This window comes from Accipiter gentilis, chromosome 4, assembly GCF_929443795.1.
Source record: "Accipiter gentilis chromosome 4, bAccGen1.1, whole genome shotgun sequence".
Taxonomy (NCBI): Eukaryota; Metazoa; Chordata; class Aves; order Accipitriformes; family Accipitridae; genus Astur; species Astur gentilis.
Genome location: NC_064883.1, coordinates 29,838,757 through 29,952,720, shown reverse-complemented (window position 1 = coordinate 29,952,720; position 113,964 = coordinate 29,838,757). Strand labels below are relative to the sequence as shown.

General features: G+C 41.9%; 1 protein-coding gene and 1 non-coding gene across 3 annotated transcripts; one reads left to right on the top strand and one right to left on the bottom strand.

Annotated features, from left to right (window-relative positions):
* Positions 1–59,886: 59,886 nt before the first annotated feature.
* Positions 59,887–59,960, top strand: TRNAN-GUU (transfer RNA asparagine (anticodon GUU)). The gene has a single exon. It is a non-coding gene; the product is annotated as a tRNA-Asn (tRNA).
* Positions 59,961–63,900: 3,940 nt separating this feature from the next.
* On the bottom strand, positions 63,901–99,410 carry RAB18 (RAB18, member RAS oncogene family). 2 transcript variants are annotated; one of them, XM_049798370.1, is made up of 7 exons: positions 98,969–99,410; positions 77,293–77,348; positions 71,136–71,197; positions 69,095–69,167; positions 67,146–67,264; positions 66,998–67,064; positions 63,901–65,505 (listed from the first exon to the last, which is right to left on the bottom strand). In XM_049798370.1, the coding sequence occupies exons 2-7, from the start codon at positions 77,321–77,323 to the stop codon at positions 65,327–65,329; spliced, it is 531 nt and encodes a 176-aa protein (XP_049654327.1). In that variant the 5' UTR covers positions 77,324–77,348; positions 98,969–99,410; the 3' UTR covers positions 63,901–65,326. The 2 variants fall into 2 exon arrangements, with proteins under 2 accessions (XP_049654327.1, XP_049654326.1); XM_049798369.1 differs by lacking the exon at positions 98,969–99,410 and adding an exon at positions 79,949–80,136.
* Between the last annotated feature and the right edge of the window lie 14,554 nt (positions 99,411–113,964).

Below are 113,964 nucleotides of genomic sequence, written 5' to 3'. Positions count from 1 at the left end.
GGGTGATAATTAAGGTTTTTGGTGGGCAGTTGGCACTTTCAGGATTTATGTCCTGCTTATCTGTGATATATGTATACCTCTAACATCTGTGGCCATCAAACATGTAAGGGGACATTTGGATATTCAGTTGATATGCAAGTTCCTGAGGGAATATGTACAGCCTGACTTCTGCTGTTGGGAATGCGTAGAAACACCCACATCCTAATGATGCTGAGCTTCTTGGCATCTACTTTGTATCTGAGTCAGACATGAAGAAACCAACTCATTCTGCTCCCACCTACTCTGTCACATCATTTGCAAGAGGTGAGCACTCCCAGCCTCTTATAAACCATTGAAAGTAAGGCAAGCTCAAATTTTGCCAGGTTGCTCAGTAGTTAGAATATACTTTGGGATCAGGACTACGGTCTCCTCTTCCAGCATGATACAACAGCTACAACCACTGGACTATAGTTCTCACTTCGTGGCCTCATGTTCTCAGTTGGTGGCCTAATGTATAAAGATGTACGCCAGGTGAAGCAGTTCCACCAGGGAGACTGAGAGCAAGTCCCAGGACAACACATAGGTTATTCTGAGGACATTTGATAACTTGGTGGCTTAAGTTTTAACTTGGAGTTTGGCAAAGGATGGCGGCTAGACTTGGATGCCCACGTGCAAGTGCATGAAGTAACCACTACACTGTGGGTTAGAAGGACAAGATAAGGAAGGGAGGTTGATAGCACCTCTGTACTGTGCAAGGAAGAATGGGTTTAGCTTAGGCTAGGGGAAAGGCTATGTGGGCTTAAACCTGTTTCTTCATTATCACTTTACTCAGCTAGTTTTCCATTATGTGCCCTGCCTTTGATGAATGATGTTTTTATCCACCTAAACTATCCATCAGTGGAGCTCCACAACACCAAATGTGAGATGCTATTACAGGAAGCAGCCTTGATTATAAAAATAAGTGGGATCTCTCATAATCATGAGCTTCCGGAACTCACCGTACTCTTAATACCCAGAAAGTCCCCCTTTGTACCCACTGCAACATCCCCAGCAGTGGGAGAGAGTGTGGGACTTGTTCCGCATGAGTCAAAAGGGGACCTGCACAGGGGAGAGGAGTTTGTGGCTGCCCTGGGGATGCTTTGGAGTACCAGGGAACTGCCTTCTCTCCCTGCTTCACCAGTGACTGAACGGTGGTGTGAGGAATCACTCGGGGCCAGTCAGCGCTATCGGGTAGCCTGCCAGCAGGGCACACCATACCCTGCCTACCAAGGCACTGCCAAGCAGCAGGTCTGTGGCCACCAAGTTCAGGCCCTCCTTCAGGAATCCTTCCAGAGGTTTTCAGGCTCAGTGATGTCTCTGTTTCTTTTGGTCTTGAGGAAGCTCTGGGCCATATTCCCCTGCACGGCTTCCAAGGGCTGAAGGAGACAGTTGTGTCTGCTGGTAGGTCTCCTGTGTGAGGTGGAAGATGAGAGTAAGCGTGACTAGTCATCCAACCTCCCAAAGCTACAACAGAGCTCCTATAAATTGAGTTCCACCATGGCTATACAAGTCTTATTCATAATTTCTGCATTCAACAGAGCACTGAGGACCTCAGAGCAGCTCTAGCACAGCCGGGATCCCCGTACTGCCGGGAGAGAAAAGCAGTTACAACAGCAAAGCTTTTCATTGCTGCTGGGGCTGGCTACTGCCTCAGATGCCCACGTGACATGTGGCAAAGGGAAGGGTGCAGCTGTCTTCCATCGTGACTGACTTTCTCACACATACCAAGGTTTTTTGCTGTGAAATCTCACATTCTGCTATGAAGCCTTCAACTCAAGTTGTGCTTCCACTCGGTCCTTAGTGTGACTACACTTTCTTAAGCCCTGGCCTGTTACTTGCAGGAAAATGGAGCCCGGACTTGGCACTGACTGAGGGCACAGGCTGAGGGCACCAGACCCCCCCAGTACTCCACAAGCAGCTCTGACGTCCAGGGAGCACCAATACAGTGATCACAATGACAGCTTCAAGCGTGACAGACCCCTATTCTAGTCCTCTGTTACTATGAACAATCTGTGAGACCCTTGGAGAATCAGAAAGAACCTCAAAGGGATCCAGGCTCCTAACTTAACAAATCCAAGCATTTCTGAAGGTCTGAGGGCCAAGGCATGTTTCCATGGCCAAGTGCAGACAGTTGCATGCCTGCTCTGAGCCAGCTGGACAGAAACATGGCCTAGTTCAGAAACTGGGTAGCCAAGTCTGGCATAAAGCCTGAGCTGCTACATCAAGGTCCCCAGCAGAGCATGGACTGGACTCAGCACAATGCGACTCTGTCTGTGCAGTTTTTGGACCACTGCTTATTCTATGCCTTCACTTGTCCACAGCAATGTCCTCAAATTTCTCTGTGCTTTGGTGCAGCATTTCAAAGAGGACAAAAATACTGCTCTGCATGGGCTGAGCTGTTGTGTGTAGAAGGACACTGATAGCTGGGAGCTGCTCTGGTGAAATACCTACCTAGCCTAGTTAGCTATGGCAGGAAAGTGAGATGAAGCATGACGCAAAGGGCTGAATTGCCTGAGAGCACTGCTTTGACACACTGCAACAGAGGTTACAGGAATCTAGCCTGGATGTGAATTCATGTTCTACAATCTGGTTTGCCAGCATCTGGGTGTGCTCAATCCCCATTAGCAGCAGAATTGAGACCTAAACACACAGCTTTCACAGTGCTGGGTTGCTGAGCCAGTGTTTAGTTTTGGGCCCCATCTTGAAACTCCTCTTGTTTAACAAGGAGGGAGGAGGCTGGCTAAAATACAAGTACCTTGTGAAAAAAAGAAGAAGAAGAAAAAAAAGAAGTGGAAAAGAGACATGAATGCCTAATGCAACAGAAAAAAAAAAATCCCAAACCTCCTTAATGTTGCTGTTATGTCAGCTTGGGTTATTGGCAGTGGAAGTGGTTATTGGCAGCGGAAGTTAGACCTGGCTCAAGGCTAATATAACTTACGCACCTGACTTTTTAAAAGGAGCTGAGATCTGGTTTCTTTATGGATGGGCTTTTTTTTCATTTGTGGTGTTGGTCCCTTCTTCAGATTTCCTTAACTTTCCTTTCAGCCTGTTTTGGACTTGATTCTCCTTCTATCTTTCTTCCTGCCTGAAAAGTCTCCTGTTACATGCAGACAGCAATGGGATCCTTCAGGCCAAAGCTCATTCTTCTGGCTTTGCAGTTTCTAGGGCCATATAGGTGAAGGATGTATAATTCAACAAGCTGGTGTTCAGTGACAAAGTCTGGTATCTCCCTTCTCCCAGCCCAGGGCCAGTGAACATATGAAGTCTCAGGAGTGTGCAATAGAGGCTCTTCAACCAACAAGCTCCACCATCTATCACTTCACTCCTAACTACTACTGCTTTTGGCTATCTTAACTCCCCAAAGGACTGTCAATTTAACCATAACTACCTAAGAACTGCCAAGTCTCTTTTTATGAGCTGCTGTTGAGAGTTTAGCTATTTAAGGCTGATTTTAAACAATTTTTATTGGTACTTCGTGGCATGTGCCTGATTTACAGTGCTGTAAATAACCACAAATTAGGGACATTTCTTTCTTTACGGTAAAGGCACATTATCTTAAGCATAAGAATGATAGTTTGTTGATGAAGAACTGGAGTCCAGGCCCTTTTCTGCCACAGGCTTCCTGTGTGAGCCCAGGGAAGCCTTGTCCCAGCTTTGGTGCATGCAGAGAGGATGACTCTCTCCCCTGGAGATGCTCTAAGCACTGGGGAATGTGGGATGAGAATCCCACCTATAAGATGTCCCTCACTGCTCCCCCTGCTGCTATGAGGCTCTGAAGGTAGGAGAGAGCGGTACTGTTTTGTAAGTAAGTGGCACCCTCAGTCTGATACACTTAAGGAACTGTAGGTATCTGATGTCAAGCGTAATTTAAAATCGCATCTCGGGCACATGTCCCAGAGCAGGCATCACCTTCTCCAGCACTTCCATCTCTTCACTGACTATAGCAGGAGAATGAGCTACTAACTGAGACCAGAGGCCCAAACGTGACTCAGCTAATGTCAGGGAAGACAAACCACACTCTTGAGAAACAGGAGATTGGGTCCCACACCATGAAGAGAATCAGGCCACCACTACCTACCTTCCTTTGCAACATCAACTGAGGAGAACACTGAAGCACTGGAAAACCTCATCCTAGGAAGAGGGAAATGTGTCTTTCCAGCTTAAAAATTACTTCCTGCAGTCCAGGAATTTGTGGATGTAGAAGTTCAGGTGTAAGATAAGATGTTTCACCTAGGACCATCCCTGTGACTTGGGGATGTTCAGCAAAGCTGTCCAATCTTCCTCATACTAACTGGTGTGAGGATGAGATTCTTCACTCTAAGGGGTTTTAAGCTTCTTTTTCACAACCTTTTAAGAAATTGTCAGCCAGACCTTAAAACTGTGCAATGTGCTCATCACATTCAGAAGAATCCAGAAGTCATGCAGCAAAAGACAACCCTGCCCTGGGCTGGCAAGTCGGGAGAGGACAGCAGACTCATAGACACCACGCTGGGGGCTTCAGTGCCTTCACGGTACGGCACAGATGGGTTCTTCTTCAGCAGTAAATTTCCCATTCACATTTGCTGTCTTCACATACAGAGAAAAATGAAGCCAGCCTTCTACTCACAGGGAGGAGTGAGGGTGTATAACTGAAATACATGGCTAAATGCTTTGGGCAGCAGTTAAGATGTGACTCTAACTTTGGGGATCTTGTGAAATAGCCACAAAATATGCGGCCAGATTTTAAAATGTTCCAAGTACTCGGTGGCAGCCAGTGTAGTCGTGAAAAGTGGTCAGCAGCATTTCAGCTAGATCTTTGCAAATTAAATGCCATGTCAGCAAAATTGAAATATTTTGTAGAACAGGACAACTGTGTTTAATTTCTTTGGTTTTCTTTTAAGAAAGCTTGGAGATGATCAAACCCCCAAATTTCTTCTTTTTTTCTTAAATGAAGAAGTCTAGTTTTCCAGATTTTTTTTGTCTTGAAATGTACGATAAATATAGTTAAAAAGGTTGAAATCAAAACCAAAATAGAAATCATTGAAACTTATCAAAATATTGAGGTTACTGAATTATGTTTATTGACTTTTTTAAAATGTTCTTTTGGCTATTCATATTCATTTGTTTATATATTTACACTTTCAAACCCATTTTAAAACAAGGAAGTTTTAACATGTCAAAAATTTCCACAGGATGGAAAAATACACCCCCCCAGAGTTGCATGGAAGAATTTTTAATGCTCAGTGGTTTGAAAATGAGAGCACTTTTTCATGGTGATCTGTCGGTATAAAAGTCTATATATCTCAGTACTTCATTTTGAGAGTACTAGTTTTTATGCTGAATCATTTCAGCAAGCACAATGCTGCTTTTGCTGTAGGTCACCTTTGTATCAGTGTCCCGTTGTCTTCAAAAAAGTAGAATTTAAGGGAAACTGTGAGACTTTTGCTGCTGTCTGGGATGATGAAAAGAATTTGCATTCAGCCAGAAAATGAAGACTGAGCATAGCATTTGCTAGTACTCCTCATCCTTGGAGACCAGACACCTGCTGCGGTAATGGAAGAACCTATGGGATGCTAGTTAATGCCTGCTGATTATGAAGAATAGAGAAAGCAAGAGAAAGCAGAGGTGTCAGACTGAAGATGGCATCCCCATCACTTAAAGAGAGACTGCAACAGCAATAAGGCATTTCTCAGTGAGCAGTGTAATGGCAACCAGAAAACTTAAAGTGGTCCAAGACTTGCTGCAACACTTCACTGGCAGTGAAATCACATGCAAAAAAAATGTGACAAAAAAACCAAACAGCCAACAGTGTCTCTCCATGCTTCAAGATGTAGAGCAAAGAAAATCTTGGTCATTCCCAGTCCTTTAAACCCCTGACTACACTCCTGAAGCTGACGTCTGCTGAGAAAGGCGCCTATAGGTGGGCAGCAGAAAGGTCTTCTTGAGTGCATCCTGCCCAGGCGGGCATAATTCCATCAGGCCATGCCCAGGGCCAAATGGGAGGAGACTCTGGCTGGAAAGTCTGGTGCTTTTGTCACTTTGAAGTGTCTAAAGTGTTATACAGTTACAAGTTACATTTACCCACCTGTCTCACCTTTTAAATAAAAGCTTTCCTTTCTGATATTAATTCCTAGAAAACCACATTTCTGTTACTGTTATCTCAAACAAGGCTACTTGCAATAAAATATTTACTATGAAAACAACTATATATGCACCTCTATATAATGCAGTCAAAATCAAACATCTTCTAAGACGCAGCAATCAGATTCCCTTTCAGGAACAAAAATACAAGAAGGTTGCAATCTTTTCGCTATTTCCTAATAGGCAGCTGAGGTGGGAACTCTATACCCAATCTATAACATTAAATATTCCCTGTATCTGTTTCACAAGGACATGTACCAGCATGAGAGTGGGGTTGGTGGAACCTGGATTTACAACTGGAAATTAAATACAGGCATGTGGAAACATTATTATGTAAACTAATACTTAGCTACTTCTTGCTGCATTCCCTCAACAGCAACAAAATGGTAGCATGGAAACCAAACGCCAAGTGTAATTTTTTAAACCTGTTCTATGAGAATAAAAAGAAAAACAGCCCCATGTAGAACCAGGACGAGTCATTACTTTCTTGTCTGTGAAGTCTTAAATGTCACAGCCCCTGGGCCAAATTCTCCTTTCATTAAAACCAATGGAGCTTTGATACTGGTTTCCATTTGAGCATGAAAGATCCCAGAGACTCCAGTTTTCACCTCTTACTGAGAATCCTGGCCATATACTTTGATGTCTTGCGTTCAGTAGTTTGTTTTGGTGGCTCCCATTGCTCAGGTAGGAAGTACACTTCAGAGAAGCTGTAGTTCAGAGACATACTGAGCAGCGAGCCCTCAGGTGCTGGTGATTCAGCATTGCTCTAGCCTGAGGCACTGCTGCACCAACCCACACAGGAGGGCAGATCACAGGCAAAGTGCTCTAAGATGCAGCCAAGTTCCCTTCATCTGTTTCACCCATTTCTCCAGCCCCTGCAGATCAACCAGGAAACCACTAGAACAAACACTTGAGGCTGACGTGCCCCCAGATCCTTGCCCGCACCTTCTTTGCAACTGCAGGGCAGTAAGAGACATAGCTGCTCTTGATCCCGTAGGGCAGGATAAGCAGCCCCATATCTGGCTGTTTGCACTGTACAAGGGTGTCCACCGCTTCTCCAAAACATGTGCCACCTATATGCCTAAGGGACAAATTGGGCAAGCCCAGACGGTTGGCTGACATCTCAGGGAACTGCAGGAACAGCCAGTCAAGCTGTGCATAAGCATCTAGAAGGCAGCAAGGTACTAAAAGTAACAGTCAGCATGGACTTCCTATAAACAAATCACATAAACCAAGTTGATTTCCTTTTGTGATAGTAGAACAAACTGTGTGTATGGAAGATTCGCAGTAGATCAGGCAGCTACTGGGACTCTAGTTAGACTTTTGGCAATGTCTTACATGACATTCTCATAAATAAGCAGCAGAAATATCATGGAGCTGAATTACCACTGAGAGTGTATAAAACAAGTTGAAAACTCAGACAAGTTATCAGGGACTCATCGTCAAAATGGAAATATGCATCAAAGACTTCCACAGAGGTCTGTCTCAGCTGTTTGTGCTCAGTATTTTCATCAATAGCTTGGCTAAAGGAATAAAGGAGAGGTTCCCCAGTGGTGCGATATGTGCTATTAGTTTTATATAACCAGTTCCTAGGGGGCATATAGCCCAGAAAAGACCTCTGGCTGCTCCTGCCAGGGTGTGCTCCCTCTGCCGTTCTTCATGGTGGTCTTGAGCAGAAAACAGCAGAACCATTGCAATGCAGAATCTTGTTACATTTTTTGTTGTCAGCTTGGTGCTTCTTGCAAGTACACTGGAAGCCAAGGTTAGAATTCAAAATTACCTTGATACATTGGAGAAATGACCTGGAAAATAACAGAATTAATCAACCCTATTGCAAGGACCTGTGAACAAAAGTGATGAACTGCACAGAGCGTGGGGAGGTAGCTGGGAGTTCTGCAGGAGAAAATGATGGCTGATCACAAGGTGAAGATGATCCAAAACCATCCTGCTATTTTGAAAAAAGAAATGACACACTGGATTGTATATTTAGGTGTTGGACTATATGACATGTAAGTTAATGTCTTCTGCTCTGCTGAGCTCTGTTGGGACTGCACTTTAAAAGAGATAGGGACCAGCTGGAGGCACCCACAGTCATCAGATTAGGAGCAAACATGATCTGGAAGGAAAAACTGCTTGATCTGGGGTTGTTAAGTGTAGAGAAGATAACGATCTGTACCATAGTACAGTTGAGTAATAATGGGTTTTAATTGCAGCAAAGGAGATGGTAGGTGAGTCACTGGGTAGAACATGTGACCAGAAGAAGGGGGATCAGATGGGGAAGCACTGGAATACATTGCCTGTGTGGGTGGTAGACTTTCCATCACTGAAGATTTTTGTAAGAACAAGTTAGAGACATATTAATCAAGAATTAAATAGGTGTAATTGATCCTACTTTGGGGCAGGATGGCCTCTCGAGGTCACCTCCCCACCCTTACTTTCCATTTCAGCAGCCTGCCTTATAAACATGGCATGGAGGTCTGTTGCTCAATAGATGGTTAAAAGAGTGAATAGCAGCTGGTTTATTCCTCTGTTTTTGGGAGGTGTGTTTACATTCCAGGCGTAAGAGTGGAGGGGAAGGACAGCGAGTTCTGCTTCCACCAGCCAGCCAACGGAGGAGACCGGGCAGCCATCCATCAGAGGCTGTTTAACTTTCCCAGCCTTTCAGAGCCTAACATAAAGGACAAAGGTGGCTCCCAGATGGAAGACAACAGACTTGAAAAACATGGAAGCTGACAGACAGGGATGTACATTTAACATGAAAGTTAAAATTGCCAGAAGAAGAAAGCAAGGAAATTTCCAGTTAGGTGCAATGGAACAACTCCTGAAGGATCTGTAAGTGCTTTTGGCCTCCATAGAAAATACTTGGGCAGAAACCTTCCAGAAGGTATGTTTGTTTTGAGCAGAATCTGGAGTTCCTGCACCGAGCTTTCTGAAGGCTGCGTTGCAGCATTAACCTATATTCCCTCTACTCAATGTCATGGGAGACTGAACGTTTTCACTGTGTTCTGGAGCCTGACACAGGCAGACAGACCACAAAGAAAAACATGGGAACAGATCCTGTAAGCTGCTTCAAATAACACTTGCTCCAGAGATTCTGGTGAATGCTGAGAAATTCTAGTTTCACAAAAGATGCCAACAGGGGAAGAAATTATTTCACAGTTTTCCTCAAGCTTCAAAAGGGGTTGCTGAACATGTTAACCAACACCCTTTTTGACAGGCTGGTTTGCGGTCAATGCCGCTAACTAACAGGAAAACAAATGCCTGTAGTCTGAGTGGGGATTCGCACTCTGTGCCACAAAGCCAAAGGAATTGCTGCCGGAGAATCCCCAGAGCTGCTCTGCGAGAGTGCACAGGCCAACAGGATGTGTAAAAAAAAAAAATCAAGAATGTTCCTTATGTGACAAGATGGATCATTCAGAAGGAAGGCTCTGCTGGGAATGAAAAGACTTGGTATATTGACTCAAAGGGACACTTTGAATATGTTTCTAGGTATGAGCAGCTTACTTCAGAAAGAAAATAGTGGATAGGGAAATGGGGAGGCAGGATTAGGAGGCAAAGTGAAGTCAGGCTATGTACAAAGATGGAGACTGAGCCAGAAATAGAAAGAAGGAAAGTAAATCAGAATTTAAAAGTCTTGCATACATTCATTATGATAAGATATATTTCTTTCCCCACGCACCGGCAATTCCATTAGCCAATGAGATACACAATCACTTTTGATGCAAAAGAGACAAGAATTTTATTACCATTGTATCAGATCCAGTGACTATAGTAAATTCAGTCCCCTTTCTTTGCCAGGTACATGATTCACAAGGTGTTCACTGCAAAGACTGACAATCCGACTGTTTGTGTGTGCCGAATGAGCTATTCTTGATGCAAAGGACTCACATAAGTGGTCAGAAATGTTCAAGAGGGTGATGAAACCTGAAACGGATCCAAGTGCAGCATGATAGAAATAGGCTTTGGCTCTCAAGGTAGGAAAGAGGAATATGAAACCAGGACACACAGATACTGCTAATGGGAGCTGGTTATTAAACTAAACTACCAATCACTGGAGGATGGAAAACAGTCAATTGTTCTAGATCTGAAAGATCTGACCAACATGGGACATTACCTGTTAGCAATAGAACATGGATTCCTCCCTCTGCCTCCACCTGGTTCCAGAGATTAAAGAGACCCTCATTGTGATATTTCAAGACTACAAATCTAGTTCTTTATTTAGGCCAACATCCATTTTCTTGTATTAAGATTCTGCTCCTTTAACAAGAGTTGCAAAAACTGACTTGTGAAAACATATTTACTTACAGAAATGGCAGAAATGTCTCATGAGATCCTCACAGGAGCAATGCATAATGCTGATACTGTTGTCTGTCTCTTGGCACCAACTTTTTATCAAATGGCTTTTGAGAGGTCTGCCTGGAGAACATGGTATTAACTCCATAGTCAAAATGAAAGAGCATGAAATGTCAAGAATCTATAACTGGTCTTTTCAGAAATTACAGTTTGGGCCACCTATTTTTCAAATTACCAGCAAAAGCAACACAGCAGTGGATGTTCCAGTTCCTGAAAATCATTATTATTATTATTAATTATTTAATTACTTTCTTCGAACTACTGAATTACAGTGCAGACTTCATTCCTCAGTTAATTACAGGTCAGAATTAACTCTGCCTTTTAGACCAAGGAAAATGTAAAGCCCTAAACCACCGCAAAACATTTGTCTGCAACTTTTCTCCCTCCCCCTCGCACTTCCCAATACATCTTTGCCACTTCGTAGATGAAGCTTTTCCAGGGATGAGTTGACTTTTACAGAGCCCGGCTCAATATGGCACAGAATGAAATGATGACTTCTTTCTGACGATGTTTACTACTAAAGAAAAATAAGCTACTAAATAAGAATAATCTCATAGGGTTTAAGCACACTTTGATCTTGACTTACCAAGGCACTGGCTGTGCTATACATTTCCATTCAGTGGAATCTGTGTTTTATGAGGGGGGCGGGGAACGACTTTAAAGGCAAAAAAGCTATGAACATGTGGATAAGAAGATTTGTCTTTTGAGTGCTGCTGAGTACTTGTGTAGACAAAAAGATGGTGCTTTTGAGATAACACTGGAGCTGCGCAGAGGGCCTGAAAACATAAAAAACAACAATGAATGGAGCCTTGAAACACGAATCCAAACCCACAACCAGCATTCATGATCCAGCTGAGAGAGGCTTTTTATTTACTTTTCCATGCCATTGAGTGCAACAATTCATTTAGTCCCGATATATAAATACATACACACACGACACTAAGTAATATCCTGCTGATCTGAAATGCTCCCCAGGCCTCACACCCTCCCCACCGGCAATCCCCCTCCCAGCCAACTCCTTCCGCTCTGCAACGGTGCAGCCCTGGGGTACGTAACTGAGAAATCTCTGCTTCAAACAAGGGAGAAAGCTTCATGAATCACCAAACAACACTTCTCAGGTGGGAAAAGCACATTCTTTGTTCCTCTATGTGGAATTAGAAAAATATGTGTAGAAGTAAAGCCCTGAAAGCCCCAGGAGAGCAATTGCTCTCTTTCTCTTTCTTTTTGGGTTTTGTTGAGCTTGTGAGTTTTGGGGTGGTTTAATTAAAGGTCTTTAAATTCTTTAACACTAACATTCAAATGCTTCATATTTTTACCCCAGACTCGCAGAGTTTCCGTCCTCCTCCTCTCTCTCTTGTGTCACTTTTAGTCTGCAATAAAACAATTGAATCACACACTGGTACATAAATATTGGCAGATTTTTAGGTTTGCTGTTTTTTTCACTCAGCCTATTGGGCAAACAGCCTAGAAAGGCTAAGTTATTTGCCAGAGTTTGAATTTCTGGCAAACAGTGCAGATCCAGTACAAATCTCAAATCATATTTCAGGAATGCCGTGCTTCTACCGTACCTTTCCAACTCTTCTCTCTGTGCACTAATGACTATTATGGGGAAATGCGTTCCAGAAATGTGAAAATCAATGTAGTGGGAAATGTACCAAAACCACCTTTCCACTTATACAATCTCAGTTGTCCAAGAAACACAATTAATTAGTGTTATTGAGCTGTTTAGCTCCCCAATAAAAGCTTTCTGAGTGATTATATGAAGAACCATTGGTACCGGAGACTTCATACTGAAGTAATTAATGGAAGTTGATTATATTCTGACAAGTTAAACACAGGTTTGTTTGATATTACACACACATGGAAAACACATGCGCTATTGAGCTCAGTACCTAGGAGTTTAGATTAATGGTGTTGATGAATTATGTGGAGATTATATACTTTGCAGACACATAATGGACCTGATTTTGAAAAGCAGGCTCTCATTTTGCTCCTGCAATTTTGAGGGTGTGAATAATTGCAGGTGATTTTCTAGCAGTTAGACATCTCGCTGCCTTGTTGAATTCCTTCGGGCAGAGGTCATGCCTGGTTTTGTGCGAGGCACCAGAAGGCACTGGGAGAGCGTGTGCAGACAGTGGAGAACAAACCTACACTAGTGCTGCACACTGGGACCACAGTGACCAGCAAGGACAACTGGTTTCATGCAGAGCTGTGGCAGCTGAGTTGGGACTTTCAAGAAATAGATTTTCTTCCTAAGTTCAGGGGCACGTGGTGAAATGGAGGCTCAAGGAGGTCAAGGAGGAAGCTGTCACTAGGCTTTCTCCTGTTGCCAGACAGAGGCTGGCAGTAGACCTGACACTTAGCCCTGAGACCAGCTGCTGACGCAGTCTCTGTAGGACATTTCTCAGGTTCAGCCTAATATCTGAGCCTACCACTTGGCGTCTTTGTCTTGAGGTTCTATCTAAAGGCAACTGAATGTCATTGGGATGAGGACAGAGCTAGTAATCGATGTCAGGGCTTAAGGGCTGCAGGAGATAGCTGGGAGGTAGAAGGCCAGGTTCAAATGAGTGGCTTGATTCAGACAGGGAATGGACTCAGATTTTGGTCTTAGGTGCACTAGTCTGCTATGTAGAGCAGCCCGCACAGAACAGTCAAGCCCAGATCTGATGCCTTCCCATGTTGTTTACCCCCAGAAGCATATAGGGGTGCCACAGCTTGAGCGCTCAGAGCACCATCTGGGCATACTTCCTCAGGATTTTCCTAGGAACATACACAGAAGGAGCTGGGCCTGCAAATACCCCAAACCCAAGCTACAAAGGCAGGATGACTGCAAGCTGCAGATAGCAACCTAGCTTTCACAGCACTCCTGGGACTGGCTTCCATGTCTATGAGCCAGCCCAGAGCTGGATAAGCATCTCCTCCTGAGAGCAGGTTCTGCTGAGTCCTGCAGGCATGATTCAGTTCAAATCTTGGAGTCAAAATGCAGGTTTCCATATGAGCCAGGCATTTAAACTCCCACTGAAATGATGGAGATCTCATCGAAACTGCCAGTGGAGCCTGCAGAGGGATTCTGTCCCCACAAGGCACAATTTCCTTGCGAGCTCCCTACACCTCCCCTCTACCTCAGACACCTGTGGACACCTACTGTCAGAAACACCCATTTAAGTATCAGCAGCCAAGTGAATTCCTGCCCTTAGAGATGTGTAACAGCTACAGCACGGTGGCAGCAAGCTGTTTCCAGCACCACTGTGATCACAGCCACAGGCTGGCTGCTCTGCCCAGGCCTCTGCTGTCCCTTGGATGGGACATGCCCTGTGGCAGCGAATTGTCAGCACTGCCCAGCTCGAACCGACAAGGAGAAACAGCCCTCTGAGGACTGCTGGCTGCAGAAGCAAGGGATAATATTAACACCAGGGCAGGACAGGAAGGAGCAGACAGCCTTCCTCCTGGGACTAGCACACCTTCCTCAAAGTTTTGGTGTGTTCAGAGCTAGAAAGTGTTTTCAGCTCAGCCCTTTGAGGTCACCCTGGCTGAGAAATGAGTGAAGAAGATGCGTCATACTCCATATTCAGGGGTTATACCCAGACACTTTCTTTAGGCTATACCTTGAGGTATATTACACAAAGAGAGAAGCAGAAAGACACGCAGACCTGTTCTGGCTTGGACTTCAAGGCATGTGAGGAACAAATATGAGGCACCACCTTGTGCCTATGGAGGTACAGTAGGTGGAAAGTTAAAGAGGGCCACACAGCTCCTCTCTTCTGCGCTTACACTCTCTGAATCCAGCCCTTGGCTCTCTGGCTGTGCACCATTAGATGTTGACCACTACCATGGTCTATAAACAAATATAGAGCATGCATCAATCATTACAAAAATGACATCACAAACGTGAACCCCAAAAGAGTCTGTAGCCCCCAGCTAGTCAAGCTCCAGGTCCACCTGAGACGGTTTTTTTTGGCACGTACCCCAGGCAGTGAGACAAGCTCCGTGGCTGGTGCCCCACCACTAGTGGCTGGCCAGTCTTCAGTGGAGATTTTGGCATCGTCTCCACCTTGCCTGATTCTAGGGAGTCCCAGGGTATGGGCACAATGGCGTAGGCAGGGCACAGAGGGGCAGCAAGGGGTGGAGGGGAGTCGCTGAGAATTGACCACTGACAATGCCCAGAGATGTCAGAAGGCCTTGCGGTACATGGTGCCCTATGGATGCCCTGGACAGTGCAGATGTGATGGAGGAGCTGACCCCCAGAGGGCCATGGCCAAGGATAAGCTGCTCCAGCTTTGTCCCTCCACGTGGAAGTAGCAGATCTAACACAACAGCACCAACGTGGGTGCAGGACTGGTTTATCTGGCTGTATAAATACCTAACCCTTTCCTAAGACTGCTGCTGGTTTGATTGCTCACCTAGCTGCAACCCTACAAGAAAGACAGAATTAGGGCCTAATTCTGCAACTATTTGCTGCCTCCAGGAAAGAGCAGTCATCATTGGGAAAGGGCTTTTAACTCTCCCCCCGTGCTGGCTGTCTGCTGGAGGCAGTGGATAATCTGGAAAGCAAGCCCCAAATCTTGCTGTGCCGGCGGACAGGAAGCAGTCCTTTCCGAGGAAAGGGAAAGACCTGGCTTCAGCCGCTGCTTCTTAATTAGCTGCTGCAGGTGGAGAGCTGTGCAAGTCCCTCACATTGCTTTTATAACTATCACATCTTTATGTGGCTGAACTGTTTTTTTCCACTGTAACTTGGCCATTTTTGGAAGAGAAATATTTTGGGTCACATTATCAATTTTCCCCCCATGGAAAGCTTATAAAAATTAATCTATAAGCAAATTGATGTGAGGAAAAAAGTTAGCAGAAATGTTTTCAAATGGACAACTTTCAAAGGATTTGAGCTCATTCCATTTGAATTACAAAGTCAGAGCTTTGGTCCAGCCACTCTTTGGTTCCCTACCTCTCTTCCCCACCCATGCGGCTTTGCATCATGCTTGAACAGGTCCCCAGTGAGTACTTTTTTCCTAATGATTGAATTTAGCATTGGCAGAAGGACCTTGATAGACTGTTCTTGAGGTTGAAGACTCCATTTGATGTCCACAGCAGGCACAAGTGGCTGAGCTGCTTTTCTGATGGCTATGTGCTAATCCGTCTCAGACAGGCAGAGGAGGGTACTCCTTCCCCCAGACCTACACATTACTGGGACTTTCTGTTAATGGTCCCAAGATAGTTCTCAGCTAGGGCAGTGGTTTGTCTGCAGACATCAATCTAACTGGAGTAGACTCAGGCCACCATGAAGATAGATACCTGACTTTGTAGTAATCTTGTTGCCTTTTAGTTAGTGCTAAAGCAAATTAGTGACACTGAGGCTAAAAGGCTGATAATAACCTACAAAAGCACAACCCCGCCTTTTCTTTAAAGTGAGATGTCAATTACACAGTCCTGGCGAGCACTGAGATTGTCCACAGAGGAGTCAATGAGGACTGTAAGACCCACCGTCCCTTTGGGATAAATACAAGAAACAAGCCTTCAAGACGCTTTGTGGAACCAGAATAAACAAAGTGGCCTCCACACAGAGAACTGTATTCCTGCATAAATAATATAAAGAAATTACCTCTACTTACAGGTGTCTCATATCTCACTGGTTATTGGGTTTACGCGTTTATGGAAAGAAGGCAGAGCAGATCAGAGAAGCCAAGGACATGGCCTAAACAAACATTAGGATTATGGCTCCAAGAACAGAGGCAGGGCAAGGGACAAGAGAGATTTTGGCTAAGCTGATTAAAAGACAATTATAACATGAAAAAACAGCTCCTAATTCCTCCCGTGTCTGGGGACTCTGCACGTTGCACATTCCTTGTAGACAGAGGACCATAGTAACGAAGCCTGAATCTATCATCACCTTCATCTCCTAATCAACACACCCCACTGCACTCTGAATTTTGGTGAGCAACCTGGAGTGCAAAGCATTACTCTGCATGTCAGGAGCAAGAGCCAGACTCTAGGAGAAGAAAATGAGGAGCTGTATGTGCACAGGCTCAAGTGAGATAGGGTAATGGAGATGCCACCCAAAATAACCATGGTGGAAGCTAATCTGAAAGCCAAGTGGGAAGCATGGGGCTCACAGGCTACATCTGACCTGCAGCTGCATGCTGCAGAACCTGCGGGCAACCAAAGTCCTTGCTCTACCTCCATCCCTCCTCCATCTCACCCTCCGTGGCACTCCTGTCTCCTCCTCTCCTTATTGCTCCTCTCCCCCTTCACCCTCAACTCCTCTTGACTCCATGATGCCAAGTGGCGGAAGGACAGAGTTGTCCCATGTCAGCCATGTGGCTGTCAATGTTACCTGCATTGCCGGTGTGGTGCTGGGAAAGGGCTGGGACAACCCTCAGCACATTTGAGCTCATTCAAGCCCCCCACCCCAGAAAAAGGTCTCCCTTGACCTACAGCCAGCAGCATGAGGCATCCTTAAAGGAGAAAGCATCAAATAAAGAAAGAAAAAGCATCCAGAAGTCTCTTGATAATGGTGGAGAGTTGACTTGTAGGTGGAGACAAAATTGCTTTTGGAGCAACAGCTACACAGTGTCTAGCCAGACTGGGAAGCCCCATAGCTGGAAGCAGAGACCTGTCTGCTCTGAACAAGGAGGATTTCCATGGAGCCAGGGAGACTCAAAGGTGTCTTGACAACCCAAAACCTGCTAACAGACGTGAGCAGCAGCAAGGAGTGACAGATCTCAGAAACTGTGTTGAGAAAGCAATGAAAGGGGCAGAGGTCAGAGCAGACCTCACTCAGCCACCTGGCTGCACAAGTGGGTTAGCCAAATGACCTCAGTAAAACTATTTTCTACTCCATTTGTAACCCTCAGAGGCCAATCAGGGAGAGGAGAGATTGTCCAGTTCAAATAATGCAAAACTTGATTTCTTTGAGGGAAAACTCCCTGACAGGCTTCTTGGCTCTGCTCAGTGTCTCACCCAAGCAAGTGGCTAGGAAGAGGAATAGGAGAGGTTTCCAGCAGCCAGCCCGAGTACGCCAGCTCCATCCGTGCAACAGAGCAGCCCACGACAGACAACTGAGCGCTCCAAGTTTGCAGGAGCTGTTGAGATGTGGCGCGCAGGCAGCCATCAGGCAGAAAGAGCCAGATCAGAGAATTAGCGGCAAGGGGAAAGCTGAATCCTCTGGCCTGGCTGAGGACCAGGCGAGACCTGTTCTTGGCATAATCTGGTGCAAACAAGGACTCCCAGGATAAATGGGCAGTGGAACAACTTATACACAGTTAGCTGGACTTCAGCTTGCAGGGCCAGATCAGCAAAAGGAAATCAGACACCCCAAGGGCTTGGGGAATTTGCCCCACCATTTGAGTTTTTCTCTGCAGCAGCCAACGAGGAAAGGAAGCAGCTGCTAGCAAGAAAGATGGACATTAATTGCCATGAGCCCTGTAAGCACAGATATGTCAAATGGAAAAGGTGACTCTAGTCTGGTCTGTGGCATTTTTGAACAATTAGAAAAAGTGATAGATTTGGTTTGTAAAACAAGAGAAGTTGGCAATAATGCAAAAACTAAAGAAAGCAGTTAAGTGCTGGTACAGTGAAAAAATTCGCTATAAAACGTCAACTTGTTATAATAGGAGGCTGGGCCAGAACAAAACATCACAAGAGCCTAGTAAAAAGCTTCTTTCACAGTCTGAGAGTTGCAAGGACACCACATTGTGTCAGTGAAGCCCAGAGGTACAAAAATGAGGCCCCAGGTTTTTGTTTAGATCCTCGCAGTTGAACAACAACAGGAGGAGACTGGCTACAAATCATCTGCTGGTATCTGTGAAATACATGGAAAAAGTGGACACTGCCTCAAGGATAACCACTAATAGAGCAGACATGCTAAAAACAGTAAGGAGTAGACTGTCCAAAAGTGAACCAACTAATTGGTCTCAAATGGAGACAGTGACAGGGAAACGTGCATTCGTCCAACAGTTGGGAAAGTTGGGTTTGCAAATTGGACATCTGGAATTTGAGCTAGATTTCTGGAGAGCCGAGATAGTGGATGAGCTAATAAACAGTTTGGATTTCATTATGCCTAATAGCTGAGTAAGTGCCAGGAAACCATGTCTTAAAAGGCCCTGCCTGTGAAAATTCTTTATAAATATGTGGCACAGGTGAGCAAAATGATTTGTAGACAACTGGTTTGCAGAGAACAGGGAATGGCACTGTTATAAGTGACATGCTGTGGGAGCTTTCCAGCCAAAGAAACCACTTCCCAGAGACTGAAACTTGGTTTAAGACCTAAGATCTCAAAGGGATTTTAGTTGCTCAAGTGCTGGTATATTGGAAGCAGGAATCTGTTCCCCCTTGTGTGCTAGACATTTCTGATGAGGAGAAAATAAAGGGGGCGGGGGGGGGGGGGGGGGGGGAGCACACCAGAAAGCACGACAAAGTAAAGAGAGGTAGTAAATATACAGAAGAAAACTAGCAGGGGAAGAAGACTGAACATAAGTGCAGGAAGCTTGGTATTTGGTGCTGAGGATGGCTTACAAATCTTTGCTGCTGAGGTTCCTGGAGCTGTCCTCCCTCTCATTGCCAAAGCAGCACAGGACCAAAATATAGGAAGGTGGCCACGGAGCAGCCACTTCACTGCTTAACTGAAGCCAAGTGCAGGAGATATCCTGGGCAGCTGAGAATTTCGGGAAGGCAAGACTGAGCTCTCACAACACCTTGGGCTTGTTCAGAAGAAGGAGGGCAGCCCCACATCCTGTTCAAGGCTGCAAGGACCACTGCAGCCTAGTTTTCCACTCTGGATCTGACAAACAGCTGTGGACCTCGATAGAAAGATCTGCTTCACAGTGGCAGAATGAAGCCCTCGGTGTCCACTGAATACAGCTGCTCACCCCCTGCCATGGGGGGCACAAGCGCAGCCCTGCAGAGACACAGCCAAACTGCTTTCAAACATCTCCATGTGACATGGATGTCCTCTTGTGGATGTCCCAGCTCACCCTGAGAGCAGTGACATGTCCTGAGGGAGACATCTCCTCTGGCTTCTTGGTGGGGCAGTTCTGCTGCACATATCAAAAGCTGTGGCCCCTACCTGGCGGGTTTACAGATGGTCTGAGACAAGCTTACGTCTGCCAGGCTGCAATAAAACTCCAAAGAAAGAGAGTATTTCCTAATAGAAAAGCTGTTTGCTTTGGGCAGAAGGAGAGAGAAGGAGGTGTTTCTGCTGACACAATGACAGTGGAGCTGTCCAGAAGCAGCTGCTCCTCCTGGGTGTGCAGGATCGGGGAGGACTTTGTTTCCTAACAAGAGGTTTACTTTTAAGCTTGCAAGTACTGCTCAACACCAGCTAGCTTGCGTGAGCTTGCGACAGAAAACCATTGCAATGGTCACCAGAAGACAATTTAGCATATGTGGAGTTACAAAGGCTCTTGTGGCCATTCACAGTTTTCCAGATTTTAAAATGCCTTTCATACAGGTAACAGATTATAACAGATACTGAACTTATAGTTTAGAGACAGTATTGCTACAGCAACATAAAGGATTTGAAAGTGTCCTGATTAAGCCAGAAGTTTCAGGTCTCTGAGATGATTTATTGTATTACTGGGGTAAAAGTTTTATTTATATATCTTCACTACTGCTTGGATGGGAATAAAATCATTGTGGAATAGCAAAATGACAAGAGGCCATTGCATAATTATGTATAATTTATTATTTAACAATAACTTCCTAACATATGGTTACAATAGATACCATTTTTCTTTTTGTCTAGAACATACTCTTTAGACTACTACAATTGTAGACTCATGACATTGATGAGAATGAAGCAAAGGTTCTTTTATGGGTTAAACATAGCTGCTGCCTTTCAACTGGAAGGAGTTAAGTCCTTTTGTGGAACTCAACATCAGTAGCCTCCATATGAAACAAGGGCATCGCTACACATGCGTATATGGAAAGACAAGTCTCTCGTGGTCTTATTTTGTGAAACTTGGGTGTCTGAAGTAGGGACAGAATGTAACAGAAGAGCAAGAAGTAAAGTATCTTGAACCAACAAGCTTGGTGAAAAGCTCAAAAAAAAAAAAATTCTTTGGCCAAGTGTCCTGCAAAAGGGACAAGGAACTATGAGCAGAATGCTGACCCCTTGCTGTTCAATTCCTCCTGTACTGAGGAGAAAAAAATTTGGATGATCACTGTGAATAAAGAGATTAGCCTCAAAGCCACGTTATTTAGTGAGCAATTTCTCTCCCTAACAGAACCTACCTACAGGTTTATGAGTTGTGACCACTCAGGTTAAAAAAGTAATACTGGGTTTTTTTACTTAAACCTTTTGAGAGTATCATTAACATACATGAACTTTGTATGTAAGTAATCAGCAGACTTATTTATAATATTGTCTTTAAGACCCTCTTCACTTATATAACTCAATGTTATATTCCCTCAACCCAATTGATCTGCATTATAAAATCAACTGTTTGCTGATAAAACTACCACTCACTTTTTTCCCATCAAAAACAAACGTCAAACCCTGTTTTCTGTAGCACTAACAGAGGCAAGGCAGGTGAGACATACACCTCTAAAATGACGTGACATGCATGTGTGTGCTAGCAGTAACTGTGTTACCTAGAAATTCTTTCAAGCCATTGAAATTCTTTCAATAAATTCTTTTAGCCATTCTTTATTTCCAGGTTCACCTCCCTTTCCCTGTATCAAACACGAAACGTCAGACTTGCTTTAAAAAACAATCACATGCAAAGTTACATATTACCATTGTACTTCTGAGAACTATAGTTGTGTGCTATAAGATGTGGCAAGCTTGTACTAAAACAAAAGGACTCTCTCTCCATGGCATATTCATTATTCTCCCCTACCGAGTAATTGTATCACCTGCCCTCTTTTATGCTTCAACAGAGATGCAATTTCTGGCCAGAGCAACTTCAATATAGAGTCTTAGCTTCCATGGACGTGTAATCATTTACACCTGTGCAAAGTAGATGTAAGCTCACTTTGCACTCACTTTACATAGGTGCAAATGACTGCACAAGGTGAGAAGCAGTGGAGAATCAAGCCCATAATGACTGCAAAGCACTTAAGCAGGGTATGATGGAGACCAACAGCGGCACATGGAATACAGCGATCAGGAGGCAAGCGAATGTCAGCAGCAGTTTGGGAGTCTATTCTCCCTCATTGTGCGAGCAGCGTCTATTATTAGCAATGGAAGTCATGCGTGTGTGCCCAGAGGCTAATAAATCAGTTGCTGTGTGAATGCTGCAGGCCTGCCTGCTCCAGCTCCTCTGGCACTGCCGTGAGGGTTAGGCAGCAGCAGGAAACCTGTGTTGCCACCCGGGTTGGAAGATGCCAGGTGGCTGTGGTTGTGAGATCGGTTTACACTGAGAATCAAGCTAAACCTAGGGGCTCTGGCTTGGTTTGGGGCATGTTTCTTACTGTGAGTCAAACAGGTTATCCAAAAATCTGGCTCGAACACTGCTGAAATAGTACAGGTGCTCCTAGCCCTTTTTGTTATATTGCCTCCTAAAACTGCCCGGGAGCTGAGGAGCGCAAGAGCTTTCATAGGAAACTTTACTTTTTATGAGCTGTTGGATAGGACAGAGTAGATATAGATCTAAAATGAATCTGCTGCCCTTTGTCAGAGCTCTCCAACCGTAAGGGTAAAAGTAGTAATTACCACGATGGGCTATTTGGGGGAGGTTGGAGCAGAAGAGATGAAATTTTTTCATGCTGACTTTTTTAGCCTGAAGATTAGGGTTTATATAACAGCTTTGCTTGGTAGTCTGAAAAAGACCTTCTGAAATGTGTTCCTCTTAGTCTTACACCTGCCAGCTTTCTTCACTCTTCTTTCCCTAGCCTACTAATAGTGATGGTAAATGCATCCAGAGAAATACAGTTGCTATAAATTAGTGAAGTTTCTGTGTAGCATGACATAAAATTACTGAATCTGAAATAAAGTATGTGTGTCATTTTTCCAAGGGACTTTTAAAATGTGCCTCTGGATATATGTGAAAATATAAAATACTGCTCACAAAAAATTAAAGCAGAGAGCATACGCTCATGAAGGAAAACTGCTTCATTTGTTACGGCTATCTTTTAAAGGCAAAACAGTCACAGCCTGTGCGTGGCAGACTGGAAATCTACGTGTCCCCACTGATTTTGCTGTGTTTGCAGTACCTGGTGTGGGGGAGGGCTGGCCATCAGTGCAGAAGCGTTTTCTCATGGCTACAAAGTTCTGCAGAGCCGGCACTGAAGTCAAGACCAACATTCATTCACATCCCATGACAGTCAGGCTAAATCTGATTCACAAGCAAGATGATGACAGCTAGGACAAGGGATCATTTTTAGTTGTAAAACAAGCAATTTTGAGCATGTGATTGTGGCAAATAATCCAAACAGTTTCTTATTTAATGAAAGCGCTTACCATTGACAGCATCAAAGATGTGGTGTCCAGGGAGGGTGGGTGAAGCCTGGTACTGACCTGTTGCAGGCCCCTACGGGCTGGGAAAATGAGACTCTAGAAAGGGGGGGCTGTCTCAATACTTACATTAACAATAGAGTGAAAGAAGTCTGTATTTTCAGTAACAGGCTTTGAGCAAAGGACTTTTACCCTCTATTCCTGGTTTCCTAGTAAGTTATGAAAGGTTTATTTACCCCACATCAGGAACCCCCAGTGGCTTCCTCTGCAATGGGCTTTTAGGTGTCTTTTCAGCATGAGCTACAATTAACAGAAAGAACATGTTCTCTGTAGGTAAAGCAAGAGCATAAGAGTTGTCCCGGGACCTCTTTCCCTCGAGTGACAGCAGTGCCAGGCAGCACTGCCTGAGCTGGCTTTCCAATGGCATAGTACCTGGGGCCAAAAGCGAGACCCCACCTTGCCCTGGTCCTCAGCTCCTCGAGCCTCCAGCAGGATCCCACCATGCCACCTCTCCCATGGGCATTGCACACGCTGCAGCCAAAATGGCGGGAGGACGGAGGGGAGCAGGCTCAGCTTCCCCATGAGTGTTCTGCTGTGCTATAGGATGTGGCTGGTACCTGCCGTATGGTGCAAAGCTACCACTCGAGGGTAAAGCAGCTGCTCAGAGGGAAGCTGCAAAGAGCTGAAGTTCCTTCAGCTGCTCTTCTTGCCTTGTCTTCTTTTTTGCCTGCAGTCCCGCACGTAGCATACATCAAATTTGCCACAAGTGCGTGGTTCTCTGTAGTATAGGAACAACTGTGAAACTTTGGTACCTGGTTGTGTTGAAATGCCTGGAGACAGCTGAGATGATAGGATGTGGCCTAATTCACCACACTTGACACTCGCGGTAGGATCCCTCCATCATCTTCTTAGTGGCAGCTGGCCTCTGGTATCTGCTGTAGTGTCCTACCAGTCATGGTCAATGATGTGCAGACTCTTCAGCTTCTGTGGAGGACAACAAAATACTGTGACTAGAACCTTGTAGATTTATTCGTTTATCTCACAGATCTACTCAAATGCCATAAATTATAAAGGCAGGATTACAGCAGTCTGGTGTCAGCAGCATTTTCTACTGCTGCTGCCATGAAACCATTTTCTTCTTCTTCTACCCAGCTGCCATGAAAGCCATTTGGTATTTGCTGAAGGTGTATTTAAGGTACTAAAATATACTTTCTTTTAAGTGTTTGGGTATCTTTCTACTGGGAAACTTATCTAGAGCTGTGGTGGTTTCTTTATTACTTTATGTTTTTAAAGTCTAAAGCCAAAGAAGATTTAAATAGCTAAGTCTAGAACAGATTATCTTGAAAACAGTCCCTTATTAAGAAGAGGTGATCCTCATAATGCCCAAGTCCCCTCTTCAGTCTCCACTTATTTTTTGGTATGCCAAGGAACGTATGTTTGGAACCATCTTAGGCCAGCAGTCCTACTCTTATACATAAAACTATTTGGGACCCACGGCTTGAGGTTTTTCTCTTTTCTCTTCCTAAGTCCCCAGAGGATTCAGCTTGCCCCTGGAGCACTTATACATCCTAGATCATGCTTTAGCAGAAAATCATGGAAAGTCTTTCCTTAAAATGTGTCCAGCAATCCCTGATGCTCCTACTGAGCCCAGTGGTTAGACACCGGGGACTAGAGGACCTGACTTCAGTGCCGTCACTGGCTGGAGGGGATCAGACACAGTCTCCTGCAAGCATGCAGGGCTATCTAGCAGTGCTGTGTGGTCATCCTTCTGAGAGAATTGCTCTGCTCCTTTTGCTGAAGTGGAGCAACTCTTGTGAAAGGAAGGTAGTGATGGGGGTCTGGGAAGGAAAGGTGGAGAAATGGAGGAGGGAATGGGAGCAGGAGACAGGGAGCAGCTCTGGGAGAAGGGGGCTCAGGTCCTGTCCCTGGCAGCTCCTTGCAAGGGAAGAGTGGGAAGCCCATGCACCCTTCTCCCAGCACAGTGTCCCAGCTAGTGCCAGCAGTCCACTCCTTCCCTGCGGGACAACAAATACCGCAGAGAGGATGAGCCAGCTGCAGAGCAGTGTGCGGTTTCTCGTGCCTGGGCTATCTGACAGCCTCTTTTGCGCTCCCCACACCGCTGGGAAGCTGCTCACTGCAACTGCTTTCTGCAGTGAAACTTCATTACTTACTTTATCATTCATGCGCTTGTGTACATTCCTCACATTTTAACTATGGAAGCAGACCAAATTGAGCATGTTAAGCTTCCTTCCCTCCCTCCTGTCATCCAGTTTGCTTCTACAGGTGTTTTTTCCCCACTCTCAAAGGCTGCTATAGGGTGTTAACAGATCAGTCTTCAAGTGTTTCCATTTACATTTTTTCTCCCCAGTTACAGATTTAGCAATCTATAGGGAAAGCATCCAGCATGCCCTTAAAGCACAGTATAGCAGAGAGTATTGCTTCTGTGACCAACTCCTGTGTAAGGACAGATCTGCTTAGTCTGGAGTCATCACCACTGATTGCACCCAGCACACACAAGCTACCACATGCCTTTGCTGTCTATGCCTGCAAAAATCGGGGGGTCCCTGTCTAAGATTTTGTATTGCTCTGTTGTGCCTCCTGCCCTCCTTCGCTCTGTTCTGTAGAGGCACTGAGCATGAACAGCCTTTTCTTTCTCGAGGGGTTCCTTGTGTCTGTGTCCCAGTGCCACGTTTTCAGATTACAACTTCTGAAATTCCTTCGTAAGCCTGAAGCTGAGCAGATCAAATGGAGACCATTAAACTCTAATGTGTCTATCAGCCAAAAGGGCACCTCTTTTTCACCAGTCTCTTCTCTGGCTTAAAATATGTTTTTACAAAGGAGTGCATACAAGCACGTGTGAGTGCAAAGGCAAGTATGCAGCCTGAGACGAATCAGCACATCTGGTCCTCAGCTTGGCTGCCCCACCATCTGGTTGCACTTGCATTGCCTGGTTCTGGTCCCGCCTGTGGCTCAGGCAGGTCTGAAAACGCTGCCCTTTTTCTTTTTTTTAACTGAAACCACTGCTAAAGTCCAGCAATCACTGACATCCAGTGGCGGCCAAGGATAATTACAAATGTTTATTTCCTGAGAGTCTTGTTTGTTACCTGGGAAAACCAAAGTTAAGACGAAGGCTTGCTTTTGAGCTCTACAAAAGAAGGACAAGTAAATTGAAACACAACATTGCTTTTGTTAGACCGGAGAGGGCAGGTACCTGGAACCAGTATTGAAAAGCATCTCTATGTTCCCTGTACAAAGGGGCTCCGAGTCCGACTGTGCTGCTCTATAGTTCGGGAGTAGCCCCAGACAGCAAATCGAGTTCTGCCTTTCGGAAACTGCCACGAGACCAGACCTGAAGTTTCCTGCCCCAAGCAGTTTGGAGTGGGATAAAACTAAGACTTGAGCAACAGTGACCCCACTATGTTGGTCTAATAAAAATGCTGTGCTGCAGGGTGAGCCCTTCAGGCCCCCCCAGTAAGGCTCAAATATCAATTAAATCCTCTGGTGGGCCATTCTGCCTGAAGAAAACAACATCAAACTTCCAGTCTTGGTTTAATTCCATTCAGCACAGATAATTAACAATTTATTTATGGTTGGAGGAAGTGGGAGGGCATTATGTACCTTCTTCATCATGGTACAAATACTACTTGTTCCTAAATCCTTGTATAGCCTTATCTTTCTTCTGTATAAAACTGTATGAGCTATGTGCAATTGCTGGAAGAGTTACCTAGTTGGGTTTTTTTGGTTTGTGTGTGTGTGTGTGTGTTTCTATGCAGTCACTCTCTACAGTGTCTGACTGCATTTAGGGAATGCTTAGGAACAATTGTAAGGAAAAAAGGTCAGATCCCCATAGAAAGTGTGGAGATAAAGTCTCTGGATGGCACAGCCTGTTCTAATTACTACAGGAAATGTCACTTTATCAGTGAAAGCATAATTATGAAACTGAAGCTCTTTTCAGGATATCCTTGATATCTTTTTCCCCTTTTTTGGGAGGCAGGGGGATAAAACCAAAAGAAAAAAAGTCATCTAACTTTAATTTTTATTTCTGAAATTCCTTCAAGAGTATTGGAGCAGAAGGTGAATTTTGACAAGCATAAAATACTTCCAGTGCAGCAAACTTTAATGGTTGCTGACACCACCATAATTTAAACCTTGGGCCTTTGTAAACAATTTGCACAGAAAGCCCTGTAAGCAATCTGAGCTCATCACAGGGCTCCAGCACTTTCTGAATGCGAGACTTCATCTGTTTCTTCCCTTTTAGCCTCCAGTCCTTTCTGTACTGTTTCCACCCCTTCTGATATTCCTTGCAGAGAGAATATTCCTTCAACTTTTTCGGCAGTCACCACGGGCCCCTTCACATTAACATGTATTACAGTAGTATCTCTTGAAGCTTTGGCCATAAACAACACCCCATCACATGGCATTAGCCATATAAGAGATGCTCTCTGCTGCAAGGGTTTCAGAGGTGAAGGATGTACCCGACAAAAAGGGGACGCATAGCTCATGCTAAGATCTGGCTGGGATTTGAAGCCCCTTTCAGTCCTGCTCTACATAAGATGCTGCCCTTAGCAGCAGAGGAAGCTGGAAGGGGAGAAGCAGCAGCACATCTTAAAATGGCAGATTCATATGCAATGAAAAGGAGGAATTTCATCTTCTTGCCTTGAGTTTCATAGATTTTGTTTTGTGCCTTCTGCCCATGTGGGTAGGGATAGTTTTCTGTTTTGCCCTGTATGGAGGGCCAAACAGAAGAGCCATGGCTGAAAGAGCTGGAGAAAGGAGTGACAACCCCTCCCTTGCAACGCAGAAGACCACCCTCCCTGGATCATCTTGGCTGTCAGTGTTGGGATGTGAGCAAGGGCTCGCGTCTTCCCCTGTTCTGCCTCACTGACAGCGAGAGCCATTTCATGCTCATGGAGAGCATTAGGAGAAAATGACAGTGAACCAGGGCATGCTCAAGAAGCTGAAGGAGCTGAGCTTGCTCCGAGGCTGATACAAGTCTCCATGCAGCGTCACTAATGAAGTATTGCTCTGCCCGTAACTGGGGAGAAAGCCAGAATCTCTTTTCTGATACTGAAATAAAGCAGCCCCCTTTTAGACCATTCAGGAAAGTAATTGTTCATTCCTCAGGTCGAGCAGCACATATGCAATCTCTTTGTTAAGTAGCTTTCTAAATTTTTGCTCCTTGGCTCTTGCAGTTGCAGCCTGTGTGATTGCCAGCCCTGAATGCCGGCCAGGAAACCCCACTCCCAACCCAGAAGGGGCTAACGCAGCGCACGGCACTTACAACACAGACAGAGCTATAAATGGGCCGCTGGTTACATCCACTGGAGAAAGGGCGGGGGGGGGGGGAAGTCCACGCTTCCCAAATACAGCTTCTAAAACTCAATACAGGTCCTCTGGTTACAGAGCACACAGAAACCTTAATTATAAGAGAAGACCAGTGTGTGGAAGAGGAAGGGGAGCCTTGGTGGCCACTGCTGGCAAAAGTAGAGGCTAGATGGACAAGCTGGAGAACACTTTTACTTACAAAATAACTATCAGCCACAACATCTGCATGCTTCAGGTAAACATGTCCAGGCAGAAAGCCCAGCAGTGAGAAAGAACAGGGTAACTAGTTCAAGTAGAAGGGAATTATATTTGTGGCAAGCTAACACCAAAGCCAGCTCTCTTTGTGGTATTGAAATAACTTTGCTACTGCCTTGAACAACAGCCTTCAGAGTGGAGGGACTGGAGCATGCCATGAGCGAGACTGGGTAACAGATGTCTTACAGATACCTGTCCCTCTTCTACATGGTCAGAAGGACTGTTTGTAGGATCTGAAAGTGTTGTTTAGGTAACCAAAATCTGGTTCCTACCTAACTTACAGCTTGCAAAGTCACCATCTATCTGTGTAGTTTTGATATAAAACACCACTATGCCAGCAAAATAGCATTTTATACTGGTTTGTATAGGCATAAGGCCTTCATGGACTTAGGCTGAGAAGAAATGAAGGGTAAGAAGTCCTTCTCCCATATCATTAGCAGTGTGTTGAGAGTCCTGGACTGGAGGCAGGCAAACAGCATTGCTCAGTTCATTTCCATTAGAAAATGAATGTGCTTCTACATTCTTGAACAGCAAATGGCAGAAGGCATTGCCTCATAAGGAGCTAGTCTGCAATTTTACCATGACTGGGTGAAGGACTTGGAGATAAGAAGTGTTTTTCTGCATGGGCCCTACTGAAACGTGAGACTGGAAGCTTGTCCAGCCAACAGCCAGGATTCACACCTTTCTTTCTGTACCTGTATTTCTTAGTCCCTCCAAGGGTGGGTATTATCTGCCTGCTTGATAGCTTTAAGGCTGGAGAAGACGTTGGCTGAGCTGAGGCAACCTGCCTGAAAGGAAATCATAACATCAGGGTTAAGAAACAGGCAACCTTTATTGCTGGTGCTGTACTCTGATTGCGAGAGTGATCTCGTTGTTGTGTGCTGAGCAGCCCAGGCCAGTGGCTAAGGTACCAGGCTGCCAGACATCACATTCAGGACTGGCAGAAGGGGCCAGAGATAACTTTTCTGCATGGCTCTTCTTCCTAACATAATTTATGACTGGTTCCTATGTTCAGTGACTACAAAAACTCCTGCTCATCTTCCCAGCAGCTATTACTTTGGGAAGATCTAAATATGTCTTTCTCAGAATGAAAAGACAGTTATTTCACATTTTATGTAGAATCAGAAGAAGTGAGCCTGTAAGATCCCTGATCCAGAACACCAGTTCTGAGGCTGTTTACCTACTCTGGGGAAGACATGCATTTAAGTTCCCGGTCTTTTTAAGATGAAGGGTTTTGAAGCCCTTGCTTTCTTCTACTGAGCAAGAGAAGAGCTGCTTGCTGGCTAGTGACTGATGTGAATGGATCCACAGACAGACACTCAGCTTGCAGCTTAGCAGTTGGATTTTAATCTTTACTCTGGTTAATCCTTACACAAAGCAGAGCAGCTCTAATGACAGATGATGAACATGAGAGTGAGTGAACCCCAGCACTTCTGGCAGCCAGGTCCTTGTTTGGGATTTGCCGTGCAGATGAGCAACTTGAACTTTCCTCCCCCATGTGTTAAATGAGTATTATGCCCTGCTGGGCAATTCTGAAATACAGCTGCCTCTCTCTGACCAGAAATTTTGTCATGGCTCTGAGAAGATACCCCATGCAGTAGGTATTTTCCTCTTGCTTTGTCCTGGCGCTGCTGGTCCGGATGAGCGGTGTTAGCACGTCAGGACTCAGTAGCGGAGAACATTCCATTCCTGCTGTCCTTGTCAGGACCACAAAACTGGAATGATAATTTAAAAATATTGCTTTGGCTCAGACCCGATGTTTCAAGAGTTCTTGAATTTTCAGCAAACGAGGAACCCTGCCCCTGATTGAATGGTTCATCCTGTTTCCCTGTGTGTTTTTTAAGAAAGCACCATTGATTCACCCACGGATCCATGCACCCTTCACAGTGTTGGGGATGGTATCTCTCCTGCACCAGCCTCCAGAGCAGAAGCCAGGGGGCTTGTATGGGGAGGGGAGGTGGGATTTTACATCCCTATGCCTAACCCAGAACAGGGTTTCTGACCAAAGCAGATCAGTGCGCAGCGCATCCTAGCCACGCGCCGCAGGATTAGTGGGTGTAGAGCATTTCCAGTGTCCCCCCCTTGTATTTGACATATCTCATTACATATCTGCTGGGGGAGGAAGAAGTTGGGTTTGCCGTTCCCAGGGTCTTGGGTTGTTGTTTGCTGGGACAAATCGGCACACCTCTGATGTCCTCAGTTCCCGCCGGATGAAATTTACCTCAGAAAGGTAAAAAAATGATTCCATCACTTCCAAAATTTTCACTTCATATTGCTAATTCTTTTGCTTTCACAAAAATGCCATGTTGCTGTTTCTTTCTCTTTATTTTTCTTCTTTTTGGCAAATAAATGAGGTGTGTGGGGGGAAACCTCTCAGCTTACTGTATTTATGAGTCTACACACAAGGCTGGGGTAAGATTTTGAGGACAAGCAGTGAGAAAGACCATCTCCACTGACATGCATTAATGGAGAGTGTGCATATATGTGACTGAAGGCAGGCCTTCTGTTTTGTTGCTTTCTTTCTAACTCTACTCAGTGCCTTATATTAAGCTGTGCTTGGGAGGAGGGAAAGAAAGCAAAAGGATCCTCCATCTAAGGTTTGGGGTTGGGAGGCAGCTTGGGGGTTCTGCAGGCTTGAGCTCTGTGGGGTGGCTGGGGCAGCATTCAAGAGATCTTGGTGGCTTTCCATGCTCAACTTCTTCAGCATACTAACCTGTGTCCACTGGCTAGTCTTTATGAAGCATTTAATTCTGTAGTTTTAGAGCTGTTGAAAAAGCAAAGGGAAGATTTATAACAACATTTGCTAACTCTAGGCCAACTGGTTTGGCACAGGAAAGAACTATGTTTTTCAGAACAGCTTTTCAACATTCCACTGTTAGCTAAAATGTATGAAAATTACAGTTTTGAAATGACCAGATGTTTTTGCTGAGAAAGAAATAGATGACCTGAAAGGGGAAGATGAGGCTTGAACTCAAGCTTCTCTCCTACAATTGTCAACTTTTCAGCTAATGGATGACCTACTACCATCTAAAACTGCTAAATTTGTGTGATTAATGCTGCTAAATTGCAGCTACGGTATATTTATAATTTTCTCCGTCAGCTTGATATCGTTTGTGCAACATCACTGTAAAAGGTGAAGGAGAGAAAAGGTGATTAATCTGGTGTCCTTGTACAGAACAGTACGGCATTGCTCTCCTCAAAGCAGAAGCTTTCAAGTGAAATAAACTAATAGTTTAATCTGTTTCATTCCAGCTCTATTTTTTTAAAATCAAGAGCAGCAGATCCTTTCCATGTTGTCTGCTTTTCTAGACAGAAACTGAGACTAGAAACTGTCTTGCTTTCAGCTTCCAATTGCTCACTACAACATGACCATCCTGTACTTTATTCATGTGACTTATCAAGAGCACGGGGATCTTATTTTGGCCAAGCAATAGTTTAATTGGACTGGCCTGTGTTAAAAATCTGTGCTGGATTGATGGGATGCTTCAAATGCTTTTCTTATTGCTCTGTTGAGCCGTTACAGGTCAGATGAGATTAAGAACAAAGAGAAGGACTCTGGAGAGAGATGTGATGGTGTTGGGTTGCAACCCTCCTCCTCTAGTTCATAGCCATTTTTTAAGGAGCCCCCAGAAAATCCTGCAATAGAAAAGCTCTTTTATCCTCTTCTCCTTCAAAGCAGACATCTGTTAAGGGGGGAATTAAATGATGCTGAAGATGGTGGAGGAATTATTGAAACTATGATTACCGCTGTGCAATGTCATCCTCCAGTAAAAAGGAGCCAGTTCCTTTGCAAGGCCCAGCTGGCTGCCTCCATGCCCAGCTACCAGGGGTTCTTGTGTTGCCACCATTGCACTATAGGTGAGAGTAGGAGCACCCTGGAGCTCCTTTACCACCCTTCTGAGAGGTCCTGATTCCACAAGGCGCAGCTTACCCCACTCCAGGAGATGGCAGGAGAAGGCAGGGGCAGTCATCACCTTGGGGATCAAGCCCAGAAAGCCGCTGCTTCTGCTCCTGAAAAAGTATCATCAGCTGGCTCTGCTCCTCTTCCAAGAGAGCTGACAAAAAAAGCTATTTAAAAATCTGTTTAAAATTACGTATTCTCTGCTTTAGGGTTTGCTAAGCTCATTATAGCAGTGGAATGAAATTCCACAGCACATTTAACATTTTTATTGTTCTTATTTTCTGAGCTTTTCCAACCTAATAGAGAATGACTGATCACACTGGTGATCCGAGAGGGACGAGGTGTAGGAATCGCAGCAGCCTGAGCACCATAGCAATACTGTGACTACCAGTTTGGCTACTTCATTGTGCAGGCTGATCCAAGGAGGGATTAAGAGGATTTCGTTTTCCATTTTTTAAGCTGAATGGGCTGGGACGAAAGGCTTTTACTGCATTTCTGAACAAGTCAGGGTATTTAGAAAAGCAGTAAAAATGGACTGCACCAGAGTTGGACTTCGAGCAGTATAAAATCACTTACCATAGGAGATTGACTGTATGAAACCACCCAGCTTCCCCCTCTTTGATCCTTTAGAGGTCACTGATGACCTCCCCTCTTTCTGCGTTCCTTACAGCCTTCTGCAGGGAGCCACCCGGCCGCTGTCTGGCAAGTAATGGGAAAAATGCAGCCCTGGAACATTATGATTGCCAGGATGTATTAAAGTCTGAAGGGTGTGTGGTGGCTTAGATCAAATACGAATCAAACATAAGCCACAGCTTAAATTTAAGTTAACCTTCACCTTCTGACAGGTTTGAAAATGACGGATTGTTTTTCATTTGCTCCCCCCCACCTCTCCCTTCAGATTCCTAATTAAGGGCAGAAGCAAAGGGAACAACTAATTGTTATCACCAGTTTGGATTTCCAGACTAGAGAACCTTTAGTTCAGGGAAATGTTGTCCAAATGTTATGCTAAACTGACCCGCGGCCAGGAATTTTCAACACTGCTCTCATTGCTAATCTATATGCATCAAATCATGTACATTTTTCCCTTTTAGCACCTACCACTTGTGCCTGAAGACCATTCAGCTCTTGACAAAAGCTTCTGCCGAAAAGGCAGTATTTGCCTTTTCCACTAGCAAAGGGAGTGCAGGGGAGGAGGGAGTAAGCCTCATTTTTAATGACTGATACCTCATTTTGGATTACTGCCCTGTAGTACCTGCCACCACAGCCAGCTGGAGACTTTGTTGACATTTTTGCAAAACTAAGGCGTCAGTACCTCAAAGGTATTAGCTTTTGTGACCCTTGAAGGCTCCTGCTACCTTGTTTAGATAACTTCACCCATATACCTGCTGTTTGAGATGGACTTGTTCTACGCAATGAAAGCAATGTAACTACAAAGCTCGTGATCGGGCAGTTTTACAGAAACTGAGTAACAAGGCTGTACAAATGGCTGGCAATGATGAACACACTTCTGTCTTAGCAAGCTCAGTTCAGCAGATTGCAAAGGGAAAACGAACCCCTTGATTTGGATCAAGCGAAGCAGTGTACAATTTGTGATTAAACATCTACTGCAACTCCGGGCAAGTTACATGGTAGCACGGGCAGATGTGGAAGAGAAGGTTCATCAACTGGCTCCCAGAAGGGCGAAGAAGGTGGGTTTGTCTTCTTTTCCTCCCTTCTCCTGTCTGTAGCCCACCCAGCAGTCATCTCGGCTGGCTTGTGTTATAAAAGACCTAACTTCAAATCCTGCCTGTCTGATTTGGAGGGCTCCAGAGGGTTGCCCCAACTTTTAGCTTCTCTCACAAGGAATCCCAGACATCTATAGCAAGCAATTATTTTATATGGTTTCCCTTTAGGTCATCTTGCAGCAGGCTGTTTCTCCTGCCTGTGGCCCACCCTGGGAATCACTCCAGTCCTAGCACATGGGGACTCTCAACAGGCCAACACACTGAAGCAGTGTTTCTGCTTTAGGCACTAGCAGCAACAACCTGGGCCAATAAATCTTCTATCCTTTACACATGCAAAATAGTCCAGAAAAACCTATACAAAATCTTATCTCAAAGTAGGTCACCACTAGGCTGATGAACAGATGTATTAAAGACCATTTTTGTGCTTAATTGTACTCATCAGAAATCTACCAGATTAAAAAAATTGAAAGTTCTTTGTAATGTGTAGATGGGAAAGGTGTCAGAAAAACAACAGATACTGCCAGCAATCACATGTAATAATCTGGAAGCACGTTACACCTCTAAATGAAGCATGTCTGTTAGTGTTCACACACATAACAGTGTCTGAGTTTATAATTAAGGATAACAGATCATGATGTAGCCAAAGTAATAAAGTACATGCAAGCTACTAACCTAGAGACAGCATGACCATACCAGTCCTAATTATTCAGGTATAGTTTACAACTTTGCGAAATTTTTGAAACAAAGACTGTGAAAACTGGCTATCCACAAGTAGCAGAAATTTATTCTACTGTCTGAGATCAAGCATAGATCTGAATCCCATATGTGTATTTGTGTGTGTATCCACAGATACAAACATTTTTATATGTATACGTGCATGTGTACATATGTATAAATCCAAAGACTGCCAAAGATTTTTTTTAATTTTGACACTTTCTAAAGCTAATTTAGATTTTTCTCTAACCAATGTAATGAATAAAAACCAAAGCCGTTTAAATCATTATCAGCACAACCCATTACCATTCAATGTATTGAATACTCTCCATAGTTTTAAAAAACATTTAGCAAATTATGACTGAAACAGTTAAATTCAGCCTATTGTTCAGTACATCTGGAAGCTAACATTTAATAATATTGATATCATACAAATGAATTACAAAGGAAGACAGTGTAGTCAGATTATTCTGTGTGAACGAGATTATAAAATCACGTATAATATATACAGTTAAAAGACTATATACAAATAAATCTCAATAAATTGTGTTAAAATCTAAATCCTTTTCACGTATTCTTTGGAACAACCCATACAAACTTCAGCAGTGAGTTTGATCTCAGCCAATAGAAGAGATTTGTTGATACTCTAGAGTAGCCAGTTTTCATAGTTCTCATTTCCAAAATTCTGCAAAGTAATAAATCACACCTGACAATTACTACTCATTTGCAGTATTTCAAAATTACTTTGTTGAAAAAATCCAATTAAGCTTGTGAAGTGATAACAACAGTATCTTGTCATTAGTTCAGATTACAATTTTTGTGGAGGACATTTCTATTTGAGTGTTTTGGGGCACCGTTGTTTTTTTAATTGTATGCATGATAAATAAAATTGACCAGATTCACAAATGACTGTGAATGTCCCGAAGACAGAAATGCTTCCTGCACCAGCCAGTGGAAGGTCCAGGATATTTCTGGGCAGACAGTGTTAAGTTAATTATAACCTTAGAGGTAACTCCCCAACATTTAAGTGGTTGGGTTCTGTAAAACATGTAATAATTATGCCCATTCTCAATATTAGTTTTAACCCTTTAGAATATTTTTTAAATACATACAATAATATGTGTTTGCTGGTTTCAGTTTCCCTTGTTTTGTATTTGAAGTCCTCAGCCGAGATGGAGGAGAAAGATTCGTTCCCATCACCTACTGTGCTCTTTTTTTCTAACCGAAGGACAAAACCCCCCCATCCCTCTCAAATCACCGAAGGTTCGACTTCTAGGCCAGAATCTTGCAAGCAGTGTGTTTGCTGTGTAATCACGTTCTCTTGGGTCTCTGTGTTGTTTTGGTTTCGGTTGTAGGCGAGGGGACAGTAATAAATCAGGGGCTCTCCTGGTGCTGTCCAAGGTAACGGCGTCCTCCCGCCGCTGGGCCTCACCCAGCTCTGTTCCACCACACGGCACGACACGGCGCGGCACGACACAACGCAACGCGACACGACATGGGTGTGTGCTACACTGCCAACACAGCCGGGGAGGGCATTACTCAGTCAGCAAAACCCTCCCACGTTTTGGGCATTTCAGTAACAGAGTCATGACCTGTTCCTCGGTTCTAAAGGCAAGACGACATGCGTAGATCAAAGTACTGCCTTCTGAGCTTCTCTGAATCTCACAGGCCCCCTCAAAAAAACCCAAACCAAACAAAGGTTAATATCTGTGTTTGGAAAACCTACGCAATTTGGCCATTGTCTAATCACAGTAAGTTAAAATGCATTCTAGGCTATTTTAGGCTTCTTTAAACTTCCCAGAAACATACCTCTTTGCTGCCTCAGTAAATCTGGCAGATTTGAAACCAAAGTCAGAATTACAGGGACACAAAAGTTGCATTTTTAACAGGAACTGCATGCAGCCACAGAGATCTATTTGGCAGGGAGGGAGAAAAAGAGATCTGTGTGTATGCTCGCATACACCTTCACTGTTTCAGGCAACATATAATAATTTCCCTTGTGAATAGCTATAAAGTTATTGTAGCATTAAAGCTGGATAGACCTACAGTAATGGTATTTCCTGACATTTCCAAATGTTAAAAGGTCAACAAAAACAGTACGTATGGAAACAATCTCTTGTCATTACATTCTATAGCATGAATTAAATAAACATTTCCTCTTTTTTCTCCCTTCTCCCGTCATTCAGTGTAAAAAATCTAAACTATGACACCAAAACAACATGAAACCAATAAGAGCTTTCATTAAAGAAGAATTCAATAAAAGCAATCCATTCTGTTTCAGTCAGATCCACTTTTCTTCACTTACTGAGGAGTTAATGAAATTCCAGCAGTAACCACTGACACAAATGTGAATCTGTCCAGAGAAAGTCTTCCTCAAAAGGAAGCTTCTAGCAGCAAGCCACCCATCTCTAACCAGTACACAGACTGGTGTCCCCCAAGGCAGCAATGTTTACTGCCTTTGCTTTACACATTGTGCAAGAGCACAGCACCCACTGAAGCAGCAAGTTCAGCTCCTGCCTTGTACACACCTACAAGCCCATCAACAATAACTTTTCAACTGCTTTTGAAATCAGACTAGGATCCAGCAGCTCCTAACATCAGCTTTAATCTGTATAGGTCACACGTTAACAGACAGCTCAGCACCGGGGTGCTCGGTGTAACTGGGCACTGCCTGTGAGCAACATCACAGCCTGCTTATCTGGCCCAGGAGAGAAATGCAGCTATTTTTGCAGCATGGATCTGAGATTCCTGCTCTCCACAGTGGTTGCCCTTTCTTAATAGCTTCTTGTGTTGCCAGACAGCATGGATTATCTTTTCAGTGTGTTAAGCTATAAATGCTATTTCACGTAAAATCTTGGTGGGCACAGTGATGATCTGCCAGAGCACGACTGGGCTAAAACAACAAAGGTGTGACTTATCTGACCCAATACTGTGGTCCTCAGTCATCTGGCAGGCTGGAACAAGAACAACTAATGTGGCAGATTCAATGAAAAGCTGTCAATAACATTTGAACCGCACTGTTGGCAACAATGCTCACAACAAAAAACATGGCACTGCGAATTTCCCTTAAGCTGGATGAAACACAATAGCCTTCTGCATGATGAGACAGAAGGACTTTGGACAGAAGACAGCCCCTGCAGCTGCAGGAGGAGTGGATATATGTATTGGCTAGAGAGAATGAGGGTCTGACCTGGTGTAACACCCTGGAGACCCTGCTAAGTTCAGAAGCGTATAGACATGATGTGCAGCCAGTGTGAAGAACTACAATAACAAGAAAGGGTGAGGGAGAACATATTTTTATAAAAGTTCCTCAGGTTGGGCCACCGATATCACTATTTCTTGGGTTCACTGAAGTTCAGGGCAGAAGAGCCAGCCTTCCTCTGGGCCACTTAGCTCCTTTATGGACCCACATAGAGAAACCTGCCCCCATCACTTCTTTACTGTTTTGGACATCCATCACCAACCCTTTAATACCCTGTTCTGGTTGTCCCTACCCCAGTTTTCCATCTTTCATTCTTGATTGACCTTGATTCATCTGAAAATGATGACAATATTCAGGAAAACACATCAGGAACACTTGCATTAAGTGCAGGTACTCAGTCCCATGGATGAGGCCACCAAGAGAATTCAGAGCAGTGATTGGTGCTGAGAACAGTGGGACAAGGGTCCCAGGGCCATCAATCCCATGTTCCAATGACATCTGACAATAAAAGCCACCGAGAGGGATGTGGTTGCCTGGCAGAGACAAAAAGAGGCAATAGCAAACCAAACCCCTGATCAGAGAATCACAGCTACGAGAGCCGTAAAAAGTAGATCTGAGGGAGCAGGCAGTTCTGCCAAAGTAAGTGATTGAGAGAGACTTGGAGATGTTTTCTGCTGCCAGTTCCTGAAAGAGTTTCCTGTGCTTTCTCTGCATACAAATAAATAAATCAGACTGCACCAAGGATGCTCCTCACTCCATCACCATTTTCTTTCTTCTGCAGGGAATAATCTTGTAAAGCCCGAATCAAGAGGGAGATTTCTAAAATGGCACCATCTCTGTGCTGTCCAAAGTGTGCCCCCCCAAAATAAGTTATAGTCCCAAAATAATATCCAGTGTCTGTCAAGGAATACCCCAAGTGTTGTTGCTCAGCTTTGATTCTGTTGGAAGGCCAGTTTATTATAGGCACCTCAGAGCTTTGGGTGCAGCTCACCAACCATATCCAGAGAACAGCCTATTCAATACTGAAATTTTACTTTGGTTTTGTGTTTTGTGTGGGTGTGACAATAACTCCTGTTGTAGCTCTCCACCTTCACCATTAGTGCTGCTTCTCTTGTCCCACATCTGAAATAGAGCCTGCAAACTGTACTCTTCCTAAACAGAAATTATTTGCCACACTGGCTTTGGCACTTCTTGGATTTCTAGACATCCGATAAGTTATCTTCAATTTGTTTTCCATACACAGAAAATGCACAAACCCATGCAGTGGTTGCGTTGTGCAGTGTTACCTCTGCCACCCTCTCTGTCCTAGGGTAAATTTTTCCTCTGGAGGACAAATTACCCTTGCAAATATCTGGAATAAGGTACTCCTACTACTTAGACCCACTACTTTCAGCTGCACAGTAGCACACACACCTAACCTATGTGCAGAGGATGACACTTCCCCACCTTTAACCAGACACATAGCCTCACACACATTATGGAAAAAGGTAAGAGTCTGGTAATGTAACAGTGTGGAGCATAAAATGCTAGTTAGATCTTCAAACACACCCAATATTCCTCAGTTTAGAGGAAGACACGTGAGGCTCTGAGGACAGACTATGGTCAGCTACAGGAAGCTCCATCCCAAACGTTCTTTCCAGGACCTGGACCCAGAATGAATACGGTAGGAAAGGCCTTCCTAATAAGTCAAACTCTTTCTTCTTTCACTAAATAAAACAAACATTTTTCTAACCTGTATTGTTTCTGGCTCTGCTCACTGCTCAGCCCCTTACTTCAAAATTCCTTACTGGGTGTTTGGCAGAGCGAGTATGATCTATAGCGTGACCTTGCGATTCAGTGCACCGCTGTCATTCTGTATAGTACACTGTAAAGCATAGCTTTTATTGGAAATGAAACTGCATAAATAAACACTCTTACTTTAATGTGAAGTAAAACATTTTGCATTACAAATGTGCAGATTCAGGTTGGGAGAAATTAGTTACCAGAGAGCCAAAAATCAAGCAGCAATGTGCCTATATTATTTTGATCCTTTTTAAAACATAGCCAGTGTCTAATAATTCTGTTTCAGTTTTGTAGTCTTTCATTAGAGGGAAGATTTGTTTGCATACTATAGTGAACTGAATGGGATTAAACCCTTCTCTGGGGCTCTCTTCATCCAAGTGAGCTCCAATCCTCTGCTCCACCACAATGACTATAAACAGTTACTGGTTGCACAAAGTAAATAAAAAACATAGTGAATCCAGTTGTGCAAACCTGATCAAAGATGAGTTGGGCTTTGGTTATCTAAGTGGAATCTCTTTGTCTCTACCATAGTAGCTTTACGTTTCTTACAATTACTGGCTGACAGCTTGTTGAAAAACCGTCTAGCTAATCTAATACATGCTTTAATTTTGTGCTTTTTCACTCCATTATTAATTGAGCCATCACTATTTGTTCAGAATTTAAGGCTGACTGCCTCCAGTGCTCTTAAAAAGCATATGGGCAAAATTCATAGGCATCAGCCTTGCGTACCATACAGCATGAGAGGTGACAGTAATAATTACGTGACTGGAAGGAGACATCCCAACCAGGCTACAGACAGTTAGCTAATATTATTCCAATGTGTCATTTTGAGAGAGAATAAACCTGCCCCGGTCATCAGCTATGTAAAATGCTTGGATCATTAGGCTAACTCTGGCAGTATCTTGCTGGTTGGGTTGTTTTTTCGGTAATATACTCACAGTCGTTCAGTCAAATACTTGTGCCAGATCTTTCACCCACAGAAAACACTGCTGCTCCCTTCTGAGCACCTCGGTGCTTTGCTTAACAGGTTGCAGTGTCACAACTGACGCCCCTTAGAGAGCCAGCACCAGGCACTCAACCTCCTCTCTGCAGCAGATCAGCCCCAGGGAGGTTGTTTGCTCCATAAACTATACCCCAAAACAAAAATAAGAGAGAACATAATGAAAAACACAGAGCTGCAGGATAGCAAATACAGCTGCTTTTTCCTTCCTCCATTACTTCAAGGCCATCCCTGCAATATGGATTTCATTAATGGCTCAGAGACAACACTGCAGAATTACAAGTTCAAGATGTTATTGGAAAAGCCACCCCATGACTTTTTTTATGGTTGTTTTTTTTTTTTTAAGTATCATCTTTAAAACCAACTTTATAAAAGCGATTATTTGGTGTGTTGTAACACTGCCAGTGATTGGGCTGGAAGTAAGTATATGCATACGCAATAACCAACAGCAAAGACTTTCTGTGCAGCTTTCCCCAAAATAGAATTTAAAAAGGCAAAAGTATGATACGTAAACTGGGTTTGAGCAGCAGAATACAGCTCTTGAATCAGCTCAACTGAAAGGTCTCTGGATCAGGGTCAGCCACTTCATCTGTGCTTATACACAGTTTGATGGAGCCCCAAGCCTCTATTCATAGTTTTCTGCTAAATCACACATACGATTATTTCACAGTGCCATCATGTTTGAAAGTCAGCTACTATAACAATAAAGCATAATGCTGTCAGACAGCCTGATGTTAGCAAAGTATTAAACCAGAATCTTTTCATTGAGAAATACATGGATTCCACCTTAAAGATAGTTTTCAACTTGGCCAGTTATCAAATTTTCAAGTATATAAAGCAATTGCATGAAACCAGAGTGGAAACAAGACATTGCAGTTCTGAAACAAGCTGTAAGACACTAATTAGTACTTGAGGCTGCGGTACAGCCAGCCTCACCACTGACCTTGCAGCCCAAATAACCGCTGCACTCATCACAGCTGAGGCTGGCTGCGGTGGCAGAGGTGGGTCTTCAGCATGACACCAGTGCTAGGCTCAACCTCTTCCTTTGATCACACAGCCTTAACTGTCACCGTGCCCCACTGCACACGCAGTGCTCCAGGACAACCAGATCTCCACAATTCAAACAGGTGTGTTTTTCATGGCTGGCAAAAGAAAATGATTTTCCAAGCCTGAATTTGCTAGTCACGAAGAAAACTCCCCAGTGTGCAGCAGGATACCATGTCCTCAGCCCGGCACAGCCTGCTTCAGCCCAGCTCCTCAACTTCACTGAGGCTACGCAGCTTCTCTCTTCTTCTCTCCCTAAAGAGCTATTTGTAAAGCAACGCTGCTGGACACATCACCTGAAATGGAGAACAACAAGAAATGTTTCAAATTATGTATTACACTGCCTGCAGTCCAGGACAAAATGACATTCCATGACACCTGCTGAGACAGGAGAGGACCTGCCCAATAAATACAGGCTGTCCAAACTCTTGCATTGCATCTAGAAAGGTACAAAAAAACCCTAAGAGGCTTCTACTCTAGAGTATATTTATATATTTATATATAAATACTCTAGACTTTGTATACGCTATATATACATGCCATAACAGGTTTCCTCGGTCACTTGTGATGAGCTGTCCTCAGCTGTCCTAGTACTGCCTATTAAAGAAAACACTGAATATTTAAAGTCTGCTTCGGTCTTCTCACGCACCACTGGTATAAGAATATTAAACTCATCCCTTCAGTCTTGTATTATATACTCTTTGCCAGATTAGTTTTTAATTGTTTTTATGTGTGTGCACAAATCCCAAGGCATATGTGCAAATTAGGATTCCTGTCCCATGCCAATCTGGGCACATGCCTCGTTTACATGCTCATTTTAAAATGTGAGTCTTGTCATTTCAATCTGCTACAGTAATTTAGCTCTGATGTGGAACTGGTGCCAGGGTTTTGAAGGGTTATTTTTCCTCTCCGTGGACAAACTGCTATACTGGAGTGGTTACATTCCTACTTAATGGCATGAAGCCACTTAAAAGAGTTAACCTTTCCTATGCAAATGTTTACAAATTTCTGGTAACGCCATTCTACTTAAAATAAAATAGAAAATCAACTGCTGCTGTTACAGAATTAGCAGGTACTCCGGAGCATGGCATGATGGCAGAGAATGCTCTTCAGCTCCCATCTAATGTCACAGGAAAATGCTGGTCATAAGCTCTGAAATAACCAGATTGCTCTGGATACATTTGCATGTAAAATGAGCTTACTGTTAGCTCCATGTAATTGTCTCTCACAGCATTCCCCATTCTTTTCCCTTTGCGTAGTATTACAGAGAGCAACACGGGAATCCAATACTATGCGCCATGGCTGAAAGAGCATCGGCAGCAGTCTCGGAGACAGGTAGACAGCTCTGAGGCCAAAGCAGAGGCCCAAAGCATACCAGAGAGTGAGAAATGTGCTGGCAACTGGGTGCCACGTCTGGAAGATGTATAACTTCATCTTGCAGATGCTGAGCTGAGTGGCCAGAGCAGTTGTCTTCAATTATGGTGAGAGCCAAAGGGTGGAGAGAAACAAAGAGGGAGGGTAATAAGAACTAGATGCTGTTCTGCCAGCTCCTGAAAGATTATATGTTTATTCATTTAGCTAGTTACCAAAACACCAAGCTTTTTCAAGAGAAATCTAGACTTTGTATACATTAGTGTGCAATACAAATGCACAAATTAATCTGCATCCAAGATGGAAGTTAGCTACACTGGATGGCAGCGATACTGATGTTTCTTATTTAAAATACCCTCTTGGTCAAAATCCAGGAATCTGGCATATGTACTGAGGCATTCTGAATTTCCCAAAAATTATCATCATGAGTAACTCACATTATTATCTGCAGAGCACCCAAGTATGTGCTTTGTAGCACACACTGTCCTTGTCCTAAATGCTAATATTCCTGTTCTAAATGTCACTCATCAGGAGAGGGGACATCTGGGCAGGGAAGGTTTAGGGTCAGAAATGACATGATTTATGGCAGAAAGATTGTAATTCTGCTCAGTAGACATTGGCACTTCTTCAGGAAATATTGATTAGATGGTGAAAAGCTTAGCTTTCTTCTTTGTGGAACAATTCACTCTAGCTGGGCTCTTCACACTGAAATATATTGTATATGAATCAAATGACAGGCAGAGAACGTTGACTCAGACTCAGAGGAGACTGTTAACTCACCCACATCCTCACCATCTCCTGCTTTCAGCATTGCCTCAAAATATCCCTTTGAGGCACAGGCAATGCAGCTACAAATAAAAAATTAGACCGGTTTTAGCTCTGGCCGTGCAACTCTCCGCATTCACAGCTCCCTTTCTGCACTGTCTCAGGTGTAAGCATAACTTAGTCCCAAGCCTGTGCCTCTCCCTGTTGGTAGACCTCCTGTCACAGGGCATCATCCCTCCCTTCCTCCTGCCCATCACCTGGTTTGGGTCTGAGCCACTCTTCCAGAGGTGCTCTACTAACACCTTCCTTGGTAGAGCATTACCAGAAGGCCACCTGCTGCTCAAGGCATACCGAGGAGCCAGACCAAGACAAAGCTGTATCAGCCTATATGATTTGTCTTACCATGCAAGGACAAATTCCACTGCTGGCACTCAAGCATCTTGTGCTTAATGTTTTTCCCGTTACTGTATCAGGTCTGTTTTAAGTCGTAGATGTTAATAGTTGACACTGCCCTTTTACTTATACTCTAAGCCACCTTGAAAACTCTGGGTGGCATTACACAACAAAGTAAGCATGTGCAATAAAATAAATGCATTGTATATACTAGTAGGATAACATTCTTTAAATGGCTGGGATCCCAAACGAAGCATGAATAAGGAGCAGCATAACACCTTTGGAGAGAACAAATCTGAACCAGCCAGACTATAGGCTCTTGGCTTTTCAGCATGTAAGAAATCAGTAATTTTATTTGTCATAACTTACAACAGGCTTTGAATGTTTTTCTCCCTCCTTGACTAAAAGAATACATCAGAGAAATTCATGGTGGTGTATGCAAATGGAGATACTACCAGTTCAAAACAGAGGGAATACAGCTTAAGGCCTGCTCTCTGAAATTTTAAGCTTTTAAATATGAAAAAAAGGACTGTTATGAATAATTTTGCTACCAGTTTCAGCAAAAAGTGGACATAATAAATTACAGCAAAGAGAAATCTATGGAGCTTATATCTGGATATCCATCAAATGCTATAAGTAGCAGCACTGCAAACTGTGCCGGTAAGATCACACTCTTCTGGTGGATTGAGGATCTTTTGTTAGCCTGCAGAGTTTCAAAACATGCTGTTCTGAAGTCCACAGCCTTTTGAATCAATGGTTTGTGAAAATAGTTCACCAACATACACAATGGTTCAAACACTATGGTATAAAATATATTGGCTTGCATCAATCATTTCCTTGGTGTTGGGGACACTGTGGGTTTAATACAAATTGTTTACCAATGAGAACATTACCTGGAAAGAAAAGAGGTTGCATAGATTAAAGTTTTTCTTCCAGATCAATGAATGCCTTATGTTTGAAGGTTACTACCACCAGCAAATTGTTCACATGTGCAGGGCTACATTATAAAAATGACACCATTGGAGTTCAAGAGGTATTAAAAAAGCAACAGGTACAATCCCAGCCAAAAATATATTTTATCTTTGTATACAGAACTTGGTGAACTAAGTTTCACATTTTCCTCAACCAATTTCTACTCCTGATCGAATATGCAGATGATAAAAACCACAACAGATTGTTCAAAAGACAGCTGTCAAAGATTCTTACTTTTCTGCAAATATAAATATAGCCTGTGATTTGGCAAATGAACACAACATTTTTGCTTTTATGGTTAATTTTTCTAACTCCAACCATGATGAAATCTTTGAACAACCAATACATAACTTATACTTGCTTAATGTAAGGGCGTTTGCTAGAACTAGAACTGTTAACTAGAAACCATATTTATTTCTCCCTCTAGTGCCATCCTATCCTATTTACAATCTGATAATCTGGTTTAGAATAGTTAGCTTATAGATTTAGAAGAGTCACATGTGGTCAGAGAACACACCCTTTAAAATACATATTTGAAGTATTGTCCCAAAATAATAAGTTATGTTTATTTACCTAAAATCTGTCTCACACATGCGAAGTATCAAGAGTCATTTGAAACTTAAAGATCCATAATAAAGTTCTGAACAAGAAAAATAAAGGCTATGAACGTACGCTTACAACCACTCCATAATTATCAACAAGGCTTTCTTTATGAAAGTCTTGTTTCTCTTAGTTGCTGCTTTAGTTAAATCCACACAGGACTACAGAAAGGGAAACATCTCAGTTCCTGTATAAAACACAATCTTTTCCCTCGATGGCAAGAGGAAAATCATGATGCATAAGAATTCTTTAATATATTTGCCTTTAGAGTTTATTGACTTTACTTCTACTGGTATTTTACCATGTAGGAATAACATTTAGTTACCAAAACTGAATCCTTGCTGACTTAAAAACCCATCCATTCAACTACATTTTTGAACGAGTTGTATTAATTTAAGCAGCATGAAGCTTGCTGGGCAGAGAGCTAGGTCAACCAGCTATATTCTTTCGTAAAAAAAAAAAATCAAGCCTAAAAACGTGTACCATAAATCAGGATTCAGTGACCGAAAGATGGAGCAAACATCCCTTTGGGATAATAAATCAAGTTAGTACCTGAATTTGTAGCATCTTAGAACATCTTTCAAATTTATTTATTAGGTAGCTGAATGATTTTTATCTTATCCATGTGTAGCCATCTAGTTCTGCCTGTATCAAGCTGTTCCAGACTGCATCTCTCTGAGCAGTAGCCTGTGCCGTGTTGGAAAGAGGCTACCATTGATGAATATGGTTTTGATTTTGGAAAAGTGAGCTGTCTGTCTTTATCATGGATTAAGGTATCATTCGAAGGTACACAGCACACTCGGCTCGGAGCGGGCCAAGGTAGTCTCCATCCCCGCCAGCCCTCCAGCCAGGCTCTCCATCTGGTTCTCATAACGCTCCCCAGCTACATTTCATCTCGTAAGCTGAAGAGACGACGCTAGATTAAAAGCAGGCCCAGCAGCGATAGGTTTCAGAAGTCGGAGCAGGTATTCTAATTACGTAACACATGTAGTCATTTCTGGTACATAAATTGGCTTCTTACTGGTACGTATTTTATTGGTACTGGTTTCTCCAAAACCGGGCACTTTAAGGTAAATGGCATCGGCCTGTACCAACACACCAGGGTAAGGAAAACTTCTGTTTGTGCTTTGTCTCTTTAGTCCACTTTTAACTACCTTTTAACTAAATACTGGAAGACTAGTAAATAGCAAGCTGCTTAAACGCTTGCAGCCATAAAGACGTCATTCCCCTGGGCAGGAGATGCTGCAGGAGGACTAGCATTTTCTGAACTCTATCTTGTCGCTGCATTTTCAACACTGCAGCCTCCACTTTGCAACAAAATTCACCCTGACGCAGATCCTCAAACTCACACAAAGCCCCCCGGAGTTCAGCAGGATTCAGGGGCTGTAAGCCTCCTAACTGGCAGATCCTATTGCAGCACTGGGGACAATTGTACCAAAAAATCTGATTTACAATTGCCATAGGTACTATTTCAAGAGCAGCATACGAAGCCGTACAGCAAGCATTACACTTGCTCAGTGATATCCTCTGAGCATTGGTTGAAGTTACTTCCATTGTTTTTGAAATAAAAATGATTTATTTAGGCCCGCGTTCAGGAAAGCATTCAACTATAAGTTTAAATAAAATAAGCTAGAAGTAGAATAAAATAAATCGTCTGAAGTACACTGAAATATCTGGCATGGAAATTTTCTGAACCCTTTTTAGTAGGTTTCTGACATAGTTAGAGCAGAATTAATGAATATCCTAATGCAAGGAATCACATGGTTTCTCCAGTAAATAAAAGGTAAATAGCCTCTCTAAGTTGAAAACTGGCAATTTTAAAACACAACCCCTCCAAAATCAAAACAAAGTCAGTTTGCTAAAAGTGGTGCAAGCCAGAGGTGACTGTGTAAGCTATTTCTCTACCCTAATGAAACACACATCAACCCTTTATATGTCCAGCAGATAACTGGGCTTATCAAGCGAAACACTGAATTTCTATTGATTTTGCTGCAATGCGAGCCAGCACCTAGTGCTAGTGTCATGTCAGGATCTTGCAACAGGAACAGTTATATTTGCACCAAGTGCCAGCTCTGGCATATACCACTGCAGGCCAGCCTATTCAAAAGCTCTTGATCGGCTCCATGACTTTTTTTTCCCTCAGTCCGTGAACAACCAGTGAACTAGCAAACTGTTTGTTTTGATACACAGCAGACTTGAAAACTCCCCAAGTTACCTCCACCTAGTAGGGAGATTTTAGCAGATTTCTTGGATTTCTTACTCTTACTTAAACCAGTGTGTCAGTAAGCAGAATACCTTCATGCTTGGTATGAATCTCATATTTCTCCTGAACTGTCCTGGAATCCTGAACTTCCACCTGTCCGACATGAAAGGAATATTTCACAGAATTTACTGTTTAGTGGAATTTACCCTACAGGATGCCTTTTTTTTTTCTTATCCCACAGGAGGGTAAGGCTCCAAGGCTGTTGAAAAAGTTCAGCGGGGGACAGCATTATACAACCTCTCTGTGCATTGTAGCCCTATATTTAAGAACACATTTAGTTACAATTTATTTCCATGGCCTGTTTTCTTTTTCAGCAGCCTGTGTGAATTCTTTCAGGATGACATTAAATCATTCAGCTGCACCCATTGTGTTGGATTCAATATAGAGCGGACCAAAGAACATATAGGCTGAATGCCACTCTGTCTCTTAGGAATTACATGCTTGCTAGAAGTAAATTATGGTGTATTATAATACAAAAATATTGTCATGAGTTATTTGTGGCTAAACACCAAAACAAAGTAGTATGTGGCAACATCTGATACACAATTGACTTAAAGCCATTTGCTCCAAGGAATTAGTTACTAACCAAAATTATTCCCATTAACTTGTTCTGTAAAAAAAATTTGCACAAAAGAAAAACGAAAGCACTATTTTTGGCCATGGAAAGCCTCATCCTTAGGCTAACGCTCAGCTAGATGTTGGGCCATCCCTCTCAGCCTCATCCATTCTACCTAAACGAATAAACCAGGTGCTTTTACTTTGAATTTTGTCCTCCCCATCCAGGCTCCAGCTCTGTGTTGATCTGTTCCTGTGCTCAGTGCCACAAGCCAACTTTGCACACCCAGTGTTCCCCATACGCTCTCAATGGCTCTCATTTGATTTTCCTTTTCATTTCACCCCGTTTGTTTCCCCAAGCCCTGTGGAGCCATCCTGACCAGAGTCTCTGGATGCTATCACAACACAAATAATTTGAGGTGAAAAGGGCTCCATACTGAAAGTGAAAGAAAGTGGACTCTTAGAAAGAATGTGAACCTTTCTAGAATAAATAAAACATTTTAAATGTTATTCAAATATCTTGCTTTCATCTCTCTTTTTATTTCTTTAAAGCTAATTGGAAAGAAAGAAGTCACCAGGACACACATTCCAGGAGTCTCCTTGGTACAAATCAGACAGCACACACACTGCACAACAGTAACAATGAAATGACCCCTTAAAATACTACATTTCTTGCCAAGCATAACTTCTTCAAAGACTTCAAACTTCACCACTGGCCAAAATTTGAGAGCTGAAAGTCCTTTTCCTAGTTCAAATTGGGGCACAATTCAGAGCAAGGAAAAGGGGCTAAAGCAACCCACCTCAGCTGCTGTTTTCAGTAGAAAAGCAGATCCAATAGTTAAGAAAGAGATGCTCTCAGCCTCTAAACCCCCAAATTCTCCTCCGAGACTAAAACTATCAGACTCCTGTCATCAGTAATTTGGGTGCATCTCTTTCCCAGCACACCTGTGGAAACCACTCACGCTCGCTGTGTTTGGCCCATTCACTTCCAGACAAGATTGAGCCCTGGGGTCCTCCCCAAGCCAGAGTCTGAAATTAGAGGACAGAGGAGCATCATCAGAACCAGCTCATGACAGACCCCATTTGGGCTGTACTGTAACGGTCCATCAACACACAGAAATCAGAGGCACAGAAGTTGAACAGTTCAATTTAAAAATGAATGGAAGGCAGATACCGCAGAGTCTTATTCCTTCCACTCTTCAAGTTTACAGCTTTGTTACTGTGATTCCTGTGCACTTGATAGATTGGAGACTAATGGGCCACAGGAAACAAAAACAGATGACTAACATTAGCCAGTAAGCGTAAGCACCAGGGAAAGCCAAAAATAGGCTGGTTTTACCTCCTCCCATGTTATCCAGCTATTCAGAATAAGCACAAACACTGAGAAAATTATTCATAATTTGCACTTAAATAGAATCTTCTGTTAGAGGGTATCACAGCAGTTTATGATTATTAAATCTTTGGTACTAATGGGATAAGTGTCTGACACTCATCTGCAGAGAAAATTGCATCAAAGAATAGAAGACAGACTGCATAACTGTATTGCACATGCCTCTGTGGGTGTCACTGACAACAAGGAAAACATTTAGAAGGGAAAGTGAAAATAGCTGAAATATAAAATCCTTTATGTCATAAGGCTTCAGAAAATAGTTCCTCTCAAATGTTTTTCCTTCCACTGCTTTCTGTTAGGGAAAAAAAAAAAAATCCCCTCTCCACAATCTTCCTCTTCAAAAGAAAATGAGTGTTTGATTCCACTGAAACAGTTCAGTGTCATAAAACAGATCTCCATTTTTTGAGGAGAGAAAATCCCAACTGTTTTTCTACCCCTTCTGCTCACAGAACTCAAGTTGCTTTGGGCAGTTATTAACAAAATAACCACAAAGAGTGAAACACTTTAAAAAATCCAAAATAGGCCAAACAACCCTGTCACTCTCCCTGAATCCTGCATACTCAATCCCTGCGAATGCAAAAGTATCATTTGATACTAACAACTCTCTTGTGGAGTTTGCCTCTTAGGATCTGTGCCTGTATTCAGAAAAACTAAAATCACCGTTGTACCAAACAACAGAAAATGGTTTAGCACATAAAGTAAGGTTCCCAACTGATCTGTGTTGGGACAATTATAAGGGATGTGTTACAAGCCTATGAAGACCGAATGCCTGTTTTGTAGGGCTTCCAGGAGATACCCTTTCACATTAGTCTCCCAGTCCAGTTCACAAAATAAGCTGCTGCCATCTTATGGAAGAGACCTTGAAAAGCATTTGGTCCAAAACCAATTCTGCTACTTCCTCCCTTGCTGCATTTCTTCATCTCCCTTGGTTTACTCTGTGACTAATAACTTTTTTTTTTAAAAAAGAATTTCCTTGCTTTGCAAAGATCTGCCTATTGTGGCGAGTTATTCTTTGTGGAAGTTACTTTCTCACCTATGATTTTACAGTAATTTTCAGAGCATCCAGGAAGTCAGACAGTATAGTAGTATACTGAGAAAGGGAACAAACCAGCCAGGCTGTTAATCCTGACACTGCCTCAGACAGAGGTTTCTTGTACGATACAACAAAAGCCAGCTGGAGCCATTCAGCTACTACAGGATAAAGTCATCATTTTTGCTCAGTCTTAAGGCAGTCATTCTATGTGCTCCATCTCTGGCCTTCTCTATGTGGCCAGCTTCAACCAGTTTAACTAAAGGTCTGATTTTTAACATGCTTACTAAGATAAATGAAAGTATGCCAGCTTAAGCCTGAAGCCAGCATGTACACAAGCATTCGATGTCTCTATCTGTAAGGCACAAAGAGCTGCATTTGCAGAGTGTCAGAGAGGTTTGCTGAAAGATTTTGCCTTTGATCTGAAAGGGAAATCCCTCCACAAGCTTCACTGTTACTGCATGATAGAATAGCAAGCTTTCAGGTACAGACCGCCTGTGAAAGGAGAGTGGTCAGCAAGGCTAAGACACTTTATGTGCGTGAACGTAGGACTCCTGCAAGTTCACAACTATTGTTGTGATCTAGGACACAATATTTAACTTGAACATTTAAATCAAAACATTTTTGGAAGGAGTATGATCAGCATGAGAATCAGGATAAATGCATGAGAGAAGACAATTGTCCTCCTCACCTCCCACTGCAGCTGACATTGACCCGCTACCAGCAAACCTGAACTCCACAGCCCTTCTGGGGCCAGCACCAAGGGGTAAAACACAGTCACTGGTCAACCACTTACTTCCTTTTATCTGGCCTGGCCTGAGGTCTTCTTTTTTTCTCCTACCCGTGAAAGAGTTTCCAATCCAGTAATAACTAGGAAGAACATTAAAAAACTCCTAGTGAGAATAAACATTGCTTACCATCTAGATTTTTAAGCTCTATTAGCTAGATTCAGGTAACTTGTATCCAAGAATCCTACAACAGTTAGCTGAGATGATGTCTGGTCGTTTGATAGCTATATCTAATAAATACTGAATTCCACGAAGTACAGAAATCATGGTCCTGTACAAGTATCCAAAAAGGCAAGTAGGAAGATCTGCAGCTATACAGATATTAATCCCAGTCAATGCAGTAGAAAGATGTTATAGTATGCCATTACTAAAGAATGAAAGCATATTTTAATCACTGTGCTGCTAGGAGGCACGAACCAGAGAGCAGAACTACGCCAGGGACTGAAAGGATTGCTAAAGGCTTTTATAGCTGCCAGAGTTGCATGCAACTGCACAAAACGGGTTGGGTGAGGGACAAATGGCAACATGAGGCGAGTCAAGAGCATAAATCTTCAAATGGGTTTGGCCAGAAGGTAGAATAGCTGGGAGAATTAAACACTTTTAAACACCATTTATTAGAAATGGGTCTCATCAGGAAAATCTGCTTTCCTTCTTTGGGGAAAGCACAAAGTAAGTGGTGAGGAAAATCATGCAGTTTTTAGGAGTTTAACACATCATGATCAGATATTCTAAAGAAAAAGCCCACACTACATGGTATCCATAACTCCACGCTCAATAGATTAAACCGACATTGCTCACAAGGTAAATGTCAGCCAGGAACCTCGGACAGTAGCACAGGCACAACACTGCGGGCACTCCGTTTTCATCAAGAGTCTGTAAAAATTTTAAGTCACTGCTAGTAACAGTAAAAAAAAAAAAAATAAAAAACAACAAACCCAAACTTTGACAGACTGCTGAGAGAGAAGGGCAAAGACACCCCACAGAGACATCAGGATCATTTGGTAAGATGAGTCCATTGAAAGAGCACATACATCCAGCACATTCTCTCTACATCAGTCTTTCCAAGAGCAAAACTGTAACTTAAATCTGCTCTAATCCAGAGGAAGCAGAACGATGTCCTCTTTCTTACCCAAAGCCATAACGCTAGAGCAATGGTGGACAGCCAGCCTTGGGTACACAAACTAATGGCTCCTGGGTCAGGCCATAACCCCTATTTCCCCATAGTCCCAGTGCACCTAAATGAAGTTTGTATAGAGCATCACTGAACTATTATGGGGAAGCTACAACTACTGAGCTAGGGGGAAGAACTGGTTGGGGTCAAGGACATGTTAGTTCAAGCTGCAGGTTTCTGTCTCTTTGCGGGATTTTACACAAATAATTTGTGCCCAAGTACTCAAAGGGAGTTTGCCACCTAAACGCTTCTACAGAAATCAAGACCCATCTTGTAGTGACTCAGCAAGCCTATCTCAAAGCACTCCAGAGGACTAATGATTGCGCAGAGCTCACATGCTATGGTAATGGATAGCTGCAGGTGCCCAAGACAAATACACTATTTGCTTTCTCTCATATCAGCTTGGAAAGTGTCATTTAGCGGCATTTCTTAGTTATGCCTGAAAATATATTATTATAATGTTCACATTGGTCTTTAAATAAAAATTCCAGCACTTTCATGGCCCCTTATTAACCGAGAGATATAAAAATTTCAGTAAGGAAAGAGATTGTGGTTTCAAGGGTCCACTTAGTCTCAGAGCATAAAAGAAATATTTTTTTTAACATATATATAAGATATGAAAAACACATTGCCTTTTGCCTTTTTTTTACTTTTACTTTTTTACTTTCCTAACAGGCTTCTCCAAACAGCTTCATTTAAAATGGCCTTTCGATAATGCCCGGTGTTTTCCTTGGCAAATTTGGAGAGCTGGGTTTTGGGATAAAAGTAAATTGCACCAAAAGACCAAAACGGGATTAGGAGATTTGACAGGACTTCATAAAATTCAGTTGTGCACAGGCAAAGGGGGAATTTTTCAATAGGTCATTTTAAAGATAAAAGCTCTGGAGGAAAGAGTTCTGCTTGGTGGCAAACTCATCTAACCCTTGCAAAGCCTACAGGAGGGTCTGCAAGGGAGGCAGAAGTTACAGAGCATGAGAACACACACAAACTCTCACATCTTAAAGTTATTTTACACATGATTAGGTATCATTTTTCATACAATGCATACATGCACTTAAGCAATGGTATAGTCCTAAGAGGGAGCTTTATGTCAATCTGTCTTGCAAGCAGTTTGGGGCTGGGGGGGGGGCAGAAAGAAACAGATTCTCTCTTTAACATTCACAGGCCTATTTTTTCATTCCTCCTGCCAGTTTGCTCCCTCACTTCCCCATATTTTAGGCATCAAGGGTGATAAAGAGTACATCTTACTTGCAAGGATGGATGCAGAAGACTTTGCCTGCACTATAGGTCAAGCTGCAGAGCACTTCTTTTCCAGCCCCTCTACTATCACTGATAGCTCTGACAGTGCAGGATGGATTTCTGTCTTTCTGTGGGAGAATATCGTGGTTTAACCCCAGCCAGCAACTAAGCACCACGCAGCTTCTCTATCACTCCCCCTCCTCAACTGGACAGGGGAGAGAAAGTATAACCAAGGGCTCATGGGTCAAGAAAAGGACAGGGAGACATCATTCACCAATTACTGTCACGGGCAAAACAGACTTGACTTGGGGAAAATTAACTTAATTTATTGCCAATCAAACCAGAGTAGGGTAATGAGAAATAAAACCAAATCTTAAAACACCTGCCCCCCACTTCTCCCTTCTTCCCAGGCACAGCTTCACTCCTGAATTCTCTGCCTACCCCCTCCCAGCGGTGCAGGGGAATGGGGGTTACGGTCAGTTCATCACACTTTGTCTCTGCCGCTCCTTCCTCCTCAGGGCGAGGACTCCTCACACTCTTCCCCTGCTCCAGTGTGGGGTCCCTCACACAGGAGACAGTCCTCCATTAACTTCTCCAATGTGGGTCCTTCCCACAGGCTGCAGTTCTTCACGAACTGCTCCACCATGGGTCCTTTCCACAGGCTGCAGTCCTTCAGGAGCACGCTGCTCCAGCATGGGTCCCCCATGGGGTCACAAGTCCTGCCAGAAAACCTGCTCCAGCGTGGACTCTTCTCTCCATGGGTCCACAGGTCCTGCCAGGAGCCTGCTCCAGCGCAGGCTTCCCACAGGGTCACAGCCTCTTCAGGCATCCACCTGCTCCAGCGTGGGGTCCTCCCCAGGCTGCAGGTGGATATCTGCTCCACCATGGTCCTCCATGGGCTGCAGCAGGACAGCCTGCCTCACCATGGTGTTCTAGGGAATCTCTGCCCTGATGCCTGGAGCACCTCCTCCCCCTCCTTCTTCACTGACCTTGGGGTCTGCAGAGTTGTTTCACTTACATGTTTTCACTCCTTTCTCCAGCTGCAGTTTCTGTGCTTGCCACAACTTTTTTTTCCTTCTTAAATATGTGATCCCAGAGGTGCTACCACTGTCGCTGATGGGCTCAGCCTTGGCCAGCAGCAGGTCCATCTTGGAGCCGGCTGGCATTGGCTCTGTCGGACATAGGGGAAGCTTCCAGCAGCTTCTCACAGAAGCCACCCCTGTAGCCCCTCCACTACCAAAACCTTGCCACACAAACCCAATACAGAGAAGACAGCACTTACTTCAACATGGTGCACATTTCTAGAACGTGATTTGAGCAGCAAAACATTCAGAAGGTACGTAACCCCTTGCTAACAGAAAGCAACAGCTTTATTTAACAGCTCCCCTCTTAGAGATATCAAAGTAATCCTTCTCATAATGCAGATACCGAGTGTTTGCAAGTAATTACAAAATATCATGGTGTTCTTTAGGATAAGCTGCCATTAAACTATGCTGCTGTCTCAGTGCAATGTAATTTCTTCCCTTCCCATTTTCAGCCATGCCTGTAAAACTGAACATCCCTAAAATATTTCCAATCTAATCTCCTTTTATTACTAAATTAACATTAGACCTCGTACTTGCCACTAAGTATAGGGAAACCATACTAATGTTAATCACTTACATGTGGTCACTAACATATTAATAGGAGCCACTCTAAAAGATTTCAACCACATGGCACTGCAGGGGCTAAAGGCAGCAGGAAAGCACCCAGAGCCATCAAGCACAGGCCTGGGTCACGACAGAAACATAAGCAAACGAGAAAACATGAATTTAAATAACTGAGCTGAAACAATTCTCAATTATACAATTTACTTATTGATAGAAAAAAAAAACACTTAAACACTACCTGTCAGAAACATCAGGGGCTCCTCAGCATTTGTTTTCCCATAAACGCGTTTTCATGTATTTCCAAGTCTGCTGACTTGATTCCTGCCATGCTGCAGCGGGGCACAACTGGGGCTGATCATCCCCAAGCATTTGCCTCAGCTCAGGAGTACCTACTAACAATACCACAGCATTTTGGACTCACCTAGGAGACAAAACTCCAAGTAGACATTCTGAAATATGTGGACTACCGCAGGGTCATTAAACTAAAACCTCAGATTTTAGTGAACAAAAAAACCCAACCTTTGAGGTCTTTTCCTGTACACAAAGTAGAGGGAGAGAGCAGTTGTCCTCAGAGCCACGCCGAGAACTAAGTCTATTACTAGGTTTAAGCTTTTTGATATGATTTATTTCCACAGACACTGATGCACTAAAGAACAAACAAAAAAAAAAGAGGTACAGGCTCAGAGAGAGATTACATTACTAGTTCTGTAGTGTATTACCCAAAAAGAAAAGAAATTGAAAAGGTATCACCTTACAATCATCAGCTTTCTCGTCCATCAGGAAATACAAGTGCTTCTTTATTTTACATGTCATAAATGAAACAATCTTCAGCTTGGTCCCATTAGGCACTTAGGCATCACCTGGTAAACACAGGCTTCAGTAGAAGCCCCAGCTAAGGAAACCTACTCTCATTACAGCAAAGGAAATAAAGGTTAAATAGAAGGATAAGCTTTCCATTATTAAGGTTCCAAAACCAGTGGAAGAGCTTGTCTGCAGAGGCAATAAAATCTTCATTGATGGGTTACTTGTAAGAATATTTTAAATACATGAATTGTTTGAGTGTACCTGATCCTTTCTTTGGGTAGAGAGAAAGACAGCCATGGTGTCTTAAAGTCCTTTCCTGCTCTGTTTTCCCAGACTAAGTCTGCAAACAAAGGATGTATTCAGACTTCAAGCTAGTACGATAAATAGTTCCAATCCGTATACTGTCAAATAATTTTGACTTCTCTGGAGGGCATGGCAAATGCATTTCAATGGTTTTATTGCTTCTGACTACTACTGTGAAATACATAGCAAATAATTTCCACTAAGCTTAGAAGATTGCTACTCATATTTTGAGAAGTGCAAGAGAAAGGAAGCATGTCATTGCAGGCCTTCAGGTATCATTGCTGTCTATCTGCAACTTACAGGGGAAACTTCATTGCATTTCTTTTTAATTGCTCCAGCCTCACAGAGTTTGCCTCTCCTCTATAGGCAAAAGGAAATTACAAGACCAAAAGATGGCTTTTTCTTACTGCTTAAAGGGAGAAGAGAAGCAGGCAGGATATTCCCAGTGTTAAACTTGCGAGCCCAATCTGTTAGCCCATCATATTTCATCATGTTTGCTTGTAAAACAACAGAATTTTCTTTCATTCCATTTGCCAGCTAGTGCGCAATCCTTGGAGAAAAAAGTAGTATGGTAGGAAGGTGCTCCTGCCCCTGGAGTAAGGTCAGACAGTCAAACCTCAGTCGGAGCAGGTCCATTCCCAAATATGCTCGCTGCAGCACCAAACCAGACAAGGCCAAGGAAGCAGCCTGCTTTTTGGAGGGGTATGTTCAACAGCTGAGCTCTGTGTTGCTTCAGCCAGACTGCCACAGGTACCTGAAAAACCTCCCATGTCTGCGCCACGTTAATGGTCTATTGATGCTTTTCACACCCTTACTCATTCACCATCTTTCTACCTGGATTGCTACATATGTTCAGACCTGACACAAAAGGGTACTGTTCTATCTTCTGGTTCACAGCAAGAAACAGCAGTATGCTGTGATAATAGCATTATTGCAGCCATTTCACAGACCTGAAAAAGGACCTCTGTGCCTTAACACTTATCTCTTCCAAGTAGATCTGCTAATTTAGTAAGTCTTCCCTGTCCTACAAGCTTTGACTCAAACACTGTTTGAGTTACAGAAAAGCCTGTATGAGTAATGCCTGCGGTCTTGAAAATGAACAATTTGTTTATTCAAACATTATTGCCAAATCTCGAATGCTGTCAGCGCTCCAACAGATTATGTTGGAAACTGCCTGAGAGACCATTATTAAACACTTTGCTAAAAAACATAAGGTCCTGTACTAAGCGAGTTTGGCTCTGCAATTTTCTGGACTCCTTCCTATGCTCCCCATGGCTACGATTAAACGCTGCCACCCATTAGGGCATTTTAGCTCCCAGGCCCATACAACCCAGCTACCCTTCAATTCCAGCTCAGGATGAAACCTGTATCTGTACGTTTCCCTCATGCCAGGGATCCCAGCAGAAGGACACCAGGGCGTGCGGGCCAGATGGGAGTCAAATACTATCCCTGTTAGCTCCTGAGGGGAGCAGCCAGCGGAGCAAGACCACGGCACACACTGTGGGACCGACCTGCTCCACAGCTTTGAGGCACACGGAGTAGACTCCCTTACAGTACAGCTTAATACACCAGAGGAAGGAAAGGCAGCTGCTCTCTGTCAAACTCCGTACTATGAGAGGCTATCTGCTGCTGCTACTACTGAAAGTACATTTTTTTCCCACCTACCGGTTCCTACCCCTCCAAAAGCAAATTGCTCCAACTCCTTCTAAAACAATTCCCCACACATCTTCCAATGCTTCGGCAGCTCAGTTACAGGAGCACGTCGCCAACAACGTTGTCAGCAGCGCTCCAAAGTGCAACCTTGCAGAGATTAAGCTTCCTAACTTTTAAAAGGAATTCAATGATTTTCAAGCCAATATTTTGCTGTATTTTCTTTACCAAATGAACAACAAAAAAAGGCTAAGATATTAAAACAGACAGTTTCCTTCTGTCATGAAACTAGACATAAAACAGGTACAGATTCACTGGCTGAACAGGACTCAGCTCCTGTCGTGTTTCTTGGTATTTCATATCCTGGGCTTTCCATCGATACACAAGGGCATAAGGAGTGAAAGGCTCCCTCTTTTCCTGGCTGGTGAGTGACAGTGAAAAATACATAGGCCCACTACAAACTGAAGTTATCAGTGCTTTCTTTGAGGTAGTACACCTATGAAACTTAAAAAAAAATTAAAATTAAAGTTTTAGCATGAAATCTTCACTTTTTGTTAAGACCTGCCCAAGAGCTATCTTGTCTCCAACCCCCCGTTCCCAGATGCACTAAGAATCCTGCAGTCAGCATCTTGGATGTTTTTTAATCCATGTTCTGAAGTGTACCTGTGTTTTGCTTTAATTGCATTAATGTTCACAGACACACGTTTGCAGACTTCTTACAGCCACGCCCATGTGCACAAAAAGCACACAGGTACCGCAGAGCCTTTCTGTAGTTTTGGCTAGAGAAACGGTACTGTTAACCCACCTCTGAAATACTAGCAGATGGCCCTAGCGCGACATGGCCCCAAGCCCTCCTCTCCTGAGGGAGGCAAGAGGTGAGGAATAGTTACTTCTTCACATCAAAAGAATCTCATCTTTCATACCCCACAGCTGAGGTAATAGCATTTCTCTCCCCCATCTCTTACAATATTCTGACACGATAACACATCAGGTTTGTTGCGGCAATGCGCCAGCAGTATTGGTTTGTCAGCGTCCAACACATACAATCACCACCATTAGCAGTTATCAAACATGATTAGGAAGAAATTCAGCTCTTCTGAAGAAAAATGCTCACATATCAGTCTCTGTGGCGCAATCGGTTAGCGCGTTCGGCTGTTAACCGAAAGGTTGGTGGTTCGAGCCCACCCAGGGACGAGCTCCCTTTTAAGGGCTGACAAAACCTCCTGAAGCCCAATGAGGGGAAGTGCCAAGTCCGGCCCCTGGGGAGGAACAACCCCAGGCACCAGTACGTGCTGGGGGGTCACCCTGCTGGAAAGCAGCCTGGCAGAAAAGGGGCTGGGGTTCCTGGTAGACACCAAGTGAACCTAAGCCAGCAAAGTGCCCTTGCAACAAGGCAGCCAACAGTCTCCCCAGCCTGCAGGAGGAAGAGCATTGCCAGCAGGTGGAGGGCAGGGAGCTTTAGCCTCAGCCCAAACTCCAGCCGAGTATCAGGAAACACTTTTTCACTGTGAGGGGTGGCTGAGCCCTGGCACAGGTTGCCCAGGGAGGTTGTTGAGTCCCCATCCTTGGAGATACTCAGAAGCTGTCTGGGCATCGTCCTGCGCAACCGGCTGTAGGTGTCCCTGCGTGAGCAGGGGGGGTTAGACCAGATGACCTCCAGAGCCCCCGTCCAACCTCAACCATTCTGTGTCTGGCATACTGTTCAGGAGAAAAATCTAAGTCAAATCACATCTAGGCAGATGTGATCTCTGACCTCTAGCATCCTGAGTACCCAATTAATCTAGAACTTCAGCTTTGATTTCACACCAAGCTCATGCTTTATCAGTATATAAAGCCCAACTCTTGCTTCCATAGGCATCCTTCCTTCTGTTCTAGATGACACCTGCCCACAGGATTTGTACCTTTGTCATACCTACCCTGAATTAAAATAATTCATTATGTTTGAAGCTGAAGGTCAGAGATGATACATAATCTCTAACCAGTATAAAATATTTACATATTATGTTTATATATTGATTATATATTTTAATGAAGTATATTAATAACAAAGAATGTTTGATAATTATATTCCATATACTTATTGTATTGTGTATTATATATTTTATATTTTGTATATGTAATACACAGTAAATGTATTATGTATTACTAAAACTGCCTTCACAGTTTGGATGGCTGCTACTGCTCTTCCCTGAACCCCAGTTTACAGCTTTGCTCCTAATCTTATGTAGTAGTGAGAATCTCCAGATCTAGCTATGTTAAAGAACAAGTTTCATGCTGTCAAGATCTTCACAGCCACACTCCTCAGATCAGAAAGTCCAGCCTGACAAGCATTAAGAACTGGAAACCAAGCACTCCTGTCAAAAGGATCCAACTAGACTTGTTCCCAGAACCAAGTAAATCCAGAGCTGATCATACATAGGAAACATCAGAAAAGTTTCCTTCCATTCATGATTTGACACTTATTTTAAGGCTGCTTCTGAGGGGATTCTTAAGCTTCTAAAGAACTAGAGCCCAAGAGTTCTAGATCTTCACTATGCATTTTGCTATCATTGTACATAAAACGTGCATAGATGATACACAAACTAGTAGCATGAGGAAAAAAAAAAAATCCTTAATCACCATGACCATTTTAATTCCAACAGAAAGGACCAGCTGTTACTCAGGCACAAGGACAAGGAAAAAGTTCTTACTCTTGCATTCAAGTCAGCCATAGTATGTAAGCACACAGTAGTTTGGAAACACACCTTCACAGTTCTTTGCCTGTATAACCCTTCATCAATTTTTAATTAAGGTGCCACAGGTACTCAGGAGCAAGGTATGTGGAAACCTTACAAAACCTGGAATAGTTTTAATGGAGAGCTTCTCTCTTTTTTCCCAAAAGCTAATGTTGTTGGAAAGTGACCACGAAAAACACCTTGTATTTTGCCCTTGAAGGCTCAACTAGCTCTGAAAACCATGCAGTGATTTGTCTGGCAACATGAAAAAGCCCTGCTCATACTAATGTTGCTTACTGACACCTTCATGAAGGACAGCAAGACACTGAAACTACAGGAGCTTTGAACAAGATAGCACACACGGGCTGGATGCAGCACCTTGAACATTTATATCAGTCCTGCAGTAGCTAAATAGCAGTAACTTGTGCTGATCACAATACAGGCTACCCAAGTTTTACAAGTGTTTGAAAAAAATGCAGCCAGTTCAGCCTCAAAACATAGAATTATTACACTAAACTATGGGGCAAGATTACAAGCATTATTGTAGTTCACTGTGTATCAGGTTACTGGCAAACAAGGGAACAAAATGAAGCATACAGAGCAGTTACCACTGTGGTATGTGATGGCAGCAAGAACACCACTGTTTCTGGAAGTTCTGCCAAGGCTGACAAGACAGTCATTGGTGTTGCTTGGGGACTTACTGAACTTGCATTTTCATTTTGTTAAGACTTGAGCCAGCTGTTGATCTCATTTTTGCTTGGAGAACAGGAGAATAGGAGAACAGGAAAAGTGATGCTGTAGTTTGGATAAAAACCCCACTAGCAGTAAAAAACCAACCAAACAAAAAACCCCAGCATCTTGAGATCTCCACCAGAAGCCTGTCCCAGATCCCTTTTAGGAGTAGAAGAAGAAATCAAGACAAAACCATGACAACACTTAGTATTATTCTCAAGTTCAAGAGGATGCAACTGCTGTGCCATATTCTTCCAGGCTAGTGTAAAGACTACAGAAAACCTCTGCCAGCCACAAGTACTTAACTGCTAGTCAGTATTTTTGACAACAGAGTAAATGAACTGGAAACAACTTCAGTTTTAACTGTCTTTCATGATCATGTAAGATTTCTGTTACCTCATTCTGGTTTAGTATTTTCTTATAGAACTATCTGCCATGGAAATGGACACATTCTCATTACTTGATGAAGAGCAAATAGCTACTTCCATTATCCCTCAGCTACCTACTGAGATAGACCGAAGGATCTCTTGTGCATACTTCTCTGACTGCAATAGTCAATATTCCACAAAGACATAGGCTTAAACCAGTATTAAGCGGAGGTTGTGATACAGCTTGCAATAGTTTCAGATATGCTGCTTGCATTAAGCTACAACAGTGACAGTGCACTTGGAGATAATGGTGATACAATTCTGACGTGCAAAGGGGAAAAACAACTTTGAAAGTATGGGAACAGTCTTATTTGAAAGATGGCAGCCCACCCTGCCCTCCTCCCCACTCCCCGGGGCGGGGGGGGGGAAGGAGAGCGAAGAAGAAAAACGTGTAGCAGAGTAAGATTAATGGATGCTAAATTTGTTCTAACAAATACTGGAAGCACAGGAACCCTCCCTTCCAGTACACAGCTTCTTGACAGAGCAATGAGGAAAGGAGGTGAAACTCTAGGAAAAGACATTCCTCAGGGACATAACCAAACACCCTTAAAAGAAGTCAATTAGAAAACATCTGCTTTTTAACATAAATAAATAGCTAATTGCTCTCACTCTCACCGAATATGCTGTTTCAGAATACTCCTCCCCCCTGAAAAACTTCGCAGGGAAAGAAGGAGCAAATTACTTGATTCTTTTGCAGAACAATACCTGCTATTCAGAGTGCCCTGCAGTTCCTCCCTTTGACAAGAGCTGTCAGATCTGGCAAAGGCAGAATGAAAGATGAATCCAGGTCCTGTGATAAAAGGACCTTTTGTGAGAAACTGAAAATTAAGTCTCTTCTCAACATAGGGATGCACCCAGACTAGGGGGAAAATAGGTACAGAAATAAATTACAGGCATCTGCCAGCATTATGATACTTGCCCAATATTACTGAAATAATACTAAAATAATTAAGTTATTCAGAGTTTTAATGCTCCTAGAAGTTTCCTCTACACTAGCCTACAAAAACCAAAATCCTTCAACCTCAATGCTAACAAACAAGATTTGCTCAGCCCACATATTCTGCATGAAACAGTAATACAAATCTAACATTTTAATATAGTATGTATGTATATTTAATGTTAATTATTTTACATATTTAAATTATCCTACTACATTAACAATACTATAGATACAATATTTGATAAAAACAACTAGCATGGTTAAGTCTTCAGTTTTTGGTATTGTTTTCTAACAAGTGTAAAACAGAATAGAAAACAAGGTTTCCTTGTGAAGAATAAAGTGTATTTTAACAGAAGCAGCCAAGACCTGCTGCAAAATACAGATCATGTATGCTGACATTTACACAAAACCTTGCAGTAATAAAAGGTACTGTCATTCACTATATTTACAAGAAACTGCCCAAGAGTTCAGTTACCGATTGCACTATAGTGATTATTTAAAAAAAACCAAAAACCCCCACAACAACACAGCATCCTTGTCTTCTCCTTCAGAAATCAGAAATAATTTGTCCATAAGAAGTGACCTTGTTTAAACTGTATGTGCTAGAAAATATACAAGTCTACAATAGGAAGAGGTTAGAAAAGTTGAATACTGTGGAAAAAAAATTTATTAGTCTATACAAGTCTTCTGAAACAAACCATTGGCTTTGATACAGTAAATTCAAGTGAATACTCATTGCAATAGTATTTTTCCATACAGAGTTCAAGAAGCCCTATAGCTTCCCATTTAGTGTCTGTGACAGGAAGTTTTATTTCTGAACAAGTAGCCGCACAAAGCAGACATGTGATAGAGATCTTCACAGCCACAGTGAGCTACAGTTTGAGATAAAGTTATATTACAAACATTTAGGAAAATTAGGCATCCGTACTGAAGTGTGGCAAATTGATTCACAATGAAAGAACAAAGATGTCATTCAGACCCCTTGCCAATAATGATGACTTTCTACAGCAAGTCTAGAGTAGACCACATCATAAAAACCTAGAGTGCAAGAGTACAACAAATTTAGTATATAAATATCACAGGATTAAAACTCCAGTTAAGCCATCAACTGAAGTGATGATTAAAAAGAAAAAACAGGCGTCCCCCAGCTTTGCAAAGGAAGCTTTCAAAGCATCTCTTCAAGAAGGTGCTGATACCAACTATGGCCTGTGCCAATTTGTATTTTAGACAGCTCTGCTGAAAGACAAAAATTTAGCAGATTTGTCTAAGAACTGTATAATCTTGCTGTTTTTAATACCATAAAAAAAGCATTTACTAGAAGAGATGAAATGTAACATTTATAGCTCACACTGTTTTCAAGATCTGTGCACACTATATAGTTCTATAATTTCAAGAGTATTTAAAAATGAGACGAAGAGCAGAAAATGCAGTAATGTGTTTCTGTTAGATGGATTTGTTTAGAATAGTTACATGATGAATGTATACAGCCGTAAAATTTTTAGTGCATTTGTTCTTGCACATAGTTTATGCTACTTATAAAAACCTGAAGATTGCAAATTGGGCATGCTTACCATAACATTTTCAAACTGGGAAAGCTGCAGAACGTTTTTCCTACAAGTGTTCACTGTCATGATACAAAACAAATATGTGCAAACTGCAAGGTCCCTAAAAATAGCATTTAATGAATTTATGTACAGAAAGATGTCACTATCTGTTTAAATATGCAAAGAATAAGCTTCCCAAAGTTTATAACATAGAACAATATCCACCACATGCTCCTCCTCCTCCATATCCTTCTTCCTTGTTTGATAACTTTACACCTCTGTTTTGGCTCTCACTCTCCCACAGTCCAGGAGTCTGAATGATTTTTTCAACAAGTTCTTCAAAGGCACACTGTACACCATCACATGTTTTTGCACTTGCCTCTGGAGAAGAGATGCAAAAAGTCAAATGTTAGCATAGCTTCCAGTAACTTGTTTAATATTGCTCTTTCAGTTAAGTCTCAACCTACAACCTAGACTTACAACTTCTACAGTATAGCACTGCCAAAATTATGGTTTTGCAGATTTCTGTCACCACATAAGGCTGCACTTCAATTAACAGAAGAGCATCCAAGTTGAATGTCACTAGAATATATGGAGACAGCTACAGCTTAGCTTTATTTTTCTGTGGAAAGCACTTCAGTAAAGAAGAGTGGAGGGTTCTACTAACTGAAGATGTCTGATAAACCTGATTGCTGTTCTGTATTTCAGTTCTGTACATTAGTCAGAACTGCAGTACCACCATACCACAGAAGCAAGGATCCATACTGTAGGATTTTGGGTCAGCCTCCATGATACAACTGATGTGATAAAAAGCAATAAGGGATCTCATTTCTTCTGCAGTTAGCAGAATTCTAGGTAATTTCACTCAGGAGCCTTATTTTGGCTAAACCCAAGAAATTTGCTCACAGGGTATATTATGGGAGAAAGATACCATCTGAAACTGTTCAGTCCCACTAGGGCTTGCCCTGTTCTTCTACACAGCCATGCAGATACTTAGCATATGTAGCATGCAGATATATGTATTTAGTTATAGTTTAATTTTCATGTTTCTTTCCATCTTCCATGCACTTAACAGCTTATGCCTCAACTTTGAGCTTCTATTTCCACATCTGACACTGTAGCCAAAAAGAAACACAGCAAGGTAGTAGACGAAGATATGTCATTAGTCAGAGATTAGGAACATAAGTCTAAGTACAGGACATGTCAACAAACTGCTTTGTTACTGGAGTCATCCTATAAAGTAATCCCTGCTGATCCTTAAATGAAACATATAATAAACTTATGCATAAAGAATCACTTCACCACCCACTTTAATTTATCATTACAAGGCTTTGCCTACAAGACCCATCTCATTTTGCAGCAAGATGAGACCAGCATTTGCTCCAGTCATGATTATGTCATTATTCAATCCCACCCACCATTTATAAGTTAATTATATTCCTACCTATTTTTACACCCCAGTTCCAATACAGATTTCTGTCAAGTACCAGCTCTTTTGCTATACTGAAAACTGGCCACTAGTACCAGTATTCCCTCTTTCATTTTGCTGCTGCTATTAATTTAGCAAGTTGTCTGGGAAAAGAAATCAGACAAAACCCCAAACATAAAACAGGTTTTGTCAGACTACAGTAGAGCCTGTATTCCACCCTTAATCATTATGAATTTCAGGATACACATCCAATTAGAATAGGTATCTGGACATATTTAGAGAGAATTTTTAAAAAAATGGCAATACCTATTATCTTTGTACCTACTGCCGCTGAAAAATATCATTAATTGGATTGTACATGTAAAGACCATCAGACCTACAGAAGTGGTACTTTTCTTTATGTAAAAAAATCAAGTAAGATCCCTGCAAATATCTGTAACATACCTATGAACAACATGGAATGTTTTCTTGCAAATTTGAGACCTTCATTTCTGTCAACTTCACGGTTTTCCTATAATAAGACATAGCATTAATATGCATTATTAACAAAATACACCAACAGACTACTTAACTGCAGTTGAATTTGGTTTACCTTATCAATCTTGTTTCCAACTAGCATTTTCACTATGTCATTCCTTGTGCAGTATGTTTCCAGTTCATTTAACCAGTTATCCAGCTTGACAAAAGTATCTCTTCTTGTGACATCGTACACTGAAAGATATTAGCAATATTATTTGCACAATATATTTCCAAGAAATACAGCTTATATTACAAAAGGAGCAAAAATTATGGCTTTTTGAATCAGAAAACTGAAGGAGTTCCAAGGATTCCAATTTACTCACTACAGCAAGACAATAATTGGAAAAAAGTTGAACATCCACCAGCTCAAATCACTGATGATACTAATGCAGAGCAACTCTAAGATTCAGTCATCTACTGTTCTCAGACTTTGTCGTGAAACCAGGACAGACTTACTTGAGACATCCTAGCTTACAGACTAGAGGCTATCATTCTCCAAAGAATTCTACACTTCCAGACCCTTGACATAGGATACTTACTAACACCACTACACAAAAGATATGCAAAGAGGATGGCATGACCTTCTGCAGTGAGTTAATTAGTGATAATTAGGCCCTAACACCACTGCTATGCTACTGATTTAGCTAAAAAAGTAAAATGACCACCAAATCCTCACAAATCCCAGTGAGCTACTGAATTTTCAGCATTTTAGTGTTTCAAACTATTTAGCATTTGTGTGGGATATAAGTAATAAGCCATGCGAGGAGCAGAAAGGGCAGACAAAAGGCAGACTTTGTTAAACCTAAAATCCACTACCCAGCAACTATCTAATAACTACCATTTCAAGCTATGGAAGTATTTTTTCCTTCATTCTCACATCGCATGTGCAGACAGGCATAAACAGTTGGTTTCAATCAAATCTATAGCTTGGCTTACATGAATAACCTTATTATTAGGAAGTCGTTTAACAAAAAAATAGTCAGGAGATTATTAAATAAAACAAGAGCAAATCTCAACAGCAGAACTTTCTAGTTCCCAAATAGTGCTTGCTTACTTTTACAGCTTTCAACAGTAAGTGGCAGGTCAGTGCCAGCAACTAAGTGACTTGACAAGACATGCCTTGACAGCATCTTCCTATACCAGGAAGATAATGCAACTCAGACTTGGGAAATAATACATACAAAACAAAACCTACCAAGAAGTCTCATGATAGAGGTTACTCCAAGTTAAACAATTTAACTGGACACAATACCTTACCAAGAACCTCTCAAGTCAGACACAACTTCAAAAAAAAAATTAAACTTAATTCCCTGCCCTTACTTTAGTTAGCTCCTCACTTCTAGCAGTGGAAAAGCAGAACTTCAGAGCTCAGTGCCTAGTTAAGAGGTTTCCATATATGAAAGAAAAGCAAAAGAGACTTTGTGTGAAGTTGCAATTATGGGGTTTGGCCTGGGTTTCTCCCACACAGATTGATGCCATTTATGCTCCCAGCTAGCCTCTTCTAATTAATTCTGACTGTGTAACATCCCATCAGTATGGAGACACAGAGCAAAAAATCCCAGCTAGACTCCATAGTGTTTATATTCATTTCATTAGGAAAAAGGAACAGGGAGAAGAAAAAGAGAAAGCTGTATACATACTGATACAGAAAGAATACACTGAGGAGAAAATTTTTTTTTTTTTTTTTTGACTCTGGGCTTAGTAAGCACAGGCAAAAAACCAAAAGTAGTAAATAAAAGACAAATTCCTGGCGGCACAGGGACAGCTCCAAGCTATCCCTTCAAATAGGAGTAGCTTTAAATGTAATGCAAAAATCAGTGGTTCTCAGGCCAGTGAGATTGACTACATGAGAAAGAGGTCAGACATCAAATTCAAGATCCTTTAATATAAGAGTTGTTCAACGCAGATACAATCATTTTTAATATCAATTAGATATTATAGAAAGGTTATATGAGTTTGTGTAACTCCAATACATGAGAAAACCACAAACTTATTCAAAATAGCATGCAAAGCTGTACTTACCCAGGATAACACCTTGTGCACCTCTATAGTAACTGGGTGTTAATGTTCTGAACCGCTCCTGACCTGCGGTATCCTAAAAAGCCATTCAGAAAGTTCCATTATTCAGAATTTGAGCAGAATTTAGTTTAGCTCTCAGGTATTCTGCTTCTAATGAACATACAAAATAAGATTCAAAGTACATTCAACTACCAGATTAACCGAGTTTATACTCGTCCCTGATGTTTTACTGCACATTAGCTTAGAGATTTGATGTAGTCTGTCCTGGGAAACACGTTTAAACTGTTAGGTGTGGTAAATAACTGGACTCTATAGCAATAAGATAGCCATTTCTGTGGAAGCATTTGTTCTGCAGCCAGTACGGCAGCAACCAGCAAGAAAGAAGCACAGCTGCAGTACTAAGACTTTGTAACAAGCATCAAAACTCATGGCAACAAAATTAGTTCCTTCAATCACCTTGGTCCAACTAAATTTGATTCAGTGCCAGGGTAAATGCATTTAATGTGCTATGACAAAGCAGAAGCAGAAATAAGTCAGAGGTTGTTCTGTTTTTAAGTAAAGCTGAATTTACATCCTCAAATTTAAAGCATCAACAGCTCTGCAAAAAAAACCCGGACATTAGAATGCTGTTTTCTTGTCGAGATTAAGTTATAGTGCACACTCATTGCAGACTTTACGCATAGAAGATTTTAAATAACTTCATCCAAGTTACCCCAGCTTAGAAGTGATGCATGAAACACTTCAGACTCAAAATGGTTCCCTGCCAAAGAATCTGAATAACTGAACTGGACTTCCAATATTCTACAAGTCCTCAGGCCATCCCACACATCTCAAACTGGTTTTGTGTCATGATACAGCTTTTCTTTTCCAGTTTACCACAGAATTATTTCTTTGTATTCACCAATATATAAGATGATAACCCTACATTAGTCCTATGTAATATTTTCCATCCCATGATCACTCATCATTCTGCTATCAATCTGGTTTTCATCCTATATGTCTATTTGTCTGTCAAGGTGTTGCAGTTATTTTCCTTGTCAAACCCATTTATTTTAGTGATGATTACTATTGTCACACTAAGACACTAAGTCCTGTTTGTTAGTTGAAATATATATTGCAATCCTTGTTGCTTTGAGAGTGTTTCATATCTCATGTTCCACTACTACTTCCCAAGGAAGTAAAGGTTATCTCGCTTATATGAGAAACAAGATTTTACTCTTGCTTGCTACAAGAAGTCACAACTGGGTCTGAATATTCAAAAGGTGCTTCAAGGCTGGTTTCCAGAATGCAGAATGTTCAAAAAAAAGCTTGGAAGTACTCTTTCTTACCTTACTTGCCATGAATTTAGAAGTTCTACTTTTAACTAGAGTAGATGTTGAACACTCTAAGGCTAAGATTACAAACACTGCCTCTCCCTCTTCCAGCTGCATCTGCTACAAATAACACTGACCTTGAGCATATAAAAGTCTTTGTATGAGGGCTACGAAGCTTATAGGCTAAAAATTGTTTTGAGAGGTAACATTTCAGCATAAATTGAGCATGCAATAGTAATCTTAACCTATTAATACACTACTAAATTTTGCCTAAAACGTTTAGGTTAAGAAGTGCACCCTTTTAAAACCTGTCAAGTACAAACAAGAACAATGTATACAAGGAAGTCTCAGATTCGTGAGGCCTAACTCTTTAGAAGCTAAACAATGAATTACTCATTTAAAAAAAAAAAAAAAAGATAATCTACACATGGCCACATTCACTGTTTTAAAGTCTGATTGATGTAGCACCATTTTACTCCTCCTTTTCTCTACTCCTCTCCCAACCCGACCTGGAATCAGTGCTGCAGAAGCAGCTCATAGGCAAGAGAATTGCCCCATTAGCCAGTTGTCCCACAATTCATTCCACCTTCTGAATGGTTCAATATTAACCTCTCACTCCTCCAAATCGCCTTCATATTAAATAGAAAAGGATTCTATACAAACTGTTCCTTATACAAGCCATTACAATTCCTAAAGCAGAGCAATACTTCAAGAACTTAGGAGAGACTTACCCATATTGCCAGTTTAGCTTTGTTTCCATCAACTGAAATAGTTTTCACCTTGAAGTCCACACCTAGAGGAGGAAAAATATTTTAGTTCTTCAAACATACCACAGCTATTTTTGAAGGAAAATTAAAGAGAAAAGAAAAAAACAAAAATCAAACTCAGGAAACAAGTTGTGTTTTGACAGGAGCAGGAAGAGTAAGTTTCATTAGCTGTTTATGAACCTTGCTCAAAACTCATGGTCTTTTAAGCCATTGACTCAAAATATTTTATGGAAATAAGGCAAATACTACATTTCCTATATTAAAGCACATATTCCAGGACAAATATTCAAGTTTATAATACAAATGGATTAACTTTCTATTCATTACTCATACATGTGTTCTCCTTGAGTACATCTGTCATCTTGAGGAACAACATGCTTTTAAAATAAAGAAGGAAGCTGCATTCAGGTAGCTATTGGCTCTGTTTCCCTATCTCCAACAATCTGACCAAGTCCCATCAAGGTGATCATGCAAAGGTAAACCAATACAGACAGAGACTCATCCACCACACATGGACTCATCCATGATTGCTATCCTGTGAGAAACAATGTTAGATGACAGTAATTCCTCTACCAAACATGTCACATAAGCTTCAGATGATTTGAATACACAGTATGTCTCTTACAAAGGTTCCAGCAACATCAGGGACTCACAAATACCATGCTCAGTGACCAGGAATACAACAACATGGTGACAGTTCTGTTGTTGATAGGTCATCTACCTCAACATCTGACAATTCTCCCCCTGGCTTTTTTTAAATACACAGGAACTAGCAGCCTATCACTTGCCCAAAGACAAGCTGCACAAAACTCAAGCCAAGGAGGACAAGATGTTAACGACTGTGCAAATTTAAAGGATATAGCAACACACATCAGTTTGAGAGGCTGAGTACAGTTATGATCCACTTTGCTGTAATATAATCCTTAGGTTACTGTCCTGGTTTCAGCTGGGATAGAGTTAATTGCCTTCCTACCAGCTGGTATAGTGCTACATTTTGAGTTTGGTATGAGAAGAATGTGGATAATGCTGATCTTTTCAGTTGTTGCTAAGTAATGTTTAGTCTAAAGTCAAGGATTTTTCAGCCTCTCATGCCCAGCCAGCAAGAAGGTTGGAGGGGCACAAGAAACTAGGAGGGGACACAGCCAGGACAGCTGACCCAAAGTGGCCAAAGGGGTATTCCATACCATGTGACATCATGCCCAGTACATAAAATGGGGAGAGTGGGGGTGGGGGGGATGGCCACTTGGGGACTAAATGGGCATCGATAGGCAGGTAATGAGCAATTGCATTGTGCATCATTTGTATATTTCAATCCTATTATTATTACTATTGTCATTTTATTAATGTTATCATTATTAGTTTCTTCTTTTCTGTTCTATTAAACTGTTCTTATCTCAACCCACGGGTTTTACTTCTTTTTCCTGATTCTCTCCCCCATCCCACTGGGTGTGGGGGGGAAGAGAGCGAGTGGCTGTGTGGTGCTTAGTTGCTGTCTGGGGTTAAACCACAACAGTTACCAACAGCAAGTAACTGGAAGCATGTTTCAATTATTTTGGAGTGACTCTCACTCCCCACCAGGCAGCAGCCTTGAAATGAAGTAGTAGCATGGAAAGTTAATACCTTTGTATGAACAACTTTCAAAGTGTAACATCAAACTTTTCGCACTTTGACTTAAAATTGTAGTCATTGTAGCTGTTACAAGAGTAAGAATTTCTCTTTTAACTATTCTAACACAAATTATTTAAGTAGGGCCTTATGATAAGTGTGCTGCACTTGTATTCCCAAAGCCATGCAGATTACAAACAAGTGCAAACAGCTGCCAAAATACGTTCAACTTATAAAGTCACAGATGGTGTATAGGATGCTTAAGAAACTGCACATTGCAAGCAGATTCACAACTTTACTGAAACTGAGGTTTAAAAGAGCTTTATTTAAAAAATAAAACAAAAACATAAAAAAACCCACACAATTTTTATTCCACTGTTTCACAACTTCAGCTCACTACTGTTCCCTGTAGTCATTTTCAGACTACATTCTGCACTGGAAAAAGCCCATACTCTTTATTTCAAGCAAAATTTGGCCAAAGTACATTAACTTTTGCAATAACTAAACAGAACTCTGTTTTTTCAGGGACTAAGACTCTTAGTCCCTAACTTAGCAGTAATATAATGCTCCACACCATGCACAAGAATGGTACATTATTCTAGAGTTGTGTTCACAGAAAAGAACAGTCACTATTAACTTTGTGTTAAACACCAGTTTTTAGAATTTTACCTAGTTCATAGAAGACTGCAATGCTAGCAAGTTGACTCAAATTGATCCTGAAGAACATCCTGTTCTGCCAATTTTTCAGCACTCAGCAGTAACTGCAGTTTTCATTTAATGGAAAGTACATATACACCTTTAGCCTTGCTGCTGGCTTAAAATTAAAAGATAATGCTTTAAATTCTGCATGAGCAATGCAAGCAAATTAAGAAACTAAAACAGTGAATAAACCCCATGTGTTATAGATTGATTATTGAAAAGCAAAAGTATGAACTAATAGCACACCAAAATATATCCTTTAAAGTGATCAAGTGGCAAATACAATTCTAGTACGCCATGGAGCTCAATACATACAAAAGCCAGTTAACAAAAGGAAATCTTTTAAATAACTAGGTTTTTGATTATCAATCTGCCATAAAAGAGGACAAATGAAAAAAAAAGCAGGGCTCAAGAAAATCTTGTTAAATTGAGCAAACAGGGTACTTATGTTCCCTAAATACTTCAGTGAAATACAGACATGTTTGCGTGACAGGTGTCACTTCTGAGTTTGCAAGAGTGATGTTTCTAACCTTGACAAAAGAAAGCTGACAGTGCTTTCCACCATGCCTTGGAAGGCAGCCAGAAACAAGACAGCACTACTAGACTGTACTCCTGTGTGTTCATACCTACCACTTCAACACTACACACTAACGTACTACGGACTTAAAGTCTGCATGGAATAGCTCTGTCACCTTCATGCTGCTCTCGCATTTAGGCCAGTATGCCATGCTGTATTTAAGGGAAGTGCAAAATCAGCTAGAGCGTATTGTTTGTGTTGTAGGTAATGGACAAGTTGGACAGTTTAGAGTTGGAAGACTCCAAGTGCAAGGAAGGCTAAAAAGCTAAGAGACATCAGATCTGTGCAATACATTACTTCACTTAAGAAATAGGGATTGTGCTGAACACTTATCTAGAATCTCTTGTACAAGGAGCAAGCAAGTAAAGGCAAGCATGAGCAGTAAGGACAACAAAAAATAACAGGGTATATATAGCCTAATAAGATCCTTGTGATGAAGCCTGGTGAACAAGTTAGCCTCAAAAGAATGCAAGGAAGACAGGCGATCTCCTAGGTTGGATAAAACATGGTTAATACAATTGAAGCTCCTGAAGTCAAAATATTTGCCCAAGGCAGCTTATTCTTCTAAGAATACCACAGGATTTTTACAAAATTCTTAAGAAAAAAACCCCACAAAACAATAGTTTAGGGTTTCATTTAAATTGCACCCAGTAGGTTTGTGCAAGCTACGAAGATAAGGTACACCTCAACAGGTCATTAAGAAGGGACCAGTCATGCTGCAGCCAAGGCTTTCCTCAGTGTTGTGGTTTTGCGTGCAGTTGTTTTAGTTTTTTTTAAACATATAGCATGTTATCTCTCCACTTTCTAATCCAAATTAAAAAAAATATAGTCACTTTAACCAGTCCGGCAGTCAGTATGTAGATGACAATGAAAGATGACATTATTTGTAGTCAATCCATTCATTTTGGAAAAGCATCATACTCTGCCGTCTCAACAGGAAAGCCTTAAAATTATTTAAAAATCTCTTCTGTCCCCAAACTCAAAATGAAATAGTGTTTAATCAGCAAAAAAAGAAATCCAGGTCGAGACTCACAAAGTGTTTTGGCATTTCACTATCTTGCGAGTACCTGAATTAGGCATCTAGGATCTGTCTTCATGCAGCAGGAAAGTTATCTCCAAGAACTCACTCCAGGTACCTTATAGGAACAACAAATCCTGCCCTGAATTTAAAGCTAACGTGTTGTTTCTTAGCAATACATTCACCAGAAAAAATGGCAATGCCATAACCTAGTAGGTTTTTTTTTTAAAAAAGGAAACAAGTAAGTAGGAACCCAGATACTGTTCACCTTCCTGATAAGTGAAAAAAAAAAAAAAAAATTAAAAGAATCTGCTATCCCACATGAGTGCTCCACACACCACACTATAGGACTTTCACAGTTGGGGTCACAGTAGCTCTACTGCACAACACAACTGCAAACATCAGCTGGAGGGGCCTAACAGCTAGTGCAATTTAGACAAGCATTTCCTCAGTCTCTAGAAACTTTCTTTTCCTGCCAGATGATCATATTCATCCCAGATTAGTGTATTTGTTTCAGAACTCAAACTCTATTTGAAGTAATGCTCACACTGAGGACTCTTCCCCCTTTTCCACATCAGAAACAGAACAGGGTAGGATCTGCCAGTAGCAAACCTTGAGTTGTTGCTATTAACAGCCAACAGTTAGCTACCACACATGCTGTTGTGCATTTTGACAAATCCCAAAGAAGAAGAATTACTTCAGGAAATAATTCCTTAGTTTCTCAAATAGTGCACTGATGTCCATTTTTGACATTGGTAAAGAGCATTATGTATGAACAGCAGAATGAAAAAAACCACAATTAAGAAAAAAAAAAAAACCAAACAATAAAGATGCCCACACTGAGATCAAACTAGTCTATTGGTATCCAAAACATCATGAAAGCTAAAGTAGCTATTCTGCACTGACTTCCTGCCCCACGTGGTTGACACACCAAGAAAGTAAAGTAATTTGAAGTATATACAGTGCCAAAACTATTTAGATTAGAATAAAAAATTGCCATCTTCACCACCTGGTGTGTTCCATTCCTGTTTCCTTCCACCCTATCCTTCCTCATAAGCTTAAGTAGGGCTACTTGTACGAGTTCATTTTTTAACAAGCAATGAAATGAACAAAAGTAGGCCATGTTCCTCCCCTTGGATGCTCAGTGCTTTACATGAAACAGTACTCTGTTATCTTATTAATGTTAATGAAAAATAGATCAATTTATTGATTTCTTAACCGATTAGACAGAGCTGGCTTTGTTTACCAACACCTGAACTCAAAGAAAAAAATCTGATAGAAGTTCTTAGCCAGAACTCTTCCTACAGAGAAAGTAAAAAATGCAACTGAAATTCATTGTGTGGAAAAGTCATCTCTATTTTCCATTACTTCAGTTACTAATTTGGCACAGAGCTGCATCACATTCTTCATAGTTTCATTTTGCTTCCTTTGACAACCATCGACAGAGTATATCCTGCATTCTGGGTCATCCTCCTCCAGCCCAACTGACTTCACTGTTAGTAGGTATCATACCAACATAGCAATGACACATCCTGCTTTTTTTCCCAGCAGCTCTATATTTTTGGCTCTCTTCCATTTTTCTTAAGAGTCTAGCTGCCAAGGAACTGATTACTAAGTAGGCAAGAAAAAAGCCACGTTGTTATTTCCTCCCTATAGAGGAAAAGCAGACGCCACACAGAGCCCAGTCCACTCTAGCATTATCAAAAGTTGCAAGAACTAACATCCCCTACTAAAGGGAGTCTTAAGTCTTCTTAAGATAGCTACCAAGTATCATACCACACAGAACACAAGTTCTGGACAGCAATATTACAATTCAAACAACCTGATAGCAATCTTGCACAGATAAATCAATAGGAGACATAACAATAGCTCTTATATTTCCATTTTAGCCTAAAATGCTGGCAAACTGAACTGCAGGTTGTTCCACTAGAGGTTTTCACTGCCCATACCTATGACTTCCATCTTCATGGTGAAGGGTGACATTTATATCTGTTTTCCTAGCCAAGGATATACTTTTGCATAAAGGGGACAACTACAGGCCAGTACAGTCAGTGCTCTACACCAAAGAGCACTGCAAGCTAAAACTGTGTCCACATCATTCTTTCCTTACAGAGAAGCAGACATGTCTGAACTTCACTACTGGTTAGGCAAGTCTGAACAAACTACAATTTTGTACTGAAGTTGGTATAAATTTTTCTAAGGTAGCATGAGCACATACTTACCAATCGTTGCTGCAAGTTCCGGGTCAAACATATCATCTGTGAACCGCAGTAGAAGGCTGACAGGGAAGGAAGAAAAATTACAGTTACTATTATTGCAGCATATCCATAGCTTGCTGGAAGCCTATAAATTACAAGTCTGAAAGTAACAGCAAGATCACATAGCTAAATAAAAACACATCTCATTTTTTGGTAATTTCTTTCCCACAAAAAACAAAGATGGGAACACAGAAATAATATGGCAGACATGCTCTGCTAGGAGACCCCTGGCCTCTTCTCTGCATCTATTACCGAGTATATCTCTTTGAAAGCAAAGTAGCACACAAGTTTTCAAATCAGCTGCCTAAACAGTCACATGGTTTGCTTCTCAAAGCATTTTACTTCTATCTTATGCTATTTTTGTTCTCCCAGAATTCAGTATAAAGGTTAAGATTTATATATTTTTTTTTGCTTCATATTGCCTCACACAGTATTTCTGTAAGCTTGAGAAGAAAATTCCAAGTCAGCTTTTCACCCCAGAAATTACTCCTTGAACTGGACACACAGTGGAACAGTAAGGACTACACCCATCATAAATAAGGATACAGAAGTTTAGGAGTAGATTTAGCTCACCATTGTTTTATGGTTTTGTTTCTTTTTGTATAAGGATTTTTAGACATGCAACATTTCCCCCCCTATCCTGATGGATATGTTTGCCACCAAAAGTAGAACAGCTACAACTAAGATTTACCAGCACATCACACTATAGTATTAGGCCCATAATGCTACTGTACTTGTGCCAGATGTAAATATTTTAGCAAGAGACAAAGAGTCTCAGCATGCAGTTTTTAAAATCACCAGTCTTATGCATCTGTGGCAAGTGTATATTACCATGTGGCAGACAGCTGTTTGCTATGACTGACAGCTTCTATTCATTTCCAGGCTAGAGAAACAAAACAAAGCCCTTTTTATTTTTTTGGTCTTCTCCCCCTCCCCCCGTTTTTTTCTCCTCTCTTTTTGCATGTGAATTTAGCAGCCAAGTCCTTTTTAGCATTTGGACACAGTCCTGCATTGACAGAAAAGCAACTACTGAAATTCCTTTACTTCAATAAGGCTGAGTGAAAACTCCAAAGCTAACCATAGACCAACCTCTTTTTCCTTACTCCAGCACAACAAAACCAAATGATAGCTATATTTACTGAAGAATAATTAAAATTAAACAAAATTGACAGCACATCAGTTTTTACTGGTACCTTCAGAAGGCTGTATCAGGATGCTATTTAAGAGCAGCTATTTTTAGTTACAACCAAAACCAGTTTCACCCAAAACAGACAAAATATGGAACTCTCATACTGCCACTAGAATACAAACATCAGTTTACAAGTCTTGGTGCTAAGCCCAGCCAACTTCTACTTTCCCCACCTTTCTTTCATATGCAGATATCCTCTTCTACAAAGTAGAGCACACTCACAGGGACCAGGTTTAAGACAGCATTTGATAGGGAAGAGACACAAATTCAGGAATAGTTCAATATTAAGTTCCTGTACCTGAACAGCTGTAGTGTTATTGTTTTATAGCAATTTCATTTCCTCTACAAAGTCTCTTTTAACTAATTTTCTGATGTGAAGAAATAAACACGTAAGTAGGTGTACAAAACCATTGTCCATACTATGTGTCTTGGGAAAAATTCTTCCATATGGCCACACATAGAAGAGATGACTTAAACTAAAAGAAATTTGCTCAGATCACGTCTGTCACCAGAAGCCTACTGTACTAGATTATCAATTCAGTAGCTAACTCAAAGGATTGACTGACAGATTTTTAACAGATAAGGGCGGTGGGGTTTTTTCTAATTAGGAACTTATGTTATTTAGGGTCATGGTAGAAGACTCGCATCACTGCCATAAAAACATCAAATCTAACGTGAGTACTGTGGTATGCTCCCAGATGCCAACCTGCATTTATATCCCAATTCCTTTATTAAGATCTATAGCACTAACAAAGTTAAAGGAAAAAAAAAACCAACCTAAAAGACAAAAAAGGTAGCTTAGACAAAAGCCATGAAAAGGCAGGGGGGTGGGAGGGGGAAGAAATCAGCCTCAACGTACTTGAGAAAGAATATAATTAGTCAGCAGAAGAATCAGCGGTAGAACTACTTCACTGCCAACCTTGTATGCCCCTGCCCCCCACTCTACACCCAGTGCCGGGTCACTTGTGACTCTACGTGTACATATTATGGACCTGATTAACCCCAAGGCGCTACGGAGACGCACAAGCGCACCCATCGCCACACGACACAAGGCTGCGCAGGACACAGGGAGGCCCAGATCGCCCTGGCCAGGCCGGCAGCGCTCCGCTTCGCCTCAGCTTCCAACTGGGTCAGGCAGGCACCGGCTCTCCCCTCCCCGCCGCGGGGCCGGCGGCCGAGGCAGGGCTGCGGAAAAGGCAGGCAGCCCGGAGCAGGGGCAGCCTCTCGCCTGCAGGAGGACTGGCCGAGAAGGGGCGAGGAAGCTCCCCCCCCGCGGGGCCTACCCCTCCTCAGGGCAGGCCGCGCCCAGGCCGGGCGGCCGCCGAGGCAGAGGTGGTGGTGTCCAGCGCGGCGCCGCGGGGGACTAGGCCGGGCCCGACCGGTGCCCCGCACGGCGGCAGGAGAGGCTGGGGTAGGCGGGCGCCCCCTCACCTGGACTTGCCGACGCCGCTCTCCCCGATGATGAGGATCTTCAGGGTAGTCAGCACGTCCTCGTCCATCCCGTCAGCGCGCCCGGCCCGGCCCGGCCCGACCCCCACCGAGGCTCCCTGCGCAGGCTGCGGCTGCACCGCCTGCGCCTGCGCGCCCCGCCGCCCCTTTTCCCTCGCCCCCTTCGCCGCCTGCCCCGCGCATGCGCCTCGGGCGCCTCAGGTGCGCCCGCGGCGGGAGGACAGGGAGACAAACATCCCCGCCCCTGCGGGTGGCGCATGCGCAGAGGGAGGGGAGCGGAGCGGAGCCGAGCCGAGCCGGGCGGGGAAGGGCCGGCCCCCGGTGTCAGTGCGCGCGTGCGCAGTAGGGCGTCCTCCGCGGGCGCGAGCCTGTGAGGGGCCCGGGCTGAGGGGGCGCCGCCCGCCTCAGCGCAGTCTCCGTCGGGCGGAGGGGTCGGCTCTGCCCGGCGTCCTCTGCTGGGGGGCAGGGGGGGTTGAGGAGGCCGCCCTTGCGTCTTGAGTTGCTCTTGGCGTCAGGACTCGGGGTCGGTGGAGAAAAGACACAGGGTGAAATTGCAGAGGGGAAGGAGAAAGCTCGAGCCGCGCAGTGGTAGCTAGCCAGCTCCCTGTGCTGAAGCAGAGCAAGCAGCCACCTCTCGAGGCGCAGAACAGCTAGTCAGGACCCCAGCACCAGAAGAATGGGCTCGTTTGATCAAGAGCCGCCGCTGTGTCCAGCAATGTAGGCCAGTTGATACATCAGGGTGTATACTTTCCTGCCAGCAGATTCCTCCGTCCATTAAAAGCCCTAAATGTTCCTCTGAAACTGATGGCAGTTAGAAAGCCTTTTTGTAACTGGTGCAGCTAACGTGCTGTTATGGCTTGAAACGCACCTCAGACCATGTGTAAGCAAGTGCAACTCTTTTAAAAATTAATCAAGCGCATCTCTGATGTGGGTCTGAAATTGTCCTCAGTTTGTGCTGGTCTGGCTAGGCAGCCTCTGTTCATCTCCAAAGACTGACTTCATAGTGCACGTAAATGGCCTTAGGCTCTCCTGTAGTCACACGGAATGAAAGAGATCAGGCCGTGTCAGCAGTTTGCACAAGGCAGGTATAGTTGTGAGGCTGGTGTTTGTTGTCAGAATGCTGGCTGCAGAGGGCACAGTTCTAGCAAAGTCCTGATTTTGCTGGGCAGTTGCCTTCAACTGGATTACAGGGTCAACACAGTAACCGTTCTTTTGCGTTTGTGTGGTAAACATCTTTGGCCTTGCTCCTTCCACTTTCAGGATCTGCTCTCCTGCCCCTTTTACCTCAGAAAACTAATTCCCAGGATGAGTACAATAACAGTAATTATCCTATTAAATTATGGAGGCGTATTCTATAATTAAACATGTGCCAATGGCTGGCTGTGTTTATACCAGGACTGTTCCTGTTTATGAGTAATAATCTGAGATTTGTTGAAGGTGTGACTTAGTTTTCGTGGCTTGGATTGTGCTTTGCAGTCATACAAGAAGGCAGTACATCTATACTCTGTACTTTTTGTTGAAGTGTATAGGAGTTGTGGGGTCTTAACGTGGAACAGGATGAGAATTTGAATTTGGAAGGTGGACCCAAACAGCAAAGTAGTCTACTAAGGATACTGAATCCCTTGAAGTCAGAGAGTATTTGTATTCTGGTATTCGATTTTTTTCCATTGTATCCATAGAATTGAATTATTCAATATGGATACTAGTCCTGATGCAATTTATAATTCTATATCTCACTCAGAATGAAGGGTCAACCAGGATGGCATTCAGATCTTTGACCTTAATGATGAGCAGACGCAAGAAAGGAGGCAAAACCTGCCCTAAATGAACAGTCCCATAGCTCATGCTTATAGATGTGGTGCTTTAGATCTTCCTAAGCATGCCCTTTGAGAACAGGTGTTTCTCCTCCATCTTGTCCTCTTTCAGGTAGAACTATGTAGTCCTCTCGCTCTGAGATTGCATCTGGCTGCAGCAGTTGACCTGTTTGCTCTCTGCATATCTATTTTAACTCTGGAAAGCTAGGCCATGTTGTGCATTTTTCTTCCCTATTACAGGAGCCAGTGTTAGTGGATAACTAAAGTAGCTCAGACCTAGCTCCTTCAAAATAAGAGTACTATTTATTCACTGAAAGATGTACAATATCAGGGCAAAATATGTACTTATTTTCCTATCAAGCTTTTGCAGGGTTTCTTCAGTGAAACCATCTCTGAGCTTGGAGAGACATCTTGCCTGCTGTAATTCATGGGCATCCGCCTGTTTTCTTACGTGCTTTTCATGACTCATAAGGAGTCCTCAGTTACTCATGACAACTAGCCCAATCCCTTTCTTTAGTAAGGCTGGAGATCTTTTTTTCTTTTTATCATTTACTATCCCGTTTGATCCTGACCTCAGATGTGGGAGAATCAAGCCGTAACAGCTTGGTTAGCCCTCCCTGATAATTAGTCTTCCTAAAAGAACACTGGAGACCTTTTGACTGCCTTTTTCTTTTTCTTTTTTTTTCTTTTTTTTTTTATGCTATGCTGTTTCCTCTTGATTTCTTCTCACTGATCTCTGAATTTCTGGCAAAGTAGCAATAAGCAGATCAACTTGTCTGCATATAATATTTGTAAATATTTATGCGTATACTTTCCTTATTCTTCATATACTGCTAAGGGAAGCAGTCTGATGGTAGAAAACTAGCATAACTGGTTCCAAGACAGCTCCCCACCATGTATGGAGATGTGTATATAGAGAAAGAGATGAAATTTGCACTTCAGAGTTTCTCCTCATGCCTTTATAGTCTTGCATGAAGGCTGCCTGGTTCCTGGCCTGATACAGGGCTCAGAAAAGTAGAAAAATGTCAGCACCATCTCAGCTAGAATAAATGTATGCGATCAGTGTTCCTGAGGTTTTGATTACTTCAGGGCTGTGGCAAAGAAGGGAAAACATTGTAACAATGATAGCTCCTGTATTCTCAGCATCAAAATTCCCTGTCTACTGCATTACGGGCTTGGCTATATCCTTGATGATGAAAACAGGTCATTAGGACTGAGTAATTGTGACTACCTTTCTCAAAAGATGGGGAGTTATTTATAGTCACTCCCTTAGGGTTGAGATCTGTAATAAAAGGGCCATTGCACTTCATGTGTCCTCCGGGGACCCTAGACCAGTTGCATAGCACAGTGTCCTTAGGCAGCCACTGAGACCGACGAAAGGCTAGAAGGACCTCCATCCAGTTTGTTCCTGCTGAACGAGCTGCAGTGGAAACTTAGCAACAGAGATGAGTGTGTCAGTAATGAATCAGTAACGTGAGAGACAACCTGGAATAAATAACAAAGGGCTCCCTCAGTCTCATTCTGTGTCTGAAAGACGCCTGGGAGCCTTTGGTAAGTTCACTTGAACCATCTGCCTTAGCTTCCACAGCTTAAACATGGGGATAATGGTATTTGCTGTAGAAGACTGCAGAAAGAGCAAGGGTTGATATGCCAAGGGAGCTAACGGTTTGTGTTTTCCCTGCCAGCACTGCCTAGTTCAGCATGAGCTGCGAAATTCATGATGGGAGAGTGGCTAGATAACTGCATGGCTAGCCTCCTCTCTCTCCCTTCACCAATGCCATCACAAGTAAAAAGAGGCCTTGAAACATATAGGTTCTGTTTAGGTTGGTTAGGTACACAAAAGTCTCAGGAGGATGCACGTCTCCAGGTGTCAAAGTCCAATTCATTGGTACTTTCAAAGATTTTCTTTTATGCCAACTATGCACTACGTCTAGCAGAAGTTGAGAAGCTCAGCCACTTCAGAGAGAAGTTGACAGCAATCTACAGGTCTTGTGTTGCAAAGACTAATCCTACTCTCCCACTTCCAGATTGTGAGGCTGACCCATATTTTGTCATGGCAGTGAGTCAGGAGTTATGATTCATAGTGAAACAAGCACGATTGCTAAGATCACCTGCCCCTCCTAGCAGAAATGACACACATACACATGCTCATTCCTTTTTTCTTCTTCATACAGTAATTTGCGAAGTTCGTAAAAGTGACTATCAGCATGTGTGTCAGATTCAGGGAGGTTCCTTTTCTGTGTGACATGCTTAAATGCAGTCAGCACATCCCTATGATTTCACATTCAGCAAATAATAGCAGGGAACGAAAGTGCTGCAAGAGTCCCAGAACTCTGAGCAGGATTTCTCTGGAGACCACACTGCAATGTAAATGATCCTGCTGTGGCTGGCCACTTCTTTTCTAAAGAATCCAGCCTATTTTTATGAAGCAACTACATAATAATGTTTCTCTCCCCACCTCCCAACAGCAGCCAGAGCTGGGCACTCCCATCTGTTGATCCTCTCAGTGCCTGCTCAATTTCTGTGAACAGTAAGGGGGATTTAAGACTATAAGCACATTAGCTCTGGGCAATTAAAATACACTGCTTATAGTCAACGCAGTTTAAAAAAGTGGATTACACAGAGCGTTGGGTTGTAACAGACAAGAATCAGCTATTTGGGGAAGAACAAGAAAAATAGTGTTTCAGCCTCTCAAAAAGCTATCGTTGTATATGGGAGTGATATGCCAGTGTTTTCAGAGGAAACCAACATGTATTTTGAAGATCATTAACTGAGTCTTGCATAATGATCATGAGTACATTCCTGATTTTGTGCTAGAATAATTTGGTTGCTGAAGATAATATGAAAGACTTAGTTGCATCCCTTGAAATGTTATTTTACTAGGTACAAGGTGTAATACTCAAGAGACACCACGTCTTACTTCTCTTCTGGAAAATGGTGAAAAAGGCTAGCCACCTCCTACTTACATTGAATTTTGTTCAGATAAATTGATTAATCATTTAATCCCAACTAATGCAAGCAGTGGTCTTAGAAATGACAGTTTATCTTTCTGCATTGTGTCATGAATCTTTAAACCAAGGACAGCTTTTAAGACTGGATGACCTAAATACCCTTTTCTAAATGTCTCTAAAGCAACCATTGAAATATGTAAACAATAATGATACAGAAATAGATTCCTGTTTAGGACTGTTAGATTCCTTACAAAACATTAACTACATTTTACATAATAAGAAAGCAGCTTTAATATTTGAAGTACATCTATCATCTACGGCACATCAACAATGAAAAGGGTGAGACAACAGTTTTCAAAGGGTGTAGTAAGAACAACAAAGCTTGGATGTTAAGAGTTTGCCCACAGCTGCACTTCAGATGCTCTTGAGGAACATACTGAACAGTGGGTGCTGTGAATTGTTCTTTTTCATGGCAAGTATGTTTGTATCCAGTGCAGCACAGTATATAATATATTTACCACTGAGATCAGAAGACAGAAAAAATAATCGCAGAATATTTGACAGACCAGGTTGGTATGAAGTGTTTCCTCTCAGTCTTAATGAAATAAAAAGTAGTAATACATTTCCAAAGCTTACTATTTCCACATTGGTTCCTCAGTTTTTCAAAGGCCACTTTAGGATTTGCTTTGGACTTCCTATGTTGTTGGGTTATGAACACAGTAAACTTGCTAAAGGAGGCACAGTAGGCATGCATCTGTGTGCAGTACTTTTCTGCTTTAGCAAAATCTGTATTTCTCACTAGCAGGGCAACTCAGGTTCCTTCTCAGAAAGCAGCTGTCCTGAAAGCACTCTTCCCATTTTCAAAGAGGGTGTACTTTAAATGATCATTTCAAGGGGGGGAAATCTAGAATGGAGTGACTTTGCATTTAATGAACAACATATTCATTTCTCCTTCTCCAGTTGCTTTCAATACTTAACATGGTTAATGTTAAGGGGGGAAGGAAAGGAATAACCCCTTCCCTACTGTGAGAGCATTTTATCCATAATCCCCTCTGAAGGGATAACGTATGTCATCTAGCATTAGGTCGCATGTGCCTGTAGGATTAGCCGTTAGAATGGGATGGAGTGGATTAAGTAACTACTGTCATCAGTAGCTTGCCCTTTGGACAACACTGGGTGAAGCAATCCTGGTAAATCAGAGGGCCTGGTGGGCAAAGGACAGAGACACAGTAATCAAAGCAGGGATTGCCAAGTAAGCCAAACAACAATCTGTATTAAATCTATGACAGTCATTGGAAGAAATGCATGCAGAAATGTAAATTTAAATGGGGGCAAATCAAGGCCTACTATGGCAACCAGTTTTATCTGCTCAGAGCAAAGTCCATCTGTCACCAGTGACAGTGAGTAGCTTTGTCTGGGCAACAGCGTACAAACAGGACAAGCATGTAGCGATACTTGCCTAAAATGTTACTGCAGACTTCAGCAGTTTGTGACTCAGGGCTTTTTGAGCCCATACAGATGGTGTCTTCATATATAATAGCTGTATTTCTCTTAAATAATAGCAGTATTTCTCTTCATAGAAGAGAATTTCTCATCCATGTATTCTGAAGACAAAATAACATATAGACCCTCCTGCGGCAACAAGTTGCACAGGTTAACTACGTATACATCCTTATTTTTGTTTTATACTTGCACCTGCTGCCGTCATTTGATTTCCCTGCTCAGATTAGGTATGACTGTGAGCAACTGCCTATTTGTTTACTCTATGCCACACATGATTTTCTAGATCTCCATCATATCCTCCTATAGTTTTATTTTTTTCAGTAGAGGAATTGTGAGCTATTTAATCATTCCTTATATGGAAGCCGTTACAATTTTAATTATCCTATTTTCTCTTTGCTGTACAGTTGCTTTCCTGCTGTATCTTTTTCCAGATGAGAAAACTATAACTAGGCAAAGTACACAAAAAATGAGTGCCCCTAGGGATGAGAATGGGATGTTTTCTGTTATATTCTATGAGTGTTTTCTAATGTTTTCTAACAGTCTATTTGTTTTATTGGTCACCATTTTGCACTGAGCTGATATTTTCACGGACCTATGTATTATAATTTTTTCTACTTCCTTCCTTTGCCAATTTATTCCTGTCCTTTTTACTCCTGCATTTTAACCAGTACTTATCTCTTTGAAATCCTGCCCTCTCATTCATTCTGGAGTGGTAACGGCCAGGTCAGAGCTCTTCCTTACAAATGTACTGTTAAGGATATTTTTTAAACAGAATCACAGAATGGAAGGACAGAATTTCTTGTGTTTTAATTTTTGCCCATTGCCACTCGTCCTGTCACTGGGCACTGCTGAGAAGAGTCTGGCTTCATCTTCTTTACTCACTCCCATAAGGTATCAATACACACTGGGACGAGAGGAAATGGCCTCAAGTTGCACTGGGGGAGGTTTAGATTGGATGTTAGAAAAAATTTCTTTACTGAAAGGGTTGTCAGGTATTGGAACAGGCTGCCCAGGGAAGTGGTGGTGTCACCATCCCTGGAGGTGTTCAAAAAGCATGTAGACAAGGCACTTCAGGACATGGTTTAGTGGGCATGTTGGTGTTGAGTTGACGTTTGGACTCGATGGTCTTAAAGGTCTTTTCCAACCTAAATGATATGATGATTGATAAGATCCACCCTGAGCTCCAGGCTCTCCCAGTTTCTCTTCATGTGACAGTTTCTCCCAGGATTAATTACTTTTCACTTACATATGCTGAATTTTGTCTTGCCATTTTGTCTCCTAGTGTCTCAGTAGTACAAGATCCTTGTACAAGATCTGCAGCAGCAGAATCAAAATATGTCACCTTCTCTTATCCTCCTAATTCAGAAAGGTACATGGTACATGACAGGCCTCAGCACACATCTTCCTTCTCAGATGCCACTTGTGAATTCCCACCCCCTTTAACTCCTGTCCTTTGCTTTCTATCTTTTAACCAGTTACTTGTCCACATGAAGATCTTGTCTCTTTTTCCATGGCAGCTTAGTTTCTTTATGATCTTTGATGAAGGCTCATGTTGAACACCTATTGAATGCAAAGTAGAATGCATCAGCTGGCTGTGGCATTGGCTTCTCAAAGAACTCTGATGTGTTTGTGTGGAATTAGTTAACTTTACAGAAGCCATTATTGTAGCATGAATGTGGCAAAGGGAGGCAGTGGAAATGAGGCTCCAACTTTCTGAAGAATCACAGAATCAATGATGTTGGAAGGGACCTTTGGAGATCATCTAGTCTAACCCCACCCTGTTCAAGCAGGGTCAGCTAGAGTAGGTTGCCCAGGATGATGTCCAGGCAGCTTTTGAATATCTCCGGTGATGGAGACTCCACAACCTGTCTGGGCAACGTAATCCAGTGTTTGACCACCCTCACAGTAGAAAAAAAGTGTTTCCTTGTGTTCAAATGGCATTTCATGTATTTTAGTTTGTGCCCATTGCCTCTTGTCCTGTCACTGGGCACCATGGAGAAGAGCCTGACTCCTTCTTCTCCATTCCTTCCCATCAGATATTTATACACCTTGGTAAGATCCCCCTGAGCCTTCTCTTCTCCAGGCTAAACAGTCCCAGGTCTCCTAATCTCTCCTCATATGAAAGAAGCTCTAGTCCCTTCATCATATTCATGGCCCTTCAGTGAACTGGCTTCATTCAGTATCATTCTGATGAACTGGACCCAACACTCCAGTGTGGTCTCTACCTCAGCAGAGAAGAATCACCTCCCTCGACCTGCTGGCAATGCTTTTCCTAATACAACTCAGGAAGCTGTTGGCCTTCATTGCCACAAGGGATGCCTTCTTAATTTTAAAATCTCCTGTATCTTGCTCTTTACCCATGTTGGCCTTTTGAATCTTTCAAAAGCTGCTACTGACAGGTAGTTTACAGTTACACCAAGTTTCAAGTATGGTGTCTTTAAATAGTCTGCATTTTGCCTACACTCTACTCTTTAGTCTTCTTTTAAGTGCTCTCCATCTTTTTCTTTTTTTAAGTACTGGATTTTCCTCCTTTTGTCATTTCTGCAAGGTTGTTGAATACAATTGTTACAGTAAGGCTTTTTCATATTTACATTTTGACTGTTCCTGTCATCCACCACAATATCAATAGTTGTTCTTCCTCTTGTGCTGAGCTACCTGTAGTAGAGAAGTTATTTTTGAAATCCAAACCTAAATTCCTAGCACCATCTCTAGACATAATATTTTATCTGACATACCCTGGAGGTAACTGAAGTTTTTATTATTATTTAAGTTTCCTCTCCTCTCAGCCTCTCTAAGAGACTCACCATAGCTGAGAGGCTCATCACGTCATTGTCCCTGTGATTGCCTTGGTCAGGCAGTCCATTGCACACTCCCGATCCTACACTGGTTTTGTTTGCACATTAAGTAATCAGTTTCCAGTCAGGAAAAGCCTTAATACTAATAGTCATAATAACCATGTGGCTCAAAGTTTGTCCAAACACACAAGCCGGCTGATAAGCTAAGAACATAAAAACCTATCAGAGAAGCCATGTAGCAGTTCCTTTATGGCAGCATGAATGCGGCAAAGGGAAGCAGTGGAAGTGGGCATTTGGCACAGGATGGGCCATCTATCTCTGGCAATACTTCCAGCAGATGGTGTACCTTCAAAGTTTGGGCATCACTGTGAATGCATGGGCATAAAAAAGAAATATAGCGCAAAGAATGCGTTGTCCTCCTCTCCTTCAAAAGCGCAGCTTATTTCGTCCACTGACATACTCAGCAAAGGACCCTTGTTTCTGTGTCCAACTGAGGGCTTATGCCAACGTTAGTGTAACTGTGCCATCTTTGTTCGACTTTCTCTTAAGCATGGTCCTCACTAGGTGGCCATGGCAGCATAATAACAAACATTGTGCATCATTAGATCTTCCCTTATAAAAACTGCAGCACATCAGGGTTTTGGAAGGGTTTGCATTAGTGTGTTGAGTAACGCTTTTGCACCCTCATCACATTTCTCTTGCATTTAGAATATATTATTATGAAAGTTTCTACTGAGGCGTGCTGATAATCTGTTGTAACTCCCTTTTAAGAAGAGGTGTAGGTAGTCAGTAGTTCTTGCTATCAAGTCTATCATAAAAAATTACAATGATTTTATGATATATTTGTATAATCCCTTTCTCCTAAGTGTTATCTGTAAACTTTGTAGGAGGCTTTCTAACAGCTACTGAAGTGCAGCTCTTTGAAGTAAAAGCCAGAAACTGCGTAACACATCAACTTTGAAGACCAATTTAGAAGAGAAAGCAAGGCAAAATACAATCTCCATTTGAAACTGAAGCCAAAACACAGACGGACACAGTCAAAATGTAGAGATGCTAATAGTACCCTTATACTGTTGCAAAAATTGCAACGGGAATCTACAGCTCAAGTTCATAATCTTTCTCCTTACTTCTCATTTGATACAAAACAGTGCCAGTAAATGAGCAAGCCTCCTTAATACCAAGCTGAGGTACTGATTTCCTATTATTTCTATATTTCCACTGCACAAATGCCTGGAGACTTTCATTAGAACGGGGTCCAACTGTATTCATTTCTGCAAAATCACAGGGCTTCTGAAATTGTTGAAAGAGAAAACTAGCCCTACTTATGCAGGCAGGAATTTTCCCTATAACATTGAGTTTTTCTTGGTGATATCTGTCTCCAAATAGGGATCAGGCTTTATGTCCTGGATGGCAACATTAAGTATAATCTGCTGTCATCTCCTCATGACAACATGTAAGCCAAAACACTTGCAAACAAACCAAAATATTTTCTTCTGGATCAGGAGTTTAAATTAGATGACTGAATTTTCCTGGCATGAGAGGATTATTCCTTGTCTTTCACCTAATCCTCCTCTGTTATACAATATATATAGTTACACATAGTTTTTTGTTTCCCATGGGTTTGAAAAGATTACTTTTCCACTGGGTTTCCTGCATCACTGTAATACTTCCCCTTGATTCTCTGGTTTCGTCTGTTCAACTCTGTGTTTATAGTGTGTCCGGTAACCTGAATGAAATTACAGTTTTCAGATCTGTCATTTAGTCTTTGGATACACTACTAGAGTCCCCAACGTCTCGTATTCAACCTTTAAGATCTTTTGTTCCATCATTCGCCATCCATTGTGTCAAAGTAGTTTTTCCCACAAGCGTTTCAATTACAAATTGATACTTAGTATTTGTTAAGGACTTTAAAGCCATTGGTTTCCATTTGTCACTTGAGCTTTCCACCTCAGGTCCTAGAAGCACACTGAGCTTTGGAAGCACTTTTGCAGATCTCATATATATTTGATCCTTTGATCTTACGTGTCCTTTGCATTCACAGTTGTTTTAACAAGATAATACAGGTTTAAATCATCTTCATTACAATTTGAGCTGATGAGGCACAGTAGGTTCACCCCTCTAAGTGGTGGGAGAATTTGAAGACCCATGATATCAGTAATTTCCTGTTTTCTATGACCTTTTTATAGTCTGTGCACCTTCCTCAAGCAAAATGTTTTTTCAAGGTGCAATATCTATGTCTCTGTCTTGACTAATATTTGACAATCCATGAATACCTATTGCTATTGCATTTCAGCAGAGATGTTATCTGGCTTTTCCATGGGCAGTCAGGGGTTCTGGGCTTCCATGGGCTTCTGAGTTTGTCTGACTGATGGTTTTTCTGTGAATTTCAAGTCCATAGTGTAATTCAGTTATTAGTAGACAATACAGTGGTGCTTTTTCATCTTTATTACCAAATATAAAGTGTTACGATCACTTCACATTTTGGCTTTTTTTCAGCTCCTGTTAAGATCAGTGAAATTAATCTCTTCTTGACTGAAAGGTCAGCACGACAAGGTTCATATAAAGTCTTCTACTTGCAGATCATTTCTGAGATTTACAGTCTGTTTCCATACATTTACATGCAACTGTAGTTTGTGAAATTAGAGAAATTCTTCACAGGGTACTAAGTAATTAGATTTTTTCCATAGACAAAAAAAGACCTTAATGTTAAATTGCCTTCCAGAAACCTAGCTACTTTTTATAGAACTATTTAATCGTGAGCTTTTGTTATTTTAAATCTGTATATGTCGTAATATCTGAATGCACATACTGAGCACGAGAGGATGTAAACTGTTAGCAGTCCAGTACCAGACCTCTTGTTTTCATTCACTACCCATTTATACCGGGGTTAGTCCTGTTCCTGGGGAACTACTAATAAATCTCACAGTGATTTCTGTATAAGCAGAACTAAGTCATAATTTTTTCCTCTTCGTATATCATGCACTCTGTTTCCTTCATACTCTGCAGTGACTCCTTGCACCTAATTCCTGGTTTTTTAGTCTTCCATTGGGTTTGCCTCTTTCCTTTTTTTTTTTAATTTGATGTCAGCTATGGTTTCTTGGTGCATCATCTTATGTTGCTTAGTGTTTTAAGACCCACTGAACAAGCAATTGCAAGCATATATTTTCAGTAAGTTTTTGTTCATTTAATCTGATTCAGTGTGTTGTGTTGAATGGAGAACGCACAATGCTGTACATAAGAAAGTATTTTTACATAATGTTTTGCTATTCAGGATGAGTTCATGGACTTATATAGGCAGAAATGGCCCATAGTTTTTTCTTTATTTTCAAAAATAGCTGGAGACTACTTTATTGATGATAACCAAGAGTCAGCATCTTGAGCTATCTGACATACTCCAGTATTTCTCTGTACTTCTCTAGGAAGGCTGGTGTATTTTATCAGAAAATGTTGGCTTCTTAGTAAAAAGAAACATGAATGTGGGAAAGAATTAGGGTAGAACTGTTCTCAGGTAGGTCTTGGCAGAGCTCACCTAGCTGGAGGGATCTTGAAAATTGGGAGAGCTGTGGCCTGAAGTCAGGATGCAAGGGTGACCATGAAGAACAATTTCTGGAGGGATGATAATACAGAGGAGGCTAGTCAGGAAAACAGAGGAGTCTTTTCAACAACATACAAAGGTCTGAACAGATCAGAAACTCCCCCTGCCTTGAAATCTAAGCAACAACCTGATTTCTTGCCAAATAAGCAAGCACACATTCTATAATAATACATTTTCTTAAATACATGTGCATGTCAACAGGTATTAAAATTGCTTAGAGCTTCTTATTATTTTACCCTTTCTGCTTAAAATAAACAATCTCTCCCTGATCATGGCTACAGGATGTTTCATGAGATATGACTTCCCATACAAACAATAGCTGTACCACTCCAGCTGAGTACACACAGGGAAGGCCCTGTTATGTAGTGGCTAGATCACACCATGGGATTTGGTGGCCAAGGTTCAATTTTGAGGCAGTTCACTGTATGACCTATAAAAATGACATTATGTATTTATGTTATCATTACCTTCCTTTCTTCATCTGTAAATTTGAAACAAGATAATAAGCTCCTTTACAGAACATTTCTAGTGATGGAAAGCATCATGAAAGAGCTAGACATTGCTGTAGAGCCATACTGTGAGGGAGAAATAGGGTGAAACTTTAGCTCCGTATGCTGGATTCTGTCTTACAAGCACTACAAAAGCAGAGAAAGTTGATATTAGAAAACTTTCTTTTGACCTTTAGACACCTTAAGCTTTCTGCTTGCAGGGCACATTGGCAGGTGGCTACTAGCTGACATGTGAAAGGCACTTCCCAAATTACAGATATAAATAATACTGGCTACTTCTTCATAGCTTCCTTTTATCCTAAAGTTGCATTGTCTGCTAAGATCGTATTCTAGTCAAACTCAATCAGATCCTACCTCTTCCCCAATACAAGCTGAAGGTATGGTCCCTCTGTGCTGCCTGTGACATCTGAGGAACAGCTGGAGAGTGTACATGATCTCTATGCTTTGGGAGCAGACAGTGCAGGGGCACTCTCTTCCAGATGTTATTACTGCTAGGGAGGACAGAGCAGCCCAGATCTGCCAGCCATTCCCTCACTAAGTTCATGGAGTTGCAATAGATTAGCTGCACAAGCTAATGTAGCCCTGAGACTGTACTAGCAACATAGAAAAGGTTCACTTTTTCTCCACAGCTTCCATAGAAATGCCCTTCCATGGAAAGGCCCTTCCACCAAGATGAGTGATCAGCTGAGTGCAGGTTCCAGGATTTACCCTTTCAAGAAACAAAATTAGAGGAGTTTTTCTTCCTCTCACAGAAATGTGCTAAATTAAGATGCGCGGCCATTAGTAAAAATTGCCTATAAATTCAACTAGTATAAACAAAATGAGGCTCATCCTGCTGTGTAATTTAGACATTCATATGTATCACAAAAGGAGCAGGTAAGCTCTGCCTAGACATTACAGAGAACTACAGGCTTTAAAGGATTGTAGACTCTTAAGCAAAAACTAAGGCATGGTTTAATTATTAACTTGTACAAGAGATTGAATAGCTCCAGGGCATAAACTGAGATTATAACCATCCATATTTTAGGAAGCATGTCATGTTATTATTTGCTCACCTCTCAAAATGAAGACCTCCTTCCTAATCCATTATCCCTCAGCAGCCCTTTTTCAGGAGAGAAATATACTTGCCAATACAACAAATGAGTTACATGATTCAAGTGCTACAACATGAAGAAAAGAGTTTGTGCAGCTCCTACAATCTTGTTTTGACTAAAGCTAAGGGGTGGCTTTATTAGCTGCCCAGAGACAGTCTTAATATATCCTTCACAGCACAGGCACCCAGGGACCACTCCGCAGGCTGCAGAAGCCTGCCTGAGACCATAGTGCTGCCAAAAGCGGGGACTGTATTCACACTCACAGCTACATGCTCCTACTGCTGCTTGATCATGTGCAGTGCGAAAGCTCCAATTCGTGACTGAAAACAAACCTTGCAGAAGGAAGGTTTCTGTCAGATCAGCAAGTTGGTCTCACTCCCCCATGGCTGCACTATATGTATGGGCAGAGCTGGCACAGGTGAAGTGGCAGCAGCACATAACCAAAGGGGGTGAAGGGGTCCACCCCACTGTCAGTGGCAGCAGTCTTAGGTCTGCTTGAGCCATTCCTGCAGTCCATGCTCAGTATGAATTTAGACAATTTCAGGTTCTGCAGACAACAGAAAATTGGTAAGCTTTATGTCTATAGGAAAATACCTTTATTTCCACAGCAGTCTACTATTAGAGTAGCCTGCACTTCTCCATCTTAATTATGTAAATGAAGCAGTAAAAAATTAATTTTGTCTCTACCAATTTTCTTCCATTTTTAATTTAGCTTTATTTCTGGGAAAATTTGTGCAAATATTTATATGAACAAATAGTTACCATCGAGATCTATCTTGATTCATAAATAGAATCTATAAGTCAGAATCTCTGTCTTGTGACAAAGACGATAGCTATCTGCTTGGAGTACTGGAGTATTTTAGATTCTGCAGACAAGTAATAAAACCAGCCTCTTTTAATGGGATAGATTAAATCAACCACACAAACGTAATTTCAGCCTAGGAATTCCACCCACCAAAACTATGGAAACAGGATACAAAATTGCAAACATTACATCATCAAAATTATATGGCTTAATAATACCCTGTGTACATGAAACAGGAGGCAGCAGCTTTGGGGCAGTGGATGACATCTTCTCTAGACATCACATGCACTACTGGGCTCATTGCGGTATCCTGGGAGTTCATAACAAGAAGATCATATATCCACAGGTGATATAATCTTCCATTGTTTCAAAATTACTTTGGGGGTATATACAACTCCAAGCTTGTTGTCGACTTTAATTTTTCTTGAGTGGTGATGTGGAGACTGATACAATCCAAGTAAAAACAGGATTGTTTAAGGAAGGAAGGAAGGAAAGTTTTTTACAAAAATTGTTCAAAGACTGATAAAATCTGATGACTTGCGAAGAACACAGATACTTCTCACCACTGTGTACTAGATCATTAACTATTGTTTTACTAATAGATGTCGGAAGAAGAATTTCATATTGACTATTTAAATATTTCAAGTTTAGCAGGCATCCAGAATTCAGAAACTTTGAACTAATATGCCTCCATAAAGGATTGCAGATTATTTTCTGCTACAGCAGAACTCCAAAAGTATTAGAAGTATAGAAATTGCTTGAACTTTTTGAGCTCTTGAGGGAGGAATGAATATCAAATAAAATAAGAATTGTCATCTTCTGGTAGTGTGACGTTTTATTTATTGTTTCTACAGCTTTTGGACTTCGCATTTTCCTTCTGAAGCTGGTTCAACGTGCATATTGATTATGCCACAGCATACATCTTTGATCGGCCTGGATATATTATAGTTGTGTGTGTCTGAATGAATGACAGAAAAGTACATTGCCTGAGATGAGACATGGTCTATATATAAATTCTGTAATAATTCTTCTAAGTAAGCAATCAAGGGCTTGGATGGACCTCTTTCCATAGTTCCTCTAGTTTCATTACAGATGAAATACAACACAAAATATTTCACTAAAAAATCTATGGGCTTTTCCTGCTATATTCTGTAAAGTCTATGCTACGTCCTTTTATCAAAAGGATTATAATGCGTCTTTTTCTACCCTATCTTTTAAAAGTCTGAGTGCCTAGTCCTAGGTCCATAAACCTTTCACTGTATAAACAGTATCACCCTTACTTTTTTTTTCACTGCCCTATACCTTTGCACGTCTGAAATCCAGCTGCTTGGCACATCACCTTCCATCACAGCAAGCAGTATATATACATGTGTTGGTGAAGAAACCTGACCATGTACTGTCTGTGTACTCAGCATTCAGGCTAGTGAAAACCAGAACATGATAGGTTCATAAATTGTTTCCTATGATCTAAACTGATCTGTCTAAAGTCTGCTCTTTGAGATTGTTTTATAATTGCCATCTGGAAGCTTCTTTCCTGGTTGCCTCCTCCTCACCCCTGGCATGAGCCCCATCCCCTGACAAGTGTCCTCCCAGCAGAGAAACATTGAAGAGTCTTTCACCTTTTGCTCTCAACTTCATGCTGAGTACAGAAGGTTGGAGGAGGCTGCTGAGGGGAATTCTTCTCCCCAGTTGTGTCCTGTCCCTGCAGTGCTCCCACTGGCTGGCATCCGGGAAAAATCAATGGTTCTGCCGTGCATCATGACACACAGGTGCAAATATTGAAATGCAGCTATGTGAGTCTAATCCTGCGTAATTTAGCCCATCTTCTGTCCCTTTTGTCTGCAAATCAAGCTAGACTCCTGCAGACTTGGCATACTCATAGAGTAAGTATAGATAACCTCTGAACTCAGTTGCCAGGACCTGTGCCTGGTTTCTCACTGGGCAGAAGCCTAGAGTCATTTTAGTGAAGCTAAAGAGTTACTAAACAGCAGCTAAAGATGCTATTGGGGCAGCCACAGGGCCTGTCTGCTCATGTGTGGAGGTTACAGTTATCTGCACTGCACTAGGGCTTACCAGACAACCTGTAATACCTGAGTCCAGATGGCTAATTGTCCCCTACTGCAATCTCAGCCTGTATTTCCACAGATCAATTTTTTTTCTATATATTAAGCATTCAACCCTATGGGCAAAAATTCCAGAAGTTCTTTATGCATGTGCTGGGCCCTCTGCCTTATGGAAATTCATGATGCCTTATGAAATTACTAGCAGAAACCATCCAGAATCAACAGGAATGACAGGTGAAACTCACAATTTCCCTTGTTTTACTGCTTTCCTATGATCTCTCTTTACTTTCATGATTAGCACAGCTATTGATCTGTTACTGGCTAGCATGGAGAAAACACTATTGGAGCTGGCAGTTTCTAGTGAAATATTTGACAGTTTGCCAAAAGCTTTGCAATAGAGCAAACCTACCAGGTTTGGGGTTTGTAGTGTTTTTTTCAGTGGTACTAACCCATAGCCCATCAATGGTGGTAACAGTAGGAAAAGAGTAACGATAATACTAGGAAAGAGCACATTGACTAGACACTAGTATGGGAATCGTTTTTAGGTCACTTGCCCTTTCTGCAGTCCTGCTTTTGAGGTCCTCATCTGGTACCAAAGGGCTCTGCTGCTGACCTGGTAGCAGCAGTGTTGCTGCCTGCAGAACTCCCTCAGGACAGTGAAATCATGGAGCTCAGCGGCAGTGGGTGCAGAGCTCACCTCTGCTGCACCCACTGGGTAGGCCACCCTCACTGCTTAGATAAATCTGGTTACCAGCTGAAAGTTTGCCAGGTTCTTCTTCCTACAGTAAGGAGCTAACCAACTTGAGGTATGTGCACTGACTTTCACCCCAGGTTTTCCTTCCTGCTCTCCTTCTGGTAACTCAAAAAGTCAAATGCCAAGGCATAAGCCTTTTTGTAGGATTGGAAATCTGAAGGTCTGTTCCCAAAAGTCTCTGGTCTCCAAACACCATAATCGGGGTGCTCACAGCACCTACAGTCTGTGCAGGCTGTAAAGGAAAGTGACATGAATGCAGGAAGGTGCTGTCAGAGAGTATGTTTTCAGGCAAGGCTGTTCATCTCCTCATGATTCCCAGGACCTAACTCAGTATCTCCCATTTCTTTCCAACATTCACTTGGGCCACAGAGAAGGTCTTTGCTGGGTCAGCTGTGAGATCATGATGAGGCCTCTACACCCAGTTCCCTGTCCTTCTCCATTGAGAAGCAGGACACTAGTCCAACTATTAACCAAGCAAGCTGAAATTATGTCTCATTATCACAATCCTCAATATATTTTCAGTATAAGGTAATATTATTGAAGTTGGTACACTGAAAAGAAGAGGAATGTATGTGCCCTTTTATGTCATCCAAGGCAAACTAGGAGAGAGACACACACAGCTGGATGATTGAGAACTTCTGCTTTCATAGAGCAGCAGTGTCTTAAACAGCTCCTTCCTCACAACCACTCCTGATCCACCTTGCCAGCTAAATTTTGGTGGTTAGAGTTTGTTATGGCTGACAGCTGACAGGAAGAAATAAGGAGAGGTCTGTGGAAAGGAAAAGCCAGACAGCATTTTCACAACACTGTTTTTAGTGATAACTCCCTTACACACTTTCAACATTGAAAAGGCTATTTGGTGGCCCAAATCTGCCCAAAATGGCAACATCCAGCCAGCATCTGAAAAAAAAGAGTTTTAGCCCTAAAACACCAGTCATATATTACAATATTTACCATCATATATCATCATCATACCTCTTAGGAGCTTACAAATAGAAAAGTCCAACAGCATCATAAAAACCCTTTTACCACAGTAACAGGAAAATTGTTAATAGATGTGTGCTCCAGAAGGGTCTACAGACCATCTGCTCCACTATGTGATATAAGAACAGTACTTACCAGAGGAGGCTTCCCCATCAGGGTGGCCAGGTGAGGGTTAGTGCCGATTTCTTTTCCTCCTGCCATAGACTTTGTATCAGAGGTGTTCTGGTATAGAATGAGGTCCTGCTGTTATCAGTCAGTCTCAGTGCCCTTGATAGCTTTGATAGCTTGCTGATGTCAGCTTTAAAATGTGGCATGAGGGTAACTCTGCAAATTGTCCAGCCTGTTCCAATACAAGCAGGTGCCTTCAAAGCAGCCAGAGGTCTGGTTTTGTCCTTGGCTTTCTCATAGCGTGGCAGAGCCTTCATGAGATATTCATGTGGCATCAGTTTGTGTACCAGGTGTAACATTCCTTAGCTTTTCCTTTCATGACTTCAGAGATTCTTCACAAAGACATCCTGAATATCCCCTTCTTCCAGAAAGCACAATGTGCCAGGCTTCTGCATTGTTCTTGGTAGAGATAAGTGGCATGGCAGTCCTTTACAGTGTTTACAGAAAGGTTAGAGTGTGCTCTAATATGACCCCAAGCGCATGCCACTGCAAACAGACTGATCCTAACCATGGGCCAACATTTAAGTAGGGAGCTGTCATCTGGTCAACCTCACCTCAGTGCAGTATTGGGCACAAAGGGTGAACACATGGGGCAGTCCTTGTGCAATACTGGCAGCAAAGCAGCAGCTGGAAATGCATCTCCTGAGCCAGGAAAGTTGCAGTGGCCTTAATGTGCTTTGAAAGAGCAACATTAAAAACTTACTGCCTTGCCAGCTAATGGCATCATAGTACAGCAGGGTCATTTCAACACAGCAGAACTAAGCTGAGTAAACCCTCTGCCACCCATGCAGGAAAGCTGACATGGTATGCTTTTAAGGTATGCCCTGTAGAAGTTGTAAAAAAATGCATCTGTGGAAAGGTATAACAGATTTACCGATGATCAACCTTTTTGATGTAGTAACAATTTGTATGAGACATTAATCAAGCCCTAACTCTCGTACTTTGTTGCAGATTTTGTAATAGCTTGTAGAAATAGCCAGCTCTGTACCCTTGGTTTTCCTCAGGCAAGGTATGGAATTGCAACAAAGAGAACGTCGCTGATAAAATCTAAGCCATGATCAACTTCCGACATACTGTGTAAATGTTTGTAGATGGAAATATATTAATCTGCAGGAGTACAACATCGCTTTGTACTGCTTAATATTTTTTTTATAGGAATAAAAGCAGGATTGATACAAGGAGGAAAATTACACTTCTTTGGAAATATCATGAAAGTTAAAACTGGCTTTCCTGGGATTTTTTTTATTATTATTTTTAAGACTCTGGTATTTTTATCCTTTAAGTAGACCTTAATATTGAAGAACAGAAGACCAAGAGATCAAGCCATTATTTCTTGGTGAATCAATTTTGTACAGACAGATTTTTTCTCCCATTGAATATGGTTAGTTTGCTTTTCATAGAAGCTACTTATATGTCTCCTTGTGAGGTTTGTCTGGGATTTTTTCAGTATTTCAGCTCCCCTATAAACCACTTTTATTTGCTCAGTATCGCTGATATTCTGCTAGTTCTGCAGTTGGCCATAGTGCTTTCAGGAATACCAGGTCACTGCGCAATTCTACTTTGGATGCAAAAGTATGCCGAAGAAGTCTAAACCCAATGAAACCTTTTTGTATTTTAGTGTCTGGCCATAGATCCTGTAACTGTCATAAATTTTTGATCTTGCAAGAAACAGCTGGTGCAATAACCTGTAACTAAGTTAGAAGGGGAAAATGTTGATGCAGCCTGACTCTTAGAAAAGCAGATGTGAAAATTGTCCTGAAATTGTACACAGTGTTAAGGTATTTGTTGTTTTCCAAGTGTGAACCATATGTAAGATGCAATAAATGTTCTTTCAGTCTCTGATGGAATCTGAATTTTGTCTGTAACTATTGAACAGACGCCTTTCGTGATGTCTACAGAAGGAGAATAACTCAATTTTCTGACATTGTAAGACAATATTCACAAGCCTTTGGCATAATAGGAAGATATTAGTTTCAAGCAGGACCTTTTAAATCCTAGAAGTTCAGAGAGCCTTGAAGTAGAAAGATCTGGGCACCAGAGCAGAATTCACCCTGTCTGTACAGTCAATTAATCCAGTGCCATAAAAGCTCCTGTTTCTTTCCACTGACTTTAAAGGGTGACCAGCACAAATATAGGCATCTACACCATAGATGTTAAATCAGATGCATCCCCACTGCACCCACTGCTTGGCCAAATAGGGCCAAGGACAGCTGCATGGTGTGAACCGTGCTGAACCACCACTTGTGCCAGCAGTTCCCAAACTCCTGTGACCCAAAGTGGGGCTGTGGCAGCCTTTGAGTGGAGTCACAAGCCTGAGAGAAATGCAGTTGTTCATGCCAATATTTTGTGATTCTGAACCCAACAGATGTGGAGCTGCAGGTGGAAAAGCTGAGTGCTGCAGACCTGGTCCCAAAATAGTTGGTTACCCTGATCAAACACACTTGCTTCAACAAGAATGGAAATTCTGGGGCTATCTTAGGAAACAAAGGGCCCCCATTAGATTTCATTGTTGTCCGCTTTGTTCCTGAATGCTTTTGTGATAATATAGTAAATGGAAAGAAGAAAACAGCAAGATGTTGAAGGGAGCTGCTGTATAAAGGAAAATGTCTTCTCACTAAAATATTCACACAAAGAAAGGAGAGGGAGGCATTTGAAAGCACCCAGGATATACTGTACATAGAATAATGGGACATAAATGGAAGAAAGAAAAGCCAAAGCTATTAAATTATGTTTTGTCTGTCCTTGATGTTGAAAATTGTTATTATTCAGCAGAGTCCAGTCTGAATTTGTTTTGTTTTAATGTCTGGAATACTTTGCATTTCACCCTAATAATCCACTCTGTTCTAAATGTTTATACAGCATGATTTACTACAATGTGGATGTGTAATTATAGTGATGATTAGACAAAACATCTTTGACAAGAAAGGAAAACAGTAGTTAATAATGTTTTCCATCTGTTTGGTAAAACCTCACTTAAAAAGAAAGAGCCCCTTAGCATATAGCAGGGTCCAAGGCAACACCTATGCGAGTACATGACAGCAGTATAAATGCCTAATGAATTCATTCTGATCATTGCTCACACATTTTTTGAAAGCACTACCATCTGTTTTATAGATAAATATTGCAGTAATTAATGTCAGCACATGTTTATATTATAGAATTTCCAGAGTCTTATTTTAGAGTTAAGACCTTTTTCTTTTCAGGGAGAATAACGGCATATTTTAAGCTATTGGCAGGAAATGCAAAGTTATTAGGATAAAATGAGTGAATTTCAGTAATTGCTTGCTTCTTTATTGGAAAACTTTAGAGCATTTTATGCTTCTGTTCTTCATTAGAGGCCAAATACTGGGTCAGTGCCTACTCATGGAAAACCCAAAAGAAATTTAAGCACTGCTGAATGAGGTAAAACTATAGCGGATAATGCCATGAAACCTCTGAGATCCTGAAATTGGTACTTTAAGTCCCTGTGGCACCTTCCTGATGACTGGACACTGGTCTTGGGCACTCTGGCTCCACATTAGCAAAAGATCCAGGTTTAAACTAAATGCATGGGTTAGCTCTGGTAGAGTCACATCCCTCCAGGGCTCTATTGATTCTTGCTGTTTGTAAGGCCCTGATATTGCTGATTTTTTCACTAACAATGCATTTGCCTCATGTGCATTGCAAGAAAGCAAAATATTTTCATAAAAGTTTTGATGCTTCCCCACCCAAAATGCTAGGAAAGGTGTCCTCAATGGTGCAAGACAAAAATATTAACCTGATTCTCATTTAAGACTTCTGCTTACATGATATGTCAGTCAAAGGCTTGGTGAAAAACCCACTGAAGTCAACTTCTGTTGACTTCTTTGGGCTTCAAATGAGGATTTATCTCTACTTGCACTCGAAGAAAAATATGTTCCAGATGCACAAATACATGGATGACAGTCCTGAAACATAACTGTTTTCATTGTGTTCATTGTATCAAGAACTTTCTCTCCTTCCCAGTGAAATTGAGTCACAGCTGAACTATTCTTGTTCTGCTGCCAATACTCCATGCACCTGTACAGGGACCTGCTATTTAAAAATCTTTGCCTAGTGACTGACATTGGTGAAATTTGTTTCTGATATGGTTTCAGTAACATCTCTTGTTCCCTTTCTAGATTCCATGCTGCCAGTTCCACCTTTCATATGAGTATTGATATTGCACTTTAGCATGGTTTATTAGTATCTTACATTTATTTGACTTTTATCATTTAGTTTTTAATTTTTTTTTTATTTTATTGTTTAACAAGAGCTGCAGCAGATGCTGCAGTTGCCGAATCTAGTTGAGATTTAAGCATCTCTGGAGAGACTTAAATCGTCTAACACTACTCAGTACAATCTGAGCCACCAATAGATTTTCCTGGATGTCTTCCACCATGGATTCCACTTAAGCAAGGTTCCTAAGTATCCTTATAAGTTTCCAACCAAGTAATTGCTGCTAAGATGTCTTGCAAAGAAAGCTACTCCATGCTTATTTCCATTAGAAATAACTGGAAAGGGCAAAAGAATTGGAGACAAAAAGGGGAATGAGAAATATATAGCAGCCCTATCTACTTGCAGAATGAAACTGGTTTCCCCTCAATATCAGTTACCTGCTAGCTAAAACTTCACTAATTGCTGGGTGCTTGGAAGAGCTTCCTGTGAGATTATGTTTTCCTGGAGGATACAATGTCCAAAAGTTCTGTATGTTATCGTTGAAATACACAGAACTCAATGCACTCAATGGGAAAATACCCACAAGGATCCAATCTTCTCTTCTGGAAATATCCAAAAAGTTACCATAATTTTTAAAAAGGCCAAGAAAGCTGGTAGCAATATGCCAAAGGCCACAGAACTAGACATTGCTTTCATCCCTCTCACATCCAGTAAGAGAAAACAACCAGCTACCAGCTTCCTGTCCCACTCATTCTCTTCATTTCCATAGTGGTGATGGTGACTTTGGAATAATAAACTCCAGAAAGACTGGAAAGCCACTCTAGAGTTAGGAGGGGCTTTGCTGTAGAGGTACAAAGAAGAAACAAAAATCATTTTGAAGTTCAGTTTATAGTCAAGACAGTGTGATGTGGTTACCAGTGACATCATGGGACTGGACTCTGTGCAAAGAGACTAAACCACAACATTCACACTCATACTTAGAACTGACCTATTTTATCCTCTGAGGGAAGGGGAGGGAAAATGTCAAAGTTTCAGAAAATTCACTTGTATCACAACTGTGAGTCTCCTGCAAAGTTCCGCTCAAGATTTAAACTGCTGCCAGCCATAAGAGGCATTCAGCTTTGGAGTTACAGAGCAAGCTTTTAAATACACATACATTCACATACCCCTTCTGGCCTTCTATGTCTCCTTCCTTCAGAGGATGTTGAAGGATGAAATATTAAATATTACACAGTAGCCCCAGGAGTCAGGGACTCCCACCCCAAGAGGGAGCACAGTAGCTGCTTAACAATGAATGATTTTGAACATGAGCTTAGAGTTAGAAGTAGAGAAGGGTATCATATACCACTGAAACAGCTGGGGAATTTGGGTAGGTGGAAAGTAATGGCATGCGTGACTCTTGGCCACAGTATTGGTGTTGACACTACAAAAGTAGTTTAAGCTCTCTGATGACCACAAGTAGCAAGGGTCACAGTTTTATGTCTTATCTAAAATACAGTGACTGCCTTCCTCAGAACAGGGCTTCTCAGTATACGCCGGGGATGCTCATTTAGTCTGCTCTGACGGTAGAGCCCAATCTATCAAATCACCTGTGCCATTTCCTAAGCTTGTTCTCTAGAGATTTTCCAGTTACATAGTAACTTGGATTTTTTTCTGCCTATTGAAAGGGCTACTTAGAGACTGCATGTAAGGTCCCTTGGTTACAAAGGAAGTATATTCCCTTGCTGATATCAAGCAATGTACATGCAAAATGTATTACAGTGATCAACAAAAACATTATGGCCATGTTTCACAAACATTAGTGTGTGCAAATGGAAGAACTATTATAACCTTTGGTGTTCCTATGTTACACATATAAAATGTAAAACAGGTTAGCTTTTCTGACTGTATGATTCTGAGCATCCCTAATACATTAAAAAAAAAGAAGAGAAAAAGCAAACAAAATAGTGGATGTACTCAAATTGTACAGAATGAAGTCTTATTTCTATAATTATATACAAACATATTAGTCAGGAAAGCAGAGTCTAGAGTAGAAAATCCAACTTTACACTTACAGATCCAGGAGAGCTTCCAATTGTTTTACCTGCCTGCTTCTACTTCAACATTCAATTACTCTGTCTCTCTAATAAAACTAAGTCAAAACTTCCATTTAACAGACAAGTCCTAACTGTGAAAAACACTGAATTCAGCCTGAAGGAGTTGTCTTCTTGTTATTTCATTTCTCAGGTTAAAGAATGACAAGAGAATGATCCAGCAATTTCAAGGTTAGCATTACCAACTTTTCCTATATCACAGCTGCTCTCTGTTGTTTTCTGAACAGGGTATGACTGTGTGCTTGTTACCGGTGTATTTCTGTATAGATCTGTTGATTTAGTTTAACAGCACACTGAAAGAATAAGCAGGACATATGACAGTGGCTGAAGACTGCAAATCTACTAACACCATTGACAGAAAGGATGTTCACTTAGATGTTTTACCCTTAAGCCACTGCTGGACTCACTGGAATAGGTTTTCTTGTGAACACAGTGGAAAGAGATCAGCAAGTTGATGAATGCAGCAAATTTAAAGGACATAGGCTGTAAGCAGGTGAGAGACTGTTAAAAGCAAGGTAGGCATGCAGAGCCAGAAGAGTGGGGCGGTAAGGAGCAGGAGAACAGCCCACAGTCTTTAGGGAATTGAAAGGCTGCTTGAGATCAGGATGGTAGGTACACATATATGTGATACAAAATTCTACTACTTAAAATCCTTTTCTCTTAGGTGTTATTATGCTGCTATTGTTAATACAAAACAATGCTTCAATTAAAGCAAGCTGCCTGCTCCCTCTGTTCCTCACAGTTCCTGCATGACTGAGCGGAAGAAGAGGGCTGAAACCAAAAGCACTTGCACCCTAAGCCAAGAGTGAGAGAAGAGCAGAAATCCCTCCAACAGAAGGGAGTGAAATCCCTTCCCCAGTATATGGTCATCTGAGCTCAAGCTGCCTGATGGTTCATACTGCATAGATGTTGGCAGGGTGGTCTGAAACAAACCAGGAGGTTCTCCAGGCAGGGAAAGGCAGGCACAGAGTAGGGACTGCTTCATCTTTAACCTGATAGACTGAGTTCAAGTCTCCTGAGCTCTGAAATCTTAAGCATACTTACCAAAGGATGGCTAAAGAGACCAAGAAGACAATGGAGTTTCTTCTGATCTTATACACATTGCACTTATTCCTCACAAAATATGGTATGTGCCCTACTAAATTCATGCTGTTCCTAGGTCAGCTGTCACAGACCTGCTATCTGTTGTAAAAGTAGATAAACTTACTCAGTCTCATTACTCTCAACTTCCCTGATGCAAAAGGATATTCAGTCCTCAGAAAGCCTTAGTGTGCTTGTAGTATTTTAACTGGACCAAATGGCACATGCAACATCTATCTCACAACCTATGTGTGTGTTTTTGTCAGCAGTTTGATCCAAAGGATAAGAAAATAAAAAATAAAATAAAAAAAAAACACAACAAACAAAAAAACCCACAAGCCTTCTTCAGAACAGGCACGGAGCAGGCATGTCCTAGAGATTGGAACAAGTGTTCCTGGAGCCTGTGTTCTCAGAAGGATGGATAGTAAATCATTTAAGCCACCAAGGGAAGAGCTGAGCCAACTAAATCAGTCTGGATGGTAATACTCATATTAGCAAGCAGCCAAGAAAATATAGAAGATTGTGATTAAGTACTTGATGAGTAATTTTGCATCTTTTATTGTAAAAACAGACTTTTGAAATGGGGCTTTTAAAAACTTGGTTTTTTCTGGTAAATTATTTTTAGACTGTACCCCCTAAATTTTCATACATTTTCAGGCTGTTCCTTCTCCATCAGTGGAGATGTCTCATCAGCACAACACACATTTTCTTAATTCTCTATATTAGAGCGTCCAAAAGATTTAGATTGCCAATATTAGCGGTTGATGTATTTTTTTCCTCTTATACATTTTCCACTAGTTTTCATAAGAGCAAGTTTGTATTCTTCTACTCAGATCTTTTTCTTCTGCTGAGAGGGCAAGATTTAAGATAAAAAGACTTAGTGTATTTTCATTTTCTGCAAATCACTTCTTTAAAAAGACTTGACTTTGACACATGACTTTAAACTGCATGGAGGCATTCAAGTAATTTGTAGGAATTATAATCAGAGATATACATGAGCTTCAAGAAGAAAACGTGCATTATAAGTATGCAGTTTTGGTTCAATGGTGTTCTGAGCATCCAGAAATAGCAGAGAGAGCTTTGTACCCTGTGAGTTATGCAAACACCATGTACCTGCTCTGACCTCAGACAAAGCATACAATACCTTACTTAAAAAGTGACTAATATTATTTTATATATGGCTTTTGAACAGTTTAAGAGTATTAATGCTAACATTTTTTAACTAACTGGTTGCTTTGTTTGATTTTCCATTATTTTTACAGGCCTTCTGCCAATAGATCACTAGAAATATAAAAGAGGCACACTAGAAGCCATACTACTATGCATCTATTTTGCCACTGTGTAGCAAATAGGTATAATCCATCATCTCCAATACCCCTTTCAATAGTATCCTTCATATTTCAAATAATTTAATAGTCCAAGTGACAGTCTAATTCTTTCCTTTGATAGCCAAGATGTTTTCAAAGGTAAGTTTTTTCCCCCAGTAGCACTTTCTGGATTCTCTACTAAAATAGTCTTTACATGCAAAATGCCTTCTCTTTTTTGGCCAACTTGAGGAATGTTGGAAAGATCTGGAAAATACATTTTCATTTTTCAGCTCTCTCCCCAAAATCCTCACAATCTTCCTGTCCTTTCTATTCCTTTTCCAATCCATCTGATACTGGATCCCCATCAAATGCCTGCAAATATTTAGGTAAAATGTTTTGTCAATGGCAACCTCAAGACAGTAGATTGTAGGCTGGTTCTTCTCTTCCCTCCTGTCAGGGTCCATTAATGAAAAAAGAATATTTTTACTAGCAATGGGCCATGTATGGCTTATTTGATGGAGCTGAGTGCCATCACCCTTAGTGGAAAGAGTATGGAATGATCTGAGCCTATGACTGCATGTTTGAATAGTGTCAGGATTTCTGTATTGCAAAGTCTCCCTGCTAGTTTGTAGAAATAACACAAACCCCACTGCTTAGTACTAGAAAAACAAACAGGGAAAAGGAAAAATAATTTAGCAATGGAGTATAATTTAGTCATTCAACAACACCACTTCAGCTCTCTGCTAGATTATGCCCATAAATTGACCTACTTGAAGCCTTCTGAACAGGTCTATGCCAAGGAGAAAAACTGGCCCTGAATCTATTGTTTGTAACTTCTTTTCATAGTGTAGGATGGTTTAATCAAGTGTGTTTGTAATTGTGCTACCAGTACGATTGCTTTGAAATGTTATATGCAGCTAACATTCACAGTTCAACACTGATATCCAGGGGACATATAATTCTAAATACTTGTCATTCTCTAAAGGAAAAGCAGACAAATTCAGGAAAGTATGTGCTTCCCATCTGTGCCTTGGAGTAAAGTTGCTTTTCTCTATCAGTCATCAGCTTTCCTATGCCTGATTTTCTGTTCTTCACTTGGGCATGGTGATGATCGCAGCAAGCAAGAATCCAGTAAGAAAGTGAGAGATTCAGATTTGCTGCTGTGGCACTTTATGTAGCTCGCCTTTATCTTTGTAGTGCTGCTGCATAACGGGGATTTCACGTGGCAGCTCTTTCTAAATACTGACTGTACTGGAAAAATCCTACCTATCCTATTTGTCAAGACCATTTCCTTTCTGCAGCTGTACAGCATTGGTGATCCAACTGCAGCAACTGATGTTGATATAGCAGCACAGTGTATTGTATTTATATAATATCTGTTCAGCCCAAGAATCCAGATGCTTCTCACAAAGAGGCAGCGAAAGGAAAGCACTGGGAAATGGTTTTGAAGTTACATAAGTGGTCTGACAAAAACTTCACTGAATAAATAGCCCCTTTCAAGAAGGATGAGCTTGCAGTGCTTCTTGTATCAGAAAGCAAAGCATTCAAGAGGGCAAGAAGTTCAGCAGCACCAGAAAGAAACATTTGAAAGGGAAAACAGGAATGGAAAATACTGCTGGTTGCCATGTGGAATAGTATTACTATGAAGACTGTTACTTTTTCACCTCTCACTTGTAAGCTAGCAGCTTTAGATTTAATCTTAGATTTTCCATTTTGAATTCTGCACTTTCTGTAAAGAAAAAATTAAAAAAAAAAAAAAAAAGAAAAGAAAAAAATACCCTTTCCCTCAAAAAAAACCTTTATGCTATAGGAACTCAGGGTTCTCATAATTTCTCCACAGATATTATAATATTCTTGCAAATATTTGTATGCTATCATCCATTCACTCATGTCATCACTAACTAGGCTATTAGCTATTAAATTATAGCTTTAAAAAGTCACTATAAATATGTTTTACATTAACCAAACACTTTACACAGAGCCTGAGCAAGAGCTTTGAAGACAACAAGATCTGCACAAGGTTTTATACCACCCTTGGCAAGCAAAAAATCGCTGACTTTCTAACCAGTCATAGCAAGGAGTTCCCCAAGGTCCAGTCGTTTCCCAAAACCACCCTCAATATCGTAGGTGCCTGTGACGCAGCCCTTGAAACGGCCACTTCAGCTTTCAGTGCTGCAGGTCTCCTGAGAGGCAGAAAAATGTGTTCCCAACACCATCAGCACTGATTATTTTCCTCGGCTTCGTCTGCATTCAGCACAGTGAACATCCTCCTCTGTGCTCTCACTTCTCCCCTAGCACCTCGTGGCTAGCGGTATTTTGCAGGAATTGGAGGTACACTTTCAGAGGAAGCAAATGAAATCTCCCCCAGAGCCAGGCTGAGCCTCCCGGGGTCACTGCTGGGAGGTTGGTGCCACCTCCTGTGCCTTTTTGATATTGCAGCTCTCCAGGGCAGACGCGGGTCTGCTGCAGAGGGCGCCTGCTGGCAAGAAGCGCTGTGATTTCTCTTGGCGGTCAAGCACGGTTTCAGGTGATTGTTCTTAGAAATAGCCTTCCATCTTTTCAATGAACAAATTTCACTGTTAAAGGACGCTATATACCGAATGACACTGAAGCCACTCGCAGACTTTTTGGAATAGATGAGCTTTTGAAGGCCTGATTTGAAACCTGGTTTCCCATTTATTGTCTCAGCATCACCAGCAACAATATTAAAAATCGTTATTGAAATTTTCACTTTCTGACACTCATGTCTTTGTTTTGGCTTTTGAATTTTCAGTAATAAGCACTAGAAAATTGTTATATTATAAAAATTGAAATTCTCATGTATTCTTTACAATTCAAGAAACTCAGGCCCTTAAGGGGGGGGGGGGGGGGGGGGGAGGGGGGGGAAATGGCTTGATATTTGTGATAAAAGCATGAAAAATGGCTACCTGAAGTTCAAAACTAATGGTCGTTATTACATGTGTCTCATAGATATTGAGGTACATATCTTGCAAATTCAAAAATCAGTATGAGATTTGGAAAGTTCAGCCATAGCCTTAATGAGAACATATTTTAAGTGCTTTAAGGAAATACAAAGATTTAAAACAATATCCACCTCATGGTCTTTCCTTCCATGTCCTCCAACTGGCTTCCATTTTGAGAATTAAATATGAACAAATAATTAAATTTTCATTAAATATGAAACCTCCCATTTAAGGACACCTCCCTGTTGCCACTCCTTCTTTTCCAGCACCAGAAACAGACACAACAGATCCCACTCCACCCTGTTCCACACCATTTCTACCATCTCCTCCCAAGTGATCCTGCTGCTAATGTCGTTAATGGCCACTCAGAAAGCATGCAACAGCATTGCAGAGTTGACCAAACACTTAAAGGGAGCAAGAGAAAGCGGCCATGGGGAGAGAAGGTAACAGTGTGCAGGAAGAGCACCTATGAGGACTCTGGAAAGGGAATGATTGTCCTCCACAGCAAGAAGGTAAGGGGAAGCCTTTCCCTTTCCCAGCTCCTTTTTGGTATGCATTTCAGGTCATGTTTTAGAATAAACTAATTCTCAAAAGGCACCCCAAGGCTGTGATATCTCCAGTGCTGTAGCCTAGCAACCATTTAAAAAACATCTGCAAGGGAGCAGTTCCTCCAAGCACTCAGACTGACTATACTGTCGGTGGCACTTCTATTTTTTCTTCTCTATGAGCAGATGAAAATGGGGAGCAGAGCTTCCTCCTAAAATCTCAACCCAGGAAACTAAGTGAAATATAGTTGGACAAATAATTTTGCTTTCACGTACATTTCTTCTTTCTTCTCTCCCTCTCAGCTCTGCCTCCTGATTTTCAGCTCAAAAATGTGATAGTGGCAAGGTTTGAGGTGCCACTGCCAGTGGTCTGTGCAAGTGTGAGGTAATGGCACCTTTAATGGGTGAATTAGGAAGGCAGGGTGTTGGAGATGTCTGAAGCAGAGGGAGGTTCCTGTATTCAGAATTTCAGACCTTTGGGTGACACTGAGAATTCCCTTTTAGCTCCCTGAAAATTGCAATATTACAACGAAAAAGCACCTTAGGCCTTCTAGCTTGTAAATTTGGTAACTAGTTTAATCCCAAGAGGTTACTATAAAATTTAGCTAACTGGAGGATGGTAGGGAAAGGTGAAAAAGAAAAATCCTTTGAGTTTGAGAGAAGGCATGAATCATAAGGGAGAGCCAAGAAATTGTGAGAACAGGAGTTGAGGAAGTTTGGTTATGACAGAAAAAGGGCATGCAGGTAACCTGCGAAGAAACTACCATCTAACGTCATCTTCCACAAAGACAGGTTTTAAAATGAAAAGAAATCCATGATTTTCAGCTAGGACTTTTCTCTAAGTAAGCGCTGCCAAACAACAGACACCAGTTTCTTCTGTAAGAGGACTAGAATAACTTTTCCTCAAACAGCTAAAAGGAAGCCAAGAAAATTTGCCATTGGTAATTTCTTAATGTTTAGTCACTTTAAGATAGTCTGTAATCATTATATCAGAGGATACTTTATATGTGAGTTTTGTTGCAGCTTCTGTACAGGTATTTAGAGGCCAAGATTGGCATATTTTAATAATTTTAAAAATATATAAAAAATTAATGTCACCTAGTAACTGTTATGGACAGAGGGGGTAAATTTGTCTCATAGGGACTTGACAAATTGTTTCAGTCTTGTTGCAGAAGCTGTTGGTTGTTTCTGCAGTAAGTATTATAACTCTTCAGTTGAAAACATCAGTCAAAGAAACCTTCATATTAATCATGACAATAAATTATTTATATTGTCATGGGGGTTAAAGTGAAGGGCCACCTTTCCATTTTCCTATCTTCCCTGTGCCTCCATTGTATTTTACTGCTAATAACTCTTAGCAGTACATAGACTTGAGAGTGATTCCCCTGTCAGAGATGAATATTCAGCTTGTTTGCTTGCTTCTTTTCTACCGGATACCTGAATGAGCAGACATCTCAAAATGGCTTGCATTTCTGTGTGCACTCACAACGGCAATTTGTAAGGGTCAAATTTGTAGGTACAATCACATATCTGTTCACATGGTGTTCCAGGAGCAAATATCTGCTAGTGTAAATGCCTATGTAGACATATGTGACAAGTATGATGATTTTTAAATTCTGGCCTGAGGAAGCTGGCCCCTCAGCCTTCTCTCTCTTTCCTTTGGAGACCAGCAGAAAAAACTCCTCCTGGTAGATTAGTAAATATTAGTTGCTGCATTTCTCCAGGATTTTTGCTGTCTTTAGGGAGGCATATGTATGGGACACTATGCTTTTTGACTAAGAGTTGGATTGTCTTTTTTTCTGTGTAGAAGAATAAGCAGTCAATGGGCTGAGAAATGACAGCTCTCTGTGCACAGAAGTAGCTAGCAGAGAAAGCACAATACCTTACTTGATGTGTCCTCACAGGCACTTTGTAAGCATCACCAATTTGACTTTCATAATTATTTTCTGATGAACTGTTATGGCAAGAAGCCAGGCATTGCCAAGACCTCTGTTCAAACTGTGAAATCTCCCTGACCTCTGGAAGCACTTGTGGATTTGGGCCAAGTTCTGTGATGGGATTTGTGCCTGAAGTTAAATAAGCCATTTTCTATTTTAATCACAGGCCATGGCGAGCTGTTTATGGATTCTGTCGTCCAACCATGCTGCTGCAGCTTAGGCCTTGAAGTGCTTCATTGCGACTGCTGACAAGAAATATATTGCAAAATCCTCAGATGATCGGTTCACAGGAGCATTTCCTCAGCACACATGCTGGAACTGAATTGACTACATCTGGTCTAATTCACACTTCCAGCAATTCTGATACAAAGCTACGTGAGGACAAAATTAAGAAGCTTGACTTAATTTAAGGAGATTTATTTTTTTTTAAGTAACTAATTAAGTCAAGATAGGAAATTCTTACTCCTAAGTGAGTGTTCACACATAAACTTACACTGAAGTGTGTGCAGCTGTGAAGGAAAACAGATTCAGTTACTCTTAGAAAATAGCTCAAGACGGTGTCGGAAGCCCACTTCTTGCATCTTTGCTAGAAATCCCCATGCACCTCACTTTCCTAGTGGAGGAGTACGTTGGAGAGACTTCAGGCACCATGGCATGGGCTGGGAGGAGACATTTTAAGACAGTGGAGCTGAGCCCTTTCTCTGGCTGCCGGAAGCATGGAGATGGGCTGGTCTCAGCATCCCCTGCCAACCAGCTGAACCTCTCCGCATTGGCCCTGGGACTGCCACAGGCACTGGCCCTGTGGGGCCATCGACTCATGGTGCAGCAGCCACGGAGCTGGTTTGCCCTGGCTCAGCCGCTG

Excerpts from the sequence above, each read along its gene's own strand:
- RAB18 (XM_049798369.1), bottom strand. The coding sequence starts at position 80,016 with ATGGACGAGGACGTGCTGACTACCCTGAAGATCCTCATCATCGGGGAG. Across the intron at positions 77,349-79,948 it reads AGCGGCGTCGGCAAGTCCAG|CCTTCTACTGCGGTTCACAG; the intron begins GTGAGGGGGCGC and ends CTTCCCTGTCAG. Across the intron at positions 67,265-69,094 it reads TGCACAAGGTGTTATCCTGG|TGTACGATGTCACAAGAAGA; the intron begins GTAAGTACAGCT and ends AATATCTTTCAG.